A 144,179-nucleotide genomic window follows, 5' to 3' on the forward strand; every position below is an offset into this window, starting at 1 on the left:
GGAGCAGATCAGACAGCTCACCATGTCCAAGCTGACTAAACCCCATTTGCCTTCATTTGGCCCACATCCCTCTAAACCCTTCCTATCCTGATATCTGTCCAAATGACTTTTAGACGTCATTAGAACGGGGTGAACCCGTTGGGCCCAAAGCTCTCCTGCATTGGTGTAGCACCACCTCTCCCCCACACCCCCGTCCCCTCTCACCCACTCCACCCCCCCTCAACCCCCCTTTTCCTCCCTCCACCCCTCCCCCACTCCCTCCCCACTCACCCGCTCCATCCCTCCTCAACCCCCTCTTTCCCCCCCTCCTCCATTCCCCCCACCCTTCGCGCACTCCATCCCCCCTCAATCCCCCTTATCCTCTCTCCTCCCCTCATCCCCCCTCACTTACCCACTCACCCACTCCATCCCCCCACAACCCCCCTTATCCCCCCAACTCCCCGCCCCCTCCCCCTCACCCACTCCATCCCCCCTCAACCTGGGCACCCAGGATCTTGGAGATCCTCGAGACTGTCCCCTCATTCAGCAGCAACTCGACGGCTCAGCAGCAGCGGTAGCTCGACGACAATTGCCGTTGTTTTGAGCGGGAAGATGGGCATCAGCCCCCCCCCCCTCATTGGCTGCCACTCCCATCAGCCAGGCGGGTCCCATTGTGGCGTCGAACGTGGCTGACGGCCAGGAAAAGTGATTTTTTAAACTTTAAAATGTCAATAATTTAAAAAATACAACACCAATTTGAACTAAACTTGCAATTTGCACACTCCAGGACAATGCTGAGTAAGGTGGGCCTAAAATTGTCACGCTATCGTGTGCCGTTTTGGCTGTATTTCGGGAATAACAGACAAATATATATAAAAACACACAAGATGAGAGTTTTAGTAATATATATAGATGGATGATTGTATCCACTTCTACAGCATCCTCTGGCATCTTATTCCACATTCGGACTACCCTCTGAGTGAAAAAGCTGCCCTCGTGGTCCCTCTTATATCTTTCACCTCTCACCATAAGCCTTTGCCCCCTTCCATAATCTACCCAGGAAAAAGTCTGAGAGCTTTTACTTTATCCATGGTTCTCATGATCTTGTACACCTCAATAAGATCACCCTTTAGCCACCTACCCTCTTGATTGATCTTCACACAAATCAGCCTCCCTTCCATTGACTCCATCGACACTTCACGCTGCCTCGTCAAGCCCAGCAGCATAATCATGGACCAGTCTCACTCCCACTTCTCCCCTCTCCCATCAGGCAAGAGGTACAGAAGTGTGAAAACGCACACCTCCAGATTCAGGGACAGTTTCTTCCCAGCTGTTATCAGGCAAATGAGCAATCCTTTCACCAGCAAAAGAGCAGCCCTGACCTACCATCTCCTTCATTGGAGACCCTTGAATTATCTTTGATTGGACTTCAATGTTATAGCTTTGCACTAAATGTTGCACGTTTTATCCTTTAACTTTAATTGTGCAGTGGAAGGATTGATTGTATTCATAGAGTCATACTGCGTGGAAACAGGCCCTTCGGCCCAACCTGCTCACACCGACCAACATGTCCCATCTACACTAGTCCCACCTGCTTGTGTTTGGCCCATATACCTCTATCCATGTACCTGTCTAAATGTTTCTTAAACATTGCAATGGTACTGTCTCAAACACCTCCTCCGGCAGCTCGTTCCATACACCCAGCACCTTTCGTGCAAAAATGTTACCCCTCAGGTTTCTATTAACTCTTTCTTCCCTCACCTTAAATCTAGTCCTCACTGGTGCTCGATTCTCCTACTCTGGGCAAGAGACTCTGTGCGTTTATCCGATCTCTTCCTTTCATGAATTTCTACACCTCTGTAAGATCACCTCTCACCCTCATGCGCTCCAAGAAATGGAGACCTAGCCTGCTCAACTGCTCCCTATAGCTTAGAGCCTCAAGTTCTGGCAACATCCACATAAATCTTTTCTGCATCCTTTCCTGCTTGACAACATCTGTCCTATAACATAGTGCCTAAGACTGACAACAATACTCTAAATGTAGCCTCATCAATGTCTTATATAACTGCAACATGACCTCCTAACTCCTATAGTCAATACTCTGACTGATTAAGGCCAAAGTGCTGAAAGCCACTTTTGACTACCCTATCTACCTGCCCCGCCACTATCAAAGATACAGCGTGGAAACAGGCCATTCGGCCCACTGAGTCCATGTCAACCGTCAATCTCCGCACACTAACAACACTAACAATATCCTACATACACCAGGGATAGTTTTATATTTATAACAAGCCAATTAGCCTCCTAACCTGCATGTCTTTGGAGTGTGGGAGCAAACCGGAGCTTCCCGGAGAAACCCTCCGTGATGACGGGGAGAACGTACAAACTCCCTACGGACAAGCACCTCTAGTCAGGATTGAACCTGCGTCTCTGACGCTGTAAAGCTGCAACTCTACCGCAGTGGCACCGTCTTGCAGCCCTTTGCTTTAGTGCTTTACTGTCGAACATCGAGACGGTCCATGTGGAATGGCATGAGGTATCGTGTAAGGAAGCAATCAAGTAATTGATTATGTTGGCTGCTTCCCAGAGGCATCGTGAAGTGTAGATGCAGTCAATGGTGAGGAGTCTAGTCTGTGTGACGGACTTTGAGATGGTGGACAGGCTTTGGGGAGTTGCTCTGGGAATAATCCTGGGGATGATTGGGTTCATGTATGGGGAGCATTTGATGGCTTTGGGCCTGTACTCGTTGGAGTTTAGAAGGATGAGGGGGGATCTCATTGAAACCTACCGAATAATTTAAGGCCTGGATACAGTGGACGTGGAACGGATATTTCCACGAGTGGGAGAGTCTAGGTTAAGAGGGCACAGCCTCAGAATAAAAGGGCTTACCTTTGAAGGCTCGAAGACCTGAATGGTCTCCTCCAGTTTCTCCTCCACTGTGTGGCACAGTGCTAGAGCCGCAGAAAGTCAAAACATGATAACAATCGAGCTGTACACAGTGTACAGATACAGGATGCAGAAAATAACGTGAATAATGTTTAGTGCAAGATAACGTCTAGTAAAGTTTGATCAAAGATAATTCGATTGTGGGAAAATAACTGCAGATGCTGGTTCAAATCGAAGGTAGTGTCTGGTTGCTGCTCCTCGTGGCAGCAATGGCGTCGCGGGTCTCGGCCTCGTGGTGTTTGCGCAGGCGGCGCGGACCAGTTCGAGGGTCTCCAATGAGGAAGATGGTAGCTCAGGACCGGTCTCTAGTTATTAGTAGGATGTTGGTAGAATGTGTGCAGAATAAAATGGGATTAATGTAAATGGGGTGGATGATGGTTGGCACAAACTCAATGGGCCGAAGGGCCTGTCTCTCTGATAGTATGTTACTGTGAGTTCCTCCTGGGCTGAAGCATTGCAAGTGAAATGCAAGGATGTAGATAAGGGCTCTGCAACGGGAGTTCATAGCTCACTGACTGGAGGCAGACCATAAACACTTAAACATGCCGTGGGGTGGCAGTGTGCCTGCCAGATTGTGCTTAGGTTTTCAGGGCACAGGCTGGCACAGTGCCAACAACACAATGCATCGCAATTCTCAGGCATTTTCTGTTCTGTTATAAACTGCATTCCGTTAGTGACAGCTCAATGAGCAATCTTGCCACTTCTGGATCTTGTTCCTTCTGAAGCAAGAGGCAAGAACACTTAATTGTCATATGTAATGGTAGCAGAACAATGACATTTATACTTGCTGCAGCATAACAGGATCATTATTGATCATTCATTGATTGACTAATTGATCGATTGAGAGCAACCCCAGTACACATGACAATAAACTAAACTAAAAGGGAGATACAGTATGGAAACTCGTATCCTTCGGCCCACCGAGGCCACACTGACCATTGATCACCCATTCACACCAGTTCTCTGTTATCTCACTTATTCATCCACTTCCTACACACGGGGGGGGGGGGGGGGGGGGGGGCAATTTGCAGAGGGACGATTGATCCACGTGTCTTTGGGATGTGGGAGGAAGCTGGAGCACCTGGAGGAAATCACATGGTCACAGGAAAAACGTGCAAGCTCCACACAGACAGCAACCGAGTTCAGGATCGAACCCGGGTCTCTGACGCTGTGAGGCAGTAACTCTACTAGCTGCATTTCTGTGCTCTCGACAATTAATTCGAAAATAAAAAAAGGTACAGAGTACTGAAGTAACTTAGCGGATCAGGCAGCATATCTGGAGAACATGGATAGGTAACGTTTCGGGTCTGGACCCTTCATTCAATAACACACAGATAAATACATCATAATGACAAATACATAATGACATAATGACAGTCTGAAGAAGGGTCTCGACCCGAAACGTCACCAATTCCTTCTCTCCTGAGATGCTGCCTGACCTGCTGAGTTACTCCAGCATTTTGTGAATAATGACTAATACAATCAATTAACAATAGTAATACTAGGTAACCATAATAGTGCAAAGCTGAAATCCGTAATGCAACCAAAGACAGTCTATAGAAGATCATAAGTGTTGTGCAGTGTTCAAGAGCCTGATGGCGAGGGGGGAGGGAGGGCGAGGGGGTGTGAGGGGGGAGGGAGAGGGGGAGGGATGGGTGGGAGGGAGGGAGGGAGGGGGGAGAAGGGAGGAGGAGTGGGGGGGGGGGGGGGAGAGGGGAGGAGGGAGTGGGGGAGGAGAGGGTGCTGCACCAATGCAGGAGTGGTTTGTGCCCAACGGGTCTACTTGGTCAAGTCTCCTTTATAATTTGACCCTCCAACATTACAGTTATGCCCCTTGGTCTTTAGACTTTAGACTTTACTTTAGACTTTAGAGATAAGTGTGGGAACAGGCCTTTCGGCCCATCGAGTCTGCGCTGACAAACATTCACGAGCACTATCCTACACACTCGAGACAATTTTACAATTTTTACTGAAGCCAATTAACCTACAAACCTGCACGTCTTGGAGTTGGGAGGAAACTGGAGCACCCGGAGAGACCCCATATGGTCACAGGGAGAACGCACAAATTCTGTACAGACAGCGCCCGTAGTCAGGATCTAACCTGGGTCTCTGACGCTGTAAGGCTGCAACACTGTCCTCCCCTAGTCTTGGGCATATCCACCCTGGGAACAAAATTCTATGTCTACCCTATCTATACCTCTTTTGATTGAATCTCGATGAATTGCAATGGGACTTTTATTTAAACACCTCACAACTTTTACTTCTGTTATTGGCCAAATACTCTTCATACTCTTCCAAGTTAGGTCACCTTGATGCTCCCCCGTTCAATGCAAGCTTTTCTCTGGTAACCTCGACTCATTGCATTGTTTGATGCTGAATCTTCCCTTTAAATAATCTTATCATTTAGTCCAGGATTCAGAACTAATTGATAGATGGATCTCTGGTGGTGTTTCGGTCAAAGCCGAACACAAGGTCAGAGCAGCGAGCAAGCAGATTTTTATTTCCACGAGATATCTTCAGACAACCTGCTGTACATTGATTGATCTCTCAATGACAGCAATCCTCGAACATCAAAGGCACAACTCATTCCATCGATGAGCCAGAGGGAGCAGTAATGAACTTGTTATATGAGAGACTGCAGCTATCTCTGTCACCGGTCCAATATATAATATAATGATATCTATACATTAGATGTCTGGCCACACAACTGTAGTTATAGGGAGAAGGCAGGAGAATGGGGTTGAGGGTCAAAGATAGATCAGCCATAATTGAATGGCGGAGTAGACTTGATGGGATGAATTATGCCTAATTCAACTCCAATAACTTATGAACTTATGAACACAGGTAGTGGCATTAAGTAACACTGCCATAGAGCCATAGAGTCATACAGCATTGAAACAGGCCCTTTGGCCCAACTTGCCCATCCATGCTGATCAAGATGCCCTATCTATTCTAGTTCCACCTAATCATGTTTGGCCCATATCCCTCTAAATCGTTCCTTCCCATGTACCTGTCCAAATGTCTTTTAAATGTTGTTATAGTACCTGCCTCAACTACCTCATCTGGCAAAAATAGACACTAAAATGCCAGAGTAATTCAGCGGGTCAGGCAGCATCTCTGGAGAACATGGATAGGTGACATTTCAGGTTGGGACCCTTCTTTTGGCCTGACCTGAAATGTCACCTATCCATTTTCTCCAGAGATGATGCCTGACCTGTTGAGTTCCTCCAGCATTTTGTGTCTATCTTTGGTATAAGCCAACATCTGCAATTCATTTTAATTACATTTTTATCTCCTCTGGCAGCTCGTTCCATATACCCATTACCTCTCTAAGAAAAAATTGCTCCTCAGGTTCCTATTTAATTTTCCCCTCTCACTTTAAACCTATGTCCTCTGGTTCTTGATTCCCTACTCTGGGTAAAAGACTGTGCATTCACATTATCTTTTCCACTCATGGTCTCTACAACATCACTCCTCAGCCTCCCATGCTCCAAGGTCTAAAGTTCCAGCCTGCCCAACCTGTCCCCATAGAACATAGAACAGTGCAGCACAGGAACAGGCCCTTTGGCCCACAATGTTTGTGCTGAACGTGATGTTAAGCTGAACTGATTTCATTTGCCTGCAAATGATCCATATCCCTCCATTCCCTGCAAATTAAAGTTAAGCTGCAGCAAGCAAGAATTTCATTTTTCCGTTGCTGGGGCACATGAAAATCGAATTTGCCTAAAGTAAATAAGACTTTGGTTAGGCTGTATTTGGAGTATTACATGCAGTTCTGGTTGTCCCATAACGGAAAGGATGTGGAGGCTTTGGAGAAGGTGCAGAACAGATAACTCTGGGGAAAGACAAAGATGAAAGGTTACAGAGACATTGATCAATTGTGACATTTTAAAAATGTAGAATTCATAAGTCACTATTGCGTGGTGAGAATATAAAATTGCTGTGGGTGCTGTGAATCTTTGAAACACTTTGGATTCTCTCAGAATGCCATCTGTGCACACTTTTAAGGCCTTCAATAAACCGATTTGTTCGAGAGACTCACCATGGATCATGGATGATTCATTTTGTGCCTGTTCCTATCTGAGCTGGGTCCCAAGTAACCCCAGATTCAGGATACAGGTATAAGACAAAATTCCCTCCCATCCACAAGTCAAGAGACATGTATAATGTGAACAAGACTGCCAAGGCGTTGCATGATGAAAATGATTACATGGGGATCAGGGGAGCATGCAAAAAAATAACAATCTCGAAGGCCAAGAGCAACAATGAAATTAAGCTGTATAAAGTGAAATAGTAAAATAACTTCAAGACACATTGATGTAAAGAAAATTGGTACGGGAATCTATTAAGAGATAGACAGATAATGGCACTGGTAATGACAGGGAGATTGAAGTATTAAATTATTGTTTCGCTTTGGTGTATCTCAGGGAATTGGAACAGATGGGTAATGGTGTTGGATGGAGCGGTGAGTAATGAGGTAAAAGAGTTTAAAGTAGGAAAAAGGAACATTAAATAAACTAATTACCTTCAAAGCAGATGGAGGAGGGGGAGTTCAACGAGATCTGGGTGTCCTAGTGCATCAGTCAATGAAAGGAAGCATGCAGGTACAGCAGGCAGTGAAGAAAGCCAATGGAATGTTGGCCTTCGTAACAAGAGGAGTTGAGTATAGGAGCAAAGAGGTCCTTCTACAGTTGTACCGGGCCCTGGTGAGACCGCACCTGGAGTACTGTGTGCAGTTTTGGTCTCCAAATTTTAGGAAGGATATTCTTGCTATGGAGGGCGTGCAGCGTAGGTTCACTAGGTTAATTCCCGGAATGGCGGGACTGTCGTATGTTGAAAGGCTGGAGCGATTGGGCTTGTATACACTGGAATTTAGAAGGATGAGGGGGATCTTATTGAAACATATAAGATAATTAGGGGATTGGACACATTAGAGGCAGGAAACATGTTCCCAATGTTGGGGGAGTCCAGAACAAGGGGCCACAGTTTAAGAATAAGGGGTAGGCCATTTAGAACGGAGATGAGGAAGAACTTTTTCAGTCAGAGAGTGGTGAAGGTGTGGAATTCTCTGCCTCAGAAGGCAGTGGAGGCCAGTTCGTTGGATGCTTTCAAGAGAGAGCTGGATAGAGCTCTTAAGGATAGCGGAGTGAGGGGGTATGGGGAGAAGGCAGGAACGGGGTACTGATTGAGAGTGATCAGCCATGATCGCATTGAATGGCGGTGCTGGCTCGAAGGGCTGAATGGCCTACTCCTGCACCTATTGTCTATTGTCTATGATACTCCTGATCTGAATTTTAAAAGTAGAGGGAAGATAGCAGAGACGTTGCTGCACAGGTTTAATAATTTGTTGAAGAAAGGTATAATGCCAGAAAACTGGCAGGTAGCTAACAGATTACCTAGATTTAACAAGGCAGATAGAACTTGCCTTGAGAACTATAAAGCTGTCAGCTCAACGTTGGTGCAAAGAGAAGTAATGGGATTCAACTGAAGAAGAGGAATGCAAGTACATTAATGAATAGTCAGCATGGATTTCAAAAGGAACTCGTGCTTGATGATCTTCATGATATTTTTAGGAGATAATATGTCAGTGTCATTGTCAATGTAACAGGGAAACAAGGAACTGCAGATGCTGGAATCTTGAGTAAACCACAAAGTGCTGGAGTAACTCCGTGGGTCAGGCAGCATCTGAGCAGGGACCTAGTTGCCTTACTAGTTCCACTGTTCGCATCCTTGTATCCCTTTGTTATCACCTCTTCCCCAGCCAACAATAGGCCTTACTCAAAATGCTGGAGTAACTCAGTGGGACAGGCAGCATCTCTGGAAAGAAGGAATGAGTGACGTTTCGGGTCGAGACCCTTCTTCAGATCCGAAACGTCACCCATTCCTTCTCTCCAGAGATACTGCCTGTCCAGTTGAGTTACTCCGGCATTTTGTGTCTCCCTTCGATTTAAACCAGCATCTACAGTTCTTTTCTACAACAATGGGTGATGTTTCGGGTCGAGACCCTTCTTCAGATCCAAAATGTCACCCATTCCTTCTTTCCAGAGATACTGCCTGTCCTGCTGAGTTATTCCGGCATTTTGTGTCTACCTTCGATTTAAACCAGCATCTACAGTTCTTTCCTACAACAATGGGCCATTATGGGTTCCCCCCTTCCTTGGCCATCTGCTACCGGCCCTGATTTGTTCTGGCCTTTTCTCACCTCCAGTTCCCTCCCCTCTACTTTCGGTCTGAAGAAGGGTCCCGACGCAAAACGTCAACCATCCTTGTCGCCAGAGATGCCGCCTGACCCGCTGAGTTATTCCAGCGCCCTGTGTCTATATTTGGTATAAACTAGCATCTGCAGTTCCTTTCTACACAATGGACAGGTGATGTTTTGAGTCGGGACCAATTCATGTTCTATGTTCCATGATATTAGAAAAATGAGCTACCTGGAGGGAAAGGTGCAACAGCTGGCAGTGCCTCAACTAATCCCCATATTTCAGTCTGAAGAAGGGCCTCGACCCGAAACGTCACCCATTCCCTCTCTCCTAGATGCTGCCTGACCTGCTGAGTTACTCCTGCATTTTGTGATACCTTCGATTTGTACCAGCATCTGCAGTTATTTTCCTACCCATATTTCAATAGTTATTTAATTGTGTGTAAATTACATTGAGTTGTTTTGTGGTCATAAAATGCATGACCCTGTTAACTAGTTGAAACTTCTAGCAACAATTAAACAGTATTCCTGACCTCCCATCTACAGTGCCCTCCATAATATTTGAGACAAGACCCATCATTTATTTATTTGCCTCTGTCCTCCACAATTTGAGATTCGTAATAGGAAAAATCACATGTGGTTAAAGTGCACGTTGTCAGATTTTATTAAAGGCCATTTTTATACATTTTGGTTTCACCATGTAGAAATTACAGCTGTGTTCAAACATAGTCCCCCCATTTCGGGGCACCATAATGTTTGGGACACATGGCTTCACAGGCATTTGTAATTGCTCAGGTGTATTTAATTGCCTCCTTAATGCAGGTATAAGAGAGCTCTCAGCACCTAATCCTTCCTCCGGTCTTTCTATCACCTTTGGAAACTTTTATTGCTGTTTCCCAACATGAGGACCAAGGTTGTGCCAATGAAAGTAAAATAAGCCATTTTAAGACTGAGAAACAAGAATAAAACTGTTAGAGACATCAGCCAAACCTTAGGCTTACCAAAATCAACTGTTTGGAACATCATTAAGAAGAAAGAGAGCACTGGTGAGCTTACTAATCGCAAAGGGACTGGCAGGCCAAGGAAGACCTCCATAGCTGATGCCAGAAGAATTCTCTCTATAATAAAGAAAAATCCCCAAACACCTGTCCGACTAATCAGAAACACTCTTCAGGAGTCAGATGTGGATTTGTCAATGACCACTGTCCGCAGAAAACTTCATGAAGGAGAGAAGGAACTGCCCAAGATCCAAAGCATACCACCTCATCTGTGAAACACGGTGGTGGGGGTGTAATGGCCTGGCCATGTATGGCTGCTGAAGGTACTGGCTCACTTATCTTCATTGATGATACAACTGCTGATGGTAGTAGCATAATGAATCCGGAAGTGTATAGACACATCCTAAATGCTCAAGTTCAAACAAATGCCTCAAAACTCATTGGTCGGCGGTTCATTCTACAGCAAGACAATGATCCCAAACATACTGCTAAAGCAACAAAGGAGTTTTTCAAAGCTAAAAAATGGTCAATTCTTGAGTGGCCAAATCAATCGCCCGATCTGAACCCAATAGAGCATGCCTTTTATATGCTGAAGATAAAACTGAAGGGTACCAGCCCCCAAAACAAGCATAAGTTAAGGATGGCTGCAATACAGGCCTGGCAGAGCATCACCAGCGAAGACACCCTGCAACTGGTGATGTCCATGAAACGTAGACTTCAAGCAGTCATTGCATGCAAAGGATATGCACCTAAATACTAAGCAAGACTACTTTCATTTACATGACATTGATGTGTCCCAAACATTATGGTGCCCTGAAATGGGGGGATTGTGTATAAACACTGCAGTAATTTCTACATGGTGAAACCAAAATGTATAAAAATGGCCTTTATTAAATTCTGACAATGTGCACTTTAACCACATGTAATTTTTTTTCTATTACAAATCTCAAAGTGTGGAGTACAGAGGCAAATAAATAAATGATGGGTCTTTGTCCCAAACATTATGGAGGGCACTGTACCTCATTGGAGACAATTGGACTATCTTTATTCGGACTTTATTGAACGTGGAATTCTCTGCCACAGAAGGTAGTTGAGGCCAGTTCATTGGCTATATTTAAGAGGGAGTTAGATGTGGCCCTTGTGGCTAAAGGGATCAGCGGGTATGGAGAGAAGGCAGGTACAGGATACTGAGTTGGATGATCAGCCATGATCATATTGAATGGCGGTGCAGGCTCGAAGGGCCGAATGGCCTACTCCTGCATCTATTTTCTATGTTTCTATGTTTATTTTGCACCAAACAAAATTCCCTTTATCCCATATCTGTACACTGTGGGTGGCTTGATTGTAATCGAAGATAGATACAAAGTGCTGGAGTAACTCAGTGGGTCAGACAGCATCTCTGAAGAAAAGGTATAGGTGATGTTTTGGGTCGGGACCCTTCTTCAGACTGGGAGTCAGGAGAGAGGGAAACTAGAGGAATGAAAAGGTTCAGAACAAATCAGAGGCAGCACCAATGGCCAAATTGTAATCACATCTTTTCACTGACTGCATAGCACGCAACAAAATAGCTTTTCACTGCATCTTGGTACACGTGACAATAATAATAATAATAATAAACTAATAAACTTGGTTCGGTTTGTGAGGTGAGTACTGATTTAAGATAATCATACATCATGGATAGTTGCAGAGATGCTGCCTGACCCGTCGTGTTACTCCAGCACTTTGTGTCTTTCTTTGGTATAAACCAGCATCTGCAGTTCCTTCCTATACATCATGGAAACTGCTCTGAGTTTAAAATGCCTTTTGTGTGGAGTCTGAGGTCAAATTGAAGGGTGTCATTGCTGCTGCTTGTATGATTGAAGTGTGCTATTCTTGTCTCCTGGTTTAGACTGATGGACCTTCACAGCAGAACATGATAATTGAAGGCAATAAAAGTGCAATCATTATTTAACAATCATCCCACCAGAATACATTCAGTCAATGCAGCCGGCACAATGTCAAGGCCTTGGCAAAATTGATAGCAGTCGCTGGGAGAAATGGCTGCTGCATTTTTCATTAGCTTCCAGGAAATTAGAATTTATAGAGTAAGACAGACACAAAGTGCTGAGTAACTCAACACTTGACCCTTCTCCTGACCTGAAACATCATCCATTCTTTTTCTCCAGAGATGCTGCCTGATCCACTGAGTTACTCCAGCACACTGTGTCTATCTTTCATACAAACCATTATCTGCAGTTCCTTTCTACAAAGAACTTATAGAATGCTTAACTTCATAAGTCAACAGTTGGTAGAGCCGCTGACACACAGCGCCAGAGATCCGAATTTGGTCCTGACTGCCGGTGCTGTCTATGTGGAGTTTGCATGTTAGACTTTAAACTTTACTTTAGACTTTAGAGATACAACGCGGAAACAGGCCCTTTGGCACATCGAGTCCACGCTAACTAGCGATCACCCACACAATAGCACTATCCCACAACCTAGGGGACAAGTTTTATAATTTTACCAAAGCGAAATTAACCTACAAACCTGCACGTCTTCGGGATGTGGGAGGAAACCAGAGCACCCCGAGAAAACCCACGTGGCCACAGGGAGAATGTGCCAACTCTGTACAGACAGTACCCATAGTCAGGATCGAACCTGGATCCCTACTGCTGTGGCACTGTGCCGCCCCCTGTGTTCTCCCAGTGACTGTGTGGATTCCTCCAGGTGCCATAGAGTCAGAGAGTCGTACATCCTCGTAAATCGTCTCCGCATTCTTTCCAGCTTAATAACATTCTTCCTACAGCAGGGTGACCAAAACTGAACATTACACTCCAAATAAATCCGGTTTGTTCCCTCATCGCAAAGACATGCAGGTTTGTAGGTTAATATGTCTACATATATTGTCCCAAGTGTGTAGGGAGTGGAGGACATCTTAGACTCTGAACAGTATCAGTCCTGTCATGGGAGTGTCAACTAGGTGTGTGAGGATCTGTCTGTAGGAAGTGGATGAGAAAGTGGGATAACATAGGACTGGTGTCAATGGGTGATTGATGGTCGGTGTGGGCTCGATGGGCCTAAGGGCCTGTTCCAATGTTGTATCCCTAAACTAAACTAAAACGGACTTGGCAAAGCCAGGGGAGATTATAAGCACACTGCAAAGAGAAGGGATAGATGTGGAAGCTTTGTTCAGTATTTATAGTCTATTGCGCAGGGAAACAGTAAATTGGAAGGAGATTTGAACTACTTTGATTTGAGGCGCAGGTTGTATCGATTACTCACTTGGCACCAACTAAAAGAATAGTGCAGTGCAAAAGAATATCAAACAGATTCAGATGATTTGGGGCAGCACAGTGCTGCCGGCAGAGCCCGTTTAGTTTAGTTTCGATTTTAGAGATAGAGTCTGCACCGACCAATGATTCCCGCACACTAACATTTTCCGAGACACACAAGGGACTATTTACAATTTTACCCAAGCCAATTAACCTACAAACCTGTACGACTTTGGAGTTTGGGAGGAAGCCGGAGCACCCAGAGAAAACCCACACAGGTCACGGGGAGAACATACAAAACTCCGTACAAACAGCACCCATAGTCAGGATAAATCCCGGGTCTCCGGCGCTGTAGGCAGCAACTCTACCACCGCGCCTCTCCTGTTACACTTCTTCACAGCTCTAGAGCTCGAGGTGCTGTCTGTGTTTGGTGTTTGCCCGTTCTCCCTGTGACCGCGTGCGTTTCCACAGGGTGCTCCGGTTTCCTCCCACATCCCAAGAAAAGATTACACAGTTGTTGTAAGTTGCCCTCAGTGTGTGGGTGAGTGGGCAAATCCTGGCAGGGTATTGATGGAATGAAGGGAGATTTGAAGGGAATTCATGTAGGATGAGGGGAAATGAATGGTGGATGATCAGAGTCAAAGGGCCTGTTTCCACTCCATGATTATAAAATGCATTCGACAAAATCTACAAAATTAATTCAATCCACAGGGCTTTTTTTAAGGTGAAGGGAGAAAAATATGTTTTTAAGGTGAGGGGGTAAAGAAAGATTTAATAGGAATTTGAGGGGTAACTTTTTCACACAAAGTTTGGTGGGTGTATGGAATGAGCTGCTGGAGGAGGTAGTTGAGGTAGGTACTATTGCAATGTTTAAGAAACATGGATAGGACAGGTTTGGAAGGATACGGACCAAATGCAGGCAGGTGGGACAAGTGTAGATAGGACATGTTGGGCCAAAGGGACTGTTTCTGTGTCCTATGACCCCATGACTCTATGACTCTATGTCTCTATGGCTGCACAAGCAACTGACCACTGAAGAGGGTTCCAGGACTTGGGCACGTTGAGCATCTCTGAACAAGGAAAGCAGCCCAGTTCTGAAGTGAGCCTGCCCTGGTTAAAATGCGCAAAGATAGAGATCGATACCTCAATCAAAAGTAATTAAGCAAAACAGACTGAGCTATGCATTTCTTTTTCCTAACTGAAAGATCATAATTTCCTTGAAAATACTGCATAGCCCTGTTCTCTGGAGTTCTCTGGAGCACATGTTTAACTCGTATCCCTTGAATCGAAACCACCTACCTAATATCTGCTGTTGTAATAAATACAGTGGAGTGCTCTTGCAAAGGCCATAATTCAGGACATGGCTTTCTGTCTACGTTGATTCCCACAGATCATGGTGAGTAATAGGGGGCTGGGCAGAGCTGGAGAGGGGTTTTGTGAACCACATGCAGTAGATAGACAGATCAGACATGAAAAGTTGCTGAATTATGCATGGCAATGTGGAGGCAATCTGTGGAGGTTTCTTCCACCACTGATCTCCTTGGCAGTTAGTTCTCTGAGATGCAGCATCAATGCTTCAATTGCTCTTCATTATTACGTGTACCAAGGTACAGTGAGATTCTTTATTCGCATACAGATCAGTAAGATTACTGCCATACATAACTACAATCCCTGATTGAGTACCGAATGCATAGAAACAACCCACTGAGTCCATGTACACCAGTCGCCACGTTTTGGCAACATTTCCAAAATCCCAGCTCCTGCCGGCCACAAAGGCCCGTTGTAGCCATCACCTCCGTCCGGATCGCCCGGCACACCATCGTCCCTCTCCTCGCCCGGCCACCTTCAGCCTTTCTTTGAATCAATGATTGAATCAAAGTTTGATTCGAGCCTCCAGCTTTCATCAGTGAGCCTGTGTGTCGGGCTATTCGCATCCGGGAGCCTTCACAGCTACATTCAGTCATGCAGTGCGGTTCACTCCAGTGCTAGGTAGACTGGGTTCACTCAGCGTTGGGAGGCTGCCGAGAACAAAGGGTGAAAAAGGAGGGTGGGGGGGGGGGGAGGGGAGATGGGGGACGTCATGTGCAGCGGCAGGCAGTAGATTGGACTGTCCGGTACTTTATTTAAACTTTGTTAGTGCCAACAAGTGGCGACACGTATTGTGCCTAGGTTGTGTGCAGAACAAGGCTTTTCACTGTACCTGGGTACACTAGGTACATGTGACAATAACGTATTCAATGTGTACCCCTCAACTAACAATAGTGGAAGCACAGATTATCTGATCAGTGTCACGCTGCTGTTTGCGGGAGCCAGCTGCGTGTGTGATTTAATGGTACATTAGTCTATTATTAATGTCATGTCAAGGTACAGTAAAAAGCTTTTTTGGTGCATGTTATCCAGTCAGCAGAAAGCCTATACATCATTACAATCAAGCCGACCACAATGTACAGATACAGGATAAAGGGAAAAATGTTTAGTGCAAGATAAAGTCTAGTTAAATCCGATTAAAGATAGTTTGTTCTCTAATGATGTAGATGGAAGGTACAATGGTAGCCTAGTTTAGTTTAGTTTATGTTTAGAGATATAGCGCGGAAACAGGTCCTTCAGCCCACCGAGTCCGCGCCGACCAGCGATCCCTGCATATTAACACTATTTTACAACACACTAGGGACAATTTACATTTATACAAAGCCGATTTACCCACAAACCCTGCACGTCTTTGGAGTGGGGGAGGAAACTGAAGATCACGGAGAAAACCCATGCGGTCACGGGGAGAACGTACAAACTCCCTACAGACAGCACCTGTAGTCGGGATTGAACCCGGGTGTCTGGTGCTGAAACAATGTAAGGCTAGAGATACAGCATTATCTCTAGAGATAAGTTTATATCTAAGTTTATTAGTTTAGAGATACAGTATGGAAACAGGGCCTTTGGTCCACCGAGTCCACACCAACCATTGATCACCCGTTCACACTAATTCCATGTTATCCACTCCCTACACACTAAGGCCAATTTACAGAGGCCAATTAAACTACAAACTCACACCTCTTTGGGTTATGTGAGAAAACTGAAGCACCCAGAAGAAACCCTTGCGGTCATAGGGAACACGTGCAAACACAACACACAGACAGCACCTGAGGTCAGGATCGAACCCAGGTCTCTCGGGCTGTGAGGCAGCAGCTCTACCAGCTGCACCACTGTTCTGGTGAAAGGTCATTAGTCTGGAAAATATGCATTGCCTTCCACAGATATTGCTTGACTGACTCTCATTAGGTCAGAAGTCACAGAAGCAAAATTAGGGATATTCGACCCATCAAAACTACTGCACCATTCAATCATGGCTGATCTATTTTTCCCTCTCAACCCCATTGTCCTGCCTTCTGCTGTAACCTTTGACACCCTTCGTAGTCAAGAATCTGTTAATCTTCACCTTAAAAATACTGAATGACGGCCTCCACAGCCGTCTGTGGCAATGACTTCCACAGATTCACCACTGTCTGGCTAAAGAAATTCCTCCTCATCTCCTTTATAAAGGTACGTCCTTTTATTCTGAGGCTGCGCCCTCTGGTTCCAACCTGGTGGAAACACTCTCTCCACATCCACTTTATCCAGGTTTGTGTCTTCATAATTGATATAATTTGTTGCATTATTCCTCCTCCTTGTTAACAGCCAAACAAAGACATAATTCCTTTTTGTTGTGTGCATGCATTTAATGGTTGCAGTTGGAACAGACCTTGGCAGCAGTGGGTCCCAGAGGAAGTACTGCAGAGAGAGCTGGTTGTGACTGACGAGGTTTATAATTGGTCTGCTCTACACGCAGGAGCTGTGATTCCAAGCATTCACGCAACACGGTGCCAGGCTGAATTTCTGATGCTGGATTAACATCCTGCAGCAAGTTATTTGCATCAGATAACAGCAGCAGTGATGAATCAGTCCCAGTACTTGTAGCACCAGACCCTCCTACAATGCACCGCTCCAACCTGCCCGTCCCCACCAAGCCATCGTGGGCAGTGCTGGAGCTTTCAAGCATTCCCAGAGGCATAAGACGTTGAGAGATCTGAAGGCAGCAAAATCCCAGGATAAGTATCATCCGTGCAACTCACCGGCTGGAAAACCTGTATCCCGGATAATGAAAGGCCTGGATAGAGTGGACTAGGAGTCATCCAGGGGATGATTGGGTTAACTAACGAATGAGGAGCGATTAGTAGTATAAGAAAATAACTGCAGATGCTGGTACAAATCGATTTATTCACAAAATGCTGGAGTAACTCAGCAGGTCGGGCAGCATCTCGGGAGAGAAGGAATGGGTGACGTTTCGGGTCGAGACCCTTCTTCAGAGCGATTGATGGCTTTGGGCCTTTAGTTTAGTTTAGAGATACAGCGTGGAACTTGGCCCGTTGGGCCACTGAGTCCGTGCCGACCAGCTATCACCCCATATACTAGCACTATCCTGCACTCTAGGGACAATTTGCAGAAGCCAATTAACCTACGAGCCTGCACGTCTTTAGGATGTTGAAGGAAACTGGAGCATCCGGAGGAAACCCATGCGATCATAGGGAGAAAGTGCATTCTCCGTACAGGCAGCACCTGTAGCCTAGATCGAGCCCGGGTCTCTGGCACTGTAAAACAGCAGCTCGACCACCTCCAAGCTTTTCCCTGCAGCATGGTTCCGTTTTCAATGGTTCAATGGTTCAATGAATGGTTCAATGGGACTTCATTGTCATGCACCTAGGTGCAGTGAAATTATTTTTTTACATTCAAAATCTTACGAGATCTTACAAAATCACAATCACAGGCAAATACAAGAGTGGATTGAATAGTAGATTACACTGAGGCAGTACACACGAGTCACCACATTTCCAGCACCATCTTGTATCCTTTCAAAGGTTCAAAGTTCTTAACAATGTGGAGTCTTAACTTACCCTAGGTTTGTAAATACTGAAGGTTCCTGTCTAATGTAGCTGTGGCTGTCTCTTGGGGTTTGTCAAACCAACCTCCCTTCCATTGACTCCATCTATGCTTCACGCTGTCTCAGCAAGGCCACCAGCATAATCGAGGACCCGTCTCACCCTGGTTACCCTCTCTTCTCCCCTCTCCCATCAGGCAAGAGCTACAGAAGTGTGAAAACGCACACCTCCAGATTCAAGGACAGTTTCTTCCCAGTTGCTATTAAGCAACCAAACCATCCTATCAACAACTAGAGAGCAGTCCTGACCTCCCATCTGCCTCACTGGAGATCCATGGATTATCTTTAATCGGACTTTACTGGACTTTATCTTGCACTAAACGTTATTCCCTTTATCACGTATCTCTACATTGTGGCCGGTTCGATTGTAATCATGTATAGTCATAGCATTGTAGAGTCATACAGCATGGCAACAGGCCCTTCGGCCCAACTTGCCCACAATGACTAACATGTCCCATCTACAGTAGTCCCACCTGCTTGCTGACTGGTTTGGTTAGCATGCAGCAAAAGCTTTTTACTGTACCTCGGTACACGTGCCAAAACTAAACTAACTAACAACCAAAAAGTGGTACTGTTGGGTTTAGGTGGAGTGATATTTCATTTCCATTATCTGGTAATTATCCGGAGATCTGCAATTAATGTTATAACCCTTTTTTTGGTTTATAACTAGAGGCAGCTTTGGCATGCAGATAAACCCGCTAGGAGCCCACTCGAACTTGCTGCCACTTCAGGGAGCTGAAGTCTCTCATCTCTCTCACCATCTGATCATTGTCTGATGGGAAGCTAAAGATTTATTTTCAGCGCTTTATCGCTATTGTTGCAGGAAGATCCTGTCCCTTCAGGATAGAGATCCACAGCGAAAGTCAATTATCTGAGTGATTGAATTCAAAGTGAGTTACTGGGGATGCTTCAAATCCAAAATAACAGACCATAGAACATAGAGTACAGCAGATCAGCCTTCAAGATGGCATGGTGGCGCAGCAGTAGAGTTGCTGCCTCACAGCGCAAGAGACCCGGGTTTGATTCTGAATATGGGTGCTGTCCGTACGGAGTTTGAACATTCTCCCTGCGACCATGTGGATTTTCTTTGTGTGCTCCAGTTTCTTCCCACATCCATAAGACGTGCGGGTCTGTAGGTTAATTGGCTTCTGTAAATTGCCCCTAGTATGTAACTGGGATAACATAGACCTAGTGAGAATGGGTGATCAATGGTCGGCATGAACTCGATGGGCCAACGGGTCTGTTGCCATGCTGTATCTAAACTAATGGAACATGCCCTTTGGCCCACAATGTCTGTGCCCAACATGATGCCAAGACCAACTCTTCTCTGCCTGCACATAGTCCATATCCCTCCATCCCTTGTATGTCCATGTGCCTATCACAAAGTCTTGAATGCCAGATGTCTCCAATGGATGTAAATACTTGATGAAATGCCTCACACTTCAAGTATGGGATCAACGTAGGAATTAGCATTTGATGCCTTCTATGTTCCTGTAGCTCTTTGATGCCTTCAATCTTCTCAGTAGCTCAGCTTCCTAGGTCTTGGTCTCCATACCTCTGTTGCTCCCTATATTGAAATCCCCCATGTAGGATGATAGCCAATTACCAGGCTTTGTCCCACTCCCACCTCTCTTTTCCAGCTTTCCTCTATTCCATCAGTCAGAAGGGTCCTGACTCAAAATCTCGTCTGTCTATTCATTTCACACTAAGTTCCTCCAGCACTTTGCGTTTTATATTATGACATTCATTCTCAATAAAGGCTCGCATTGGCTTTGAAACGTGTGGGCGGATTACAATGAGCACGATGTAGATGCAAAATCTTTTGAAAGTAGCGTATGGCACTAGATGACTAGTAGTAATAGGGCAGCACAGATACTAAAATTGGAACAATACAGAGAAGATTAGCATGGCCCCTGCACAAGGAGGACACGCAAATTCGTGAAGCATTCCATATTTTTGAGGACCGCAGTCTAGGGTCCTTCCGCTGCTGGACATGGGGGGGCAGAGTGTGGTGGAGACACCACTCAAAATAAGGGAAGGGATTCCACGCCAGTGGGCCACATGAGTGGGAAGGGTGGGGGGGGTAATTTTATGTAATTGGTGTTTTGAATGTATGAATTGAATGTCTGTATAGCCTCCGAGAATGCCGGATGGAGTTTTGGAAGGAACATGTTTTGTATATATTTATTTCTTGAATAAAGTATTTTTTGATTTAAAAAAAAAAGTATTCCGTGTAGTACTAATACAAGTAGTAGTGTACCATACTGATAGAGCTACTGCTTCGCAGAGACTGAGACCGCAGATGTTGTCTGTGTGGGGTTTGTAAGTCCTCCCTATGATCGCGTGGGTTTCCTCTGGGCGCTTCGGCTTCCTCCAACATCTCACAGACATGCAGGCTTGTAGGTTAATTGGCCTCTAAAATTGCCCCTCGTGTGTAGGGAGTGGATGAGGCAGTAAGATTAGTGCGTGAATGAGTGATCAATTGACTGCCTAGACACGGTGGGTGAAAGGCCTGTCTCTCTCAATTATAGATAGAATCATAGCACAGACAGACCCATGCTTGCCCATGCCGACCACGATGCCCCATCTAAGCCAGACCCACCTGCCCGTCTTTGCCCATATCCCTACAAACCTTTCCTATCTGTGTAGCTGTCAAAGTGTCTTTTAAAGTGTCTTCCTTGGCCATCAGTTGGCAGCCCTGTTTTGTTCTGTCCTTTTCCGATCTCCAATTCCCCCTGCCCCCCTCTACTTTCAGTCTGAAGAAGGGTTCCGACCCTGTGGAATTCTCTGCCTCAGAAGGCAGTGGAGGCCAATTCTCTGAATGCATTCAAGAAAGAGCTAGATAGAGCTCTTAAGGATAGCGGAGTCAGGGGGTTTGGGGGAGAAGGCAGGAATGGGGTACTGATTGAGAATGATCAGCCATGATCACATTGAATGGTGGTGCTGGCTCGAAGGGCCGAATGGCCTACTCCTGCACCTGTTGTCTATTGTCTAAAACGTCACTTATTCCTTTTCTCCAAAGATGCCTGACTCGACGAGTTACTCCAGCACTTTGTATCTCTCAAGTGCCTTTTAAATGCTGTTATAGTGCCTGCCTCAACTACCTCCTCTGGCAGCTCATTCCATATACACACCATTCTCTGTCTGAAAAAGGTGATCCTCAGGTTCCTATCAAATCTTTACACTCACCCTCTCACTTTAAACCTATGGCCTCTGGTTCTTGATTTCCCAACCCTGGGTAAAAGTCTCCGTGCATTCACCCTATTTATTCTCTCATGAATTAATCAATTTGCCTCACGGCTCCAGAGACCCAGGTTTGAACCTGACTACGGATGTTGGCTGTAGTGAGCTTGAACATTCTCCCTGTGGATGTTCTTCGGGTGTTCCAGTTTCCAAAGACTACATAGTTAATTGCCTTCTTTAAATTGTCCCTAGTGTGTAAGATAGAATTATTGTCCAGGTGATCGCTCGCTGGTCAGCGTGGAATCAGTGGGCTGAAGGACCTGTTTTAGAGCTGTATCTCGAAAACAAAAATAAAATATGTGACCAGTAAAATAAAAACAAGAGCCAGAGCAAAGGTGTGATTCTTTATCCATTTAATCAATAACAGTGTGTTTGGTTCATCCCACGCCTGGCCTTTCACCTTGTGAATACAGCTGAACATGTAGTTATACAAGCCAAAAGCAAACACATGGAGAGGAGTGGGTGGCTAGTCAATCTCTGCTCCTTTCCAGTTCTGGGCTGTCCCAAGTTAACGGAAATGGCTTTAAAAACCTGGTATTTCTCAGTCACGTTTTGAACGAACTGTGATTTTAAAAGTTTTGCCTCTTAAGCATGACGAAGTTTCCATGTGTGTCCAGCAGATGCTAAATGTGCTTAGACGGTTCCAACTCCCCCATTCCCCTCGCTTCCTCACTATCAGGGTCATAGTCACAGTCATACAGAGTGGAAACAGGCCCTTCGGCCCAACCTGCCCAAGCTGACCAACATGCTCCATCCACACTAGTCCCACCTGCCTGTGTTTGGGCCATAACCCTCTAAACCTGTCCTATCCATGTACCTGTCCAAATATCTCTTAAACGTTATGATAGCAACTGCTGGACTTCCGATTCTTCTCAGGAGTGGGACTGGACTCTTCCCTGCTGCAAGCTAATTTCCATCAACACCACCTTGGTCATCTTAAAGCACGGGGGGGGGGGGGGGGGGGGGGGAGGGTTGGGGTGGCTTCGAAGCGGGAAACACACTAGTTTAAAGCTGTCATCACGGGCAGGTGAGAGGTCATCAGGTGGAGAAGTAGGTTGAAGGTCGTTGGCCCATCCCTCTCCTGACAGTGGCATGCCCAGTGTGAACATTGAGAGGTGCGACAAAATACTGGGGTAACTCAGCGGGTCAGGCAGCATCTCTGGAGAAAAGGAACAGGTGACATTTAGGTTTGAGACCCTTCTTCAGACGCTACAGTACTGAAGGGTCTGAAGAAGGGTCTTGATCCAAAAGACCTGCAGTTCTGAAGGATCTGAAGAAGGGTCTCAACCTGAAACATCACCTATTTATTTTCTCCAGAGATGCTGCCTGACCCGCTGAGTTACTTCAGCTTTTTGTGTCCACCTTCGGTGTAAACCACCATCTGCAGTTCCTTCCTACACATTGAGAAGTGCTACACAGCCAGGAGAGGTGATGTTCACATGAGATGCTGCATGGGGACCTGGTTACACTGTAAAAAGCAGAGGACTCCCCCTGGCTTCCGGGGCCATGGCTGACCCCTTGGTGGGACACTCCTAGAGAACAGACCGTCACACGCAAACATCAGATCACAAATCCCCACGAGCTCTCTATGTTACCCTGTAAACTCTCAGCCATCACATAACTCACCCTGGATCCCTCTTCACCTACTCCATTCCCCCCCCCACCCCCACCACCTCCCCCCACATCCATTGACTGCCACTTATTGCTGTTTGTGGGATCTTGCTGTGTGCAAATTAGCTGCCATGCTTGCGACGTTACAACGATAACTACACTTCAAGAAGTACTCGACTGGCCGTAAAGTGCTTGGGGATGTCCTGAGGTTATGAGAGGTGCCGTGTTAAGTGCAAGTTTTTCTCTTTAGTCTGAATAACTATTTGCTGAAATCTCGGCTAAGCTATTTACAGTTTGTTGCTCACTTAGACAGTTCTAAATGACAAAAGACAACACATACGCAGGGATCCTCATCGGGACAAAAGAATGGGAGCAAACCAAAGTCAGAATTCCACTCACTCATTTCCAGATCTTCAAACAGTGGCAATAATTGCCCGATCTGGATGTTGTATCAATAGTGAACAAATCATTCAAATCCGAATTCAATAAACCGGAAAATTAACTCTCTGAGGGGGAATTGCCCCATTGAGCGACGCTCACCTGTTTTATGGATCAATCTTTGTATCATTCAGATGCCTGGCCCACATCAAATGGAGTCAGTGGGACAACTCCCTTAGGGTTTATTTCAACAATGATACCAATATTGGACACATTACAAAAGAATATTAAATTCAAAGTGCTGGACTAACTCAGAGGGTCAGGTAGCATCTCTGGATAACATGGGTAAGTGATGTGTCAAATTGAGATCCTTCTTCAAAACATCACCTCAAAGAGTCATACAACACGGATTAACAGGGTCCTCGGCCCAGCTTGCCCATGCCGACCTAGGTACCCCATTTATACTAGTCCCACCTGCCTGCGTTTGGCCCATATCCCTCTAAATCTTTCCTATCCATGTAACTGTCCAAATGCCTTTTAAGAACATGTTCAGAGATGTTCTCCAGAGATGCTGCCTGACCCGCTGAGTTACTCCAGCACATCGTGTCTTTTTTTGTAAACCAACATTTGCAGTTCGATGCTTCTACAATATTAAAGATCAATGAGATTGTACAGTCTGAGAGCATGCGTTTTAAGATGACCATGTCTTTTTCTTGTGAGTCCCCCAAAAAAAGGTGGCTCCCTGGTAAAGACTGACCCACAAAGTAGGTGCTCATCACTTGCCTTTCCGTGACCTTGTCATTCATATTGAGTGTTAATAGTGCAATGCTGATCATATTAGGAAGGTACGTTTCATTGGAGGTCTTTGCCAACACAAAGAGACCTTCCTTACTGGTACACAGCAGCAAAATGTTCTTTCAAACTGAACCAAACAAACTTGAATTGTTTTCTCTGGAACGCCGGAGGTTGAGGGGAGACAGAAGTGTATAAAAGTGTGCGAGGCATACCTCGGGTAGATAGTCAGAAATGTTTTCCCAGGGTGGAAACGTTCAAGACTAGAGGGCATGGCTTTAAACTGAGACCATAAGACCATAAAACATAGGAGCAGAATTAGGCCAGTCAGCCCATCAAGTCTACTCCACCATTCATTCATGGCAGATGTATCTTTCCCTCTCAACCTCATTCTCCTGCCTTCTCACCGTAATATTATCGCCCTTCCTAATCGAGAACTTATCAATTTCCGCATTGGGGAAAAGTTTAAAGAAGATGCACAGAGTAAGTTTTTAACATAGTGGTGAGTGCCTGGAATGCACTGCCATTGTTGGTGGTGGAGGTAGATACGATAGTGGCTTATAAGAGGCTTTTCGATAGGCACATGGATATACAGGGAATGGAGGGATATGGATCACATGCAGGTGGATGAAAGTATCTTATCTTGGCATCATGTTTGGCACAGACATTGAGTGAGGCCTGTTCCTGTACTGTTCTATGTTCTATGATTAAACCAAGCCCCCAAAAAACACAACTTAATTGAAGACAGCCATTACAGACTGAGAACTATAGAGATTTTCATCTCTAAACAGTAATGCCACAGGGCACCTGTAGGGTGTTATGCAAGGCGTTATTCGTAAGGACAACTAGAGGCTTTTGACATTAGACTTTACTTTAGACTTTGGAGATACAGTGCAGAAACAGGCCCTTCAGCCCATCGAATCCACACCGACTAGCGATCACCCCGGACACTAGCACTATCCTACACACCAGGGACAATTTACATTTTTTTTACGGAGGCCAATTAACCTACGAACCTGCACGTCTTTGGGGTGTGGGAGGAAACCGGATCACCCGGAGAAAGCCCAGGATAGGGAAAACGTACAAACTCCATGCATACAGTACCCGTGGTCAGGATCAAACCTGGGTCTCTGGCGCTGTAAGTGTGCAACTCTACCCACTGCGCCACTGTGCAGGCTCGTGAATATATATTCAAAAATAGAGAAGGCAATAATTGTATAATGAAATGTGCATAAGAAATGTTCTCCAAAGTCACGGTGCGAATGAGATTGTCTGAAATTTAAATATTGCTTGGGAAGGGATTTTGAAGTTACAAGGGGAAACTAAAAGAGCTGATCGTGCAAATTCTGGAACAGCCTCAAGTTGTAGCTTCAGATGCTTTGCTATTAGGCTCTTGTATTGAGTCGAAATTTAGAGAATTTGCATAAAACACCCATGACGTGCAGATAGCCGGCAGTTCTCAGCAAGCAGTCAAAAAAGACACGAGGAACTGCAGATGCTAGAATCATGAGCAAAACACAAAGTGCTGGAGGAACTCAGCGACATATCGGGTCGGGACCCTTCTTCAGATAGATGGAGACTCCATATGCCTTTCTCAAATCCCTGTCCTGTTTTTCCTTTTATTTCCCCTCCTTCCCCCATGCTTTCCCTCGTCCCCTTCCACCTATATCCTTCCCTCTGGATTTACATTTCACTCCTGCTCTTCTCATTATCTGACACCCTTTTCTCTCCTTTTCACCTCCAGGCTTTGTCACTTACTCCACCCATCTGCCTATTAAAACCCCCTCTTCCCTGTATCCACCTATCCCTCGCCAGGCTTTGTCCTGCCCCTACCTCTCTTTTCAACCATTCTTCCCCTCCCCTCACTCCAATCAGTTTGAAGAAGGGCCCCGCCCTTTCCATTCCCTCCACAGATGTTGCCTGTCTCGCTGAGTTCCTCCAGCACTTTGTGTTTTGCTCAAGATTCCAGCATCTGCACTTCCTGGTGTCTCCATGTTGCCGCGAGAATGTGGTGTAGCTGTGCGTTGGGGAATTGTCAAGGAGATTGCAAGATGTCAAGCACTCTCTCCTTAGACTTGGGACATGGCTGCGGAGAGATTGCAATGATATCTCGGAAAAGATCAAGGGGCTTCCCGACCAATTTTCTTCCCTTCCCTTTCGTTATGAGAGGGAATTTTGCTTTGTGATGCAACACCCTCCCGGGAGGCCGTGACAGAGCCGGACTACTCTCCCCTAAGTAGCACCATCCACTTCACTGAACTCTCCCACCACCTTACTAATGTGCGTTCAACATCAGACACTGCCGATCCACCCGAACCACCGCCCCATTCCAATTGCATCCGCTTTTTAAGCAATATATTGCATGCAGTTTCAGCAAGGTTGTGACATGCAAAAAACGTCGCGTTATTTACATTGTGAAAGGTTCCACTCAGTACGAATTACACTTCCTGCTGTCAAAAAAAAATTTAAGGGGAAGACCACCACAATTCACAGAAGGCGGGTTATTTTCGTTTTAAAGTTTAAATGTACATTTTCTTTTCTCCCTGATAAAAACAAAATATATTGCCGGTGAAATCAGTTGTTTCTTTTTTCTTTCGATTCTCATCCAGTAATGATGGTGATTGACTTGTGGGTGCGTCATAGATTCCTTTGAACCTCAAGGGTGTTGTGTTGCCTCTTCGAACTTTGCCCTTTGCACTCTACCCTACGACCTCTGTTACAGGCAGAGGACGTAGGTCTTGGCTCTTTAGTGGGTGAGTCAGATGGTAACCTGGTGCCTTGCCAAGTCTCCTGATCACATCCCGTGATGTCTTGAGTTTTTTTTACAGGGGAGGAGATGAGGCAAGGGTGAAGGGTGTCCAATACTGTGTGGATTCCATTTCCTTTTGCTTGCGTCTGCCTTGTTTTTGCTTGTGTACATGTTTCTGAAGGGGTGAGGAGGACCTGCAAACTTGATCCTGAATCCAAGAGGCTGGGTTATTTCCTGCAGGGAAGACTGAGGCACACCCAAAACTGGATAGACGTTACCAGTGTTTCTACTGGGGAGATCAAGACTCGATGTAGGGTTAGTCACTGGGAAATGCAGAGGGAGTTCAGAAAAAAAAACTTTCTTCCCACAGAGAAATCAAACTCACAACAAACGGAGTGAATATATAGAGTCATAGAACTACACAGCATGGAATCAGGCCCTTCGGCCATAGACAGATACAAAGTGCTGGAGTAACTCAATGGGTCAAGCAACGTCTCTGGAGAAAAAGGATGGGTGGTATTTCAGGAAACCCTTCGTCCAAACTTGTTCATGCCAGGCAAGTTGTCTACCGGAGCTAGTCCCATATCCCTCTAAGGCTTTCCTATCCACGTACACATCCAAAAGTCTTTTAAATGTCCTAATTGTACCTCGTCTACCAGTACCTGGGCCACTGTATGAAAAGGTTGCTCTCCCAGTTCCTCTTTAAATCTTTCCCCTCTTACCTATGAATGTAATGGGAGCTGACTGAGCAGATGATGGTGATGGGGAGAGAGGTGGAGGGGTGGGAGGGGACTCAATGTGAGGCTTAAACACCAGCATGCAAGAGAGAGGCTGAGTGGTCTTTTTCTGTGCTCTACTTTCTGTTTAAACTAACTCTTTCACCTTGGCTGAGGCAGTAACGTCACTCTTATATTAAAGGAGTACTTGTGTTGTTTGTTGTCTCTGTGGAAACTCTGTGTCAGACCTGGCCTGTTATAAGCAGTATGGGTCGGCGTCATTTTAATAAGCGTCTAATTACCAGCGCCATGTTGTGCGGCCCAGTGGCGCAGTGAGTAAAGCTGCTGCCTCACAGCACCAGAGACATGGGATCAATCCTGACCTCGGGTGCAGTCTGTGTATGGGGATTGCACATTCTCCCTGTGACTGCGTGGGTTTCCTCCCGGTTCTCCGGTTTCCTCCCGCACCCCAAAGACGTGCATGTTGGTAGGTCGGTTAAGTTGTTGCTGTAAATTGTCTTCTGGCGTGTGATTGAGGGGGTAGCATCTGGGGGGAGTTGATGGGAGTGTGGGGAGCATCATAAGGGTCAGAGTAAAGGAGAGAATAAATAGAGTCACACAACGTGGAAACAGTCCCTTCAGTCCAATTTACAGACGCCGACCAACATGTCCCATCTACACTAGTCCCACCTGCCTGCACTTGGCCCATATCCTTGTATGTCCATGTACCAATCCACATGTTTTTAAAACACTGTGATAGTACCTACCATCCCCTGTGTGAAAAAGTTGCCCCTCTGGTTTCTATTGAAACTTCCCCCCCCTCACCTTACACCTATATCCACTGGTTCTTGACACAATGCACACACAGTTTTTTTATGGATGGGAAAGGTTTAGAGGGATATGGGGTAAACATGTGCACATGGGACTAGCCTCGATGGGGCATCGTGGTTGGCATGGACAAGTTGGGCTGAAGGGCCTGCTTCTGTGCTGTATGACTCTCGGAAGATTTCTGGTGGCAGGCTTTCATCAGATTACTATCCCCATGTTCCACTGGCCATGAGGGTGAGAGAGAGGAGGAGGTTTGCAAGGTGGAATTTGTGGGGAGGGGTGAGGGAGAGGGGATGTGTGCAGTGAAAGGCCTGGACAGAGCAGATGTGGAGAGGATGTTTCCACTACTGGGAGAGTCTAGGACCAGAGGGCTCAGCCTCAGAATAAAAGGACGTACATTTAGAACAGAGATGAGAAGGTTTTATGTCAGGGGACAGTGAATCTATGGGATTCATTGTCACAGACAGCTGTGGAGACCGTCTTTGGGTATTTTTAAAGTGAAGATTGACAGATTCTTGATTAGTAAGGACATCCAAGGTTACAGGAAGAAGGCAGGGGAATGGGGTTGTGAGGGAAAGATAGAATGGCAGAGTAGACGATGGGCCGAATGGCCTAATTCTGCTCCTATGACTTATGAAGTAAGGTATGGGAAGAGATGGGGTGAAGGCAAGGGGAGAACGAGCAGAGGGTGTGGAAAAGTATTGTTATTGCAGAGAAAAAACTTCAACTGCCCTTTGAGAATTCGCCAGTGAAGGAAATATAAATAGCATGAAGCCGTTTCCAGAGTAGGGTTGCATCAGGTGCCAGGCATCAGGAAAGATAGTCCTTCAGGAATTGGCCACGGGGGTGCAGATGCTGCCATGGTGGGTTTAACTGTTGAGGTGCCAAGGGATGAGATGGAGGTGCCAGCTCCTATGTATTGGCCCTGGTGCCCATCTCCCACACTACAGCCCAGCCACACCCCAAGCTTGAAAGTCTACCTTAGTCTATAGGTCCAGCGCCATTCTCATAGGTGGTAAGGAAAGAGGGCTGGGATGTGGGGAATGTGGAGAGCACACACTGGCAGGGTTGTTACAAGCCAGTCCATGTAAATCTAGTGAGGAAGCAGGTCACTGGAGACACAGGATGCTGAAACCTTAAACAAAACACAAAGTGCTGGAGGAACCCAGAGGGTCAGGCAGTATCGGTGGAGGGACAGGTATGACAGGTACATGGACAGGTACACAGATGGGAAAGGTTCAGAGGGATATGATCCAAATGCGGGCAGGTGGAACTAGTGTAGATGGGGCAGCTTGGTCGGCATGGGCAAGTTGGGCTGAAGGGTCTGTTTCCGTGTTGTACGACTCCATGACTCTATGGCCACGTTTCGGGGTTGGTATCCTTGTTCAGACTGATGGTATTAAGGGGAGAAAGATGGAAAAAAAGTATGGGGGTGGGGCAAAGCCTGGCAAGTGATAGGTGGATACAGGTGTTTGTGATGTTTGATTGGCAGAGGGATGGACTGAGTGACACTGTGGGGAAGTGAGTGAGATTGTCACTTATTCCACCCTTTGCCAACAAAACACCACTGTCACCTGTGGCTCGCCCAACACCATCAGATCATCTCAGTCTGAAGAAGGGCCTCAACCCGAAACGTCACCTCTCCATGTTTGCCAGAGAGGCTGCCTGACTCCAAAACATTGTGGTTTTTTTTCATTAAACAGCATCTGCAGTTCCTTGTGCCTCCATCATCAGATCATTGCTGTGCACAATGTGGCCAGTACTTTTCCAATTTGACAATACTTTTAATAAAGAAAATTGGTGGTCGACTGCTGTGGGTTGCAAAGGATTCAGTGAAAGAAGGGAGTTCCTTCCTCTGTGAGTGGACGGTTTACATTGTACCAAGCAGGGAGTGATGGTGAGTATTTAACGGTACAGGGCCTATACTCACTGGAGTTTATAAAGATGAGGGGGAACTCATTGAAGCTTACCAAATAGTGAAAGGACTGGACAGAGTGGATGTGGAGAGGATATTTCCACTAGTTGGAGCATCTAGGACCAGAGGGCACAGCCTCAGAATAAAAGGATGCACCTTTAGAAAGGAGGTGAGTAGGAATTTCTTTCATCAGAGGGTGGTGAATCTGTGGAATTCATTGCCACCGACAGTGGTGGCGTCCAAGTCACTGGATATTTTTAAGGTGGAAATTGACAGATTCTTGATTAGTACAAGTGTCAGGGGAGAAGGCAGGAGAATGGGGTTGAGAGGGAAAGATGGACCTGCCAAGACTGAATGGCAGAGCAGACTCGATGGGCCGAGTGGCCTAATTCTGCTCCTATGACCTATGAACATACGTGTGTGGATGGCAGTAATGAGGACGATCGCTGCAGAAGAGGTGAGATTCAAGCTGCGTCGGGACCGTTAGTTTGGTTTTTAGTTCAGAGTTGCAGCGCGGAAACAAGCCCTTTGGCTCGCCGTTCCCTCACCGACCAGCGATCACCCCGTGCACTCGTACTATCCGACACACCAGGGACAATTTACAATTTTACAGAAGCCGACTAACCAACAAACCTCACGTCTTTGGAACGTGGGAGGAAACTGGAGCACCCGGAGAAAGGCCACGCGGTCAAGCGGAGAACAAACTGTACAAAGTGCACGGTAATCAGGATCGAACTCGGGTCTCTGCGCAACTCTCCTACTGTGTGAGCGTGCCTGTCAGTGCCGTGGCGGTTTGACCTCCCTGATGATCTCAGTGTGGAGATGGCCTTGAAACAAAGCTGAGGTTGCTCGTGTGGGGAATTAAATCAGGAGTGCGATAGAGACTGGTCCGTCACACTAAATCTTGGAAAGAGCTCAGTTTCAGAGTGTACAGAAATCTGTGCAGTCAGATCTGCAAGACAGGCAACTAATTAAGCTGACAACGGGAATATTAATTCCTCTCTCATAAATGATGCCCAGTTATTCATGTCATCGTGATTAGACCAAAGAATTTAGTGCACAGTTCATGATGGCATAAAGTGATGATGAGCCCAGACAGATTGCTGAGACAGGAATGAGTTTGCTAAGTAGAGTAAGTGGAGGAATTAAAATTGATGGAAGGTTAGGAGACAGTTGAAGGGGAGAAAAAAAACCCCAAAGTGAGTTGAATTACAAAGGTGTATCATTTCAATTAGCAAGTCAATGTTACCTAGACATAAGGAACTGCAGATGCTGGTTTACAAAAAAAGGGCAGAAAGTGTTGGAATAACACAGCAGGACAGGAAGTATTTCTGGAGCACACGGATAGACGATGTTTTGGGTCAGGACACTTCTTCGGAAGTATTAGGGAATATTTGGGAAATGTCAGCATGGTTCAAGATTTGTTGAAGGATAAATGTTGCTACAGGACATTGAGGCAAGTCCTCTTGATCTTTGTCATAATGGAACAGCGTCTGTTATATTCAGGCATTTGGGATTCTTGCCTTCATTGTTCACAATAAGGAATCATCTACAGGGGTAGGTGAAGTTTTTCTTCAGAGGATCGAGTATCTCGTGCCCAAAAGGCAATGCTTTTTAAGACAGTGGTAGGTGGATTCTTGATAAGAAAGTGCTTGGTTAGGCAGCAATATCGAGTTGATGATACGAGGAACTGTAGTAGGAAGGAAGTGCTGATGATGCTGGTTTAAACTGAAGATAGACACAAAATGCTGGAGTAACTCAGCAGGACAGGCAGCATCTCTGGAGAGAAGGAATGGGTGATGTTTCGGGTCGAGACCCTTCTTCAGACTGATTAGGGATTAGGGAATATAGACACTGATGTGGAGAGATAAAGAACAATGAATTAAGGATATGCAAAAAAAGTAATGATGATAAAGGAAACAGGCCATTGTTAGCTGTTTGTAGGGTGAAAATGAGAACCTAGTGCGACTTGAGTGGGGGAAGGATAGAGAGAGAGGGAATGCCGGGGCTACCTGAAGTTAGAGAAATCAAAATCATACCACTGGGCTGTAAGCTGCCCAAGCGGAATATGAAATGTTGTTCCTCCAGGCAGCATTTCTGGATAGAAGATCCAGTTCGGGTCGAGACCCTTCTTCGGAACTGTAGATGCTTGAATCTTTAGAAAACACAAAGTGCTGGAGTAACCCAGCGGGTCAGGCAGCATCTGAGGAGGAGATGTCCCAATCCAAAATGTCGGCTATCCATCCCTTCCGCAGATTCTGCCTGACCCGCTGAGTTGCTCTGGCACTTTTTGTTATGATCAAGATTCCAGCATCTGCAGTTCCTTGTAACTAATGGTCAATAGGCAGGAGATTCTAGACTCAAGGTAAAGAGTTGGCCATTAGGGTGTGAGATGGAGAAATGTTGCCACAATGAGGTTTATGAATCACTGGATCTACCCAGCCCAGAAGTGGTGCACTGGGTAAATTCAAGATTTGGGAATGGTTGCTATTTGGACACAATAGGAACTGATGGATGTAAGGAGAAGTCGGAAGATGGGTCCTGAACCGGAACGTCACCTCTCCATGTCCTCCAGAGATGCAGCTCGACCCACTGAGTTACTCCAGCACTTTGAGTCTTTTTTTTAATGTAAGAATTAGCTGGAAGGTGGACTCGTGATACATGATCAGAAACAACCTTAATGAAGGGCAGGACCGGCAAGAAGGGCAGAATGGCCTACTCTTCTAGTTCTAACATTTTCAGGTGGTTCCTCCATTAAAATCTCAACACATCCCATACGTAACTTCCCATATATTCCATACTGATTGCTAACAAACTTAAGAAACCAATCTTCTCCTTGCCTGGTCCATAGCCAACCTTAATAAAACATTATTTCTGGAGAGCATCCAGAAATAACGGAGTATTTCACTACTTCCATTTATTCTATCATTAAGATCACTGAAGTAATTTCTCGCTCTGTTTAACAAAAAAATATTTATTATACTTTTTTTATAGTTAATATATGTCCGTTATAGCTAAATTTAATTTCATTATAGTTAATAAAAGGTTGGAAATATTTCAGTTGCCTTTGTTGTTTATTCAGCCTGAACCAGGGCCACTATTTAAATAAACACTTGCACAGATAGAGTTTGTTATATGAAGCTTCAAGAGGGGATGTGATGGCTTAAACACTACATAAACTGTTGTTTAGAATTCTATATATAAAACCCATCTTTACTCCTCAATTACTTTCCAGTACATAACTCACTCTGGGATGTTGTTTGTTTGAAATAAAAGCTGTACCACACAATTAGAAGTCTTGTGACGCAGTATTTCTTGAGCATTTATAAATCTTTCAAACCCCAATCCTTAAATCCCTTAACTCCCACCCAGTAAATCATTCTGCAAATCTATTATTCCCAGTATAACTCACCCACCCAGAAAGCTCGAATGTAGAGCTTCCTGCAACACACCTGGGTATCCAGCATACTGCATGTAACCCACTCGTATGAGCCATCGAGTCAAATAGCAGAGGAAAAGGCCCATGTCACCTGTCCATGTCAACATAGATACTCCATCTGAGCTAGTTCCACCTGCCCATGTTTGGGCCATATGCCCCCAAACCTTTCCTATCCATGTACCTGTCCAAATGTCTTTTAATTGTTGTGACAGTACTTGCCTCAACTACCTCCTCTGGCAGCTCGTTGCATGTACCCACCACCTCTGTATGAGAAAAGTGCCCCTCAGGTTCCCATTAAATGTTGCCCCTCTCACTTTAAACATACATCCTTTCATATTATTTCATATAAATATATTATTCTACATATAAACCACCCAAACTCTGACTGGAGAGAGGCTGTCCCAATCCTTTGTACCTGTTTTTATTTCTATACAAAAATTACTTGAGTGAAAAAGTTGCCGCTCAGGTTCCTATTAGATTTTTCCCCTCCCACCACACCCCTATATCCTCTCGTTCTTGATTCCTCTACCCCTGGGGAAAAAGGATTGTACGTTCACCCTTTCTATTCCCCTCATGATTTTACACATCACTACAAGATAACATCCTAGCCTCCCACGCTCCAAGGAATAACATGGTCTGCCAACCATTCTCATCACTCCAGCAAATCCCAAAGAGCTTTAGAGTAACATGGTTATCATCTCACTACTGTTTGGGAGAGCTTGCTGTGTGAAAATGTTGCCCCTCAGGTTCCTATTAAATATTCCCCTCTCACCTCAAAGCTATATCCTTTGGCTCTTGGTTCCCCAACCCTTGGTAAAAGACTTTGTGCATCTACCCTATCTATTCCCCTCAAAATCTGACACACCTCTAGAAGATCACACCTCATGGCTCTTGATTCACCAACCCTAGGTAAAAGACTCCGTGCAATCACCCTCTCTATTCCCCTCAGGGTTTTATACACCTCTATGTCACCTTTCAGCCTCCTGTGCTCTGTTGCTGATTCATACGGAAGTTCAGGATGAGCAGCTGATATCCATGCCTCAATGAACATCCTTGTGGTGCTGGAGGTTCATTGAACCTTATCAACTACCCTAACTTGAACCCCAGGTCCTGTACCATGGGCTTCATTGGCACCATGCTCTTCGCCAGACCTGCCCACAAGTTGGATGATTGAAGAGGGAAGAGCATCTTGCATTGGCATTGATGGAGAGGGGACCCTACAAGGATTACAGAGAAGGCCATACATTCAGCAATATCATGGCTACACTGTAGAAACAAGGAACTGCAGATGCTGGTTATCAAAAAAAGACACAAATTGCTGGAGTTGCTCAGCGGGTCAGGCAGCATCTCTGGGGAACAGGGGTAGGCGACATTTCCGGTCGGGACCCTTCTTCAGAGACTCAGCAATCCAAAAACATCATTTATCCAAGTTCCCCAGAGATCTTGCCTAAACTGTTACTCTAGCACTTTGTGTCTTTTTTTTGTAAACCAGCATCTGCAGTTCCTTGTTTCTTCAAATATTTTTTCTTTGTGCCTTTTTCTCGCACCTACACTTGTGGGCTTAAAATCATGATTCCACCACGGCCATTCTTTGGTTATGTCACCAATTTCTAAATTAACAGAGCAAACTGCTCACAAATAGGTAAATGAGCAGATTTTGGGCCAAGAGTTGAGCAACATACATCTAGCAGCCAATGGAGGCCCAATGGATGGGTTAAAATGTGATGAGCAGACAGAGTCAGGACAGAAACCGGAGCATCCGGAGAAAACGGGGTCCCAGGGAGAAGGTGCATCCTCCACACAGATAGACAGCACTCGAGGTCAGGATCGAATCCGCGTCTCTGGTGCTGTGAGGCAGCGGCTTTACCAGCCGTGCTATTGTGCCGACTTAATGGAGGGAGAAGTCAAAGGAAATGCCATCTACTTCCCACTAGCCAACTGTCCACCAAGGCAGAAGCAGGGTCACCCCTCAAGCAAGCATGTATTGGACATCCTTCACTTGACCCTATCTCAATCCTTTTTGGTTTCAGTTCGACTGAGAGTCCATTACTTTCCCTGCTAATGCAAGGTGTGTGAGATGGTCTGGTATGTTCTGGTTGTGGATGGAAGTTGGTTGGCCAAGTGTGCTGACACCATGGACCACCGAGTGTGCTTCTGCTGGATGGATCTACCACGATGGATGAGAATATCCTCGGGTGAGAATAAAATGAGGAGGGTGGCTGGCAACCAGAATCCCATCTTCCGGTCAAAGATTTTCACCGGTTGAGAAGCAAATGAAAGACCTCTACTTTCTGAGGGACATTTCTTTTTCTAATTTGGGGTAAAAGTTAAGTTCTTTTTTTTGCTAACTTATTTAACGTTTCGTAGCTGAGTTTACCACAAATGTGTAGAGTTCTGCATGAGAAAACAATGAAAATCAAATCCTGATTTAATTATTCTCCTTCAGGTGAAGATCATGGCTTCATCTGTTAATGTTGAGGACTCACTTGTTCATAATAATCCTCCCATCTGGATTTTAAATATACAACTTTGCTGTGTTTGATGCTGTAAATTGTGCCTGTGGTCGAGTTCAGATTCCCAGTCCCCGCTCTCCTGCTATGTACACTCCTCCTGATTCACGACTTTTCCTCCGTTCATGGTCGGCGTTCCCGAACTTTTCCGTGAGCGTGCGGCTTTATCCCCGATTTCGTGCATCGACGGCTCCCTGTACATGCACACTGCAAGAGAGGATGGACAACAAGGGAAAGGGTCAACAGGTCAATCTCTCACTAACACAAAAGACAAGATTCCTTGCAAAAATCTCCATCCCCACCTCTAGCTGTATTAAGACCTTTTCTTTACGGGGAACGGTTTAATTCTTTAGAAACAAGGAAATGCAGATGTTGGTTTACAAGAAAGGGACACAAAGTGCTGGAGTAACTCAGCGGGTCTGGCAGCCTCCCTGGAGAACATGAATAGATGACGTTTCAGGTTGGAACCCTTCTTCAGAGTAAAGTTTCATACAGTGTGGAAACAGGCCCTTCAGCCCACCGAGTCCACGACAACCAGCAATCACCCATACTCTAGTTCTATCCTACGCACTAGGACGCAATTTACAGATGCCAATTCACCTTCAAGCCTGCAAATCTTTGGAATGCAGGAGGAAACTGGAGCACCCAACGAAAACCCACGCAGTCGCAGGGGGAATGTGAAAACTCCGTAAATGCAGCATGCGAGGTCAGGATTGAACCAGGGTCTCTGGCGCTGTGAGACTGCAGCTTTATCACTGCGCCACAAATGGATTAATTCATGAGAGAATACATAGGGTGAATGCACAGAGTCGTTTGCCCGAGGTAGGGGGAATGAAGAAGCAGAGGATGGAGATTTGAGGTGAGAGGGGATGATTTGACAGGAAGCTGAGGAACAGCCTTTTCACACAGAGGGTGGTTGGTGTATGGAACGTGCTGCCAGAGAAGGTGGTTGAGGCAGGTACTAGGACAGCATTTAAAAGACACTTAGACAGGTACACGCACAGGAATGTTTGGAGGGATATGGGCCAAACAAGGGCACGTTGGAATGGCAAGGATGGGACATCGTGGTCGGCATGGATGAGTTGGGCTGAAGGGCCTCTGCCCGTGCAGTATGACTATGATTCTATCCGTGACTGAGAGACACAGGCCCTTGCGCTGTGCCACTGTTAGAACATGGAACCTAAACCTCACCTGAACCTTTCCCCACACTTGTTCTCTCACTCTGCACAGTCGTTAGCCTCTCTGCGCCCTCCTTTCCAGCACATTGCTTTTGTCACCTCCCTGTCCAGAACCACAAGCTAAAGCTTGGACTCAATTATTTATCTCTGCGTACTTTTGCTTCCCTTTTACTGTCAAAAATCTCGCCAACTTCTGCTGGACCGAGTTCCTCTATAGTGCTCTGCGATGTTGTTTGCTGCTCAATGATAAAGGATTTATGCAGCCCCCTTTTTTAGAACCACAAGGATATTTAAAGAATGCATTCATCTGTTTGCCCATTCGTGCAAGGTAATTATTTCACAGGGCAATAGAGTCATACAGCACAGAAGCAGGCCCTTCTGTCCAACTTGCTTGTGCCGACCAAGATGTCCCATCTACACTTTTGGCAGGGGCCATATTTGGCCCCTATCCCTCTAAACATTTTTTATCCAGTTAGCTGTCCAAATAGTTTTTAATTGCTGTTACAGTACCTGCCTCACCCACGTCCTCTGGCAGCTTGTTCCATATACCCACCACCCTCTGAGTAAAAAAGTAGCCCCTCAGGTTCTTATTAAACTTTTCTCCACTCACCTTGAACCTATGACCTCTGGTTCTTGATTCCCCTACCCTGGGTAAAAGTCTATGTGCATTCACCCTATCTATTCCCCTCATGATTTTATACACCTCTGTAAGATCACCCTTAATCCTCCGGTGCTCCAAGGAATAAAGTACTAGCCTGCTCAACCTCTCCCTATAGCTCAGGCCTCCAAGTCCTGATAACATGCTCATAAATCTTGTCTGCACTCATTCCAGCTTGACAACATCTTTCCTCTAGCAGGGTGAGCAAAACACAATACGCCAAAGGTGGCCTCACTGACAATGGACGAGTACACCTTTGAAACAGGCATCTTTTATATTTGTGGTCAGCATGGTGGCACAGTGGTAGCGCTGTTGCCTCACAGTGCCAGAGACCTGGGTTTGATCCTGACTTGGGGTGCTGTCTGTACTGAGTTTGTACGTTCTCCCTGTGACCGCATCGGTTTTCTCCAGGTGCTCCAGTTTCCTCCTGCATCCCAAAGACGTGCAGGTTTGTAGGTTAATTGGTTCCTGTAAATTGTCATTAGGGTGTAGGATAGAACTAATTTGAACAGATGATCAATAATCGGCATTGGCTCAGTGGGCTGAAGGGCCTGTTTTCATTTTGTATCTCTAAACTAAACATATCTACTGGTGGAATGGTGCCTTCATTAAAAAATCTCATCCAAAGAAACTACCTCTCACAGTGAAGCACATTGTCTATTGTAATAGGAGTTTGGAGATTTGCTCACAAGTCTATGGAAGTAGAATTGATCCTATAAGCTGCTTACCAGAGATCACAGAATGATCACAACTGGAAAGAGAACATTCAGCCATTTAAGTCCAAACTATCCCTATGTCAGAGCAAATCAGTTAGCAACGATCCCCCTGAGAGTCTGAGAGTCGGGGGAAATGAGAGTGAAAGATGGTGATACAGAGAAATATAGAACAAATGAATGCAAAAAAGTAACGGCGATCAAGGAACCGGTCCATTGTTGGCTGGGGGCTAGGTGGTAACGAGTTACACAGGCAATTAAATTCACCAGGACGATAATGAAACCAGTGCAATGACTAAGGTGGGGGAGGGACAGAGAGAGAGGGGATGCAAGGGCTACTTGAAGTTAGAGAAATCAATATACATAAATTGGCATCAGAGGTGGCACAGGCATTGTGGGCCAAATGGCCTGTTCCTGTTCAATGTTCTGATAGCTACGGAACCGAGAGTTTGGCCACATTCACACAACCCGCGTACAATGGTGAAGATGAATATTGTGGGAATATATTGTGTAATTGTTAATACTCTGAACAAATGAATCACTCGCTATTATATACAATGGCATCCAGCTATGCCAACCATTGAACCACAGAGGCTGTGATATCTCTATTTGTCTCGTTGAAGGGACATAAATAATGTTCAAAAAGCCCATTATACAGAAAGCATTTCACCCAAAGTTCGAAGAAGAGATTCTTTCAAATAATAGCCTTTAAAATCTGTGTAGCTCGACTGTGAAAGGCAGCTCCATCAATATTGGGGATTAAACTCATAAATTAGCCGCTCCTACTAAATAAGCAATTTCACAACTATCAATCGAGTTAATCTGTTCTTCTGCCCCAACATTGATGCCTCTTATCCTCAGTAATACCTTGGATGTTCTCACCATAAGACCAAAAGACACAGGAGCAGAATTAGGCCATTCAGCCCATTGAATCTACTCTGTCTTTCAATTGTGATGATCAATTTTTACCTCGCAACCTGATATTCCAACTTACACGCCATCAATTGACAGCCTTACTAATCAAGAACCTATCAATCTCCACCTTAATAACACCAAATAATGGCTTCCACCGATATCTGTGGCAATGAATTCCACAGATTCACCACCCTCTGGTGAAAGACATTTCTCCTCATCTTCATTCCAAAGGTACGTTCTTTCATTCTGAGGCTGTGCCCTTTGGTTCTAGATTCTCCCACTGGTGAAAGCCCACTTTCCACATCCACTATCTAGGCCTTTCATTATCTAGTTGATTTCAATGAAAGTGTGAAGAAAGGGTGCGACCCGAAACGTCCTCCATTCTTTTTCTCCAGAGACGCTGCCTGACCTGCTGAGTTACTCCAACACTTTGTGTCTATCTTAGGTTTCAATGAAATTCCCCCAGATCTAAACTCCAGCGAGTACAGGCCCAAAGCTGTGTAATGCTCCTTATATGTTAACCCAATCATCCTCGGGATCATTCTTGTAAACCTCCTCTGGACCTTCTCCAATGCCAGCATGTCCCTCCTCAAGAAGAATGCCTTTGGTCTTTTACCTCCATTCTTGAATAGAACAAGGGACCTAGGACTGGAAGGCACAGAGACAGGCCCTTCGGCCCAGAATAACTGTGCTGACCACAAAGCCAATTTACACTGTACATCTGGGTAGACAGTCAGAACCTTTTCCCAGAAAGGAAAAATTAAATACTAGAGGAGATAGCCTCAAGGTGAGAGGGGCAAAGTTTAAAGAAGTGCAGGGCAAGTGGTGGTTGCCTGGAACGTGCCACCAGGGGTTGTAATGGAGGCAGATATGACAGTGGGTTTTAAGAGGCTTTTGGATTGGTACATGGATATGGTGCAGTTCTATGTTATCTCACTTTCTCATCCACTCCATAAACACGAGGGACAATTTTACAGAGACCAATTAACCTACAAACCCGCACGTCTTTGGGATATTCTCTAGCGCTGTAAGGCAGCAACTTTACCGCTGCGCCTCTGTGCCGCCCTTCGCTTTATCTCGTAATTCTAGCGTCTGCACAATTTTTTGAGATGACAAAGACATTGTCTACCTTCGATTGGCTTGGGTAGAAAATGAGAAGATGGCTTGGTTTTCTTGACATGGTTGCCCTTCATGATCTGGCCGTCTTTGTTGAGCCCCAGGAACCAGGCTCGTCCAGACTCCTGCTGCCGGTACAATGTCGAGGAGTAGATCACGTAATAGTTCTCAAAGACGGACTCTTTGAACTTGCACTCTGCTGTGAACAGTTCCTGTTGCAACAAACACAGAACACAGTGATAGGTCACAAAGTAGCACGACCACTCTGCACTGACATGAATCCATTCATGTGCAATCTGCTTGAATTATTCAATGAGCAGATCGAGACTTACATTTTACATAAATAGGAGCCTGAAAACTGTAACGTCCAGGTTCAGGAACAGCTTCTTCCCTACAGCCATCAGGCTATTAAAGGTTCAAAGGTTTTTTATTGTCACGTGTACCAATTAAGGTACAGTGATATTCAATTTACCACACAGCCATACTAAAAGAAAGCAACAAGACACACAACTACATAAAAGTTAACATAAACATCCACCACAGTGGATTCCCCACATTCCTCACAGTGATGGAAAGTCTAATCTTCTTCCCTCCTTTTCTCCTGCGATCGGGGCGATCAAAGCTCCCTCAGCTGGCGATCGAAGCCCCCACTTCGGGGCAATCGAGGCTCCCGTGTCGGGGCAGTCGAAGCTCCCGCGATCAGGGCGGTCGAACCTTCTGAGGCTTGGAGGTCCTAAAGTCATTCTCTAACTAGGGACCGCGAGCTCCACGATGTTAAAGTCCGCAGGCTCCCATGGTTGGAGCTCCGAGGTCGATCCCCGACAGGGACCGCCAGCTCCACGATGTTAAATCCACAGGCTCCTGTGGTTGGAGCTCCCAAAGTCGATCTCCAGCAAGAGGCCGCCGGCTCCACGATGTCAGGCCACAGTGCGGACGGGGATACAATATGGAAAAAAATTGCATCTCCGTCGAGGTAAGAGATTAAAAAAAGTTTACCCCAAACCCCCCCCACCCACATAAAACAAGCTAAAGAACACTAAAACATACATTTAACACATACTATAAAACAACAAAGAAGGAAAGGACGAGACAGACTGTTGGCGAGGCAGCCATTGCGGGCACCACCCGGTGGTCTTTTCCTACAACCTCCTAAACACTACAACCTCCAAATAAGCTCTGAACTACATAGACTTGGGGGCATTGGTTTTGTCTTTTTGCATTATTATTGTTTGTTTGTTTTTATGTGTTTGTATGTGCATATGTATATATATTTCCCTCTTCACCCCATTCTCCTGCCTTCTTCCCATAATCTTTGAAGCCCTTACTAATCAAGTACCTGTCGATCTCCACTTTAAAAATATCCAACGTCTCAGGATGATTAGAGTTTGAGTTTAGAGCATGGAAAGAGCCCTTTGGCCCACCGAATCCAGGCCGACCATCAATCACCTGTTCACACTAGTTCTATGTGATCTCACTTTCTCATCCACTCCCTGCAAGCCAGGGGCAATTTACAAAGGCTAATTAACCTACAAGCCCGCACGTCTTTGGGATGTGGGAGAAAACGAAAGCACCTGGAGGGAACCCACATGGTCACAGGGAGAACGTGCAAACTCCACACAGACATCTCCTGAGGTCAGCATCAAACCCGGGACTCTGGAGCTGTGAGGCAGCAGCACTAACCGCTGCGATCTGTGCTGCCGGTAAGGTAACATAAGAAGAGGCCATTCAGCTGAGTCCCAGGTCAGAGAACAATTCCTTTCAGCATATTCACCCAATTATTAACGTGTAACCTTTTCTCTCTCAATCAACCCGATCCTGGACATTGAACTTGGTCTCAGGAACCGATGCACTACAATGCTGAGAAGTATATTCTGCATTCTGCACCTTCCCCTTTGCTCTACCTATTGTACTTGAGCTTAAGATGTATAGTACTGTCTAATCCGATTGGATAGCTTGCAAAACAAAGCTTTTCACTGCACCTCAGAACACTTGACAATAACCACCCTTCCATTAACTCCACCTACACCTCCCGCTGCCTCGGTAAGGCCACCAACATAATGAAGGACCAGTCTCAATCCGGACACTTCTTCTTCTTCACACATCTCCCATTAGGCAAGAGGTCAGAAATTTGGAAACGCACACCTCCAGAATCAGGGACAGTTTCTTCCCAGCTGTTATGGAAACATAGAAACATGCAGGAGGAGGCTATTTGGCCCTTCGAGCCAGCACCGCCATTCATTGTGATCATGGCTGATCATCCACAATCAGTAACCTGCACCTGTCTTCTCCCCATATCCATTGATTCCACTAGCCCCTAGAGCTCTATCTAACTCTCTATTAAATTCATCCAGTGAATTGGCCTCCACTGCCTTCTGAGGCAGAGAATTCCACAAATTCACAACTCTCTGGGTGAAAAAGATTCTTCTCACCTCAGTTTTAACTGGCCTCCCCTTTATTCTTAGACTGTGGTCCCTGGTTCTGGACTCCCCCAACATTGGGAACATTTTTCCTGCATCTAGCTTGTCCAGTCCTTTTATAATTTTATCTGTCTCTATAAGATCCCCTCTCATCCTTCTAAACACCAGTGAATACAAGCCCAGTCTTTCCAATCTTTCCTCATATGACAGTCCCTCCATCCCAGGGATTAACCTTGTGAACCCATGCTGCACTGCCTCAATAGCAAGGACATCCTACCTCAAATTAGGAGACCAAAACTGCACACAATACTCCAGATGTGGTCTCACCAGGGCCCTATACAACAGCAGAAGGACCTCTTTGCTCCTATACTCAAATCCTCTCTTTATGAAGGCCAACATGCCATTAGCTTTCTTCACTGCCTGCTGTACCTCCACGCTTACTTTCAGTGACTGGTGTACAAGGCCACCAAGGTCTCGTTGCACTTCCCCCTTACCTAACCTGACACCATTGAGATAATAATCTGCCTCCTTGTTTTTGCTGCCAAAGTGGATAACCTCACATTTATCTACATTGTATTGCATCTGCCATGCATCTGCCCACTCACTCAACCTGTCTAAGTCACCCTGCAACCTCCTAACATCCTCTTCACAGTTCACACTGCCACCCAGCTTTGTGTCATCTGCTAACTTGCTGGTGTTACTTCTAATTCCATCATTCAAATCATTAATATATATTGTAAATAGTTGCGGCCCTAGCACCGAGCCTTGCGGCACTCCACTCACCACTGCCTGCCATTCTGAAAAGGACCCGTTTATTCCTACTCTTTGCTTCCTGTCTGCCAACCAATTCTCTATCCATGTCAATACCCTACCCCCAATACCATGTGCTCTAATTTTGCTCACCAATCTCCCATGTGGGACCTTATCAAAGGCTTTCTGAAAGTCTAGATACACTACATCCACCGGCTCTCCTTCATCCACTTTACTTGTCACATTCTCAAAAAATTCCAGAATATTAGTCAAGCAGGATTTCCCCTTCATAAATCCATGCTGACTTGGACCAAATCCTTTTACTGCTATCCAAATGTGCCGTTATTACCTCTTTAATAATTAACTCCAGCATCTTCCCCACCACCGATGTCAGGCTAATTCCCTGTTTTGTCTCTCGCTCCTTTCTTGAAAAGTGGGATAACATTAGCTATCCTCCAATCCACAGGAACTGATCCTGAATCAATTGAACATTGGAAAATGATCACCAATGCGTCCACGATTTCTTGAGCCACCTCTTGAGTACCCTGGGATGCAGACCATCAGGCCCTGGGAATATATCAGCCTTCAATCCCATCAGTCTACCCAATACTATTTCTCACCTAATGCAAATTTCTATCAGTTCCTCTGTCTCCGTAGATCCTCTGTCCTCTAGTACATCTGGGAGAACTTATCAGGCAACTGAACCGTACTCTCACCAACTGGACAGTGGTCCTGACCTCCAATTAACTTAATTGTAAACATTTGAACTATCTTTGATCGGAGTTTACTGGACTTTATCTTGCACTAAATGTTATTCTCTTTATCCCGTATCTGTGCACTGTGGACGGCTTGATTGTAATCAAGTATAGTCTTTTCGCTGACTCGTTAGCATGCAACAAAAAGCTTTTCACTGTACCTCAGTACATGTGAAAATAAATAAACCACACTGAACGAAACTTATAAACCTAAACCTGTACCTACACCGTAGGGCATGACTCTCTCAAAGTTCTACATCGATGGGTTGCCGCAGAATCTGTGCAAAGCCTCTGCTGTGGTGACATCACAGCCACCCTGTCTTTTTCTTTTTCTTTTGACAAAATTAAATTTATTCAGTTATTTACACTAGTAATTACTCAACAAACTATAACAAGTTACCCCCCACCATAATATAAAATTGCACGGTATAACTTACTACTAAACATTAAATGACTATATTTTCAATCTTGATCCAGGATACAGTCGATCCCCCGCGGTGCCCAACGGTCCCAGAACCCGTCCATGGTGCCCTCCGCAGTTGAGATAAAGAGTGGAAACAAGCACTTCGGCCCAACGATTCCATGCTGACCAACGATCTGCTTGATCGTTGTACGTTAGTACATTAGGGCTATCCTACACACTAGGGATAATTTACAGAAGTCAGTTAACCTATAAACCCGTACATCTTTGGAGTGTGGGAGGAAACCAGAGCACCCAGAGATAACCCCTGCGGTCACAGGAAGAACACACAAACTCCATACAAACAGCACCTGTAGTCAGGATCGAACCCGGATCTCTGGCACTGTAAGGGAGCAACTCTACCGTGCCGTCCCTTCTTTTTCGATCAACACCCGGGTACGGACGTAAGCCCGGAAGAGGGACAGGTAGTCGGCTCGGGCTAAGCCCTTGTCTGCCTGGTGCCATGACCCATGAATGGCCAGCTTGGCTAGGCCCAGGAGCAAAGCAACCAGGACATCTTCTGATCTTCCCACTCCCCTGAGCACTGGGCTCCCAAAGATTCTATGAGTCCTACATCGGCCAACAGAATTGAATGGAAGGAAAGTCATTCAGCAACCAGCTGGCAGGCCGCTTGGAGCATCTGGATGGTCTCCTGATGGTCCTGCAACTTGACAGACTCTCCCCAAACAACTGCCGCATTCCATAATGTGCTGTCAGCTTGAATATTAACTTGCGAGCCACTTGGAGTGGCTCTTGAGGACAGGCTGCAGAAGATTTAGCTGCTCTAAAAGGCTCATAACAAAGGCAAAGTAGATGGAGAGAAGAACGCTGCTGAATTTACTATGATGTTTAATCTGCAGATTCAGCATGGAAACAGGCCCTTCAGCCCACTGAGTCCACGCCAACCAATTAACATTTAAAAGGCATTTGGACAGACCCTGAGTGAATAGGGGTCTCTGACATTGTGAGGCAGAAGCTCTTAAAAGACATTTGACAGGTACATGGATAGGAAACGTTTAAAAGGATATGGGTGAAACACGAGCAGGTTGGACGTGAAGTTGGGGCAGGTTGGTCAGCATGGGCAAAGGGCCTGTTTCTGTGCTGTACACCTGGAACAGTGTTGGGCAGCACGGTGGCACAGCGGTAGAGTTCTGCCTTACACTGCCGGATATCAGGTTTGAACTTGACTACAGGTACTGTCTGTGTGGAGTTTGCACGTTCTCTCTGTGACCGCGTGGGTTTTTTCCAGGAGCTCCAGTTTCCTCCCACATTCCAAAGATGTACAGGTTTGTAGGTTAATTGGCTGTGGTTAAAAAAAAAATGAAATTGTCCCTAGTGTGTAAGGTAGTGCTAGTGTACTGGGTGATTGCTGGTTGCCACAGGCTCAGTGGACTGTTTCCATGCTGTGTCTATAAAGTGTTAAGTAACGAGAGGATTTGAGTATAGGAGTAAAGAAGTCCATCTGCAGTTGTATAGGGCCCTGGTGAGACCACATCTGGTGTATTGTGTGCAGTTTTGGTTTCCCAATTTGAGGAAGGACATCCTTGCTATTGAGGCAGTGCAGCGTAGGTTCACGAGGTTAATCCCTGGGATGACGGGACTGTCATATGAGGAAAGATTGGAAAGACTGGGCTTGTATTCACTGGAATTTAGGATGAGAGGGCATCTTATAGAAATGTATAGAATTATAAAAGGACTGGACAAGCTAAATGCAGGAAAAATGTTTCCAATGCTGGGGGAGTCCAGAACCAGGGGCTACAGTCTAAGGTGAGAAAAAACTTTTTCATCCAGAGAGTTGTGAATTTGTGGAGTTCTCTGCCACAGAAGGCAGTGGAGGACAATTCACTGGATGAATTTAAAAGAGAGTTAGATAGAGCTCTAGGGGCTAGTGGAATCAAGGGATATGGGTAGAAAGCCAGCACGGGTTACTGATTGTGGATGATTAGCCACGATCACAATGAATGACGGTGCTGGGTCGAAGAGCCAAATGGCCTCCTCCTGCACCTATTTTCTTTGTTTCTATGTTAAAATCTACAGTTCCATGACTCCATGAAGGTCATTTGATTCTACCTGATTTTGATCTACATCCTACAAGGCAGATGCATTGCATAACTTCACAGCTTACATGCAGGATTTACTCTGCAATCACTTTCGACTGTATAATTTGATGAGTTTAAGATTATATCGGGGCATCGATAAACCATCCTTACAAAATACATCTTTAGTTCCGCAGCCAGGCATGTGTTCATGTCAGGGGTGAGAGTGCAGGTTGCAACTCTTGGTGTTCCTGAGTTTAGTTTAGTTTAGTTTAGTTATTATTGTCGCGTGTACCAAGGTTCAGTGAAAAGCTTTTTGTGCGTGCTATCCAGTCAGCGAAAAGACTACACATGATTACAATCAAGCTGTCCACAATACACAGATACAATGCACAGATCCAATAAAGTCCAATTGAAGATTTTTAGATTTAGATTTAGAGATACAGCGCAGAAATAGGCCCATCGGCCCACCGGGTCCGCGCCGCCCAGCGATCCACGCACATTAACATTATCCTACACCCACTAGGGACAATTTTTTTTACATTTGCCCAGCCAATTAACCTACATACCTGTACGTCCTTGGAGTGTGGGAGGAAACCGAAGATCTCAGAGAAAACCCACGCAGGTCATGGGGAGAACGTACAAACTCCGTACAGACGGCGCCCGTAGTCAGGATCGAACCTGAGTCGCCGACGCTGCATTCGCTGTAAGGCAGCAACTCTACCGCTGCGCCACCGTGCCGTGATAATTCAAAGGTCTCCAATGCGGTAGTTTAATTTATTTTATTGTCACCGAGGTATAGTGAAATGTTTTTTTGTTGTTTGCTATCCAGTCAGTGAAAAGACTACACATGACTACAATCAAGCCATCCACAGTTAGATGAGAGGTCAGGACTACTGTCTAGCTGGTGGGAGGATGGTTTAGTTGCCTGAGATCAGCTGAACATGCCTGTCCATACCTGTGTAGACACAAAATGCTGGAGTAACTCAGCGAGTCGGGCAGCATCTCTGGAGAAAAGGAATAGGTGACAGACTGTCAGACAGTCTGAAGAAGGGTCTTGACTCGAAACATTACCTATTCTTTTTCTCCAGAGATGCTGCCTAACCCGCTGAGTAACTCCAGCATTTTGTGTCTATCTTCGATGTAAACCAGCATCTGCAGTTCCTTCCTACACATTCTGTTTCCTGTGTGTTGTTCCAGGTCTTAGGAGGAACACCTTAGGCTTTCAAACCAATTATTTTCAGCTTCTCTTGAGACTGAAAGTGGGTCACTGATATGAAGGCTGGCTGCTGAGTCTGGCTGGGTGTATCAGATACATCCATCAGCTTGGTTGCCTTCCGAAAGATAAATATAGAGTGCTTACGACAGCAGAATGGGTAACAGTGTACCGAAGGACAGACTGAGCTCACAAGAAGTAGGGAGTCCCCAGTTCAGCACCTATCTAAACGGTTTAGGTCTAGGTTTATTATTACCACATGTACCGAGGTACAGTGAAAAGCTTTGTTTTGCATGCTATATAACAGATTAGATAACAATATACATAAATACACTCAAGCCAAACTCAGGTAGAAGTTCCTAAATTCATAAGTTATTGGAGCCATTATTGGAGGCCATTCAGCCCATGAAGTCTGCTCTGCCATTCAATCATGACTGATCTATCTTTCCCTCTCAACCCCATTCTCCTGCCTTTTCCCCATAACCCCTGACACCTTTACTAATCATAAACAGATAGAATAAATGGGAAGATACAGTGCAGAATATAATTCTCAGCATTGCAGTGCATCAGTTCCATAGACAAAGTCCAATGTCCACAATGTCACTTGCTATCCCAGTCAGCAGAAAGACCATACAAGATTACAATCAAGCTGTCCACAGCTTAGATACAGGATATAGGGAATACCATTTAGTGCAAGATAAAGTCCAGTAAAGTCCGATTAAAGATAGTCTGAGGGTCTCCAATGGGGTAGATGGGAGGATGGGAGGTCAGGACCGCCCTCTAGTTGGTGATGGGATGGTTCAGATGCCTGATAACAGCTGGGAAGAAACTGTCCCTGAATCTGTGAAATGAGCGAAAGATCAGTCAAGTCTTTTTCCCCCGCTTCAGATGGATAACCATGCGAACACGTGACTGGAAATTGGTGCACCGTTGGCACTGTGTCTTGCCGCTCCTCACCGAGTAGATCAGAAATAAGTCAGCAGCAATTAGCTGCGTTGGTGCACAGAAAGATAAATGTAGGAGGCTCGCTGTGCTGGCAGCTCATCGATCAGGAGATGTAGTCAATTGTAATGCTGCGTCCTTGGGCTAGACTGCCAGTGCTGCCTCCCAGGTTCGATCCTGGCCTCGGGTGCTGTCAATGTGTGGAGTTTGCACATTCTCCCCGTGACCGTGTGGGTTTCCTCCCACAAAGATGTCCCCGTGTGGGTTTGTAGGTTAATTGGCCCTCTGTAAATTGCCCCTAGTGTGTAGCGAGTGGATGAGAAAGTGGGATAACGTACAACGAGTGTTTCTGCAACTCGGGCGATTGATGATCGACGTGGACTCGGTGGGTTGAATGGCATGTTTCCATGCTGCTTACTTTCAATCAAACAATTAATCCTTGGCGTAACACCTCTGTCCTCAACCTCCTCCCCCCCCCCCCCCCCCCCCCCCCCCCACACCCACTTCTAATTTACAATCTGACAGAGGTGAAATTCAGGAATTTTGTGAAATATTGTGTTAATATGTCTGTATACCCGCAACCAGTGGAATTTCAATGCTACATTCTTGGGGCATATGACAATTAAACACAATTGATTTGATTCTTTACCAACCAACACACATTTGGGCACAAAGTGCTGGAGTAACTCAGCGGGACAGGCAGCATCTCTGGAGAACATGGACAGGTGCCATATCGGGTCGGGACCCTTCTTCTGACCCGACCCAAAACGTCCCTGTTCATCTTTAAAAATAAAGTCTGCATTGCATTTATTTGCTGTCAGCTTAAATATTTTACTCCTCAATAAAAGTTTGGAAAATAGTCCTGTCTTTGGCATCACATTCAATAGCTACTGGATGGCCAAGCTTTTCACTTTGCAATTATGCGAGGAGTTTGTACGTTCCCCGTGACCTGCATGGGGTTTCTCCGGGTGCTCCGGTTTCCTCCCACAGTCCAAAGAAGTACAGGTTTGTTGGTTAATTGGCTTGGTATAAATATATATTGCCTATAGTGTGTGTAGGATAGTGTTAGTGTACAGGGATCGCTGGACGGCATGGACTCAGTGGGCTGAAGGGCCTGTTTCTGCACTGTATCTCCAAACTAAACAAAGTGAAGTTAAAACTAGGATAGGTTAATTACTTTCTGAAATACACAGCTATTTGCTCTGAGATTAACATTTCTACTGGGAATCAGTAATGTCATCTTTTTCTGATGGTTCAACTGTTTGTAGACAGCAAATCAGCAAATTTCATAAAAATAGGTTGGTAAGCATAGCTGATTTCATGATGTTTTCTTTATCTTTTGCTCTGTCTATCGTCAATAGCAATTCTCGAAGATGGGGATTACAAAGTAAACTCTTCAATTCCTCAGATTCTGCCAATAGTTTCAATTTTGCCAATGGTTCCCGATCAGATTCTTCAGCAGACTTCCCTATCCATGTTCCCCAGACCTGCTGAGTTTCTCCAGCATTTTGTGTCTTTTTTTCCCTCAAAACCAGCATCTGCAGTTCCTTGTTTCAACACACATTTGTGCTGGAGGTGATTGGGTTAAGACATTGCGAAATGCCTGAAAATGCACATCATACATCTGAAGAAGGGTCACGACCGGAAAACGTCACCTATTCCTTTTGTCTAGAGATGCTGTCTGAATCGTTGTGTTGCTCCAACACTTTGTGTCTTACTTCCATGGATCTTTCCTGCCCTTTCATCTGTATTCTTAACGGGTACACTTTGGAAAGGTGAGGAACAATGGCCAATTCTCATGCAACAAACATGTCTTTTATGCAAATTGCCAACCATTACAACCGTTGAAGGGCAAGTGGCAGAGGGGGAAGCAGTTTTACTTTTAAAAGGATGATGACTCAGAGGAATAATTAACACCCTCGCCGATGTTCTGCTCATTCCACAAAAGCGCCAGGAACAAAATAAATACGCAAGAGTTTGCACGCAACCAGGTTCGACAAACAGCAATGCGATCATGACCACATTCCAGCTATTTTGATGGTGACGGCGTGAAAGATCATAAGGTCATAGGAGCAGAATGTGGACATTCAGCCCATCGAGTCCCATCCATTCATGGCTGATCTATTCTTCCCTCTCAACCCCATTCTCCTGCCATCTCCCCATAACCTTGGACACCCTTACTAATCAAGAACCTGCCAATCTCTACTTTTAAAATACTCAATGACCTGGCCTCCACTGCTACCTGTGGCAATGAATTCAACAGATTCACCTCCACATGGCTAAATAAAATTACAACTCCATCAGATTTGGAGACCATCAAGCTTTTCCGAATTAATAACTTGACATATTTTAAACCCTACAACGAGCTTGGTTTCAAGGTGTCATCTGAAAGGCAGCATCTCTGGCAGTATGGCATTTCCGCATCCCCACCTTGCAAAATTTGTAGGTTCAGAGTACTGTACTAATCCTCTTTGCCTCAAGTGATCCATATCCCTCCATTCCCTGCATATCCATGTGCTCATCTAAAAGCCTTTTAAAAGCCACTATCGCATCTGTCTCCACCACCAGGTGAGTTTCTAGGTGTAGATAAGAAAGTGGGATAACATAGAACTAGTGTGGGCAGGTGATCGATGGTCGGCGTGGCTTGTTTCCATGCTGTATTTCTAAACTAAAATAAACTAAATCACCAGTGGTTAATGGAGGTCCCTCCCCTCCACCTTCCCAGGGCAACCAAAGCTAGGTTAATGCAGCCTTGCTGTGAACTGTGTAGATCCAGCAGGACAAAAGCTTCTAATATAATAACTTTGCAGCAGTTCTGAGCCATTGTTTTCATCCTTTCATCTGTAATCCTCTTAGCCCACGCGTTATCACCAATTACCGGCTTCAGCCTCCGCACGCTGAATCTTTCCATGCACTGTCCTATCTGGCTGAAGCAGATTTCACATCCTTGTTCCTATTTTACGGTGTTGTTATCTTAAAGACTCTGCTACTCTCCCCTCTCTTGTCACTCCCTCTTCTCCCTTCTCACTTCAGGCAAGAGGTACAGAAGTGTGAAAACACACTCCTCCATATTCAAGGCCAGTTTCTTCCCAGCTGTTATCAGGCAATTGAACCATCCTCTCACCAACTAGGGAGTGGTCCTGATCTCCATCTACCTCGTTGGAAACCGTTGGACTATTTTTAATCGGACTTTATCTTGCACTAAACGTTATTCCCTTTATCCTTTTATCTGTACACTGTGAACGGCTTGATTGTAATCATGTATAGTCTTTCTGCTGACTGGACAGCACGCAACAAAAAAGTTTTTCACTGTACATGTGACAATAAACAAAACTAAACTAAACTAGGTGACTTTTTAGGGCAGGATTCTTTTTTATGCTCGCTTGATGTGCAATGGCAGAACCAAAATCTTTCCCATATCCTGTCAAGAGGATTGAGAGACGCATCTCACAACTAGTGTACCTTCACCAAGCCTCTTTCCATTCACTTTACCATGAAAGGACATCCTCGCTAAAGACAACACGCATTGTCTCCATGGGCAGCACTGAAGTCTGGCTGAGATCCAGCAGGCCAAGTGCCTTCCAGATATTAATGCCACAGAGAATGCTACACTTTACATGACAGGAAGATGACCATGTAATGCAGCAGGGTTCATAGTTCGGCTCCCTGAAGAGCCATAACATAAGACATAAAGCATTGGCAGTTTTTAATGAAGACACTAAATGTGGCCTCTTGATAGTTAAGGAGCCATAAAAGTGACACGATATATGGCGCTGATGGTGTCTGTTTAGTTTAGAAATACAGCGCGGAAACAGGCCCTTCGGCTCACAGAACTCGCACCCACCAGCGATCACCTGTACACCAACAATATCCTGCACAATTTACAATTATTACCAAAGCAAATTAACCTACAAACCTGTAAGTCTTTGGAGTGTGGGAGGAAACTGGAGCACCCGGAGAAACCCGCACAGTCATGGGGAGAACGTGCAAACTCCGTACAGATAGCACCCATAGTCATGATTGGACCCAGATCTCTGGCGCAGTAAGGCAGCAACTCTACTGCTGCACCACCATGCCGCCCTGATCTCTGATATATCAGTCACTTTGATTTAGGATAACAGTCAAACAGCCAGCCACAACATAGCACACAGCGGAGTCCTAGCAGCAGTATGCAATTAAGACTTTTAGAAGACATTTAGTCATATATGTAGAAACAAGGAATTGCAGATGCTGGTTTACCAAGCCGGTAACACAAAGTGCTGGAGTACCTCAAAGGGTCAGGTAGCATCTCTGGAGAACATGGATAGGTGAGTCTGAAGAAGGGTCTCCACTCAAAGCGTCACCTATCCATGTTTTCCAGAGATACCGCCTGACCTGCTGTGTTACTCCAGCACTTTGTGGCTTTCCAAGATGGATATGTAGATAGGTTTAGAGGGCTATGGTCCGAATGCAGGTAAATGGGGCTATTGCAATGGGCTAATTTGGTCGACATGCACAGAGTCTTTTACCCAAGGCAGGGGAATCCAGGACCCGGCAACATAGGTGCAGGATGAGAGGGAATGATTTAGTAGGAAGATATTTGGATAGGCTCATGGATAGGAAAGGTTTAGAAGGATATGGGCCAAATGCAGGCTGGTGGGACTAGTGTAAATGGGGCATCTTGGTGAGCATGGGCAAGTTGGGCTGAGGGGCTGTATGACTCTATGAGCTGTGCCACTCTGCTGCCAGTTTTTCACCGACTGGGACCATAAGTGAGTCTCCTCTCCACTTCCCTAGCCTGGAATTACATCTGCACTGTCTCCTGGAACCACACTGGGCCCATTACAATTCCTTTGGATGTCCCGCTCTGTACAAAGACGAGCGACAAAGGGTTAAATGAAACTGCTCGCATTTAGCAAGGCCACCAAGTGTTTAACCTAATTCTGCCAGCCTTGTAATTTAAACAAAAAAAATCCAAAGGTACTTGCAACTCACAAACTAGATCTGCATCACCCAAAGGCAATTTACAAATCGGTGATTTGTGGAGTGGATGCATCTTCCTCTCCGACTCTCTGCATTGGGTTAGGGACAGTTAACTGGGTCACGCGGCAGTGAGACGTTGGAACGTGTGTTAGGAGTCTGCTCGCCAATATTTCCTGCACTGGTAGCCCGTTTTCTGTCTCCACAATTCAGGGGGGAGTCACCTTACCAAAAGGCCAGCATAGTGGTAGAGCCACTGCCTCACAGTGCCACAGACCCAGGTTCACTCCTGACGTTGGGTGCTGTCTAGACAGGTACTGTACGTGGGTAGGACGGGATTATGGGCCAAATGCAGGAAGGTGGGACTAGTGCAGATGGGACATGTTGGTCAGCGTGGGACAGTTGGGCCGAAGGGCCAGTTTCCCCACTGTATGACTCTATAACTCTGTGACAAAGCTTTGCACTGTACCACGATGCACATGACAATAATAAACCTCAACGTATCAAATGAAGGCAGAATGAAAGGTAAGGAACCACACTGTGAACCAAACACAATGTCACTTTATTAAAATGTTCTTTAAAAATCGTTGAGTTGCATCAATGCTAATTGTGGCTTGAATGTGCACAGCTTGAAGTCTCGTTAGTCACTGTTTTCTATGTCCCTGAACCACAGGGGTCATAATTATAAGGTGAATAAATTTACATTTTTAGGCAGGTTACAACAAAAAAAATGCTTGCTATTGAATGTAAATAAGCTCAGCATTGGCGTAGCTCAGATGTACATTAATCGGTGGCCACAGAACAAGGGCACAGTGTGTTCTGCCACCTCTGCAAGTCTGTTAATAGGCTATAAATCCACGGCACCAATGATCAAAAGACTAGAGTTTGAATCTCCCAGTCTCAGCTGGGGAATTTAAGTTCACAAGAACTCAGGAAAATAGTGCCAGGAATAAGTTTGCAAATGATCCTAACGTAAGTGGTTTCCTAGACAATGAAGAGGGTTATCAAAAATTACAGCAGGATCTTGAACAATTGAGCAAGTGGGCTGAGGAATGGCAAATGGAGTTCAATGCAGAGAAGCATGAGGCATTCGAATTTTTGGAAGTCAAACTTTTTGGAAGTAGCAGGACCTACATAGTGAATGGTAGGGCCCCGGGAGTGTTGTAGAATGGCGTAGAGCGGAGATGCAGGAGTGCAGGTGCATAGTTCCCAGAAAGGCATCACAGTTAGATAGTGTGGTCAAGGAAGGTTTTGGTGCATTGAAGATGTACACAAAATCCTGGAGTTACTCAGTGGATCAGGCAGTACCAAGGAATAGAGGGGAGGGGAGGGGGAGGGGAGGGGGGGAGAGGGGAGGGGGGGAGGGGGAGGGGGAGGGGGAGGAGAGGGTGCTGCACCAATGCAGGAGAGGTTTGGGCCCAACGGGTCCACGTGGTCTAGTTCAATATAAGATTACAGATGGAGTGACAGAGTTGTGCAGAATAGAACCAGGCCCTTTGATCCATCATGTTCATTTTGACCATGTTGCCCTTATCCAGATAGCGTCTCAGTAAACCCACATTCGTATAAACTCCAAGGAATACCATTCTAACTTATTCAGCTGTTTGTGATGCTCATCCTTCTCATCCTAGAATTAACCTAATTAATCTAATAGTTAATTAAATGAAGCTGGAGTTAAGCGAATTAAATTTCACCGTGAAATTATTACTTTGTTGTAAGAATTGATTAGCTTCACAATAATGCCAGTAATGTCCACATCCTATAAATGAATTACAACAAGCTTTCATCTACACCTCTTGCTGCCTCGGGAAAGCAGCTAACATAATCAAAGACTTGTAGCACCCTGGTCATTCCTTCTTCTCCCCGCTCCCGTCTGGCAGAAGGTACAGAAGCTTGAATGCGCGCACAACCAGACTCAAGACTCTGTTATCAGACTTCTGAATGGTCCTTCCATAAGCTAGGATACTGTCCGATTCACCTCTACCCTGTTGCAAACATTGGACTTTGTCTATGGAACCGATGTGCCACAATTCTGAGAAATATATACTGCACTCTGTATCTTCCCCATTGCTCTACCTATTGTGCTTGAGTTTGATTTGATTATATTTAGAATTTAGACTTTAATTTAGTGGTACAGCATAGGAACAGGCACTCTGGCCCATCGAGTCCACGCCGACCTGTGATCTCCCCATGCACTAGCACTAACCTACACACTAGGTCCAATTTACAATATACAGAAGCCAATGAACCTACAAACCTGTACGTCTTTGGAGTGTGGGAGGAAACCGGAGCACCCGGAGAAAACCCACGTGGTCACAGGGAGAATGTACAAATTCCGTACAGGCATCACCCGTCGTCAGGATCGAACCCGGGCCTCCAACACCTGGTCTGGGTGCAAGGCAGTAACTCTACCGCTGCGCCACTGTACAGTGCACAGTATTATCTGATCTCTTTGGATGACACGCAAAACAAAAAGGTTTTCACTGTGACCATAATAAACCTAAACGTAATGCCATGCAGGGAAGGAGATCTGGCCTTGCTGAGATTTCAGAAGCAGTGCAGTCTGTTGACTTGCTGGCCCCACATCAAAGGGAAGAGGATGAGTTCTAGGAGAATTAGCGATGGTCAATAAATGGCAGTGGTGTCCGCATCTTATAATTAATCACGACAAGCTGCGTCAGCGAGAAAGACTGGCATTGGAGATGCTGTTTTTTAGTGAGCAGAGGCATCGTGGAAACATTTGCTTTTGAAGAACAGCCACCATTGAAACCCATGAAAATGCAGCAGCAACAGCTCCAGGGTGTTAGTAGGTGCGTGAAACTTGGCTCGACTTCAGGAGGCTTGGTGGAGTACATGCAACTGAACCATCCTTTCACCAACTAGAGAATGGTCCTGGCCTCCCATCTGCCTCATTGGAGACCCTTTGACTATCTTTGATCGGACTCTACTGGACTTTATCTTGCACTGAATGTTATTCCCTTCATCCTGTATCTATACACTGTGGAATGCTTGATTTTAATCAGGTATAGTCTTTCTGCTGACTGGAAAGCTTTTCACTTAACCTCGGTACACGTGACAATAAAACTAAACTATACTAAAGATATAAGGCACATTACAAATATAAACCACTAAACCAGTGCAAATAGAGATTTTATTGTGTTAAACCAGATAATTCTTTTGAAACTAAGATTGTTTTATTCCTTTAGTCTTAGTGCTGAGCAATCAGAAATTGGCTTTGTTCATTTTGTGCATTTGACATTATTATTCACAAACTGCTGCCCAGATCAATAGGCTTACAAGATTAAATGTCAAATGTTCCAGATCCACACAATAAGTACACAATAATTAAATATTTCCTTAATGGAGTCCCCTTCAGGGATGGAAATTTGTATTTCCATCTCTATAGTTGCAGATACAATTATGCTTTTTAAAACACATCTAGACAGATATATGGACGGAAGGGTTTAGAGGGATATGGGCCAAGTGCAGGTAAATGGGATTAGCCCAATATGCCAAAGATAGACATAAAATGCTGGAGTAACTCAGCAGGTCAGGCAACATCTCTGGAGAAAAGGAATAGGTGTCGTTTCGGGTCGGCACAAAGACATTTGGACAGGTGGATGGATGGAAATGGTTTGGAGGGATATGGGGCAGTTGCAAGTGAATGATACTGGCTTAGGTAGGCGCCTTGGTCAGCACGGACAATATGAGCCGAAGGCCGAAGTTTCCAAGCGATACAACTTTATGAGTCTATGACATGAGAGGGGATTTGAAAGACGTTTTGCAATGCACCAGTAGAAGAATTGTCCTCATTGGCACAGGGTCAAGAAACAGGGGACTGAGAAGGAAAGTTATTGGGACAAGAACCAAAAGTGACATGGGGGAAAGACAATTTTAATGCAACAAATTTAATTTTGAATGCAGCAAAGATTCAATTGCGTTGTAAAGGGAGCTAGGTACTAACTTTTTAAAAAAACGTTTGAGATATTTTGCTACTTGTCCTAGTGATATATCTTTCTGACTAGAATTTGTATGGTGTTGAGAAAGAGCATATTGTAGAACTTAAAGCAATTCTGTAATTCTTGCTGATACAGATTTGAGACATGTAAATTTTGTCGCCGCTGTGAATTTGGCACATCGAGTTCATCCTGTCTCTAAACGATGACAACCTTCCTCCACTTCACACAAGACACATTGGCAAGGAACTGCTAAAGGGCCATGGCAAGAATGAATAATGTACGAGAGGTGAGAAAGTTGCTCTAGAATCTGCATCATTGAAACGGCAGTAATTAAGGATCAGTTCAGATAGAATTTATCCCTGCAGCCCCGAACAACTGTGGAATGCGAAAGGTGGTGGGGGAGTGGGGGGGGGGGGTATTACTAACGTAGGAACTCTGCCGTCAACAACACACAAGATCCAACAACTCATGCACGGGGAGGACTCACAGTGCTAGAGTAACTCAGCGGGTCAGGCAGCATCTCTGGAGGTGATATTTCAGATCGAGGCCCTTCTTCAGATTCCGCAAAGTAATGGAGAAACCCAGAGGAGCAGGCAGCATCTTTGGAGGATGTGAATAGGTGACGTTTCTGGTCGGGACCCTTCTTCAGACAATGCGGCTTTGGCAGTAGCTCAGAGAATGCATGTTATTTAAACAAATATATCCAATCTCTCATCCCATGAGTGGTTTGTTGGAGCTTGTTATTGTCCTCCAGTGATGCTGCTAGACCTGCTGAGTTGCTCCGGCACTTTGGTCTCTTTTTTTGTAAACCACCACCTGCAGTTGCTTGTTTCTAGCTATAAGGAGGGGTTGGACAGACTTGAATTGATTTCTCCAGAATGTCGGAGGCTGAGGGGAAACCTGATGGAACTGTATAAAAGTTTCAGAGGCATAGATAGGGTAGACAGTCAGAACCTTTCTACCCGTGTGGAAATATCAAAGACTAGCGGGCTTAGCTTTAAGATGAAAGTGGGAAAATATAAAGGAGATGTGCGGGCAAGTCTTTTTTACACAGAGGCGGGCGGGTGCCTAGAAAGCACTACGAGGGGTGGGGCGGAGGCACATATGATAGTGGTGTTTAAGAGGATTTTAGCTAGGCATGTGGATATGCAGAGATTGGAGGGATACGGATCACATGCAGACAGAACAGATTAGTTTAACTTGGCGTCATGTTTATCATCGACATTGCAAAATGAAGGGTCTGTTCCTGTGCCGCACTATTCTCTGTTTAGTTTAGTTTAGAGATACAGTGCGGAAACAGGCCCTTCGGCCCACCATGTCCGTGCTGAACAGCTGCACCAGTTCTACCCCAGAGCATCAGTTCTACCCTACACACTAGGGACAATTTCCAATTTCCAAAAGCTACAACAGGAGGATGAGAGGGGATCTTATCGAAACGTATAAGATTATTAAGGGGTTGGACACGTTAGAGGCAGGAAACATGTTCCCAATGTTGGGGGAGTCCAGAACCAGGGGCCACAGTTTAAGAATAAGGGGTAGGCCATTTAGAACGGAGATGAGGAAAAACTTTTCAGTCAAAGAGTTGTAAATCTGTGGAATTCTCTGCCTCAGAAGGCAGTGGAGGCCAATTCTCAGAATGCATTCAAGGGAGAGCTGGATAGAGCTCTTAAGGATAGCGGAGTCAGGGGTTATGGGGAGAAGGCAGGAACCGGGTACTGATTGAGAATGATCAGCCATAATCACATTGAATGGCGGTGCTGGCTCGAAGGGCCGAATGGCCTACTCCTGCACCTATTGTCCATTGTCTACAGTAATTAACCTACGAACCTGCATGTGTGCGGCAGGAAACCTGGAAAAGACCCACGGGATCACAGGGCAAAGGTGACAAGTTCATACAGACAGCACCCATAGTCAGGATGGAACCTGGCACTGCGAGGCAGCAACTCTACCGCTGCTCCACTGTGCACCCTTGCACTATGTGACGTCCCTAATGTTCGAACACTGTACGTTACAATAGTGGATCTGTCACTTGTGATTTGCAGATTGGAGAAGAAATGCTCCTCATTTTCAGTACCATCTGCCATTGTGTGTAATGGTCTGTGCAGCTTAAGATTGCAGGTCATGTCCTTTATGGAGAGTTGCAATCAACAGCCATCAATCAGTGTGCCCTCCAATATCAGGAAGCACCACCGCAGCGTGCCAGCATTCAAGACAATGCAACAAAAACAACTTTCACATTTGTAGGACAAAAGGAGCTGCAGATGCTGGTTTACAGAAAAAGGCACAAAAGTGCTGGAGTAACTCAGCGGGTCAGGCAGCATCTCTGGAGAACATGGATAGGCAGCGTTTTGGGTCAAGACCCTTTCTTCAGATTGATTGTGGAGAGGAGGTGTGTTAGAGCTGGAAGACAGGTGGGGGCAGTACAATGAGGAAGGGTCCTGACCCAAAACGTCACCATCCTTTTTCTCCAGAGATGCTGCCAGACCCGCGAGTTATTCCAGCACTTCATGTCTATCTTGGGGGTAAGACAATTCCTGGCAGGTGATAAGTGGATACAGGTTATTGGGGCCGTTGCCAGGACTCGAGGGTAGGAGGATGAGAGATGATCTCATAGACGTGTGCAAAATCATGAGAGGAATAGATTGGATAAAAGCACAGTATCTCTTGCCCAGAGTAAGGGAATCGAGAACCACAGATCATAGGTTTAAAGTGAGGGAGGAAAGGTTTAATAGGAATCTGAAGGGTAACTTCTTCAAGCTAAGGGTGGTAGGTGTATGGAACGAGCTGCCAGAGGATGTAGTTGAGGCAGGTACCATTGCAATGTTTAAGAAACATTTAGACAGGTACATGGATACGACAGGTGTAGAGGAATATGGCCAAATGCAGGCAGCTGGGACTCGTGTAGGTGGGACATGTGTTCGGCGTGGGCAAGTTGCACCAAAGGGCCTGTTTCCATGTTGTATGATGCTATGACTCTAGGTGAGGGGGTGTTGATTGGAAGATGGGTGGACAAAGGCCAGTGATGAAAAGACAAAAGGTGTGAGATAAGTGGAGATGTGCAAAATGTGAAGCCAGAGGAAGGAATATGGGAGGGGGGGGGGGGGGGGGGTGGGGGAGGAGAAATAGGTGTGCACATCCAGGTGGTACCTAGGGAAAAGCGGGGGAGAGTGAGGGGAGAGAATGGGAGAGGAGGAAGGGATTGTGTTTATAGGTTAGTTACCTAAAATTGGAGAATTCAACACATAGCTTTTTTTAAAAAAACTTCTTTTAGGCTGCGCAAGCGGAATACGAGGTGCTGTTCCTCCAGTTTGCATGTGGCCTCGCTCTGGCAATGGAAGAGGCCCAGGGCAGAAAGGTCAGTGTGGGAATGGGGAGGGGATTTAACGTAATTAACAATTGGCAGGTCCAGCAGGCCTTGGCGGACCAAGTGCAAGTGTTCGGTGAAATTGGTCACCCGGTACATGCTTAGCATCGGCGATGTAAAGGTGGCCACATTTCATATCTGCACCACCTTCAGCAGCACAGCAATATCCCACTCACTCCTCACAAGGACCATCTATGCAAATGAAATGGACTTCCAGCCACAAGAGATATGACTGATGATTACACGAAGCTGCCAGATGGGAGCAGGAAGAAGGAGGAATGACCAGGGTGGGACAAGTCTTTGATTATGTTCGAAAGGACACAATGTGCTGGAGTAACTCAGCAGGTCAGGCAGCATGGATCTGGAGGAAATGGAATGGCGACCTTTTGGGTTGGGACCTTTCTTATGTTGGCTGCTTTTCCAGGGCAGCGTGAAGTGTAGATGGAATCGATGGTGGGGAGTGATGGACTGCGCTACAGCGAGAGAAACAGTATGGTTTGTAAATGTTCAGCAGAGACTGCAACAGAACCGCTGCCCAAGAATCTTGGTGCACCATGATAGGTCATGCCTGTACAAGGTCTGGCAGATGCAGGCTATGCTGTAGATTGCATCAGTATTGAAGGAGCATTTGCAGATTAATTTACGTCACCAGTACAATTGGAGAGAGGGACAGCAAGATTAAAACATGAAAGAAATGATTCTCGATCACTGGACCAACTTTCAACACAGACGTACTGAGCCACATAGATAGTGCACAACCCAGGTGACTCTTCGTGAGCTGGTTCCAGAAGTGGACCTGCAATCACACATTACAATCGCTCCACTCTTTTAAACCTCTACTCCGACAGCAACATTTCTTACTTTAATTATGCACTTCTTAATCTCCTCTCGGATCTGTCCATTCTTAGACTACCGGGACCAGAAGACCTATCAGGCAACTGCACCATCCCACCAACAACCAGAGAACAGTCCTGAGCTACTATCTACCTCATTGGAGACCCTTGGACTATCTTTGATCGGACTTCACTGGACCTAATCTTGCACTGAACATTATTCACGCTGTTCTCTTTATCGGTATCTATACACTGTGGATGGTTCGATTGTAATCACGTATTGTCTTTCCGCTGACTGGTTACCACCCAACAAAAGCTTTTCACTGTACCTCGGTACACAAGACAATAAACGAGTGTGTAGGATAGAACTAGTGTATGGGTGATCATTGGTCGACATGGACTCCATGGGCCGTAGGGCCTGTTTCCACACCGCATCTCCTACTAAAGTAAATCAAACCAAACTTGATTAGGTTGGGTGCCAGCGGGGGATAGGGAGGAGACAGGAGAATGGGGTTGAGAAAGAAAGATAGAATGGCCATGATTAAATGGCGGAGTAGACTGGATGGGCTGAATGGCCTAATTTTGCTCTAACAACTTATGAACTTATGAAACCAAACTAAACAAAACCAAATCAAACTAAACTAAAAAAAATAGTAACTATAACTCAAAAGTACTTCAGAGACTGAAACACCGTGGCATATTGAGCATGAAACATGAACATCAATAATTATTTCTGTCTCTTTCTCCTTCGGGAATTTCTTTCTTTGATGGGGTCCACTTTACACTGCGCAGAAATAATTTCAATTGATCTTTTTTGTCAGCAGCATATGGTCCCAGAGCTTTGAAAAATATCTTTGCTTTTGCTCTCTCAACATGAAGGCGCATCAATGTTTCTTCTGCAAGGCCAAAGGCTTACTGTGTTCTAACGTGAACAGGTCGAAGAATTGCGCTTCTGGTAAGAAAGGAGTAAAAAACAATTTGCTGAAAGACTCTTTACCCTGAGATGTTATCTCTCTCACTGTTGTCAGGGTGTCGTGTGGCATAGTGTGCAGCACAGTGGGATGTGGAATGGTGGAGTGGAGGAGTGGTGTGGAGGAGTGGTGTGGAGTGGTGTGAAGTGGAGTGGAGGAGTGGAGTGGAATGGTGGAGCGGAGTGGAATGGAGTGATGTGGAGTGGAATGGAGTAGAGCGGAGTAGAATGGAGTGGAGTGGAGGAGTGGTGTGGAATGGAGTGGAATGGTGGAGTGGAGTGGAATGGAGTGGAGTGATGTGGAGTGGAGCGGAGTGGAATGGAGTAGAGCGGAGTGGAATGGAGTGGAACGGAGTGAAGGAGTGGTGTGGAGTTGAGTGGAAAGGAGTGCAGTGGTGTGGAGTGAAGTGGTGTGGAGTGGAGGAGTGGTGTGGAGTTGAGTTGAGTGGTGTGGAGAAGTGGAGTTGAGCGGTGTGGAGTGAAGTGGAGTGGAGTCTGAAGAAGTGTCCCGACCCGAAACGTCACCTATCCATATTCTCCAGAGATGCTCGATGAGTTACTCCAGCACTTTTGTTTTTGCAAACCAGCACCTATAGCTCCTTGTGCCTCTCCCTTCCTGGGAATACTGTTCAATAATTACTCTTATCAAAGTTTCTTTGCCTTGGTGGCAAAGAATGGTTAAAATCATTTTAAAACGTACACAACACTTTTGGCAAAGGCCATAGTCTGAAGTAGTCTGAAGAAGGGTCTCGACCCAAAACGTCACCCATTCCTTCTCTCCTGAGAGGCTGCCTGACCCGCTGAGTTACTCCAGCATTTTGTGTCTACCTTCACACAGAAATAAATATGACCGACCTGTTACACAGAGGCAATGGTCATTTTATTGTTCTTCCTTCTCAGTGAATGTTAGAAGAAAACTTAATCTTTTAAAAGCAGATCCCTTAAAAGGAGTTGATTTTGTTTCTTTGTTGATATATTATTTTGTGATAGACACAATTTTATTAGTTTATTATTGTCACGTGTACAGTGAAAAACTTTGTTTAGTGTGTGATCCAGGTAAATTATACCGTAGCTGCGTGCATCAGGTAGAGCAAACGAGAAAATACACAGAGAGCAGACTTTAGACTTGAGAGATACAGCGCGGAAACAGGCCCTTCGGCTCTCTGAGTCCATGCCGACTAGCGATCACCCCATTCACTAGCACTATTCTACACACTAGGGACAATTTTACAGCTTACCAAAGCCAATTAAATAACAAACCTGTATGTCTTTGAAGTGTGGGAGGAAACCGGAGCACCCGAAGAAAACCCACGAGATTCCAGGAAAACGTACCAACTTCATACAGACTGTAGTGCTGGAGCTACAGAGAAAGTACTGATTTTTTTTTAAGTACAAGGGCCACTGTGGGATAGGTTGGAAGATCGGGATTTCAGCTTGATTGAGAAGACCACAACCTCTTGTTAAGCAAATGGAGAGACAACGTTTTGGGTCAGGATCCTTTATCTGAACTCTGAGGCCAGCTGAAGGGTTCCGACCCAAAATATCGACTGTCTGTTTCCTTCCACAGATGCTGCACGACGTGCTGAGTTCTTCCAGAAGTTTGGTTTTTTTTTGCTCCAGATCCCGGCAATAGATCGGATAGGTGCACAGAGTCGCTTGTCCAGAGTGGAGGAATCAAGAACCAGAGGACATAGGTTTAAGGTGAGGGGGAAAACATTTAATAGGAACTTGAGGGGCAACTTTTTCATACAAAGGGTGGTGGGTGTAAGGAACAAACTGTTTGCTGGAGGAGGTAGTTATGGCAGGTACTATCATGGTGTTTAAGAAACATTTTGACAGGTACATGGACAGGTCGGTTTAGAAGGATATGGGCCAAACGCAGGCAGGTGGGATAGTGCAGATGGGACATGTTGGCCAATTTGGGCAAGTTGGACTGAAGGGCCTATTTCAATGCAGTAAGACTCTATGACTCTACAACTGCAGTCTCTTGTGCCTCCCGCTTATTAAGCAGACTGCACAATCTGAGCTATTTCTTGTTAAATGTCATATATACCCAGAAGAATTGTGGAAATGAGCCACGTGCTTTCTTATTTTATCTGTAGTACTAGGTTTTAAGTAAATAAACAACTCCTGATGTAAGGGCATTCACCTGAAATATTAACTCTTGTTCTCTCTCCACAGAAGTTGAATATTTTTATTTTAGATTTCTAGCATTGATTAATTGAAAGATGCAGCAAGGAAACAGGCCTTTCGTCCCACCAAGTCCACGCCGATCTTTGGGATGAGGGAGGAAACTGGAGCACCCGGAGGAAACCATAGGGTCACAGGGAGAACATGCAAACTCCACACTGACAGCGAGCAAGGCCAGGATCGAATCCATGTGTCTCTGACGCCGTGAGGGAGTGGCTCTACCAGGTGTGTCACTGTGCCGTTCCTACCTGCAGTTCTTTTGCTTTTCAATAACATAGTACTGTAGTTCTAATAATAAAGTCCAGAGCAAGAACCATATTCATTGAATTTAACAACTTTCCATATACTGGGGCAGATGGAAAAAAATTGGTTGGAGGGGTTTGAGTCATAGAGTGATACAGCATAGAAACAGGCCCTTCAGCCCAACTCGTCCCTGCCAACCAAGATGCCCCATCTACACTAGTACCATCTGAACACGTCACCTATCCTTTTTCCCCAGAGTTGCTGCCTGACCTGCAGTTACTGCAGCATTTCTGTGTCTATCTTTGGTATGAACCAGCATCTGCAGTTATTTATTTCTATATGTTGTTATATGTGGTTTTAAAGTTCATACATTCATGTTATTGGAGGAGAATTAGGCCATTCGGCCCTTCGTCCCATCAAGTCTAATCATGGCAGATAATTCGGCATTCAATCGTGGCAGATCTATCTTTCCCTATTAACCTCATTCTTCTGCCTTCTCCGCATAACCCCCGACACCCTCGCTAATCAATAATCTGTCAATCTCTGCCTTAAAAATATCCATTGAAGGCGTCTGCTGCCGTCTGTGGCAATGAATTCCACAGATTCACCACCATCTGAAGAACTCTCCCCTCTCCCCTCCCTGGGACTATTGTAGATGGGACATCTTAGTTAGCATGGATGGGTTGGGCTGAAGGGCCTGTTTCCACTTAAAGAGGGGAGAGAGGGGTGGCAAGTGGTTTCGGAAGGAGAGTCCAAAGAGCCTTGCCAGGAAAAAGCTTGTGATGATACAAGATTAAATCAAATCCTGATTCTATGTATAACCATGTATAAGTTGATGATGATACAGCTGACAGAAACTACTAGTGAGTGCCGGGGATTGTGTGAAGATGGAAATCCTTACAGACAATGTGCAGTCAGCACACACACACACACAACTATAGAGCAAGCTGGCAGAAAGGGCTGTGAAAAGTAGTAACTCACTCCACCTGATTTCCCCTGTGTGGGAAGTGGCTGAGAACACAGGGAAACAGGAGGGGAACTGGGTGACTCATTCCACAACTGGCGTAGTTGGTGGACCTGGTGCCTCACAGTGCCTGAGACCCGGGTTCGACCATGGCCTGTCTGTGTGGAGTTTCTGTCAGGTGCTGGGAGGCAGTGGCTCTAAACGCCGATCCACACATTTATGCATGATCTGGGAATTGTTTACTTCATTATTGTCACGTGTACCAGGGTACAGTGTGAAGCTTTTTGCTGTATGCTATCCAGTCAAAGAAAAGGCTACGCATGATTATAATTGAGCTGTCCAGATAATAGATACACCGCACAAGATTTAGTGCAAGTTAAAATCCAATTAAAGGAAGTTATGAAGAACAGGTAAAGAATATTTGGGCGGCACGGTAGCGCAGCGGTAGAGTTGCTGCTTTACAGCGAATGCAGCGCCGGAGACTCAGGTTCGATCCTGACTACGGGTGCTGCACTGTAAGGAGTTTGTACGTTCTCCCCGTGACCTGCGTGGGTTTTCTCCGAGATCTTCGGTTTCCTCCCACACTCCAAAGACGTACAGGTATGTAGGTTAATTGGCTGGGTAAATGTAAAAATTGTCCCTAGTGGGTGTAGGATAGTGTTAATGTACGGGGATCGCTGGGCGGCACGGACTTGGTGGGCCGAAAAGGCCTGTTTCCGGCTGTATATGATATGATATGATATGATATGATATGATATGATATGATAATAGGCCTGGGGCAGATCAGGGTAGCACAGTGGTACCCTAATGGTAGAGCTGTTGCCTTACAACGCCCGAGACACGGGTCGATCCTGACCTCGAGTCCTGTCGGTATGAAGTTTGTACGGTCTCCCCGTGACCGCATGTGGGTTTTCTCCAGTTTCCTCCCACACTCCAAAGACGTGCAGGTTTGTAGGCTAATTGGTCTCTATAAATTGCACCTAATATCTAGGATAGAATTAATATATTGGTGATCGTTGATTGGCATGGACTCTGTGGGCTGAAGGGCCTGTTTCCACACTCTAAACTCTAAAGATCATATTGAATGGCAGGGGCCATGTGGCCTACTCCTGCTCCTATTGTCCTATGTTCAGAGCACAGAAAATCGAACCGTTTTACACAGGAACAGGCCCTTCAGCCCACAATGTCTGTGCTAATCATGATACCTATATCATTCCCATTTCTGCCTTTTGGCAACTTGAGATTCGTTCCATTTGGACTGGTATGTCAATCATTTGTAATACTTATTCTCTGTCTATTACTGTTCCATTCATAATTTCCCTTTGTCTTTTAAGGTGGTCTTAAAGTAATCTATTCATGTTACAAAGACAAATACAATGTCCTCCTTTGAAAGCTTAGTCCACCCCTTGGACTCTATACAAAGATTTTCATTTGGGACTTGATTACATTCAAACTCTCCCCTACGTTATCACAGAGACTGGAGTCATACAGCACAGAAATAGGCCCTTCGGCCTTACTACTCCATGCCAACCAAGGTGCCCGCGTTTGGCCTATATGCCTCTCAACCTTTCCTATCCATGTACCTGTCCAAGTGGCTTTTAAATGCTGTTATCGTACTTGCCTCAACTACCACGTCTTGCAGCTTGTTCCATATACCCACCATCTTCTGAGTGAAAAAGATGTACCTCAGGTTCCTGTTAATTATTTCTCTTCTTGCCTCTAGTTCTTGATGCTCTCTAGTTCTTGACCCCCTGCCCTTGGGAGAAAAAACTCTGTGCATTCACACTGTCTGTTCCGCTCATGATTTTATGTACCTCCATAAGATCACCCCTCATCTCCTGCACTGCCAGGAATAAAGTCCTAGCCTGCCCAACCTCTCCCCATAGTCCAGGCCCTCGAGTCCTGGCCACACCCTTAGAAATCTTTCCAGCTTAATGGTATCTTCCCCACAGCAAGGTTCGCAAAACTGAACTACACGCTACATGAAATATTTTAGGATTCAGCTCACTGATGCTCACTAATCTTTTCCCATAACCTCTCAATGCCTCTCAAATTAACTTTACCAATTCCCTTTCTTAAACCTCCCAGGTTGCTAAGAAAGTATTGTTCCCGAATTTTTCCAAAGCGATCGGAAAATATCTGTAATTTGCAATTTTAAAAATCTGTGCTCAGGTGGCTGTCAGCAAGATTTGAGGTTCAGAGAAGTCTTTAGCTGGCAGCACAAGATACGAGGAACCCTGTTTGCAGCCAGTGCTGCTGACTCTGCAAAGAATATCTTCTGGGGAGAAGAGGCAGCAAGGAAATTAATCTTGTCACTACAGGAGTGCCACCAGAAAAAAGACTGTAATTGTAAATGTAATAAAAGACATTGCTGCCTTAAAAATTGAAACAAATTTAGCGTATTTGCCATTGTCATTGGAATAATTGAAAAACTTTTGGTGGTTAGTTGGCCCACTTCTTCACACTGCGCTGGCAAGGCCGCCAGCACAATCAAGGACCATTCTCACCCTGGTCACTCCCTCTGTAATACATGCAGTTCTCAAGCTGTGGCACAGTGACGCAGCTGGGAGAGCCGCTGCCTCACATGCCAGAGACCGGGTTCGATCCTGACCTTGGGTGCTATCTGTTTGGAGTTTGCAGCACGTCCTTCCCGTGACCTCATGCGTTTCCTTCAGGTGCTCCAGTTTCCTCCCGCATCTCAAAGACGTGTGGATTTGGGTAACTGACCTCTGTAAATTGCCCCTGGGGTGCAGGGAGTAGATGTGAAAGTGAAAAAACATAGAACTGGTGTGAACGGGTGATCGATGGTCATCGTGGACTCAGTGGGCCGTCGGACCTGTTTCCATGCTGTAGCTCGAAACTAAATGCCACTAATGCCACCACCCCCTGCCAGTGTGTTCCAGGCACTTGCCACCCTCGGTGTAAAAAGGTTGTCCTGCGCATCTCCTTTAAATTTTGCTACCCTCATTAGTATTTGATTTTACCATCCTGGGAAAAAGGTTCTGACTGTCGACCCTATCTATTCCTGTCTCAGCAGGTTAAAGTAGCAAGAATCAACATTCACATTCAAGAGTCCAGAGGGAAGGGATAAGATGGTCTCTGATGTCTTGCTGGAGATATTCCAAAGCCTGTGGGCACTGCAGCGTTGGAATGAGTCCTGGACAAGGAGGTTAAGTTTTCTTTCATTTAAGTTTTGTTATGTTTCAGTAAAGTTATTTTAAAATAGAAATAGAACCCACATAAATTGAGTGCCTGGGGATAAAGGCCAAAGCAACAAAAAAAAAAAGACGAAACAGGTTTGCTCCAGAGTTAAACTCTTTTACACTGTGCCATCATTTGCTAACAGTGCAGATGCACAAATCAAAGGCAAGATATCTGGATGAGCAACGAGGAATGTTGCCTTTGATCAAAATGTGTGAACGTTGCCACAATAGACTGCGGATGCTGGCACCTTAAGCAAAACAGTGCCGGAGGAACTCAGCAGGACAAGCAGCATCCGCGGAGGGAATGGACAAGGCAACGTTTTGGGTTGGGACCCTTCTTCAGATGGAAGCGTCGCCTGTCTATTTCCTCGACAGATGCTGCCTGACCAGCTGGGTTTCTCCAGCACTTTGCGTTTTGTGTGAATTATGCATTGCTCACACTCATCTGTGTTCTAATTGACAAGTTCAGTGTTGAATCAACACTGGGGCGCAGCAGCGGAGTTGCTGCCTTACAACGCCAGAGACCAAGGTTCGATCCTGTCTACGGGTGCTGTCTGTGTGGAGTTTGTACATTCTCCCTGTGAGTGCGTGGCTAGCCTCCGGGTGCTCCGGTTTACCACCATATTCCAAAGACGTGCGGATTTGTAGGTTAATTGGCAATTGTAAATTGTTCCTAGTGCGGAGGATAGAACTTGCCTACAGGGATCGCTGGCCAGCAGGGACTTGGTGGGCCGAAGGGCCTGTCTCCACGATGTATCTCTAAAACTAAAACATAAAGTTTTGAAGAGGTTTTTAGATTTTAAGAACTTGAGTGAAATCTCCTCGTCAGGCCTGCAGTGTATTGGAGATAGAGTCCTTGATCATCAGAGAGGTGGCAATGGAATTGCTTCTCAGCTCTCTCTGGCAACAATGTGTGACATTTGTCAAGGCTTTGGCTATACATTTCTCATGTGGAATGTCACAGCGAGCACAAGCAACTCCAATAACAAGAGACTAATTTCTAGGTCGAAAATACTTTCTGAATTAATAATTAATAAGGCACTTTCTTTCCTGAAGACGTCAAGTTTACAACCGCTGACAGAATCAGGCAAGCTCGAACATGCTGGTAGATTCTAATCTGGGGGAGGTAAAAATGAGACTGGACATGTTGTGATACCGTTGTGGACAGTGCACTTGGGATGAAATCCTTTCCCCTGCCAACCCGCGCTCCCGGGGAACAATGGCGGATGGGCGAGGAGAGGGACGTGGCTTCGCTGGTTATCAAGCCAAGCAAAAAGCGACACGTTCAACGCAACACACATGGTGAATGACTGCCCACTGAGGCTTTTCCCTGGTGGCATCAAGGCCATCCACTCAGCAACTGATGTTGCCCTGGCTTGGATATCTACCCTTGACCTACAACTTTAGGCTGTGCACGCCATGCACAAGAAGAAGAATGCAACACCAAACAGTTGATGTGCATCTCTTTCCATGCCACTTCCACAGAGCAAGTCAGTCTACCCCATGCACCCAGCTATACCCAGAAAGGCCCAACAATGTCTCGATGCTCGTGACCAAGGAGAGTGGGCGGCACGGTGGCGCAGAGGTAGAGGAGCTCATTTACAGCACCAGAGACCTGGGTTCGATCCTGACAACGGGTGCTGTCTCTTCGGAGTTTGTTTGTTCTCCTTGTGACCGTGTGGGTTTTCTCTGGGAGCTCCAGTGTCCTCCCACACTGCAAAGACGTACAGGTTCGTAGGTTAATTGGCTTCTGTAAATTGTGAATTGTCCCTAGTGTGTAGGATAGTGCTAGTGTACGGGGTGATCGGTGGTCGGTGCGGACTCTGTGGGCCGAAGGGCTGCTTCCGTGTTGTAACTCTAAAGGGGGGGGCAATGGCATCGTATGGGAGGCGCATTCCCAATCTCGTTGTACCCCTGTACAATGACAATAAAGATATATTGTATATGTATTGTATTGTATTGGAGGAGGATGCACTCACCGAGTTGTAGAGAAGTCCTTCGCCGTTCATGGCCATGTAGAGGCCAGACTTCACGCCTTGTATCGCCACCACCCGCAGTCCCACAGGGATCAGGTTGAACAGAGCTGGAAGAGGACAGAGCCATTCATCAGTGTGGTAATCACCTATTCCTGATACTTACTCATAGTGGCATCCCCAACACCCCTGCTATCAACAGGGCAGCATAGTGGCGCAGTGGTGGAGTTGCTGCCTCACAGCACCAGAGACCCGGGTTCAATCCTGACAACGGGTGCTGTCGCTACGGTGTTTGCACGTTCTCCCTGCGTGGGTTTTCTCCGGGTGCTCCGGTTTCCTCCCACACTCAAAAGACGTACTGGTTTGTAGGTTAATTGGCTTTTGTAAAATTGTAAATTGTCCCTAGTGTGTCAGATAGTGTTGGTGTACGGGGTAATCGCTGGTTGGCGGGTCTCGGTGACCGAAGGGCCTGTTTCTGCGCTGTCTCTCCAAAGTAAAGTAAATCTCTTAAAGGCCACTGTCCACCACCCCTGGCAACATGTTCCAGGCCCCCACCCTCTGTGTAAAAAAACTTGCCTGCACATCTCATTTAAACTTTGCCCCTCTCACCTTAAAGCTATGCCCACAAGAATTTGACATTTCCACTCTGGGAAAAGGGAAAACAATTCACTGCAAACATGTTGCTGTAGTCAAGAGTCAAGTGAAGAGTGTTTAATTGTCATTTGGCCCGGCAACAGAACAATGAAATTCGTACTTAGAACCTAGTCAGAATTGTTACACCTCTGCTTGGCTAATCTCTCTGAAGAACATTTAAGAGCGTTCTCCTTAATAGCGTGGAAGAACAGTCTCCCAGGCAATCAAGCTTATCCCCACTCTGCCTAAAGTTGGGGTCACAGCAACCAAGCAGGAACCGCCAGACTCAAGAACATCCTCTGAGATTTATAGTCATATACAGCACAGAAACAGGCATTACAGCCCAACTCAACCATGCCAACCAAGATACTCCATCTAAGCTAGTTCCATTTACCCGCGTTTGGCCCATATCCCTCTAAACCTTTCCTAACCATGTACCTATTCAAATGTCTTTTAAATGTTGTCATAATAACTGCCTCAATAACCTCCTCTGGCAGCTCATTCCATACAGCCACCACCTTCTGAGTGAAAGAGTTTGCAAGTTTTCCCTGTGACCCCTTGGGTTTCCTCCAAATGCTCCAGCTTCCTCCCACATTACCAAAGGCGTGCGGTTTTGTAGGTTAATTGACCGCTGCAAATTGCTCCTAATGTGCAGGGAGTGGATGAGAAAGTAGCATAACATAGAACTAGTGTGAACAGGTGACCAATGGTTGGTGTGAACTCGGTGGGCCAAAGGGCCTGTTGTATCTCTAAACTAATCTAATCTATGTCTTTATTCAGAAGGTAGCAAATCTACATTTAGACTGTCCTTCTCTGTCCTTTAGACTTTAGAGATATAGCACGGAAACAGGCCCATCGGCCCACCAACTCTGCGCCAATCAGCAATCACCCCATACACTAATACTATCCTACACACAAGGGACAATTTACAGAAGCCATTTAACCTATAAATCCTGCACGTCTTTGGAGTGTGGGAAGAAACCAGAGCACCCGGGGAAAACCCATGCGGTCACAAGGAGAACATACAAAGTCCGTACAGACATACCCATAGTCAGGATCGAACCCGGACCTCTGGCGCTGTAAGGCAGCAACTCTACCTGTTGCGCGACTCTGCCGCACTTGCGGGATGCCTAAACATTGCCCCTCAGGTATATATTAAATCTTTACCCTCTCACCTTTTTGGGCTGTTGCAGGCAAAATGTTGTTCCGTTCCCCACACACTGAAACCAAGCCTGCACTGCGTGTTCAGGAAGATGAGCAGCACTAAATCTGTGCTGTCACAGCACAAGCTTATCATTGCCGGCCAGACTCACAGATAGCCGAGCGACAGAACCGCCTCCCAGCTCTTTAATTGCATCCCTGATTAATGACGAGAGCCCAGTGCCACTCGGTGGGTTAATCTAATTATAAGCCATCCACTTTTACACAAAGCGAATTATTGCCTCCACTCTCTCCTCGCCCATCACAATCAGAAGCATCACCACTGGGCTAAATTGCAAATTAACTCATTAGCAGGGTTTGGAATGCTGCATGAATTTGCCAGTGCCAATTTATCAGTGCCACCAATTCCCAATGAGATGGGAATTGTTGGCACTGATAACTAACTGGATCTTAGAGCAGCCAAATGCTCATTGGTAAGGGAGCTAGGCAAAGACCACAGTCCAAGATGCAGGAGATGGCCAATCAACCCCTCAAATATAGTCATAGACAGTCGCACAGCATGAAAATAGGACCTTCGGCCCAACTCGCTCATGCTGACCAAGATGCCCCATCTAAGCTGGTCCCATTTGCCTGCGTTTGGCCCATACCCCTCCAGTGGTGAATCTGTGACAGCTGTCGAGACCGTCATTGGGTATTTTAAAAACGGAGATTGACAGGTTCTTGATTAAGAGTCTCAGCAGCCATGGGGAGAAGACAAGAGAATGGGGTTGAGAGGGAAAGATAGATCAGCCATGGTTGAATGGCGGAGTAGACGATGGACTGAATGGCCGATTTCTGCTCCTCTGACTTATGAAACTTAGAAACCTCATCTACCTATCCATGTTCTCCAGAGATGTTGCTTGACCCAGTGAGTCACTCCAGCATTTTGTCTTCCCTCTCAACCTTTCCTATCCATGTACCAGTCCAAGTGGCTTTTAAATGCTGATATAGTACTTGCCTCAACTACCTCCTCTGGCATTTTGTTCCATATACCCACAACCCTGTGAGTGGAAAAGTTGCCCCTCATGTTCCTACTAAATCCTTCCCCTCTCACCTTAAACTTATGTCCTCTGGCTCAGATTCCCCTTCCATGAGTGAAAGACTCTGTGCATTCACCCTATCAATTCCCCTCATGATTTTATGTACACCTATAAGATCACCCCTCAGCCTCCTGCATACCAAGGAATTAAGTCCTGGCTGTAAATATAAATATGCGCCATCGTTCGATTAGGTCACAGTTGATTTACACCATGGCTTAATTCTGTGCCAGTGACGATGTTAAAGGTCCAGGTAGATGGATTTTTGCAATGCAGTCAAGAGGGTTACAGGTACTGACCTTTGCCCACCATACACACCATCCTCTGTGTGAAAAAGGTTGTCCCTCAAAAAGGTTTGAATTAAATCTTGCCCCACCTTGATTCCCCTACTCTGGGCAAATGATTCTGTGCATCTACCCAATCTATTCCCCTCATGATTTTACCCCTGGTTGATTACCCCTCAGCCTCCTGCACTCCAAGAAATGAAGTCCTAGCCTGCACAGCCTCTCCTATAGCTCAGGCCCTCGAGTCCTGGCAACATGCTCATTGTGCCTGGAAAGCTGCACAAGAATTTCTTTCTTCCACTCCTGGTGCAAAGACAATTAAACTGTCTCGATGTGACTTTCGAACACTCACAGGCAATGAAACAAAGGTTTCCGTCCGAGTTATTTACACCACAGCTGGCTTTCCTGAAAACAGCAGCTCACTATTCTGATACTCTGAAGGTTACAAAATTGTTGAATGTAAGCGACAAATATTCATGGGCAGAATGGCTGGCTCACAACACCAGAGACATGGGTTCAATCCTGACGATGGCGCTGTCTGTACGGAGTTTGTACGTTCGCCCTGTGACTGTGGGTCTTCTCCGGGTGCTCTGGCTTCCTCCCACACTCCAAAGACATACAAGTTTGTAGGTTAATTGGCTTCAGTAAGAATTGTAAATTGTCCCTAGTGTGTAGGATAGTGCAAGTGTATGGGGATCGTGGACCCGGTGGGCCGAAGGGCCGTTTTCAGTGCTGCATCTCTAAACTAAACTAACCAGGGCACAGGGATTTCTCTCCTGCTCCACTGTAAGCTTCTATCTTTCTGCAGCTCCAGTTTTCAGCTGCAGTTTCTGGAGCAAACACTCCAGGCACAGCAGAGTGACAGCAGCACAGTTGTTCTGTGAAAGATGCGTGGGTGTTGCTGCCTGAACTCCAGCTAAAACTCCTCTTCATCACTGGCGACGTGAAAGCATATCGCAGTCTCCCGCGGGAAGGATTCCAAGAAAGTGCCGCTGCTGCTGTTGTCCTGAACTCAGGGAAATCTCTGTTCCTTACAGATATAAAAACGCCAGCAACTTGCTGGCAATCACAGCTCCCCCTGCATTGACATTTCCAAGCACACATCCAGGTCTGAGGGAGAGTCATTGGTAGAAACAAGGAACTGCAGATGCCAGTTTACACAAAAGGTCACAGGTGCTGGAGTAACTCAGAAGGTCAGGCAGCGTCTTTGGAGAACAAGGACAGCTGACTTTGGAGATACAGCATGGAAACAGTTACTTCGGCCCATCGAGACGATACCAACCAACAATCACCCTGTACACTAGCACTGTCCGACACACTAAGGACAATTTACGATTTTACAGGAGCCAATTAATCTACAAACCTGCACATCTTTGGAATGTGGGAGGAAACCGGAACTCCTGGAAGAAACCCACGTGATCACAGGGAGAATGCGAAAACTACATACAGACAGCACCCAAGGTCAGGTTGGAGCCCGGGTCTCTGGTGCTGTAAGGCAGCAGCTCTACAGCTGTGCCACCTCAAACGTTTCTGGTCAGGATCCTTTCCACACAATCCACATCAATGTTATTGTGTCCATCATTCTGATGAAGAGCCTTGACCCAATACATCACTTAACCATCTTCTCCAGAGATGCTGCCTGACCCGCTGAGTTACGAGAGTCATAGGTTTGGGTTTATTAGTGTTGCATGTACTGAAGTACAGTGTAAGGCTTGGTTTTGTATGCTATATAATCAGATCAGATAATACTATGCATAAATACAATCCAGTCAAACCCAAGTACAATGGGTAGGTGAAGGGAAAGACACAGAGTGCAGAATATAGTTCTCAGCATTATAGCGCATCAGTTCCAGAGACAAAGTCCAATGTCCGCAATGGGGTAGAGGCCAATCAGACAGTACCTTAGCTTATGGAAGGAGCTTTCAGAAGCCTGAAAATAGAGGGGAAGAAGCTGTTCTTGAGTCTAGTGATGCACGCTTTCAAGCTTCTGTACCTTCTGCTGGACAGGAACAGGGAGAAGAAGGAATGGCTGAGATGGCTGAGTCTGATTATGTTGGCTGTTTTTCCAAGGCAGTTTAAAGTGTAGATGAAGTCAGCACTGGTCTGTGTGATGGACTGGGTTACATCCACAGCTCTGCAATTTCTTGAAATCTTGGGTAGAGCTGTTACCAAACCAAACCTGACAGTATGATTCGTATGGTGCACCTGCAGATGTATGCAAGAGTCATGGGAAATAGACCCATACACCATGGAAATAGGCTCTTCAGCCCAACTCGTTCATGCCAACCAAGATCCCCCATCTAAGCTAGTCCCATTTGCCCGCGTTTGCCCCAGATAGAGTCATACAGCGTGGAAACAGGTCCTTTAGCCCAACATGCCCATGCCGCCTAACATGCCCCGTCTACAATAGTTCCACCTACCTGCATTTGGCCCATATATCCCTCTAAATATGTCCTAGCCATGTACCTGTCCAAATGTTTCTTAAACTTGCGATAGTACCTGCTTCAACTACCTCCTCTGGCAGCTCGTTTCATATACCCACCACCCTCTGCGTGAAAGGTTACCCCTCAGCTTCCTAGTAAATCTTTTCCCCCCTCACCTTAAACCTATGTCCTCTGGTTCTTGGTTCCCCTACTCTGGGCAAGAGTTTCCTCAGAGTATCCCTCAGCAAATCATGTTTTTCCCTGTGTAATACTTGCTACCCCTATGAGCAGTCCATTTCTAAATCGCACGATCACCACCACCAACACAAAATAAAAAGCATACTACATATAAACAAGCCACCAGTGTGTAACTGATTAGATATATAGGGACAGGTTGTGTCGGCATATATTCCTTGGAGCGCAGGGGGCTGAGGGGCAATTTTATAGCGGTGTGTAAAATCATGTGGGGAATAGATAGGGTAGATGCACAGACTCTTTTTCCCAAAGTAGGGGAATCAAGAACCAGAAAAGATAGGTTTAAAGGTGAGAGAGGAAAGATTTAGTAAGAAACTGAAGGGCAACCTTTTCCACACAAAGTGTGGTGGGTATATGGAACAAGAGGAAGTAGTTGAGGCAGATAATATACCAACATTTAAAAGACACACACGGAAAGGAACGTGGCTATGAAAGATTTTGTGTGACATGGGCAAAATGCTGTTAGGTGGGACGAGCGTAGACGAGCCATCTTGGTCGGCATGGAAAGGTTGGGCCGAAGGGCCTGGTTTGTGCGTTATGACAATGAACAATAGAGCCATCCGTGGAGAATTGACGAGTATGTCGGGAGATTAGTTAGTAGCGTGGAATTAATGTAAATGGGTGGTTGTGGGTCAGTGTAGACTTGGCGGGCTGAATGGCCTGTTTCTATGCTGTATGACACTGGGGGCAATATACAGTGGCCAAGGGGGAAAGGAATGTTTTGTCACAACCGATGTGTTCAGCTGGTAAATTAAAACGTATTGGCACAGGATTCGGGTGAACAGCCGTTCACACACAGACAGACTTCTTCCGTTGGCATGTGTCATCGCCAGGAACAAATCTCCCCTCAAATAGTGGCAATGGATCAGATCCAGAAATAAGGATGGCGTCATCTGTGAAACACCCTAAACCCACTGAGTAGGAAGGAACTACAGATGCTGGGTTATACCGAAGATAGACACATAAAGCTGGAGTAACTCAGTGGGTCAGGCACCACAGATCCATTCTCACCCATGCAGACTTGAATCAATTACTTTACTTTGGACCTTAGAGATACAGTGTGGAAATAGGCCCTTCGGCCCACCAAGACCCACACGGTCACAGGGAGGACATGCAAACTCTGTACAGACAGTACCCGGGGTCAGGATTGAACCCAGGTCTCTGGTGCTGGGAGGCAGCCGCTCTACCAGCTGTGCCACCTTGCCACCCAGTGTGTCTTTAGTGCGAGGCAGGCATTTCAAGGGTGAAGTTATAACAACTGCAGACTGGCCAAACACTATTTGTCGCAAACAAGTTTAATTCTGCCACTGGCTAGATAAACTCTCACTGATGGCAATAGGTTTAATAATTTACACAGTTGTGAAAATTTAAGTATTCCCAGTCAGATGTGAAACAGACTGGAAAGGTGTCAGGTCAATGGAAGGAATCCAAGCGTTGGAGCTGATTAATGAGTCGCTGCGGAGAGAATGGAAGAGAAGAACCAACTATTTATAGCCGATTCATGGTGTCTCTCTCTGCCTCAGGACATCCCAAAGGCTTTACGGCCAAACTAACCACTCTGGAAGTGAAGACACACTGGTGATGCAAGAAACGAGGCTGCTGATTTAACGCAGCTAAGCATTGTAGCCCCCTCTCAATGTAAACCTCCCTCAACCATCAAGCAGAAGCTCGTGTCCAGGAGGTTGAGGGGTGATCTTATAGAGGTGTACAAAATCATGAAAGGAATAGATCAGGTAAACACAGAGTCTCTTGCCCGGAGTAGGGGAATCGAAAACCAGAGGACAGAGGTTTATGGTGAGTGGAGGGGAAATTAATAGGAAACTGAGGGGTAACCTATTTTGCACAAAGGGTGGTAGGTTTATGGATTGAGCTGCCAGAGGAGGTAGTTGAGGCAGGTACTATCGCAACCTTAAAGAAACATTTAGACAGGTACATGTATAGGGTAGGTTTACAAGGATATGGGCCAAATGCAAGCAGGTGGGACTAGTATAGATAGGGCGTTGGTCGAAGGGCCTGTTTCCATGCTGTATGACTCTATCAAAGTCCCCTTCCACCTTGTACCAAAGAGGGCAACCCTTCCCCTCCCAATTACCCAACAAATTGTCCTGCACCTTCCCCATCCATCACTGCTCCTGCCCACCAGACAAGCCCCCTCCCGACCCATGAGCAAAGTCTGTCCAACCAGTCGAACCCTCTTCAAATCCAGCCTAGTCCCTGCTTCTTCCCATTGGCAAAGCCCCCTTCCTGCCCACCATCCCAACCCCCTTTCCCTTTTCCCTGGCCAACTCCCCCTTCCTACCAAGCACAGAACATAGAATAGTACAGCACAGAAACTGGTTCTTTGGCCCACAATGTCTGTGCCGAACATGATGTCAAGACCAACTCTTATCTGCCTGCACATAATCCATATCCCTCCATTCCCATCATATCCTTGTGCCTATCCACAAGTCTGATAAATGCCACTATCGTATTTGCCTCCACCACTATCCATGGCAGCGCATTGAAGGTATTCACCACCCTCAGTGTGAAAAACCCTCAGAATGTGGGAAGAAACCGGAGCACCCGGAGAAAACCCACCTGGTTACCGGGAGAACGTACAAACTCCATATGGACAGCACCTGCAGTCATGATCAAACCCGGGTCTCTGGCACTGCGAGGCAGCAACTCTACCACGGTGCCACTGTGCTGGTCAGAATGGGCACATGGTCTGGCGAGAGAGTGGAGGGTGCAAGTGACTTACTGTAATTACTGTTTTCATCCTTTGTACCATTGACGCTTCCATCCGGCTGCATTTGTAGATAGAAGCCCTGTTGGCAGAACAACCTCGTCACGATACCTTTTAGCTCGGGGTCTGCGGGAAGGGAGAAACAGAGAGAGCAATGAACCCGGAAGGACCGCACCAACTGAAACGCAATTCAGACCCTCGTACAGAGGTACAGCATGGAAACAGGAAGGGTTTCTACGGATACGAACTGATGATATCAGCTAATTGAAAGGACAACGCACTAGTCCAAACTGCCAACTCAGTTGGCATGGACAAAGTGGGCCGAGGGATTGTTTCCATGCTATAACTCAATGGGTGTAAGCTTGACATTGGATCAGACACATGAAGTAGGCCAAAGCAAGTCTAGCAGTGCGTGGAAGGGTAGAGAAAGCAAGAGAGAAAACATAATTTTGTCCGGATTAAAGGAGGTGCCGGACCACCAGTTGCTTGATAATCGGTGGTGGACCTGTACATGGATAGGAAAGGTTTAGGGAGTTATGGGTCAACACAGGCAAATGGGACTAGCTTAGATGTGGAGTAGCCGACTTGTTTCGAATGACACAAGGACAGATGCTGGAATCTTGAGTAAAAAGCAAAGTGCAGGAGAAATATCCGTGGAGGGGATGGACAGACAACATTTCAGGCGATAGGTGGGTCAGTGAGGGGGGGGGGGCAATGGTAGGCAGATGGGTGGAGTAGATGACGAAGGACAGAGGCAAAAAGGACACAAAGGGGTGTCAGATATAATAATAATAATAATATTCATTTATTGTCATTGCAACGAGTACAACGAAATTAAAAAATAGCCAATCCTGACGGTGCGTACAAACATATATGCAATAAATGCAAAAACAAATAAATACATAAATACAATTATATTAAGTACAAGATTTTTTAACGGTGTTGCCTAGTGCAAAGGTAGTGTTCAGTTCTCGTATGGCCCTGGGGTAAAAACTGTTCTTAAGTCTGTTTGTTCGGGATTTGATCGACCTGAAACGTCGACCAGAGGGCAGATGAACAAACAGACGGTGGCCGGGGTGGGATGGATCTTTTATTATTTTGCCTGCTCTACTGAGGCAGCGTAGGCTGAACAGGTGCTCCAGGGAGGGCAGTGAGCAGCCGATGATCTTCTGGGCCGTCGTGATGACCCTCTGAAGGGCCTTCCTGTCCTTTTCTGAGCAGCTGGCATACCATGTGGTTATACAGTATGCCAGCACACTCTCGATGGAGCAGCGATAGAAGGACAACATGAGCTTCTCCTGCAGGTTGGTTTTCCTGAGGATCCTCAGGAAGTGGAGTCTCTGCTGTGCCTTCTTTACTGTGGTGATGGTGTTGGTAGACCAGGTAAGATCCTCTGCGATGTGCGTACCCAGGAACCTGAAAGCGGGTACCCTTTCCACACAGACCCCATTGATGTAGAGTGGGTCGTATTCTACACTGGTTTTTCTAAAGTCAATTATAAGTTCCTTTGTTTTGGAGGAGTTCAGGACCAGATTGTTCACTGAACACCATGCTGCCAGCCTTTGGATTTCATCCCTATAGGCTGTCTCATCTCCTCCTGAGATGAGGAGTGAAAGGTAAAGCCTGAGGGTGGGGGACATGGGAGGAAGGGGTCATGGGGAAGGGGAAAAAAGGGGGGGAGATAACTGGGAAATGGGGGGCTCTGGAGATGAGATATGAGCGTACAGTGGAAGGGAAAGGAGTAGGGTGACCATTGGGGGGGGGGGGGGGGGATGGGTTCTGTGAAAGATGGTAGGCTCCTTGTTCTGCCCCTCCTTCCTCCCTAATGCTAGTAAACGCCAGCAATAAGGTATAAAGCTGGCAGCAATTAAACTCATCTTGTAAGGGCCATGATCCAGAGGAATTGGTTAAATTTGCACGTCGCACTCACCCTAACCCCACCGCCCCCTGGTCATATATACCCCAAAAACCACGCCATTCACTGTGCAGGACAAAGACAGTCTACTCACCTGTACAAACTGCTCGTCATTACAGCCCATCAGTTTGCAATAAAGAGAAAGAGAGATGAAGCATCAGGACACATCACATTTTACATTTTTTAAAAGACGTACATGGATAAAGAAAAAAAAAATGTTAAACCCAGATGCTTAAAACCTGAGGCAATAACCAAAAATATGTTGGAAACACTCAGCAGGTCAGGCAGTATCTGTGGAGAGCGAAACAGAAATAAAGTGGAACAGAGTTTATTTTTCTGAAGAATTTTCAAACATAAAATTCTGCTTAAAACCTAAAAGTTTATTTTCAGTATTGCAAGTCAAAAATTATAAAGACTTTATGTTGCATTGTGTAATAGAGTATCGTTGCACAAGTGTCAACAGAAGTGATTGTTTGCCTATTTCAATGGTCACCCGCAGTGAAACTGACGGACTTTGTTTTTAAGACACAATGATGTCTGATTACTGCAGGGAGGTTACATGAAAAAGATTTTTTTTCCAGGAGTATTTTTTCCCCCAAGACAGTTTTTTTTTCTTCTTGTCAATTTCCAAAGCAGCTCTAAAATCTGGTTGACATGAACAAGTTGGACCAAAGAGCCTGTTTGCCGCTGTATCACTCGAACCTTTGAGCTGCTCTTGGAGACATAGCATGTAACCAGTCCAGTTGAGTATATGGTCAATTGTGATCATGAAGATGTTGGTAGGAGCTCAATAATGGTAACATCATTGTACCGTCAAAGGTAGATGGAGACACAAGAAACTGCAGATGCTAGAATCTTGCGCAGATCACAAACTGCTGGTGGAACTCAGTGGGTCAGGCAGCATCTATAGTTGGGTCACTGCTTCAGACTGATTGAAGTGGTGTTGGGGTGGGTGGGGAGGGGGGGGTGGGAAGAAAAAGCTGGGAAAGAGATGGAAGGCTGAAATCCTGGTGAGTGATAGGTGGATGCACAAGGGTAGATGCTTAGACGTGTGATGGAGGTGGTCATTGTTCGGAGCTGTAGTGATACAAATTGCAGGTGACTCAGTGGCAGAGCTTACATCGCCAGAGACCCAGGTTCGATCCTGACCTCAGGCACTGCCTGTGTGCAGTTTGCACGTTCTCCCTGTGACCGCATGAGTTTTCTGCAGGTGCTTCGGTTTCCTCCCACATCTCAAAGACGTGCAGGTTTGTAAGTTATATACTACCTGACCAATGTGCTCCACTGCTTTGTATTAATATTAGGGGCAAAAAGAATGTTATTTGATCATAGTAATACCTAAAATAGGTTTCAAAAGCACATTACTTATGAGGAGAAGTTGGACAAACTTGGATTGTTTTCTCTGGAGTGTCAGAGGTTGAGGGGAGAGCTGATAGAATCACATAACATTACAAGAGAGGCAGATAGGATAGACAGTCAGAAAAAAGAACCGAAACATGAAACCTTAGCAGTTTCTCCATCTGCAGATGCTGCCCGACCTGCTGAGAGTTTATTTTTATTTTGGGTTTCCAGCATTCTTGTTTTTCCATTGAAAGTCTTAAACAGTGAGCCACACAGCGATGCACATGTGGAATTGTTCCTGGAATATGCAACCCTAACACCGTAGGGAAGCCCAGTGATAAAAGTCTGTCTCGGTGCTGCTAACTCACACTAAGCCCTTGGTCTTTCAGCAGACAGTGACTAACTGTGCACACAGATGATGTGCTAAACCTTGCAGGAAAATGAAGAAGATAGCTGTCAGAATCAAGCATAACAAATGGTGATACATTTTCATTCAGCAAGTCCAGGAAGCAATCATTTCAGCGCCACAATGCCTCGACATTTTTGTTGCATGCTATCCCGTCAGCAGAAAGATTATACATGATTATAATCTAGCTGTCCACAGTGTATAGATACAAGATAAAGGGAATAACGTTTGGTGCAAGATAAAGTCCAGTAAAGTCCGATCAAAGATAGTCCAAAGGTCCCCAATTAGGTAGATGGGACGTCAGGACTGCTCTCGAGTTGATGACCAGGGTGAGACTGGTCCTTGATTATGCTGCTGGCCTTGCCGAGACAGCACAAGGTGTAGATGGAATCATGGGAAGGGAGGTTGGTTTGTGTGATGGTCTGGGCTATGTCCACAATTCTCTCCAATTTCTTCCGGTCTCTATTAACCATCCCCGTCAAATCCTCACCGGTTATGAGGTGTTGCATTTTGGGAAGTCAAGCCAGGGCAGGATCTTCACAGTGAATGGCAGGACCCTGCGAAGTGTTGAAGAGCAGAGGGATCTAGGAGTGCAGATACATGGTTCTCTGAAAGTGGTGTCACATGTAGATAGGATGATGAAGAAAGCTTTTGGCATGTTGACCTTCGTAAGTCAGGGAATTGAGTATAGAAGTTGGAATGACATGTTAGTTGTACAAGACATTGGTGAAGCCACACTTGGAGTATTGTGTTCAGTTTTAGTCAGCTGCTAGAAGAAAGATGTCAATAACATGGCAAAAGTGCAGAGAAGATTTATGAGGGCCTGAGCTATTGTGAAAGGTTGGGCAGGCAAGGGCTTCATTCCTTGGAGCACAGGAGGATGAGTGGTAGATGTGTATAAAACTCTAATGGCCATAGATAAGAATAAAGTTTCCTCCAGGTGCCTCAGTTTCCTCCCACATCCCAAAGACGTGCCCATGCGGGATTGTAGGATAATCGGTGTCTGTAAATTGTGAAATCAAGAACCAGAGGGTAGAGGTTTAAATCAAAAGGGGAAAGATTTAATAGGAATCTGAGGGGCAGCTTTTGGTGGAGGCTATGTGGAACAAGCTGCCAAATGAAGTATTTGAGGCTGGTACTATAACAACATTTAGAAGATATTTGGACAGATACATGGTTAGCAAAGGTTGAATTGGATATGGGTCAAATGCAGGCAAATGGGATTAGCTTAGATGGGACATTTTGGTCAGCAAGGACGAGTTGGGCCGAAGGTCCTGTTTCCATGCTGTATGACTTTAATGGATTAAAAATACAGTAAAAAGCTATATTGTGAATGAGAATTGCTGCCTGCACTGTCCCAGATCTGGAGCAGATGGGGAACCACAACACACAACTGTCAAGAAGACTTTTCCATTGAGATGCCCCTCGCTTTGTGATGCACAGGCACCAAACCTCTGCCAAAGTCTTGCTGTCTTCTGAGACAGAAAAACACACATTTTGAGACTTTAAGCCAATTACGGCAGAAGAAAAAAACAAATCAAAAAGTCCTTTTGGATTTGCAATCAAACCTGGCATAGGAGCCAGCACAGAAATCAGATTCACACCATCCATGGGATCCAAGCCAATTTTGCAAATAAATTGTATCGTGCTGAAACAGAATGCAAGAAAAATAGACTGCATTTGGCAGCGGGCTTGACAATTGAATGAATGAGTAAATGTCACTTTCTCAGAGATTATCAATGAGTGTACAGTGTACCCTAAAATTCAGTGTACAATGACCACAAGAGTGCACCCCAAATTTAGTGTACCCTGACCAGAGTACCTATAAACTGCCCCAATATTCAGTCCACTACAATCTTGGAGATTATCACCAATTTCAGAGTACTCCCAAATCTTGTAAACTGTCGCAATGATGTACCCGCAAATTCAGTAAACATTGGTCACAACACTGCTCCCCGAGACGCAAACTCGCTGGTTAAAGCCGCCCGCCCCAATGCTCAGTGCAGATGGAATACAGCAACAATGTCACTTCATATTAAGGCCACATTAAGCACAGAACCTACGAACCCAAGTGTTCAAATCCACCCGCAGCAATGCAGTCAAGGATCATAGCAACACTAATCACAGCAACAGTGGACCCCACAAAATTGCATACACTGACTGTAGTAAGGGCACCCCAACATGCAACAGTCTACCCCGATTCAGTTTACACTGATCGCACCAACATTGTACCCTAAGATATAATGTACAATGCCGTAATGCACCCCAAGATTCAGTGTACACTGAGTGCAACAGCGCACCCCAAATTCCAGTGTACACTGATCAGTGTATCCCTAAACTGATCACAGAACCAATATTCAGTCCACCACAAACACAGCTGCAGTGCACCCCAAGATTCAACGTACCCTGAATTCAGCCACAAGTGCACTCAGAGATGTAGTACGTATTGACCATTTCACAGGGTACCCCAAGATTCAGTGCATACTGACCACAACTAAGATTGAACGCTTTGATTCCAACCAAAACATCACTGTACCCCGAGATTCCCCCTGATCACATTAATGATGAACTGCATATTTCCTATCCTCCACCAGGAGTGAATATCGGCACCCTCCTACTTACGTAATAGGCGACTAACGTAAACTCGCACTTACGTTAGCAATTTTCTAAGCCCACTGACGTCCACGTGGTCTCCATGTTGGAGCTCCCCCCGTGGTCTCCGTGTCGGAACTCCCCCCCTGGTCTCTGCGTCGGATAGTAAATATACACATGCGCAGTTGCACTTCTGTTTCTGACGTACCTAACAGCCGACTTACACAAGGGTCCACGTGTGAGTCATAGAGTTATAGAATCGTGCAGCATGGAAAGAGGCCCTTCGGCCCAACTTGTCCATGCCGACCAACATGCCCCATCTACACTAGTCCCATCTACCCATAGTTGACCCGTATCCCTCTAAATCTTTCCTATCCATGTACCGGCCCAAATGTCTTTTCAATGTCGTTATAGTATCTCCAAGCTTCTACAGCCAACTATCTGGAGGGGCACCGAAGATAGACACAGAGTGCTGGAGTAACTCAGCAGGTCAAGCAGCGTTTCTGGAGAAAAGGGATAGGTGACACTTCGGGTCAAGACCTTTCTTCAGGCTGAGAGTTGGGGGAGAGGGAAACTAGAAGTCTGGATCTGGAGGGGCAGTTCAAAGGCCATCACAGCTGTCTGGAAAAACCTGGAATAAAATGCTGGGCTAGCTGTCCAAATAAATTACCAAACATTCAGAGAACTAATGTTTGCACTTCAGACTGCCATGTACCTGACCCCAGATACGGATCACAGCACTCAAGCCATATTGAAATGGTGGTGCATTAAGAGTCGTCTACCTGCTAGAAAGCATTTGAATTATTAAATGAATTATACAATGTGTTCCTTGACTGAGTGAATCCTGTCTAAAATCATTTTGTTTTATATAACTGGAGAATTGTGTCGGGTCTTTAGAGGGATGCTCTATTCTGAGAGCTTTATTGGAACTCAAGCAAGTGGAGAGAGTGGCATGTGGGAAGGTGGATTCAGTAAAACAAAGATAAATGCTTTCTGCTTACCTCCAGCAACACACCGAGGCAGAAATCAACACTGTTGGCATGGCCAACGTCCAGTAGAGTACAGCCAAATTTGGTGCCTCGGTTCACAAATGTGTGACCTTTCACATGGAACTGCACAGCACAGGATCAGGCCCTCGAGTCTTTGACATTTCCACCCTGAGAAAACGTCGGCACAATGTAACACAGTGCCGCAGCAGTAGAGTTGCTACCTCACAGCGCCAGAGACCCGGGTTCGATCCTGACCACGGGTGCTGTCTGTACAAAGTTTGCACGTTCTCCCTGTGACCACCCGTTTTTTTTTTCCCTGAGTGCTCCAGTTTCATCCCACTCTGCAAAGGCACACAGGTTTGTAGGTTAACTGGCTTTGGAAAAGATTGTAAATTGTCCCTAGTGTGTAGGATAGTGCCAGTGTATGGGCAGATCGCTGGTTGGCACAGACTCGGTGGGCCGAAGTACCTGTTTCCACGCTGTATCTCTAAACTAAACTAAACTAAACTGCACAGCACAGGAACAGGCCCTCTAGTCTTTGACATTTCCACCGTGGGGAAATGTCAGCACAGCGTGACACAGAGGCACCAGCTCCAGAGACCCGGGATCGATCCTGACCACTGGAGCTGTGCAGATTTTGCACCTTCTAACTGTGTCCATGTGGGTTTTTTTTCCAGTTTCCTCCAACATCCCAAAGGCGTGCAGGTTTGTAGGCTTCAGTAAATTACCCAATGTGTAGGATGCGAAGGTGGGATTACATAGAACGAGTGTGAACAGGAATCAATGGTCGGTGTGGACTCGGTGGGCCGAAGGGCCTGTTTCCGCACTGTATCTCTAAACTAAACAGTACAGCACTGAAACAAGCTCTTGATTCTTTGACATGTCCACCCAGGGGAAATGTCAACACAATTTGACACATTGGCACGGTGGTAGAATTGCTGCCTTACAGCGCCAGAGACCCTGGTTCGATCCTGACCACGAGTGCTGTTTGTACAGAGTTTGCCCCACATGAGCTTTCTCCAGGTTCTCTGGTTTCCTCCCACGTCCCAAAGATGTACAGGTTTGAAGGTTAATTGGGTTCTGTGAATTGCCCCTAGCGTGTAGGATGCGAAAGTGAGATAATATTGAACTTGTATGAACGGGTGATCGATGTTCTACGTGGATTCGGTGGGCAGAAGGTCTGTTTCCACACTGTATCTCCCAACTATACTTAGAGTAAAAAAGGGGGGAAATGGGGAATTGCAAACATATTGCCATAGTCAAGCATTAAGAGTCAAGTGTGCTTAATTAGCATATGCACAGACAACAGAACAATGAAGTTCGTACTTAGAACACTGCGACGGGCGGCAAGGTCCACAACAGTAGAGTTGCTGCTTTACAGTGCCAGAAACCAGGTTTTGATCCTGACTACGGATACTATCTGTACAGAGTTTGTACATTCTCCCCGTGACCTGCGTGGGTTTTGTCTGGTAGCTCCGGTTTCCTTGCACACTCCAAAGACGTGCAGGTTTGTAAGCTAATTGGCTTGGTAAAATTGTAAATCGTCCCTAGTGCGTGTAGGATAGTGTTAGTGTGCGGGGATCACACTAAACTAAAAGTCATGAAACTTCACACCTATTCTTGGCAAAGGCACAAACAGTCTCTGAGGCAATTACATTCCTCCCAACTTCAATTAAAGTTGGGATCACGGCAACCACACAGGAGCAGATGGACTCAAGAACGTACTGGGGAATGGTGCGATCATCTGAGAGTTGATGTATCACATTCAAAGCTTTCTTCTGATCACCACACAGAGAGCTTGCAGTGCAGGAGACAAGTAATTGTCCCTTATCTTCCCCAGCTTGTCCATTCCTCCATATCAACATTGACCAGAATGGAGACACAAACACCAGTATGATATCTGCCTCCACCACCACCCCGACAGCTTGTTCTGGGCGGCCATCACCTCCTGTGTAAATATCTTGTCCCGCACATCTCCTTTAACCTTTGCCCCTCTCACCTTAAAGTTATCACCTCTGGTATTTGTTTTTATCTTCATCCTGGGATAAAGGTTCTGTCTACCTTGTCTATGCCTCTACTAATTTGATAAACGTCTGCCAGGTCTCCCCTTAAAGCTATGACTCCGATGTGGATCAAACATGCAAAAGGAAGTCTGAGATCAACAGTACAAATCCGCAAGAGAAAAGGGGATGAAAAAAAGAAAGGAGCAAGGATTAGGTGCAGGTCTGAAGAAGGGTCCCGACCCAAAACGTCACCCAATCCTTCTCTCCAGAGATACTGCCTGTCCCGCAGAGTTACTCTAGCATTTTGTGTCGACCTTCCATTGGGTGCATGTTTTGGCCAATCTACTTTACTATTCAATAAGATAGTGGCTTACTTGACCTGGAATTGCAACTTCGTTCTCCTGCTTGTTCCCTATTGGCCTGATGACAACACTCATTAAAAAATGTGAATGCATTCAGGACTGCCTCTAAAGATTCACCACCATGACAGAACCAATTCTACCCCGTCTCCATCTACCTTGGGCAGTCCTTTATTTGGTCACTAAGCTCCCTCGTTCCAGAGTCCTGTCAAGCCCCTACAAAAGGAGGAATACCTTAAGGGATTGCTCCTTAAGTTTCGACTACATTTCGCTACAAGCGCCTGATCATTGGTCATCTGGTACCGAGGGGAGAGGGTTGGTCGGAGGGGGGAGTCTCCCTGTGGGTTTGCTCCTGGGCGTGGCCAGGATTCCCATTCATGGGTGCAGGCAACAGGCAGTGAAGGGTTCTGCCCGAGTCAACTGCCTGCTGCTCTCCCGGGCTAACGTCCTTGCCGACGTGCAACTGGAGAGGGACCACGTGGTGTCCATGGGGACTCTGGAGGCCTTCCGTGAACACTGGCTGCCATTTAGGGCAGGGGGATCATGTGTGTGTTTGTGAACTCTTTAAGAGAGCTTCAAAATCAGCTCTAAACACTAAGTACTGGAGTAATTCAGCAGATCAAGTCGGGACCAAAAACATCAACTGTCCACTTCCTCCCCAGATGCTGCCTGACCTGCTGAATTCCTCTAGCACTTTATGTCTTGCTCAAGATTCCAGCATCTGCAGTTCCTTGTGTCTTCTCTTCAAAATCTTATAGGTTGCATTTAGGACCATCTACCAACCAACAGATAGTCTTCTGGATCAAGAGTCAATAGAGGATTTTATTGACTGGGTGCTGTCTGTGTGTGGAGTTTGCACATTCTCCCTGTGTCCACATAGGTTTACTCTGAGTATTCTGGTTTCCTCCCATCATCCCAAAGATGTGGGGGCTTGTGGGTTCATTGGCCTCTGTAAATTGTTGCTCGTGCGTAGGTATAGAACTAGTGTACCGGTGATCGCTGGTCGGCATGGACTCGATGGGCCGAAGGGCCTGTTTCCTCTCCCTATAGGCTCAAAATGCTGGAGTAACTCAGCGGGTCAGACAGGATCTCTGGAGAGAAGGAATGGGTGACATTTCGGGTCGAGAGCCTTCTTCAGATTGAAGAAGAGATTTCATAGGAATCTGAGGGGTAACTGTTTTAATGAAAGGGTGGTGGGTGCATAGAACGGTGCACAGGAGGTTGTTGAGTCAGGGACTATTGCAACTTTTAAGAAGCAAGTAGAAAGGTCCATGGATAGGTCAGGGATAGGGGCTAAAGGTTGGCAAGTGAGATTAGGTAGAAGAGACAGGTTGGTCGGTGTGGGCAAGTTGGGCTGAAGAGCCTGTTTCCACACTGTATGACTCGATGACTCGATAATCAGCACACTTAGAGTAAATAAAAAATCTCCTAAGTTTCATCACTGGAGGAAATGTCAAAATAAAATCTGAGCTACTGAATTATGGGTGATGTGGGCGTGATGATTTGCAGCTGGATAGGCAGCTCCCTGATTCATGAACTCACATTGTTATCATTGATTGCTCTGTCTGTGTGTGATTCCCATTCCGCAGAGGGAAGGGTGGTTTTAAACAGGCAAAAGGGGGGGCTAAGGTTTAGCCATTGTCTGAGTATCAGCATAGGGACTAGGTCTATGTTGTTCAATGTCCAAAGCCATTGCAATATGTACCGACAACTGAACAATTAAATTCTTGAGATAGACACAAAGTGCTGGTGTAACCCAGCGAGTCAGGAAAGCATCTCGGAAGGAAAAGGATGAGTGACGTTTCAGGCCAGGACCATTCTTCATCCTGAAGACCTTCTTCAGAGTCTGAAGAATGGTCCCGACCCGAAACATTGACTTCCTGACCAACAGATCCCCAATCAGTGAGGATAAGGGACAAATCATCCTCCACGATAATCGTCAACACAGGAGCTCTGCAGCTTGCGATCTCACCCCCGTCTTTACTCCTTGTACACCCACGACCGTGCAGCCATCTACAAATCTAATTCAATTTTCAAATTCGCAGACGACATCACCATTGCGGGCTGGATATCAAATGATGATGAGATGGAGTGCAGGAAGGAGATTGAGAACATCGTGTCCTGGTGTTGAGACTACAATCTTTCTCTCAACGTCAGCAAGACAACGGAGGTGGTGAAGGGCTTCAGGAAGTGAAGCGGTACACGTATCCCAGTTTTTAATTGATGGTACCGAGGCAGAGATAGGTGAAAACTTCACATTCCTCGGAGTCAATATCATCAGCAACTTCTCCTGGACCACCCATATTGAAGCACCAACCAAGAAAGCACACCACGCCTCTACCTCCTTAGAAGGTTTAGGAGGTTTGGCATGTCCCCAACAACTCTCACTAACTTCTACAGATGCGCCAAGAAAGCATTTTATCAGGTTGCATCACAGCTCCATCCAAGACCACAAGATATTGCAGCAAATTGTGCACGCAGCCCAGACCATCACACAAACTAACCACCTTTTTATGGACCGCATTTATGCCTCACGCTGCCTTGGCAAGGCCAGCAGCATAATCAAGGACGAGTCGCACCTTGGCCGTTCCCTCTTCTCCCCTCTCCCATCAGACAAAAGGTATAGAAGTGTGAAAACGCGCACTACCAGATTCAGGAACAGTTTCTTCCCTGCTGTTATCAACCAACTGAATCATCCTACCACAACTAGAGAGCAGTGCTGAATTACTACCTACCTCTTTGGTGGCCCTCGGACTATCATTGTTCTGAGTTTGCTGGCTTTACCTTGCACTAAAAGGTATTCCCTTATTATGTATCTATTCACTGTTAATGAATCAATCGTAATCATATATTGTCTTTCTGCTGATGGTTAGCATGCAACAAAAGCTTTTCACTGTACGTCGGTACACATTAAGCTATACTGAACTGAACATCACCCATCCTTTTACTCCAGAGACGTTGCCTGACCCGCTGAGTTACTCCAGTACCTTGTGTCTATCTTTGGTATGAACCAGCATCTGCAGTTCTGTGTTTCTACAAATGAAATTCTTGCTGCATCTTAATAAGCTGTAAATGCAGTGCACATAGATAATCTTTAAAAAAAACAATCATTTATTAACCACAATACTAGTGCAAAAAGCCCAAAATCGTCAGTGGAGCCACAGACAGTCCATGGAAGTTCATAGTTGAGGTTAGTGTTGTTTAGTGTTCAAGAGCCTTTCTGATGTTAGGATGAAGCTATTCTTGAACCTAGTGGTCACAGTTTTCAGATTCCTCTACCCTCTACCTGAGCTTGCCAGCTGTTGTCAAGTGAGAAATGAAAAAACCCACGTTGAGGAAATAGGAGCACCCGGAGAAAACCCACACGGTCCCAGGAAAAACGCGCAAACTCCACACAGTCAGCATCCCAGGTCGGGATCGAACCTGGGTCTCTGGCGCCGTGAGGGAGTGGCTCGACCAGTTGCGCCACTGTGCCATCCATCGATCACCGGTTTATACCAGTTCTATGTTGTCCCACTTTCTCATCCACTCCCTACACACTGGGGGCAATTCACAGAGAGCCAAGTAACCCATAAACCCACACGTCTTTGGGATGTAGGAGGAAACCCACTCGGTCACAGGGAAAACGTGGAAACACCACACACAGACAGACAGCACCCGAGGTCAAGGTCGAACCGGGGTCTCTGGCACAGAGAGGCAGCAGCACCACCCGCTGCACTACTGGTGCATACAAAGCACACATCCAAAAATCATGGAGTCTTTCCGCTGAATGGATAGCACGCAATTGTTCGTCGGTACACGTGACAATAAACTAAACAATAAAGGAATCTGCCTACAGACAGGAAGTGACACAGGTGGCATCCTGGTGCAACAACCTGCAGCACAATCCTCTTAAGACAGTGGAACTGATTGCAGACTTTAGGAGAGCTCCCGCTCCCCCTCCCCTCCCCCCACTCACCATCAACAACACCACAGTCACATCTGTGGGGTCATTTAAGTTCCTTGGAACCATCATCCCCAAAGAGCTTAAATGGGGGGCCACCATCGACTCCACAGCCAAAAAGGCCCAACAGAGGATGTACTTCCTGCAGCAGTTGAGGAAACACAATCTGCCACAGGCAATGATGGCCCAATTCTATTCTGCCATCGTTGAGTCCGTCCTCACCTTCTCCATCATGGTCTGGTTTGGCTCAGCCACCAAGCATGACATCCGGAGGCTGCAACGGATCGTTTGCTCAGCTGAGAAGGTTGTTGGCTGCAACCTTCCCCCCATTGACGAACTGTACACTGCAAGGGCCAGGAAACGAGCGGGCAAGATCTTCTCTGACCCCTCTCACCCTGGCCACAAACTCTTTGAAGCACTTCCCTCTGGAACGCGACTCCGGACTGTCAAAGCAGCCACAGCCAGACATAAAAAACAGCTTTTTTTCCGTGAGTAGTAGCTCTACTCAATAACCGAAAGTCTTTTTGCTCTGGTTTATTTCACTCGCATGTTTAAACTGTAATGTTGTATTCTTAATGTTTTAATGTTTTAAGCTTTATTCTTAATTGTTTACTGTATGTTTGTGTTGTTACTTGCGAGCGGAGCACCAAGGCACATTCCTTGTATGTGTACATACTTGACCAATAAACTTATTCATTCATTCATTCATTCATTCAACTAAACCTGGCCACAGAGAATTGATGACAAGAAACTCCGGTCAGAAACATAGCCAGCCTGACAACTGCATACATGTGCTGGGGATCACATGAGGAATCATCAGGCAGCTTTTATTCCCTTCCTTCTCATTTAAAAAAATGCAGTATAAACCAGTCAACCAAAAACCACACACATTATCACGCTGGTCAGGTTCCAGTATCTAATAAGGCCATCACCAATGCAGAAAGATAGCAATGCTGTGCCACATACAGATAAGAATAGAAATGGACTAGTATTATTCTACTCCTGGTCTCAACACAACCCCAATGATGATAAACCCTGGGACTCCCAATGTGTTGATGAAACAAGAAGCTGGGAGCTATCAATCCCACAAGGTGCAGATGTATTACATCGGGTTTGAATAGATAGGTTAGATGCACAGTTTTTAACCCAGAGTAGGGGAATTTAGAACCAGAGGGGCAGCACAGTGGCGCAGCGGTAGAGTTGCTGCCTTACAGTGCCAGAGGCCCAGGTTCAATCCTGACTGTGGGTGCTGTCTGTACATTATCGCTGTGACCACGTGGGTTTTCTCTGGGTGCTCCGCTTTTCTCCCACACTCCAAAGACGTACAAGTTTATAGGTTAATTGGTTTCTGTAAATGGTCCCTAGTGTGTAAGATAGAACTCGTGCATGGGTGCAGGTGCACTGGTCAGCACGGACTTGGTGGGCCGAAGGGCCTATTTCCCCGTTGTATCTTTAAAGGGTAAAGAATCAGAGGAAATAGGTTTAAGGTGAACCTTTTTTTTAATGCATAGGGTTGTAGGTGTATGGAACGAGCTGCCAGAGGTGGTAGTTGAGGAGGTACTATCACAACATTTAAAAACATTTGGGCAGGTACATGGATAGGATGGGTTTAGAGGGATATGGGGCAAACGCAGGCAAGTGGGATTAGTGGTGGAGCATGTTGGTCAGTGTGGGTAAGTTGATGGGCCTGTTTCCATGCTGTGTGACCCTTTGAGATGCTTGCCTTCAAACTGCAGTGACCTGTTCACCTGTGCACACAATACAGGCAATGCGTCTTGTGATAACAGCGAGTATCATACCATAAAACTTCCTCATATCACTTCCTCCATTCACACGCTGAATAACACTCACCCCTCAGCGTGCTCCACCAGGCCACCCATTCTCTTGGAGGGGGTAAGTAGACATTCCCCGACCTCTCCTGGGACTACAGGTGTCAGGATGGGATGAGCAGCTACCTCCAGCCCAGGAGCGGCTGCTCATCCACTCCAACACACGACCTCAGCTTTAGTTCAGAGACGCAGCGTGGAAACAGGCCCTTCGGCCCACAGAGTCCGTGCCGACCACGATCACCCATTCGCACTAGTTCTATTCTAGATGTCAGGGACAAATTACAGAAGCCAATTAACCTACAAACCTGCACATCTTTGGATTGTGGGAGGAAACCGGAGCTCCTGGGGAAAACCCAAGCGGGCACAGAGAGAACGTGCAAATTCCGTACAGACAGCACGCATAATCAGGATCGAACCTGGGCCTCTGGAGCTGAAGGACGGCAACTCTACTGCTGTGCCACTGTGCTGGGTTGGATCAGGTTGGGCATTGTAACACTGATCCAACCAAAACCACAACACTTTGCATATCCATCCCAACATTGACCCCAACACACACCCAGAGCAGGGCACACTCCTCACCCAACACTGACCCCAACACACACCCAGAGCAGGGCTCACACCTCACCCAACACTGACCCCAACACACACCCAGAGCAGGGCTCACACCTCACCCAACACTGACCCCAACACACACCCAGAGCAGAGCACACTCTTCACCCAATACCAGCCCTACACACACCCAGAGCAGGGCACACTTCTCACCCAATACCAGCCCTACACACACCCAGAGCAGGACACACACCTCACCCAATACCAGCCCTACATACACCCAGAGCAGGACACACACCTCACCCAACAATGACCCCAACACACACCCAGAGCAGGGCACACTTCTCACCCAATACCAGCCCTACATACACCCAGAGCAGGACACACACCTCACCCAATACCAGCCCTACACACACCCACAGCAGGGCACACTCCTCACCCAACACATTCCCAATGTTGGGGGAGTCCAGAACCAGGGGCCCAGTTTAAGAATAAGGGGTAGGCCATTTAGAACGGAGATGAGGAAAAACTTCTTCAGTCAGAGAGTTGTGAATCTGTGGAATTCTCTGCCTCAGAAGGCAGTGGAGGCCAATTCTCTGAATGCATTCAAGAGAGAGCTAGATAGAGCTCTTAAGGATAGCGGAGTCAGGGGGTATGGGGAGAAGGCAGAAACGGGGTACTGATTGAGAATGATCAGCCATGATCACATTGAATGGTGGTGCTGGCTCGAAGGGCCGAATGGCCTACTCCTGCACCTATTGTCTATTGTCTATTGACCACGACACACACCCAGCGCAGGGCACACACCTCACCCAATACCAGCCCAACACACACCCAGAGCAGGGCACACAAACCAAGCCACACACCCTGGGCAGGCCATCCACCCTGAGTGTTATGACCCACACACAAGTCAACACCAGCCTCGCCCAACAGGATTTACGAAGGGGAAATCTTGCTTGACAAATCTTCTGGAATTTTTTGAGGATGTAACAAGTAAAATGGACAAGGGAGAGCCAGTGGATGTAGTGTATCTGGATTTTCAGAAAGCCTTTGATAAGGTCCCACACAGGAGATTAGTGAGCAAAATTAGAGCACATTGTATTGGGGGTAGGGTATTGACATGGATAGAAAATTGGTTGGCAGACAGGAAACAAAGAGTAGGAATTAACGGGTCCCTTTCTGAATGGCAGGTAGTGACCAGTGGGGTGCCGCAAAGCTCAGTGCTGGGACCGCAGCTATTTACAATATATATTAATGATCTAGATGAAGGAATTAAAAGTATCATTAGTAAATTTGCAGATGACACAAAGCTGGGTGGCAGAGTGAACTGTGAGGAGGATACTATGAGGATGCAGAGTGACTTGGACAGGTTGTGTGAGTGGGCAGATAATAATATAATAATAATATTCATTTATTGTCATTGCAACGAGTACAACGAAATTAAAAAATAGCCAATCCTGACGGTGCGTAAAAACATATACGCAATAAATGCAAAAACAAATAAATACAATTATATTAAGTACAAAAGTTTTAACAGTGTTGCCTAGTGCAGAAGGTAGTGTAATGTGGATAAATGTGAGGTTATCCACTTTGAAGGCAAGAACGGGAAGGTAGATTATTATCTGAGTGGTGTCAGGTTAGGAAAAGGGGAAGTACAATGAGACCTGGGTGTCCATGTACATCAATCACTGAAAGTACAGCAGGCAGTGAAGAAAGCTAATGGCCTTCATAACGAGAGGAGTTCAGTATGGGAGCAAAGACGTCCTTCTGCAGTTGTACAGGGCCCTGGTGAGACCACACCTGGAGTATTGTGTGCAGTTTTGGTCTCCTAATTTGAGGAAGAACATTCTTGCTATTGAGGGAGTGCAGTGTAGGGTCACGAGGTTAATTCCCCGGAATGGCGGGACTGTTAAATGATGAAAGAATAGAGCGACTGGGCTTGTGTACACTGGAATGTAGAAGAGTGAGAGGGAATCTTATAGAAACATATAAAATTATTAAGAGATTGGGCACGCTAGATGCATGAAACAGGTCCCCGATGTTGGGTGAGTCCAGAACCAGGGGCCACAGTTTAAGAATAAGGGGTAGGCCATTTAGAACTGAGATGAAGAAAAACCTTTTCACACAGAGAGTTGTGAAGCTGTGGAATTCTCTGCCTCAGAAGGCAGTGGAGGCCGATTCACTGGATACATTCAAAAGAGAGTTAGATAGAGCTCTCGGGGATAGCGGAATCACGGGGTATGGGGAGAAGGCGGGAACGGGGTACTGATTGTGGATGATCAGCCATGATCACATTGAACGGCGGTGCTGGCTCGAAGGGCCGAATGGCCAACATTATTGTCTATGTATCTATGTGCACCCCAGGTAGATAGATGCCCAGCCTGGGCCAACTCAATGCAACCTGTTCACCAAGGCCAGCACCCACCCACCCCACCGGAGCCCTGGGGCTGGTCGGCCGCCCACCTTGCCCACCCCCACCCACACCTTGCCCACCCACACCCCCACCTTGCCCACCCACACCCTGCCCACCCACACCCTGCCCACCCACACCTTGCCCACCCACACCCACACCTTGCCCACCCCCACCCCCACCTTGCCCACCCACACCTTGCCCACCCCCACCCCCACCCCCACCTTGCCCACCCCCACCCACACCCACACCTTGCCCACCCCCACCCACACCTTGCCCACCCCCATCCCCACCCACACCTTGCCCACCCCACCCACACTTTGCCCACCCCCACCCACACCTTGCCCACCCCCACCCACACCCCCACCCCCACCTTGCCCACCCCACCCACCTGTTTTCTTCCGGACCGGCCTCTTCTTGCCGCTGCAGAAGCGGACTTTGGAGAAGACGCCGAGACCGTGCTTCTCGCAGAGGGACTTCTTGGCTTTGCTGGGGCTGCTCCGGCGTTTGGTGGCCGACACCCGGTCCGCGTTGTTCTCCCTCGCCTGCCGCTTCTGCCGGATGAGAGAGCTGGCGAGAGCCGCGGCCATGGCCCAGCCTCGGGGGCTGGAGTGGCCGCTGTGGGCTGTCTACAGCCCCGCTACCCCCTCCCCTCCTGGGTCAGGGGCAGCGGCAGCGAGCGGCCGCCCAAGCCGGCGGGAGCACAGACATTCCCAGCCCCTCAGCCCCGTGGGCTCCCCGGCATGGACTAACTAACACACCGCAGGACACGGCCAGAGAGGAGGGGGGGAGGGGGGTGGAGAGGGAGGGGGGTGGAGAGGGGGGGAGAGAGAGGGAGGGGGAGAGAGAGGGAAGACACAGCCACGGGTCCTCCTACAGCCCTTGCCTTGGCAGCTTTAGCCCAGGGTCCCCGCCCACCAGACCCCCCTAACAGAGCGGGTCCTGACTGCAGTCCGGGGCGGTGTAGACGGGGGGGGGGGGGGGGTGCGAGCGATGGTCTCCCGGGTCTCCGGGCACGGCACTCCGCTGCTAGGGCATCATTCCCGGGGTTGGGGTGGACCTTGCCCGCCCCTGGATGGTGGACCTGCTGAAGCTGAGATGACCAAGGTTGGGTCCAGCAGCTGACCTCGCTCGGACCTGCTTGGGTTGAATTGACCCGCACTGGACACGGTTGGGTTCAGTTGGCCTCCTTCGGATCTCCCAACTTCTTGTCCTCCGGACCGCGGGCGGCCCAGGTGTGATCCCAGAATCAGTGCTCCTCAAAGCGCATTGAATCCGGGGACCGGTTTCAGAAGTGGACCACAGAAACGGCTAGCCGGGGGCCACTCCACGGCATCTTGGACATGTCAAAGACGGCTCTTGGCGAGGAAAGGTCGCCACCGCCACCGCCACCACCACCGCTGTTCCGCTCCCGTCTTGTCTTGTCTTGTCTTGCCCTGTCGCCTTTATTTTCGCAGCTCTCTCTCTTTCTCTCGGCGCTGCTACGCAATTGTACGTGAGTGAGATTCGGATGAAGCGACCGTGGACAGAGGCAGGTGCCAAAAGGCAGAGCGGAGAACTGCAGCGGCGCCGGGCAAAAATCACTGTCCGAATCCCAGTCTTGGAATCAATTCCTTACCTACCCCCTCCCCCACTCTCCACCATGTTCGTCCCTCCTCCCCAACCAGACACGCACACGCCAGCCGAGGAAGAACGGGACAGGTATAAGACAAGAGGCAATGGTTTCTAGCGCAGAAGCCGGGGGCAGTCACAGTCACACACACAGAGACACACAGAGTGATATCGTCACCTAGACCTACCCAGTCACACACACCACACACTACAGTCCGCAGTCCGCGGACGGAAAGGACCGTCACAGGGAGATAGACAGATTGGGGGTTTAATTCGCTGGAAGCCAATCCCCAAAGTTAAATACTGCAGATGCTGAGCGCTTTTAGTAACAGAGAAAACGCAAGACAGGCAGATACATCGCCAGACAGGACATTGAACCGAAATGTTAACTCTCTCTCTCTCCCCACTTCACCAGGACTGACCGAAACCCGCGGGGTATTTCCAACATTTTGAGATTTAGACATTCAAAGATTCAAGGAACTCCAGATGCTAGTTTACAGGAAAAAAAGGGGCGCAAAGTTCTGGAGTAACTCAGCGGGTCAGGCAGCATCTGTGGAGAACATAGGATAGGTGACGTTTCACAGAGTGCTGGAGTAACTCAGCGGGTCAGGCACAGCATCTGTGGAGAACATAGGATAGGTGACGTTTCGGATCAGCACCCTTCTTCAGACTGAAGTCACTCCAGCACCGTGTGTCTATTTTTGTAAAACAGCATCTGCATTTCCTCGTGTCTCTAACTTCAAAAATTGCTTAAACGTAGGCACAAGGAACTGCAGATGCTGGTTTAGGAGAAGTCGCCAAGTGCTGGAGTAACGCGGCGGGTCAGGCAGCATCTCTGGTGAACATGGGCAGGTGACATTTCTTCAGCTCTGTTTGAGATGTAGCTATATTTTACTTTTAACTCTGATCGGATAATTTTGCTCTGATCTACAGGGCGGAAATTATTCGTTTAGTTTCTCACTTTCGTTTGGAGAAACAGGCCCCCCCACCGAGTCCACGCCGACCAGTGATCAGTACAACAGCACTGGGGACAACATACAACTTACAGAACCCGGTTAACCTACAAAACTGCACGTCTTTGGAGTGTGGGGGGAAACCGGAGCACCCGGAGAAAAAAAACACGCGGTCGCAGGGAGAACGTACGAACTCCATACAGACAGCACCTGGAGTCGAGATGGAACACAGGTCTCTGGCGCTGTAAGGCAGCAACTCCACTGCGCCACTGTGCCGCCCTCAATGCCAAGCCTGACAGAGGCAGCGAGCATGAAAGCACCGTCCACTTTTTAATTGTGAATCTGAGAGTTATATCTGAGTCAGGGGCGAAGGCGGATGTGGGCTTTGAACGCCCACAATTCCGACTCAGTTACGGAAGATTTACCCTGACAAAAATACCCAAATGGATAGAAGACTGTGCCCATTTACCACAAGTCCCACTTGCTTGCACCTGGACCACGGCCCTCTCAACACTCCCTGTGCTAATAAACCGAGTAGGAAAGACACAGAGTGCTGGAGTGTCTCAGCGGTTCAGTCAGCATCTCTGGAGCACAAGAACCAGAGGTCATAGCTTTAAGGTGAGAGGGGAAAGGTTTAATGGGAACCCGAGGGGCAACTTTATTCACTCAGAGGGTGGTGGGTATTTCGAAGGAGCTGCCAGAGATGGCAGTTGGGGCAGGTACCATCACAACATTGAAAAGACATTTGGACAGGTACATGAAGAGGAAAGGTTTAGACGCATGTTGGCAAAATGTGGGTAAATGGGACTTGTTTACATGGCACACCTTGGTCGCCATGGATGAGGTTAGAGCGTTTTTTTTATTGTCACGTGTACCGAGGTACAGTGAAATGCTTTTTGTTGCATGCTGTTGCAATCAGCGGAAAGACTACACATGATTGCAATGAAGCTGTGTACAGATGCAGGATAAAGGGTGTAATGTTTAGTTGGGCTGAAGGGCCTGTTTTGGACTTTAGACTTTAGAGAGCCAGCATGGAAACAGGCCCTTCTGCCCACCAGGTCCATGCCGACTAGCAATTCCCATACACGCGCACTATCCTACACACTAGGGACAAAATTTACAATTTGAACCGAAGCCAATTAACCTTTGGAGTATGGGAGGAAACCGGATCACCCTGAGAAAACCCCCATGGACACAGGGAGAATGTGCAAATCCATACAGCAGCACCGGGAGTCAGGATCAAACGTGGTTCTCAACCCCAGGTCTCGGTGAGGCAGTGACTCTACAGCTGCGCCATTGTGCTGCCCATTAGTGCTGTGTTTCAGTGCTGTATGGCTCTAACCCGAGTAAATTCCACCCCTAAGGACTGGAGGGGGAGCAAATGGGCCTCAGTGCCAGGGGCTGCTGAAAGGAAGGCGATACTTGAATGTATCAGGGGTCAGTAGCTAGCCAGAGTGTGACAAGTGGCCAGTGTGAAGGTGTCGTATGACAGGGTACATTGCAATGGTGCAAGAGGAAAGGCCGGTGCCTGTGGACTTGTCACAGAGTCTCAACCGAAGCCCAACCTGCCCACGCCGTCCAATATACCCCCATCTACACTCGTTCCATCTGCCCGTGTTTGGTCCATTTCCCTCTAAACCTGTGCTATCCATGTACCTGTCTAAATGTTACTTAAACTTTGCAATAGTAGCTGCCTCAACTGCCTCCTCCGGCAGGTCTTTCCATGCACCAACCACCCTTTGTGTGAAAAAGTTGTCTCTCAGATTCCTATTAAATCATTCCGCCCTCTCCTTAAACCTATGTCCTCTGGTTCTCAATTCCCCTACACTGGGCAAGAGACTGTGCATCTACCTGAAACATCACCCTTTCCTTCTCTCCAGAGATGCAGCCTGTTCCGCTGAGTTACTCCAGCTTTTTGTGTCTATCTTCTATCAATAGTATTGATTGATTGATTGATTTCAGCTGGAGACAGGCCCTTCAGCCCACCAAGCCCATGCCGACCATCGATCACCCGTTCACACTTGTTCAGTTTACTTTAGTTTATTATAGTCACCTGTACTGAGATATGTGAAAAACATTTTGTTGCATGCAAGTAGAAAGACTATGCATAATTACAATCAAGCCAATGATAAAGAGAATAACATTTCGTGCAAGATAAAGTCCATTAAAGTCTGATTAAAGATAGTTCAAGGTCTCTAATAAGTTACGTGAGAGGTCAGGTCTGCTCTCTAGTTGGTGAGAGATTTGGTTCAGTTGCCTGATAACAGCTGGGAAGAAACTCTCCCTGAATCTGGAGGTGTGCGTTTTCACACTTCTGTACCTCCTGCCTATTTGGAGAGGGGAGAAGAGGGAACACCCAGGCTTACTCATCCTTGATGATGCTGGTGGCCTTGCCAAGGCTGCGTGAAGTGTAGGTGGAGTCAATGGAAGGGAGGTTGGTCTGTGTGATGGCCTGGGCTGTGTCCACAACTCTCTGCAATTCCTTGCGGTCTTGGATGGAGTTCTAAAACAAAAGGTGTGATAGTAGTTTTATGTTATCCCACTGTCTCATTCACTCCCTACACACCTGGGGCAATTTACAGAGAGCCAACTAACCTTCACACTTGCACGTCGTCGGAATGTGGGTGGAAACAGGAACATCTGGAGAAAACCCATGAGGTCACAGGGATAACATGCAAACTCCACCCACAGACAGCACCCGAGGTCAGGATTGAACCCGGGTCTCTGGCATAGTGAGGCAGCAGATCTACCCGCTGTGCCACTGTGCCGCCTTTCCATCCAGAGTCATAACCTCCTAAGCAGCCAGAGGATATAGCCCACTTGGTGCAGTCAACATCTCAGAAGATATAAAATATATAAGCAATAGAGTCAAAATTGTATGAAAAATAATGCAAAATCAATTAATCAATGCTTCTCACCCAAAATGTCCATATTTTTCTTATGACATATAAGGTCATTTCAGACCAGGGTTTCGATGCCAGCACACTAGTTATTTTTCCTCCACCCATTATCCACCCACTTTCCATTTCGCCACCTAGATTCCACCACTCACCCACACACTTGAGGCAAAGTACAGCGGCCAATTAACCTGCTCCTCTTTTGGTGTGGGAGGAAAGTCACGCGGTCACGGGGAGAATGTATAAACTCCTCACACTCGGACTGCACCCGCGATCAGGACTTAACCCAGCTCACGTGAGGCAGCAGCTCCACCAGCTGAGGCCAAAGCACAGTCACATGACAGGGCAAATAAATGACAGTGATTGCACATTATTTGGATCTTCCGCAGTCAAGTCTAGATATTCATTGGCAAAAACACCACAGTTTTCTGACAGGTGGGACTATAGGATACAGAGCCAGACTCCTTGCTCTGGCTCTGACAATCATTGATCGGCAGGGGTGAACGCTCTTGCTTAAATCTAATAAATTGGTCACATCTCCTGCTTTATACTTCATGAGCCTGTTCCTGCTTTAAAACAAGTGATTGGAGTCATAGAATCGTACAGCACCGAAGCAGCCTCTTCAAGCCAACTTACCCACGTGGCCAAGAAGCACCATCTACACGTGCCTGCGTTTGGCCCATATCTCTCTCTAAACCTTTCCTATCCATGTACCTGTCCAAATATCTTTTATATGCTGTTATAATATCTGCCTCGTCCACCTCCGCTGGTAACTCATTCCATACACCCACCCACTTTGTGTGGAAAAAGTCTCCCCTCAGGTTCCTATTAAATCTTTCCCCTCTCACTTTAAACCTGTCCTCTGGCTCTTGATTCCACTACTCTGGGGATAAAAGGCAATGTATTCACCCTCTATTTCCCTCATGTTGTTACACACATCTATAACATCACCGAAGGTATTTATTTCACAAAATGCTGGAGTAACTCAGCAGGTCAGGCAGCATCTCAGGAAAGAAGGAATGGGTGACGTTTCGGGTCGAGACCCTCTATAACATCACCAATCAGCTTCTTGCGCTCCAAGGAATCAAGTTGTAAAGTAATTCAGAATTCACAGTCAGTGTACTCTGATCACTGGCTCTTTCTGAAATCTCCAACCTATCTCAATGTGACATTGGATTTGTTTCTCTCACAGGAACCGTTATGCTACAATGCTGAGAACTATATTAGTACATAAAAAAGTATAGCACAGGACCAGGCCCTTCTGCCCATACCGAACATGATGCCAAAATAAATGATCTCCTCTGCCTGTAGGTGATCCATATCCCTCCATTCTCTGTCTTTGAAATGTGCCATTAAAACCTTTCAACACCACTATCGTATCTGCCTCTACCACCACCCCTGGCAGCAGATTCAAGGCCTCCACCACCCTCTGTGTAAAAAAAAAACTTGCCCCACACATCTCCTTTAAACTTTCTGCACTCTGTATCTTTCTTTTCGCTCTATCCACTGTATTTGAGTTTGGCTTCATTGTACTCATGTATAGCGTGAGAAACATTTAGACAGTACATGGAAGGATAGATTTGGAGGAATATGGGCAAAACGTAGGCATATGGGACTTGTGTAGGTGGGACATGTTGGTCGGCATGGGCAAGTTGGGCCAAAGGGCCTGTTTTCATGCTGTATGACTATGACTCTAGTATTATCTGATCTGTTTGGATAGCATGCAAAACAGCCTTTCACTGTACCTTGGCACATGTGACAACAATAAACCAAAATCTAACACTCCAGGTGACTGAGTGAATGAATGAATGACTGAATTATATTCGATTGTCACATGTACCTAGCTAGGTACAGTGAAAAGCTTTGTTTTGCATCTAACCTAGGCAGTAGGCATGTTTTGGCGCCAACAAATTTACCAACGTACCGAACAGTCCTATCTACTGCCTCCCTTCCTCCCACCCTCCCTCCCACCCTCCCTCCCCCCTGTCAGTTCACCATTGCTTCTTAGCGACCCCCCCCCTCCCCCGCCACCCCACTGGGTCCACGTTTGTTCTCGACAGACCCTTTCCCCTCCCCCCTCCCCCTGAGCCGCTTCCTTCTCTGCCTGTCCCCCCCCCCCCCCCCCCGCAGGTTCCCCCTTCATTACTGTGAAATGTTTGAAGCTTAGGTAATTAAAGGCCACAACACTCTCCAAACAAAGCCAGGCAGACACTATTGCCTGATTTCCAGGATGTTTTTTCTTTCCCACTGTTCTCTCCTGTATGTCTCCAATATTTAAAATTCATTATCGTAGCTCAGTATGTGGCTGGCTGCGCTTGCTATCTTGCCTCCAGTCCCGGGAATACTGAGATCATGTGGATCAGACAAGTCATTTAAATCTGCTGCTGTTTTTAGATTAGTTCAGAGATACAGCATGGAAACAAGTCCCTTCGGCCCATCGAGTCCATGCCAACCAATGATAGCCCATCACTTCCCCACTTTTGCATCAACTCCCTACAAATTAAGGGGGATTTACAGAGGCCAGTTAACCTACATACCCACACGTCTTTGGGATGTGGGAGGAAACCAGAGCTCCCAGAGGAAACCCTCGCGGTCACAGGGAGAATGTGCAAACTCCACACAGACAGCGCCCAAAGTCAGGATTGAACTCAGGTCTCTGGCTTTTTGAGGTAGCAGCTCCAACAGCTCTGTTTCTCTGCTGCCCTTTTAGTGTTCGAAAAGATTTAGAATGTGGGCCAAGCGCAGGCAAATGGGACTAGCTCTGGTAGATACCTTCAATGTCAAGGATGAGTTAGGCCTAAGGGCCTGCTTTCATGTGGCAGAGTGCTTTAGTGGGCAGTGCAAAACTCCAAGAGAAACATGTGCAGAAAATAACTACAGATGCTGGTTTATACTGAAGATAGGCGTAAAATGCTGGTGTAGCTCAATGGACCAGGCAGCATCTCTGGGAAAAAAAGGATGGGTAACATTTCGTTTTTTTTTCCCCCAGAGAAGCTGCCTGACCGATGAGTTAATCCAGCACTTTGTATCTAACCAAGGGAAACATAAGTTGTAACCCACGCATTCCTTCTGTTTATAAAACGCTCATGCAGTAACTCTCTCCTCATTCATTCACATCTCTGGACCTCCCGTCAAGTCTAGATTATTGTCATCTGCACAAGTTCGGTATGGTACAGGTACAATGAAAAGCTTGTTTACAACAGCACCACAGGCACAGAGACAACACACAAAAGGTAACATTTACATAAATTATATAACTTGCATATATTATAATATATTATAATATAATTTGCATAAATCACAGCAATTCTGCAAGACAGTAAAAAAGATAGTGCTGATGGAAATAAAAAGGACAGAAATGCAAAACACAAGTTGAAAACAAATCCATTGTAGTGCAAAAGGTCATACATAGTGTTCTGTTGCTGAGGTAAGATTGTACAGAACATATCAGGACAAATCAAAACGGCACAGTGGCGCATCAGTAGAGCTGCTGCCTCACAGCGCCAGAGACCCGGGTTTGATCCTGACCATGGGTGTTGCCTTTGTGGAGTTTGCACTTTCTCCCTGTGCCCAGATGGGTTATCCTTGAGTACTCCGGTTTCCTCCCACCTGCAGGTTTGCAGGTTAATTGGCCCTCCGTAAATTGTAAATTGGCCCTAGTGTGTAGGGAGTGGATGTGAAAGTGGGTTAACATAGATGATGTGTAGGATAGAACTAGAGTACCAGCGATTGTTGTTTTTTTGTGGGCTTGGTGGACAGTTCAGTCTGTTTCCACGCTGTGTCTCTAAACAAAACTAAACCCACGAGCGTAGACGGTCAGAACTTTTCTCTTCTTTTGGACGACCATCGGGCAGGAGGTACAGAAGCCTGATGTCCCACACCACCAGGTTCAGGAACAGCTACTTTCCTACAACTATCAGGTGCTTGAGCTGACCCGCACGACCCTAATCCTACCTCGGGAACGAAACACCACGGACCACCTCTTGCACTACCGGGGACTTGTTTTCAACTTGCACTTTGCACTAATGTCTTGGTTTTTCTTCGCACTCATCTTTTCATTTTATTGTCTTGCAGAAGTTGTGTGATTTATGTAAATTATATTGCAATTTATTATAATGTATGCACACTGTCTAGTTTATGCATGATTTGTGTTTTTCACCATAGAGGATGGTGGGTGTATGGAACGAGCTGCCATAGGACGTAGTTGAGGCAGGTACTATCCCAATGTTTTAGAAACATTTGGACAGGGACATGGATGGGACAGGTTTGGAGGGATATGGGCCAAACGCAGGCAGGTGGGGCTAGTGTAGTGGGTCGTGTTGGCTGGTGTGGTTAGGTTGGGCCAAAGGGCCTGTTTCCATGCTGTATGACATGGGACAAGCTCCTTTCTGCTCTCTGAAATCATAAAAAGATCTAAAGTGCTGCAGTAACTCAGCAGGTCAGGCAGCATCACTGAAGAACATGGACAGGTGGCATTTCCAGTCAGTCTGAAGAGAAGTCCTGAACTGAAGCATCACCAATCCATGTTCTCCAGAGATGCTGCCTGACCCGCTGAGTTACTCCAGCACTTTGTGTCTTGTTTTTGTAAACCAGTATCTGCAGTTCATTGTTATAATTTCTTTTTCACCTATCACATGCCAGTTCTTGCCGTATCCTTTCCCTCTCCTCTCTCTCGTAAGGTCAAAAGGAATAGTAGAATTAGGCCATTCGGCCCATCATGTCTACTCCACCATTATATCAAGGCTGATCTATCTCTCCCTCGTGACCCCATTCTCCTACCTTCTCCCCATAACCTCTGACACCCGTACTAATCAAGAATCTATCTGTCTCTGCCTTAAAAATATCCAGTGACTTGATCTCCACAGCCTTGTGTGGCAAAGAATTCCACAGATTCACCACCCTCTGACTAAAGAAATTTCTCCTCATTTCCTTCCTAAAAGAACGTCTTTTAATTCTGAGGCTGTGACCTCTGGTCCTAGACTCTCCCACCAGCTACCTTCTCCCTACCAGGCGGAAGAACAATCCCGACCTAAAAAGCCCTGGCCATGTTCTCCAAAGGTGCTGCCTGACCCTCTGAGTTACACCAGCACTTTGTGTCTTTTTCTGGTAAAGCAGCATCTATCTGCAGTCCCTTGTGTTTCCCTATTTATAGTCATGCCAGGTTATCACCATCTGTTGAACCCAAAAGTAAACCTCTGCTGCCCTCTTGTGTCCACTTGAAGAACAAGGGATTGAATTCAGCCCAAATCATCATTCCAATTTGATAAAGTAGCTTTGGTGTAACATTGATGCAATCATCCTGCCCTCTGTGTTTAGTTTAGTTTTAAATTGTCCCTAGTGTGTATAGTTTGAACTAGTATATAGGTGATCATTGTGTCGGAAGGAACTGCAATGATAGGTGATTATTGGGTGGTGTAGACTCGGTGGGCAAATGGGCCTGTTTCCACGTTGTATAGCACTGGGGTACAGTACTGGTGGGGTCGGGTCTGTCGCTGTATAACACTGGGGTACAGTACTGGTGGGAATGGGTCTGTCGCTGTATAACACTGGGGTACAGTACTGGTGGGAATGGGTCTGTCGCTGTATAACACTGGGGTACAGTACTGGTGGGAATGGGTATGACACTGTATAACACTGGGGTACAGTACTGGTGGGAATGGGTATGACACTGTATAACACTGGGGTACAGTACTGGTGGGGACAGGTCTGTCACTGTATAACACTGGGGTACAGTACTGGTGGGGACGGGCCTGTCGCTGTATAACACTGGGCGTACAGTACCAGTGGGAATGGTATGACACTGTTTAACACTGGGGTACAGTACCGATGGGAATGGGCCTGTCGCTGTATAACACTGGGGTAAAGAACCAGTAGGGATGGGTATGTCGCTGTATAACACTGGGGTACAGTACCGATGGGAATGGGTATGACACTGTTTAACACTGGGGCACAGTACTGGTGGGGAAGGGACTGTCGCTGTATAACACTGAATGGAAATACCTCTACTTCTGCAGCAAGACAAAACAAGAGAGACTCACCTGGGACAGGTAGCTGCATCGCCATCACCAGCTCCAGGCTCAGGTGATGGCGGTTAACACTGTTCTAAAACCTGAGTGGACCACAGTATAGTGGGTGCCGTGTACCAGAGCGGGTGGGGGGTGTGGCTTACGCCCACTGCCACAAAGACCCCAGGGATAGACAGCACCCTGCTTCACTCCAACGCAACCTGCACGGTTGACTTCCGCCCATGTTGATCAACAACCCGAACCTGCAGCCTCAACTGCAGCTGCACCTCAGGCAGGTAGAGCTGAGCAGCCCATCTCTCCGCTCACTGACACACGGGATTGTGCTCGAGAGAGAGAGAGGGAGACTGTGGCCCTCAGTGGTGTTGTTCCAGTGAGGAGACGTTTCCCAGTGGAGCACATCTTGATCTAGTTGTAAAATGGAGCAACAGGCACTCCCTACCATCTTTATGCCCCTACTCCCATCAGACTGAAGACCTAATGTCGTCTGTCCATTCCTTCCACAGATGCTGACTGACCCGCTGAGTAACTCCAGAACTTTGTGTCCTTTTTTTCTGTAAACCAGCATCTGCAGTTCCTAGAATCTTTGAATGTTTAAATCTCATAATGTTGGAAATACTGCGCAATGTTCAGCCTTTAGACTTTAGAGATACAGCGCGGTAACAGGCCCTTCAGCCCAACAAGTCACGCTGACCAGCGAACACCCCGTACACTGCCACTATCCAACACACTAGGGACAATTTACCTTTTTTTTCCAAAGCCAATTAACCTACAAACCTATGTTCATAAACTCATGTTATAGGAGCAAAATTAGGCCATTCAGCCCATCAAGTCTACTCCGCCATTCAATTATGGCTGATCTATCTTCCTATCTCATCCCCATTCTCCTGCCATCCGAGGATCTCCTGTGAGGTAGATGGTAGCTCAGGACTGCTCTCGTTACATAGATACATAGACAATAGGTGCAGGAGTAGGCCATTCGGCCCTTCGAGCCAGCACCACCATTCAACGTGATCATGGCTGATCATCCACAATCAGTACCCCATTCCTGCCTTCCCCCCATACCCCTTGATTCCGCTAGCCCTAAGAGCTCTATCTAACTCTTTTTTGAATGCATCCAGTGAATCAACCTACACTGCCTTCTGAGGCAGAGAATTCCACAGATTCACAACTGTCAGTGTGAAAAGTTTGTCCTCATCTCAGTTCTAAATGGCCTACCCCTTATTCTTAAAATGTGCCCTCTGGGTCTGGACTCCCCCAACATTGGGAACATGTTTCCTGCATCTAGTGTGTCCAATCCCTTGGTAGGATGGTTCAGTTGCCTGATAACAGCTGGGAAGAAACTGACTTGCAATCTTTGGCAATGAAGTGTGGACGCGCAGGTTTGTGTAACAGTGAAGAGAAATAAGATTTCCCGGTTCAAAGATTATTTGATTCCCAGTAGCAACAGAACCTTTAACAGGCAATGCAAATGTTTAGACTTTACTTTAGAATTAGGAGATTCAGCCCACCGAGTCCGAGCCGACCATCGATCACTTGCACAGGCACTATCCTGCACACTACGCAAAATGTACAATTTACAACATTGCAAGAGAATTCTCAGACAACAATCAGGCCAGAATGCACTAGGATCTAACTTTGGATACATGTCCAATGACTTTGGGAAAGGAGACCGGCGGTATGAAGCTTTGCAAAGGAGGAGTGAGATTGAGAGAGCGGCAGAGAGATGTTCAAGATGTGTAGTACGTCACGTATATTATGGATTCACTGGGTAGCACCCAAAACCTTTCATTGCATGTGTGAAAATAACAAACCAATACCAATACCAAGATGGGAATTACACACAATCTTGAGGGTTTGGTAACTGAAGGCATGGTAATACTTGGAGGAGGGGTTAAAATCTCCTCTGCAAACAACTCAGTAAATTACCATCCATCAACTTTTAATTAGGTTCAGGTTTATTATTGTCACGCGTACTGAGGTGCAGTGTAAAGCTTTGCTTTGTTTGTTATCCAAAAAGATCAGATATACCATACATAGATATAATCAGTTCAAACTCAAGTACAATAGTTGGAGCAAAGGGGAAGATACAGAGTGCAGAAGATAGTTCCCAGCATTGTAGCGCACCAGTTCCAGAGACAAAGTCCAATGTCCGCAATGGGGTCGAGGTGAATCCGACAGCACCCTAGCTTATGGAAGGAGCATTCAGAAGCCTGATAACAGAGGGGAAGAAGCTGTTCCTCAGTCTGGTGGTGCGTGTTTCCAAGCTTCTGGACCTTCTGCCCGATGGGAGCAGGGAGAAGGAGGAATGACTAGGATGGGACATCTTTGATTATGCCACCTGCTTTTCCGAGGCAGCGTGAAGTAAAGATGGAGTGGGGAATCTAGTCTGTGTGTTGGACTGGATTACAGCTACAACTCTCTGCGAAGTTAGTAAATGCAAATACAAATTCACAACCCTGTTGCTACACACCATCCCTGCTCCATCCCCAGTGAATTAATTAGTGCACACTCCACTCGTGATGTGCTTGCTGTGAATCTGTCCTCGAGGGTCGAGGCAAGAACATTCTGGAAAATCTCCCTGGCTCCGCTTTCATTCGGAATCCACTATCTGACCCAGCAGATAAACTATAACTATGCTGGGTTAAATCAGCTCCTGAATTTGGCTGATGGGAAGGGACAATGATGTCCTCTGCTGGCCTGCTGTGGACACTGCAGCCTCCTAACTTCTGCTCAGTCCACCAACCTTCCACTGACTTGGATTTGTGAAGTTTCGGGTCAGGACCCTTCTTCGGACTGAAGGACATATAATGACTATCTATGTCCTCCAGAGACACTGCCTGTCCTGCTGAGTTACTCCAGCACTCCGTGTCTTTTTGTGTAAACCGGCATCGGCGGTTCCTTGCCAATTTCCTCCCTCTGGCTTTGCAATCTGGATGCAGGCTCTTCAGCCCACAGAGTCTGCACCGGCCAGTGATTTCCTCCCGCAACCCAGCTTTCTCAGTTATTAGGCCTCTGTAAATTGTCCCTCGTGTGTAGGATAGTGCTAGTGTATGGGGTGACCGCTGGTTGGCGCGGACTCAGTGGGCCAAAAGACCTGTTTCCTAAACTAAACTGAACATTGTGTCCTTGTTTCTACTTTTCTACAGACTCCAGCTGCCAGTATGGACTACAGTTGAATAGTTTGTTTTGATGAGACAGGACATAACAATAGTACTTAGAGAGCCAAGTAACATGGTATGAAAACAACATCTAAAGTAAGGTATAGGAGCTAGGAACTGCAGATGCTGGTTTACAAAAATAAATGAATAGAAAGACAGAAAAGAATAGGAGATTGCGCAGATGGTAACAGTTTAGGAAAGAAAATTGCGTTTGATTAATCTGCAGGGATTTTTCTCGGATGTGACAAACAAAATAAATCTGGGAGGAATTGGCGGATGTGGAATGTTTGGATTTGCATCAGGCTATGATCCCATGCAGGAGGTTGATAAACAAGGCCAGATCACGTGGAGCTGGGATTAGGAAAGAAAGACACAAAACGCTGGAGTAACTCTGTGGATCATAGAGTCATACAGCATGGAAATAGGCCCTTCGGCCCAGCTTGCCCAAGGTGCCCACGCATACTAGTCCCACCTGTCTGCGTTTGGCCCATATCCTACACCCTTCCTATCTGTATACCTGTCCAAATGTCTTTTAAGACAGGCAAGGTAACATCTCTGGAGAACACGGATAGGAGACGTTTTGGGTCGGGACCCTTCTTCAGACTGACTGTGAGGTCGGGGCAGAGGAAGATGGAAGTGAGGTGGGAGCAGGACAAAGCCTGTAAGTGGATACAGGTGAGGGAGGTTTGATAGGTAGATGGTTGGACAAAGGCCAGAGATGAAAAAGCAGAAGGTGTGAGACAAAAGGATTGAAGAGTTGCAAATTGTGAAGCTCGAGCAAGGAATGTGGGTGGGAGGGGAGGAGAGAAATGGGTGCGAGGCCATGTGGAGCAGAGGGCCTTAATGACTATCATCCATTGGCTCTGACATCCACCATAATGACAGACTGGTGATTGGGCAACTCCCCATTTGGGCCCGTTTCCCATTTTTTAAAATGCTGATGGCCCAGAATGAAGAAGGGTCCCAACCCGAAACGTCACCAATCCTTTTTCTCCAGAGATGCTGCTTGACCTGCTGAGATACTCCAGCACTTTGACGTTCTAAACCAGCATCGGCAGTTCTTTGTTTCTGCAGTAAAACAAGTCAGAGGGCCACGACACCTCAGGGCAGTTTGGGGATGGCTGGTGAATGCAGGTCTTGCTTACAAAGTCCAGGTCCCACCAGTGAATAAACGAACAAACACAAAGTGCTGGAGGAACTAAGAGGGTCAGGCGGTACCTGTGGAGGGAATGGACAGGCGACATTTCATGTCGGACCCTTTAGACTGATGGAGTACGGATGAGAGAAAGTTGGAAGAGAGATGCAGGTGTGGGGCAAAACTTGGCACGTCTTTACTGATGGAAATGTGTGGGGAAATGGTGCTAATGTTTGCTTTACTTTAGAGATACAGCGCAGAAACAGGTCCTTTGGCTCACCGAGTCTGCACCGTCCAGCAATCACCCTACATGTTAGTACTATCCTACACACTAGGGATAATTTACAATTAACCCACAAACCCGCACATCTTTGGGATGATGATAGGAAACCAGAACACCCGGAGAAAACCCGGAGTAACATGGGTTTTTGTGGATACATGGAAAACCCGGAGTAACATGGTCACAGAGAGAGCATACAAACTCCGTAGATAGCACCCGTAGTCTGGATTGCACCCGAGTGTCTCTCGCACTGTGAGGCAGCAACTCTACCGCTGCGCCACTGTGCCACCTGAGTGATAGGTGGATGTGAGGAACTGCAGATGCTAGTTTACAAAAAAGACAGCAAGTGATGGAGTAACTCAACAGGTCAAGCAGCATGATTGGAGGACATGGATAGACGATGTTTTGGGACTGGACCCTTCTTCAGACTGATTGTAGTAGTAGGGTTGGGGAGGGGGGGAAGAAAGCTGGAAGAGTGTTAGGGTACAAACCCTGGAGAGTGATAGGTGGATACAGGTGAGGGGAGGTTGATTAACAGGTGGTTGGACAAAGGCTAGTGATGAAAAGACAAGTGGGATAAGGAGAGAAGAATCAGGATGATAGTTTGATTGAGGTGAGGATGGGATAATTGGCAGATGGGTGGAGAAAGTAACAAAGGCTCAAGAAGAAACGGAGAGAAAATTGTCTCAGGAGAGAATAGGATGTGCGCCAATCGAAATCCCCCCTCACCTGTATCCACCTATCACTTCTCAAGGAGGCTCTCAACCCAAAACGTCACCTATTCCTTTTCTCCACAGATGCTGCCTGACCTGCTGAGTTACTCCAGAATTTTGTGACTATCTTCGGTGTATATCAGCACCTGCAGTTCCTTCTTCCACCCATCACTTGCCAGGCTTTGTACTGCCCTACCTCGCTTTTCCAATTTGCCCCTACCTCTCTTTTCCAACTTTCTCCCCCCTAATCAATCAGACTGAAGAAGGGTCCCAACCCGAATCATCGCCTGTCCATTCCCTCCACAGAAGCTGCTTGACCTGCTGAGTTCTTCTGGCACCTGTATCCACCTATCACTTGCCAGGCCCTGTTCCAGCTTCCTCAGCCCCGACTCCACAATCAGTCTGAAGAAGGGGCCCCGACCTGTAACGTCACCTATCCATGTTCTGCAGAGATGTTATGTGACCTGTGTGCAAAGACAATTGGATAGGTATACAGATAGGAAAGGTGTATCAGGATATAGTTCAAAGGTGAGCAGGTGGAACTGTACTCATGGGGCACCTTGGTCAGCATGGGATGGCTGGGCCAAGGGGCGTTTTGCTCAGGCAGCATCCGTGGAGCGAGTTCCTCCAGCACTTGGTGTTTTGCTCAAGATTCCAGCATCTGCAGTTCCTCGTCTAGAGAATAAAAGAAAACACTTTTGTTTATGTTTGAGGGGCTTTTTTCCGAATGTTCGAGGAAACAGAAGGCTGGTCGCACACGCTCCTTGAATTGCCAGCAGGGTAGGCACACGACATTAGCCCCAGTTCCCAGGGGCAGGATAAACCGCATTGTTTACAAGGTTTGCAGTGAAGCGTTTTAGTTGAGGTCAGTGAGAATATTTCACACCCTGTTGATCACCACATCATATTTCCACCGAGAACAGATGCCAATTATAGCACAGATATTACTCCTCTCTGCTGTAATGAGGGCAATTTACTACCTTCACACACAACCTCTAATGATATAGATTGAGCCTTTCACACCGTACAAATATCCCGAGGCACTTTGCAATTCATCCACTTACAATTAATGCCATTATTAAGCAAAACCCAACACCGTGACAGTACAATTCAGTGCAGGGCTGAGGGTACAACAGCAGAGGAGTATATTACCCGAGCAGTAACTCACAGATCTGGCACTGATGGTCTGCAAATATAGCATCAAATCTCATCGTGGCCGCTGGGGGAATTCAAATTAAAGGTAACTGAATAAATGCAAAATTAAGAGCCCGCATTTGTAATGGGGAGCATGAAACAAAGGTTCAAAGGTTTGTTGACTTGTGTAGGATGGCAGAGTGGCACCAGGGGCCACTGTCTAAGAATAAAGGGGAGGCCATTTAAAACTGAGCTAGGTGAGAAGAAACGTTTTCACCCAGAGAGTTGTGAATTTGTGGGATTCTCTGCCACAGAAGGCAGTGGAAGCCAATTCACTGGATGAATTTAAAAGAGAGTTAGATAGAGCTCTAGGTAGGGGCTTTCCAGGTGAGACAGAGGTTCACCTGCACCTCCTCCAACCTCATCTATTGCACACGCTGCTCCAGTTGTCAGCTTATTTACATCGGCGAGACCAAACGCAGGCTCAGCGATCGCTTCGCTCAACACCTGCGCTCGGTCCGCGTTGGCCAATCTGACCTCCCAGTGGCCGAGCACTTCAACTCCCCCTCCCACTCCCAGTCTGACCTTTCTGTCATGGGCCTCCTCCAGTGCCATAGTGAGGCCTACCGGAAATTGGAGGAACAGTGCCTCATATTTCGCCTGGGCAGCTTGCAGCCAAGTGGTATGAACATTGACTTCTCCCACTTTAGATAGTTCCTCTGTTCCTCTCTTCCCCTCCCCCTTCCCAGATCTCCCTCTATCTTCCTGTCTCCACCTATATCCTTCCTTTGTCCCGCCCCCCCTGACATCAGTCTGAAGAAGGGTCTCGACCCGAAACGTCGCCCATTCCTTCTCTCCCGAGATGCTGGCTGACCTGCTGAGTTACTCCAGCATTTTGTGAATAAATACCTTCGATTTGTACCAGCATCTGCAGTTATTTTCTTATACTCTAGGTAGGGGCTAGTGGAATCAAGAGATATGGGGAGAAGGCAAGCACAGGTTGCTGATTGTAGATGATCAGCCATGATCACAATGAATGGCGGTGTTGGTTCGAAGGGCCAAATGGCCTCCTCCTGCACGTATTTTCTATGTTTCCATGTTTCTATGTGCCGGGTTTGTATCATATTGTATCTGCCTCCACCACCACCTCTGGCAGCACGTTCCAGTCACCCAATTCTTTCTGTACAAAGTAACTTGCCCCGCACATTTCCTTGAAACCTCCCCTCTCTGGCCATAAACCAGTGCCCTCCCGTCTCTGACATTTCTATCCCGGGAAAAAACAGGTTCTGTCTATCCAATCTATTCCTCACATAATGTTATATATTTCTAGCAGGTCTCCCTTCAACCTCTGACGCTCCAGAGAAAACTATCCAGGTTTATCCAGCCTCTCCCTGTAGCTAATATCCTCTCATCCAGGCAGCATTCTGATCAACCTCCTCTGCACCCTCTCCAAAGCCTTCACATCCTTCCTGTAATGGGGTGACCAGGACTGCACACCATACCCCAAGCACAGCCCGAGCAAAGTTTGATCATGTCAAGTTTTATCTTCCCATTGTCCTATTGGAATCGGACTTTGGGAATTTATAAAGCGGAGGTTTTGGAATAGGAAGGGAATCAAGGGTTATGGGGAGAATGCAGGAGAATGGGATTGAGATGGAAAGATAGATCAGCCCGAATCCAATGGTGGAGTAGACACGATGGGCTAATTGCCTAATTCTGCTGTTATGTTTTGTTATCTTATGATTCTCTATCCCCAGTTTTAATAAAGAATCTATGATCTGAAACATTAACTGTTCCCTCTACTAGCACTTTCCATTTTTCGTTTGATTTCCAGCATCTTAAGTTATTTGTTTGATTGTCTACGGCAGGTATACATTTACCCTTCACACGTTCTTGTTAACCGTGTATAAATAGTTCAACACAGCTGCCCTGACTGTGTTGTCAACATAAACAGGGTCCCAAGTTTTTTCCATTTGGTTCCACAGTGTATTTACCACAAGGTTTACTCAGGTTCGTTTTCAACACTATAATATTACCAATTAAGTAACCAAATACCACAACATCTTTAACTAAAATAATGGGCTTCGCATCTCGTTATCCAATATTTGAATATTAAACAAAAAGCTTGGTGAAAGTGTTGTTTAGAGATACAGCATTGAAACAAGCCCATCGGCCCACAGAGTCCACACCAACCAGCGATCACCCGTTCACATTAGTTCGATGTTATCCCACATTTGCCTCCACTTCCTACACACTAGGGGCAATTTACTGAGGCCAAATAACCTACAAACCCGCACGTCTTTGGGATGTGGGAGGAAACCAGAGCACCCGGAGTAAAACCCACGAGGTCACAGGGAGAACACAGACAGCACTTGTAGAGAGATTGAACCTGGGTCTCTAGCACTGTGATTTCCCTACACAGAAGCTGCATGACCTGCTGAGTTCTTCCAACACTTTGCTTTTTATTTCTTGCAAGCCCTATCTTTGTCTATAACTACTTTAAAACCAGCAGAACTATGGTCACTAGTCCTAAAGTGCTCCCCTACTTGCTGCTTCAGCTACTTGCTGTACCTCATTCCCCAACAGGAGGCCCAGTGTCAGTAGTTGGGGCATCAATACCGTGGGCGGCACGGTAGCGCAGCGGTAGAGTTGCTGCTTTACAGCGAATGCAGCGCCGGAGACTCAGGTTCGATCCTGACTACGGGTGCTGCACTGTAAGGAGTTTGTACGTTCTCCCCGTGACCTGCGTGGGTTTTCTCCGAGATCTTCGGTTTCCTCCCACACTCCATAGACGTACAGGTATGTAGGTTAATTGGCTGGGTAAATGTAAAAAAAAATAAAAAATTGTCCCTAGTGGGTGTAGGATAGTGTTAATGTACGGGGATCGCTGGGCGGCACGGACTTGGAGGGCCGAAAAGGCCTGTTTCCGGCTGTATATATATGATATGATATGATAATATATTGTTTAAGAATAAACTCTCCTGGACATGCTTAGGAAATTCCACCCCATCCAAGCCCCTTGAACCATGGTATTCCCACTCAATATGTTTACCAGCATTCATCTACCATCATATTTTTCAATCTGATCTCCCTATCTTTAGTGCAGAAACTGGCCCTTCAGCCCATCGAATCCATGCCGACCAGTGATTGCCCCATACACTAGCACTATTCTAAACACTAGGGAGAATTTACAATTTTACCAAAGCAAATTAACCTATAGTATAAGAAAATAACTGCAGATGCTGGTACAAATCGATTTATTCACAAAATGCTGGAGTAACTCAGCAGGTCAGGCAGCATCTCGGGAGAGAAGGAATGGGTGACGTATCGGGTCGAGACCCCTTCTTCAGACTGATGTCAGGGGGGCGGGACAAAGGAAGGATATAGGTGGAGACAGGAAGATAGAGGGAGATCTGGGAAGGAGGAGGGGAAGGGAGGGACAGAGGAACTATCTAAAGTTGGAGAAGTCGATGTTCATACCACTGGGCTGCAAACTGCCCAGGCGAAATATGAGGTGCTGTTCCTCCAATTTCCAGTGGGCCTCACTATGGCACTGGAGGAGGCCCATGACAGAAAGGTCAGACTGGGAATGGGAGGGGGAGTTGAAGTGTTCGGCCACCGGGAGATCAGTTTGGTTAATGCGGACCGAGCGCAGGTGTTCAGCGAAGCGATCGCCAAGCCTGCGCTTGGTTTCGCCGATGTAAATAAGTTGACATCTAGAGCAGCGGATGCAATAGATGAGGTTGGAGGAGGTGCAGGTGAACCTTTGTCTCACCTGGAAAGACTGTTTGGGTCCTTGGATGGAGTTGAGGGGGGAGGTAAAGGGACAGGTGTTGCATCTCGTGCGGTTGCAGGGGAAAGTGCCCGGGGTTGGGGTGGTTTGGGTAGGAAGGGACGAGTGGACCAGGGAGTTACGGAGGGAACGGTCTCTGCGGAACGCAGAGAGGGGAGGGGATGGGAAGATATGGCCAGTGGTGGGGTCCCGTTGTAGGTGACGGAAATGTTGGTGGATGATATGTTGGATCCGCTGGCTGGTGGGGTGGAAGGTGAGAACGAGGGGGATTCTGTCCTTGTTGCGAGTGGGGGGAGGGGGAGCAAGAGCGGAGCTGCGGGATGTAGAAGAGACCCTAGTGAGAGCCTCATCTATAATGGAGGAGGGGAAGCCCCATTTCCTGAAGAACGAGGACATCTCGGAAGCCCTAGTGTGAAACACCTCATCCCGGGCGCAGATGCGGCGTAGACGGAGGAATTGGGAGTAGGGATAGACTTTTTGCAGGGGACCGGGTGGGAAGAAGTGTAGTCCAGATAGCTGTGCGAGTCAGTGGGTTTATAGTAAATGTCCGTCACTAGTCTGTCTCCTGTGATGGAGATGGTGAGGTCCAGAAACGGGAGGGAGATGTCGGAGATAGTCCAGGTATATTTAAGGGCAGGATGGAAATTGGAGGTGAAGTGTAAGAAGTCAGTGAGTTCTGCATGGGTGCAAGAGGTAGCACCAATGCAGTCGTCGATGTAGCGGAGGTAGAGTTCGGGAATGGGGCCAGTGTACGTGTGGAACAGGGATTGTTCGACGTACCCGACAAAGAGGCAGGCGTAGCTAGGGCCCATGCGAGTGCCCATAGCTACGCCTCTGGTTTGGAGGAAGTGGGAGGAGTCAAAGGAGAAGTTGTTGACCTATTAACTTATAAATGTGTCCTATATGACCTATTTAACCTATAAATGTGTCCGTCTTAGGAGTGTGGGAGGAAACCAGAGCACCCAGAGAAAAGAAAACCCATGTGGTCACAGGGAGAATGTACAAGCTCTGTACAGACAGCACCCACAGTCAGGATCAAACCTGGGTCTCTGGCGCTGTAAGGCAGCAACTTTACTGCTGCCCAACCCTGCTGCCCCAATCTATTTCCGCTAATCCACCCATTATTCCAAGCTTTCAATTTAAGAATAATTTATAATGAAATATAAAACTGTGAGCTTGGAGTAAAATTCCTTGCTAGTCATACAGCACGGAAACAGGACTTTCTGCCCAACTTATCCACACCAACTAACATGTTCCACCTTCACTAGTCCTATTTGCCTGCATTTGGCCCATATCCCTCTGAACCCTTTCCTATCCATGTACCTGTCCAAATGTCTTTTAAATGTTGTTACAGTACCTCAACTACCTCCTTGGGCAGATCATTCCATATTACCATGACCCACTGAGTGAAAACGTTGGCTCTCAGGGTTCCTATTAAATCTTTCCCCTCTGCTCTACAACACTCCCCAACGCCCTAACATTCACTGTAAACGTCCTGCCCTGGTTTGCCATTCCAAAATGAAACATCTCGCACTTATCTGCATTAAACTCCATTGGCCATTCCTCAGCCCACTGGCCCAGCCGATCAAGAGCCTACTGTATTTTTTGATAACCCTCTTCTGCGATACCACCCACTTTAGCATCATCTGCAAATTTACAATCACAAACATGCACTCTTTCTGCAATATGACAGCCTTTCTCACCACTAGATTGTTAATTAATCTTAGACAATAGACAATAGGTGCAGGAGTAGGCCATTCGGCCCTTCGATTCAATGTGATCATGGCTGATCATTCTCAATCAGTACCCCGTTTCTGCCTTCTCCCCATACCCCCTGACTCCGCTATCCTTAAGAGCTCTTTCTAGCTCTCTCTTGAATGCATTCAGACCAATTTTCAAACCTAACAAAGGTCTAAAATTACTTGCCCTGAATGTATTCAATTACTATAATCCATGTAGACAACACTGACAACCCTACACTCATTGCTCATCTTCGTCACCTCCCCCAAAAACTCAGTCAAGTTTGTAAGACATGACTGGCCCAGCCAAAGACATGCTGACTGACTGTCCCTAATTCACCTGTTTTCTTCCAAATACGAGTAAATCCTATCCTGAAGAATCTTGAAGGTGCAGAAGAGATTTACCAGAATGCTGCCTGGATTAGAGGGTATTTGCTATAAGGAGAACTTGGACAGACTTGGATTGGTTACTCTGGAGTGGAGGTTGATGGGACATCTGATAGAAGTATATACAATTATGAGAGGCATAGATAGGGTCGGCAGACAGAACATTTTTCCCCAGGGTGGAAAATATGGAAGGGCCAAGTTTAAAGGAGTTGTACGGGCAAGTTGTTTTTACACAGAAGTGGGTGGGTGCCTAGAACGTGATGCCAGGGGTGATGGTACAAGCAGGTATGATACTGGCACGTAAGAGGCGTTTAGATAGGCACGTGGATATGCAGGGAATGGAGGGATATGGTCACCTGCAGGTAGAGGAGATTATTTAAACTTGACATCATATTCAGCACAGAAATTGTGAGCCAAGAGCCCATTCCTGTTCTAAGTTCTATTATTATCCCAAATTACTTCTGCTCAGTTGACCGAAGGTAAGAAACAGAAACAACAGTGAGACAAGGGTGGCACAGTGGTAGAGTTGCTGTCTCAGAGCGCCAGAGACCCAGGTTCGATCCTGACTATGGGTGCTGTCTGTATGGTTTGTATGTTCTCCCTGTGACCGTGTGCATTTTCTCCCGGTGCTTGTGTTTCCACCCACATCCCAAAGTCGTGCAGTTTGTTGGTTAATTGGCTTCTGTAAATTGTCCCTGGTGTGTTGGATAGAACTAGTGTGAATTGGTGATCACTGGTCGGCATGGCCTCAGTGGACCAAAGGGCCTGTTTCCATGTTGTATCTCTAAACTAAACTAAACTAGTTTATAAGCTTTCTGATAGGCAGAAGTATATTACCGAGGTAATACAGTATTTATGGGATTTATTTTGCCAAAACTCCAAATTTGGATCCCCAAACCTTGTGAAAGAATGGGAACATACCATTTGGCTTCCTTATTGCTTACTACAGCCAGGTTTACTCTGCAAAGTTTGTACACAGAATCATCCAGAATCCTTTAAGTACCAAACATAACTGGAATCCCTCCAGCTGGAGCAAGGTCCACTGTCTTATTCCACGCAGGGAGTTCTGCTTTCCTGTTTCCACACTATGAATTGGATAGAAAGCAAATGGGTCATAACATCAAAATAGATACAGAGTCCTGGAGCAACTCAGTGGGTCAGGCAGCATCTCTGGAGCTATAAGCAATGAAGTGTTTATTGAAGCAGTGAATCTGCCTCAGAATGAAGTAAAGTTGGGAGCCATTGCAGGTCTGGGTGAGCAAGGCACGGGGCTGTGGGAGAGTCAGAATGAGGGCCTGCTGTTGCTGGCGCATGGAGGCCAGTGGTACACAGGGCACAAAAGTGGAACTGCTGCAAGAAGCGGCACAGTGGCTCAGCAGCAGAGTTGCTGCCTTACAATGCTTGCAGCATTGGAGATTCAATCCCGACTATGGGTGCTGTCTGTACGAAGTTTGTACGTTCTCCCCATGACTGTGTGAGTTTTCTCCGAGATCTTCAGTTTCCTCCCACACTCCAAAGACGTACAGGAATGTAGATAAATTCGCTTGGTAAATGTAAAAATTGTCCCGAATGTGTATAGGATAGTGTTAACATGCGGAGATTGCTGTTTAGCACGGACTTGGTGGGTAGAAGGGCCTGTTTCTGCGCTGTATCACTAAACTAAAAAGCAGTGGATTGATGGTCAGTACCTGTAATATGGGTTGTGTCCGAACTGGGAGGTCTGGAACGAGAGATGGAAGCCACGAAGCATAAGATGGAGGTGCAGGCAAATGGCCAGGAAGCACATGGGGCTGTGGTAGTGAGTCAGGGGGTGAAACATGGTCATACAGCCGGGGAGTAGCAGGTATCACAGAGGGGGAGCAGTGAGAGAGGGTGTTGCAAGACTCCCATCATTGCACAACTAGGATCAGGAACTGGAGAACTAGTTAAAAGTTGGAAAATGAAAAGCAGAAAAAAAGCTGTCTTGTAAATAAAACAGTCTCAGTTTCTCCCCACGGTAATCAGACAGCACTGGTAATCAGACAGCACTGCCTCTCCAACACAATCCATCAGATTCACTACAGGTCTCCATGGAAATTGACAAGTGATCACTTCTAATGACAGCAGCACACACAAGGAACTGCAGATGCTGGTTTACAAATAAAAAGACACAAAAGTGCTGGAGTAACTCAGCGGGTCAAGCAACATCTGTGGAGAATGTTCCCTATCCACATTCTCCAGAGATACTACCGACCTGATGAGTTACTCCAGCACTTTGTACCCACTTCTATTGACACTTGTGCAAATATGCTCTATTAAACAATGTAACATACAGACTTTAGTATATTTAGTTTACATTAACAAAATAAACATTTCTGTTGGAAAGGGATTAATTTTTGAAAATCTCATGATCTGAAATCTGGCCCCTTTTCACCACTGACACGATTATTTTTATAACGAGGCTTCTTATAATGCAAGCTTTCCTCGGAATACAACTATCGCTTAGAGCCGAACTACCTGTATGCTTTCTTGGAAAACTCATCCACTTGTGCTGCTGCCTTCAATTAGTTAGAACTTGATTTCGATTGGGAACTAAAAATCTAATTGAAATTTGGAAAATGACAAGCAGACAAAAAGTTATCTTGTAAATAAAACAGTCTAGGTTTCCATGTAACCTCCCTGCAATAATCAGACACCCATTGCTACAGTCCGTTAGTTCCACCGTGGGTGGCCATAGACATTGACAAGCAATCACTTCTCTTGACACTTGTGCAATGATAATGTTAAACAATGCAACTTACAGCCTTTGCATTTTTGGCTTGTTGCAGCAACAAAAATAAACTTCAAAGGATTTTAAAAAGACTAGTTTTAAATCCTGTGGGGAAAAATACCTTTGTTATTGTGAATCACAACTTCTCTGACTCAGCCTCAGGTGCTGAGTTGCTCCAGTAATTTCAATAGAGTTAGTCAATATATTCTAACGGTAAATGGCCACAATTAGTGGATACAGTGTGAGGAGACATTATAAAAGTTAGTCCGTACAGTGAATGGGTAAATTACGACAGTGAGTGAAGACAGTGAGTAAATCAATTGCAACAGTGTGTGGATACATTGTAACAGTGTGTGGATACACCGAGTGGATACAGTGATGGATACAGTTTGTAAATCAGTCGTGACTGTGTGGATACATTGTAACAATGAGTGGATAAATGGTGACAGCGAGTGGCCACATTGTGCAGCGAGAGGTTGCTCTATGGAGACGGCGCTCCCCCACCCCCGTGGTGCGCTCCCTCGCCCCCTCACTCACCGCGGCGACGGGTGCTCAGCTTCCGCGTCTTGCCACAGAAACACTGCAGCATAAGCGCTCCCTTCCTCAGGATTAAGCTCCTCACAATCCACATTTGATTCGGTTTGCAGTGGGGTGGGCGCGGGAGGATGGGCGGCGAGGTCTAAAGGGGACGGAGGGAGATGCCGGCATACAGGAAGATCACTTTGAGAGGCGAGCGTGGAGCCGGGCTGCCAGCCATCAGTCCGTCCCACTGCTGCTGCCACCCGGGCGCCCAAAGCTCAGCTCAGCTCGGCTCGGCTCGGAGGCGCTCGGCACCGACCTCAGGAGGGTATCCCCGCTGCCTCTTAAAGGGCCAGGCCACCCGTCAACAGGAGCCCAAACTCCAGAATAGACCACCAGTTCAAACTTTTCCTTCCCACATGTTCGAAAAAGTCTTATTTTCAGACATAGAACCTCGAACAATTTACTTTCTATTAGTTTAGACACAAAGTGCAGGAGTAATTCAGCAGGTCAGGCAGCATTTCTGGAGATCAAGCAAGAAGCAAGACTGTTTTATTGTCATATGCTCTGAAACGGAACAATGAAATTCTTACTTGCTCATCGAATTATGTAAACATAGTACTCTGTAAAAACCCATGATAAATAGCAACAAAAAAAGTTCAGTGGGTATGTGTGTGTGTGTGTATAGAATGTATATGTATTCACACATATATAACATACACACATATAATATATATACACACATGTGTATATGATATATATACACATATTATATGCACACGCGTTATATATATATATATATAATGCATGTGTATATATAATGTGTGTGTATATATTGTGTGTGCATGTGTATATATTGTGTGTGTATATATTATATATATGTATATATATATATAATGTGTGTGTATGTTATTTATGTGTGAATATATATTACACGTATAATGTACATGTGTGTATATACATATATATCCTCTTCCTCTCTCTCTCTCTCAGATATATATATATATATATACATACTGAACTTTGCATTATTATTTTTGCATTATTGTTGCCTATTTATTTGTGTGTGTATATATGAAACACTTTGTTTCACACACACACACACACACAACAAAGCGTTTCATATATATATATATATATATATACACACTGCCTTGAGGACATAAAATGTTGGATGGCACAGAACTTCCTCCAATTAAATGAGAGCAAGTCTGAGGTCATCCTATTCGGCCCCCCCCGACTCCATCAAATTGATAACAGGCAGTCTTGGAAGCCTATCCTGCCTAGTCAAACCGCATGTCAAAAACCTCGGCATGATATTTGACTCTGCATTAAAATTTGATAAGCAAGTCAACGCTGTGGTAAAAGCCAGCTTCTTCCAACTTCGAACCATAGCTAAAATCAAACCTTTCCTCAAATTCGACGACACAGAAAAAATCATTCACGCTTTCATTTCGTCCCGCCTAGACTACTGCAACTCCCTATACACTGGGATCAGCCAATCTTCCCTGTCCCGCCTGCAACTGGTCCAAAACGCCGCAGCGAGACTCCTGACGGGTACCCGTAAAAGGGACCACATCACCCCGATTCTGGCCTCTCTCCACTGGCTCCCTGTACGGTACAGAATCAACTTCAAGCTCCTCCTATTCACGTATAAAGCCCTAAATGGACACTCCCCCCCCTACATCAAAAATCTTCTAAACCCCCTCTCTAACTCCAGGTCCCTCAGATCGGCCGACTTGGGGCTATTCACTATCCCGCGGTCTAGGCTTAAACTCAGGGGTGACCGCGCTTTTGCGGTTGCAGCTCCTAGACTGTGGAACAGCATCCCTCTCCCGATCAGAACTGCCCCCTCCATCGACTCCTTTAAGTCCAGGCTCAAAACATATTTCTACTCCCTAGCGTTTGAGGCTCATTGAGGAGGCGCTGTGAACTGTTTGCGTGCTACTGTATGTTTTCTTTTTTTTTTCTATTGGAACCTAATCAAATGTACAGCACTTTGGTCAACGTGGGTTGTTTTTAAATGTGCTATACAAATAAAATTGACTTGACTTGACTTGACAAATAAATAGGCAACAATAATGCAAAAATAATCTCTCTAAGTCTATGTAGTTCAGAGTCTATTTGGAGGTTGTAGCATTTAATAGCCTGATGGTTGCTGGGACAAAGCTGTTCCTGAGCCTGGAGGTCATAGTTTTCAGGTTCCTGTACCTTCTTCCGCATAGGGAGTGAAGTGAGAGCGTGGCCAGGGTGGTGTGGGTCTCTGATGATGCTGGCTGCCTTTTTGAGGCAGCAACTCTTGTAGATCCCCTTGGTGGTGGGGAGGTCAGTGCCCGTGATGGACCAGGCAGCGTTCACCACTTTTTGCATCCTTCTTCATTCCTGGATCCGAGGATAAAGGATGGGTAACATTTCAGGTCAAGACCCTCCTTCAGACTGACTTAGTTTTGCTTAGTTTATTATTGTCAATGCACTGAGGTACAGGGGAAAGCTTTATTGTTGCATGCTATCCAGTCAGTTAAAAGACTATACTTGATTACAATCGAGCCGTCCACAGTGTACAGATACAGAATAAAGAGAATAAAATTTAGTGCAAGATAATGTCCAGTAAAGTCTGATTGAAGATAGTTCAAGAGTCTCCAATGTGGTAGATGGGAGATCAGGACCGCTCTCTAGTTGGTGAGAGGATGGTTCAGTTGGCTGATGACAGCTGGTAAGAAACTGTCTCTGAATCTGGAACAGTACAGTAAAGCCCTTCAGACATCTGCAATCCCTTGTCCCATCACTCACTGTATCAATTTGCTGTTGCAATGTATCCACTCACTGTATCTCGTCCTCCATTGTTATCCAATGTCTTTAGACTTTAGAGATACAGCACAGAAACAGGCCCTTCAGCCCACTGAGTCCATGCCGACCAGCGATCACCCTATACATTAGCACTACCCTGCACACAAGGGACAATTTTACAATTTTTACTGAATCCAATTAACCTACAAACCTGTACATCTTTGGAGTGTGGGAGGAAACCGGAGCACCCAGAGAAAACCCACGCCATCACAGGGAGAACGTATAAACTCTGTACAGATAGCCCCCTTAGCCAGGTCTCTGGAGCTGTAAGCCAGCAACTCTACCGCTGCACCACTGCACCGCCCATGTGAACATGATAGTGAGATGAAGCGAGGGAAGCAGAGAGAGAATGTTGCTGGGAATAGAGCGCTTGAATTATAAGGAGAGACTGGATAGACTGGGAATGTTTACTGTTGAGTGGAGGAGGCTGAGGGGTGACTTTATGGAAGTTTATATAATTACAAAGAGTGTGAATAGAACAGATAGTCACCATCCTTTTCCCAGAAGTCTAACGGTGAGAGCGGAAAGATTGAAAAAGGGAAGCATAGGGGCAGATTGGCCACCCGGAGGGTGGTGGGTATGTGGAACGAGCTGCCAGAGTAAGTGTTAGAGGCAAGTACAATAACAGTATTTAGGGACAAATTCTAATGATGTACAGTCTTTCTGCTAACTGGATAGCACACAAAAAAAGCCTGTCATTATACGTCGGTACATGTAACAATAAACTAAATGAAAGGCAGTCTAATGGGATTAACGCAGATGGGTCAGTATGGAGACGTTGGGCCGAAGAGCCTGTTTCCATCGTATAACTCAAAAGCACCCAAGACAATGGCTTCTACATTCACACTACAGAGTCAGGGAATAAAATAAGATGAGATTTATGATACAGCAAGGGTCTAACATGTTCTCTGAGAAAGAGCTCCCCAGACTAATCCCACCATTTGGGCAGCACAGTGGTGCATTGGTAGAGCTGCTGCCTCACAGTGCCAGAGTCCCGGGTTTGATCCTGACTAATGGAGCTGTCTGTACGGAGTTTAGATGTACTCCCTGTGACCACATGGGTTTTGTCTGGATGCCTCCCACACTCCAAAGACGTATTGGTTTGGAGGTTAATATAAGAAAATAACTGCAGATGCTGGTACAAATCGAAGGTATTTATTCACAAAATGCTGGAGTAACTCAGCAGGTCAGGCAGCATCTCGGGAGAGAAGGAATGGGTGACGTTTCGGGTCGAGACCCTTCTTCAGTCTGAAGAAGGGTCTCGACCCGAAACGTCACCCATTCCTTCTCTCCCGAGATGCTGCCTGACCTGCTGAGTTACTCCAGCATTTTGTGAATAAATACCATTGCTTTGGAGGTTAATTGGCTTCAGTAAACTGTCCCTGGTGTGTGGGAGAGTGTTAGTGTATAGGGTGATCGCTGGTCGGCGTGGACTCGGTGGGCTGACGGGCCTGTCTCTGCGCTGTATCTCTAAAGTCTCTGGGTCCGTTGCCCTGAACCGGACGGTCATTAAAATATGCACTCAAGTACTATTGAACTGGAGAGAGGGCTTATCTTCTCCCCCTTCCAGGCATTCAGATACAGACTCCTTCAGATACAGACTCTGTGTGGAAAAGATCCTTCAAACCCTCCAGTGGGGAGGGAAGGTTGAAAAGGATATGGGGCAAATATGGGCAAACGCGGGATTAGCATGGATGGGCATGTTGGTCAGTGTGGAGAAGTTGGTGCAGCAGGTAGAGCCATTGCCTCACAGTGCCAGAGATCTGGGTTCGATCCTGACCTTGGGTTCTGACTGTGCTTAGTTTGCACGTTCTTCCTATGACTGCGTGCGTTTTCTCCGGGCGCTCCAGCTTCCTCCCACATCCCAAAAACGTGGGGGTTTATGGATTAATTGTTCATCTGTAAAATTCCCCTGGTGTATAGGGAGTGCATGAGAAAATGGGAAAAGATAGAACTAGTGTGAATGGTGCAATCGATGGTCAGTGATGTCTCGGTTGGCCGAAGGGCCTGTTTCCATGCTGCATTTCTAAACAAACCTAAACGATGCAGCATCAAATTACTTTTAATGTGTGCCCACATGTGATTCTCGCAGTACTACCGCAATATTTAGGAAGCGTTTAGACAGGTACATGGATAGGAAATGTTTAGTGGTATATGGGCCAACTGCAGGCAGGTGGTACTAATAGAGATGGGGCATGTTGGTTGGCATGGGAACGATGGGCCGAAGGGCTTATTTCCACACTGTATGACTCTATGGCTGTGGAAAATATGCTATTTTGGGGAATAAATGATTGAAAGGTTACTGAAGGCTCTGAGGAGAAAGAGGGACGTCAGGAGTGGATTCCCACAGGACATTCGCCCGTAACCGGATTGTCAACAGGAAATTCAGAGGCAGATGGGGATGCTTTCCCTCTATTACCTGAGGTACAGAATATTACATACAAGTTAAGGGGGCAGGTAGGACATCCCATGAACTAATAAAACAGTAACAAAAGAGTGCAAGAAGATGAGGGGTGATCTTAGAGAGGTGTACAAAATCATACGAGGAACAGATCAGGTAAATGGACAGGGTGTTTTTCCCAGAGTCGGGGAATCAAGAACCAGAAGACATAGGTTTAAGGTGAGGGGGGAAGATTTAATAGGAACCTGAGGGGTAACTTTTTTTTCACAAAGGATGGTGGGTGTATAGAACGAGCTGCCAGAGGAGGTATTTGAAGCAGGTACTATCGCAACATTTATGGGACATTTAGACAGGTATATTGATTGAATATGTTTAGAAGGAAATTGGGCAGGTAGGGACGAAGGCCCTGTTTCCACATTGTATCACTTTATGACTCTAAGACTCTAAAACCTCCCCTAGCTCTTCCCGATCATGCATTTGGAAGAGAAAGGGAAGGAACTAGTTTAGTAATTTGTACAGAGATGCAGTGAAAAGCTTTTTATGGCATGCTATCCAGTCAGTGAAAAGACTATACGTGATTACAATCAAGCCACCCGTAATGTACAGATACAGCACAAAGGGAATAACGTTTAATGCAAGATAAAGTCTGATTAAAGTTGGTCCATGGGTCTCCAATGAGGTAGATGGGAGGTCAGGATCGCTCTCTAGCTGGTGGGAGGATGGTTCAGGTGCCTGATAACAGCTGGGAAGAAACTGTCCCTGAATCTGGGATGGATTGTGGGTGAAGAAGGTGTAGCTTCAGAACTGGGCGAGTCACGGGCACCAGCTCCCTGCTCTGAGGCAATATACCTGAGATGCACACCTGAGCCCTTTACGTATGCATGGGCCAGGTGAGAGAACTCTGCTTCGTGCCTAATCCTTGGAGACCCAATTAAAATGGTGGCCTTGGGAATAAGGCAGAAAAGTGAGAAAACTGAAAACAACGAACACCAAATGATTGAGAAAGCTAACTAGACCCGTGGGTTTTATTAGTTTACAATTGTGCTTTTATTGTGATTTGGGCATTTATATGGAAACCAAGACTCACGGGCCTGAGTGAAAGGGAGAGATGGGGCAGAATAGGACTTCATTCCTTGGAGCACAAGAGGATGAGGGTTGAATTTATGGAGGTGTACAAGATCATGAGAAGAATAGATCAGGTAAATGACAGTCTTTTACCCAGTAGGGGAATCAGGAACCAGAGGACATAGGTTTAAGATGAGGGGGAGCGGGGAAAGATTTAATAGGAACCCAAGGGGCAACTTTTTAATACAAAGGGTGGTGGATGAATGGGATGAGCTGTCAGAGGAGGTACTTGAGGCAGGTATTATCACAATGTTTAAGAAACATTTAGACAGGTACATTGATAGGATAGGTTTAGATGGATAGGGGCTAAAAGCAGGCAGGTGGGACTTGTGTAGATGGGGCATGTTGGTCAGCGTGGGCAAGTTGGGCCGAAGGGCTTGTTTCCATGCTGTATAACTCGATGACTAAATTAATCATTTGGTATTGGTTTATTATTATTACAGGAGCAGAGATAAGTGAAAAGCATTTGTTTGTGTGTTATCCAGTCAAATCGCACGATACAAGAGTACAAGAGGTAGCGCAGAGAAAAATACCAGAGTGCAGAGTATAGTGATACAGCATGACTTCACAGTTACAGCGATAAAGTCCAATGTCCAAACATAAGGTAGGTTGGAAGATCGGGACTACATCTTGGCTTATAGCTTAGCAGGCAGCATTTCTGGAGAAAAAGGATGGGTGATGTTTTGGGTCGCTGATGAAAGGTCAAGACCCAAAACGTCAGTCTGCAGAGGAGTGACTCAGCGGGACAGGCAGCATCTCTGGATTGAAGAAATGGGTGACGTTTCGGCTAGTCTGAAGAAGGTTCTCGACCCGAAATGTCACCCATTCCTTCTACTCAGAGATGCTGCCTGACCCGCTGTGTTACTCCAGCACTTTGGTATAAACCAGCAGTTTATGCAGTTCCTTGTTTCTTGATTTGTGAATAACCCAGCTGCGAATGGCCAACACTTGCCCATTCCTTCTCTCCTGAGATGCTGCCTGACCTGCTGAGTTACTCCAGCATTTTGTGAATAAATACCTTCGATTTGTACCAGCATCTGCAGTTATTTTCTAACACTTGCACAGCCTTGCCAGCAGGTGGTGGTAATTCCCCATTTCTCTTTCCTCTTGTCATTGAACACAACAACCAGTGAGGGGCAGCATGGAGCAAGGGTTGTCGTGTGTCTGTTACATGCAGACACAAGGAAGTGCAGATGCTGGAATTTTGAGCAAAACACCAAGTACTGGAGGAACTCAGTGGATCAGGCAGCATCCATGAAACACATAGTTCCTCTAACATGTTCATTTCTATCCATACAATTTTTAGTATAGTTTATTATTGTCACGAGTTTAATATTGTCACGCGTTGTCACAATTAGTTTATTATTGTAGTGAAAAGCAATGTATGGCGAGGTATCCAGTCAACGGAAAGTCTATACATGATTACAATCAAACCGTCCACAGTGTACAGGGGAACACCACTGCAGAACTGCAAATGCAACAGCAAAGGTGCTGAAAATTCACTCAAGGCAAGTGGTAGAGAGAGAGAGGAGACGAGAGATTATTTGGCATGCATCCCAAAATGGATCAATGAAATCCTTACTTGTAGCAGCAACACATTTTTGTACAATTGCATTCATAGATAGAGTAGACGTGGGGAGAATGTTTCCACTATTGAGTGAGTCTAGGACCAGAGAGCACAGCCTCAGAATAAAATAATGTACCTTCAGAATGGAGATGAAGAGGAATTTCTTTAGTCAGAGGGTGGTAAATCTGTGGAATTCACTGCCACAGACGGCTGTGAAGGTCAAGTCATTGGGTATTTTTAAATTGGCAGGTACTTGATTGGGAAGGGGGTCAAATTTACAGGGAGAATGCAGGAGAATAGGGTTGAGAGGGAAAGATAGGTCAGCTATGATTGAATGGCAGAGTAGACTTGATGGGCTGCATGGCCTAATTCTGCTCCAATGTCTTATGCGTCCAATTATGTCTCTAATACATTTGGACAGGTACATGAATAGGAACGTCGGTCGGCGGGACCGGGAACCCACCCGAAGGCTCGTCCGACGGCGTAACCGGGAGCGAACTGGAGATGTCGGGCACGAGGAGCAAGGGCCAGTAGGAGGGTGAACCGGTGTAATGCCTCCAGCGCCATCATGGTCGCCTGCAAGAGACGTCCCCGGGACACAAAGATGGCTGGGGGAGGGGAGGGAGGGGAGGGGAGGGACGTCGGTTCGCAGGAACTGCTCCAGTACTTCCAGTACCGCGCGCAGGCCGACCGGACTTTGGCATTTAGAATGGCACCAAAATATGGCGGCGCCTGCATATGTACCATATGCGAGCGTGTAGTATATGCATAGTATATGCATAATATATGTATAGTATATAGGCGAGCGCCACACAGCCCTGTGGGAGAAGACTTCAGCCACCGGCGAAGAGGGCCGTCGGTGAGAGAGGAGGGCCGTCGCAGAGAGAGGGGGGCAGTCGGAGAGAGAGGAGGGCCGTCGGAGAGAGAGGAGGGCCGTCGGAGAGAGAGGAGGGCCGTCGCAGAGAGAGGGGGGCAGTCGGAGAGAGAGGAGGGCCGTCGGAGAGAGAGGAGGGCCGTCGCAGAGAGAGGGGGGCAGTCGGAGAGAGAGGAGGGCCGTCGGAGAACCATCACCTGGGGGAGTGCCAGAGGTCAACTGATCTAGGACCCACCACCGAGAAGAGTGAGGGTCCCTGCGTGGGGAGGAGGGGGGGGGGGGGGTGGCGGGAGAAGGAAGAGGGGCTATATTGAATACTTTAGTAACTTTGTTGGCGCCCTTTACGTGGCGACACTTTGCCTACTTGTGTATTGTATGCAAAACAAAGAATGTCACTATACCAGATACGCGTGACAATAAAGTATCATCGATCAATCAATTGAAATGCAAAAAGAATTTCACTGTGCAGTTGCATACGTGATAAATAAAGCACCATTGGACCATTGAGATGGGACGTGCTGTTTCTGTTTGAACCTCGCCGTCGCCTGATCGCAGGGAGCCCGGCAGCGGGAAGCCTGTACACTGCCCTGTGCAAATGTACCGTGGGGATCGGGCTACACTGCGCTAATCCTTGCTGAAAGCTTTTTTCCCCAGAGATTAATGTCTTTCACAATCTCCTGAGTACCAACGAGCTGAGTGTAATGGGAGAGCTACTGGACATTTGCATCTGAGGCCAGACAATGCCAACGGGTGCAGAGAGGGTTCAGCAGCATGATGCCTGCATTAGAGGACACGAGCTACAGGGAGAGGATGGACAGACATGGACTGGTTTCTCTGGATAGGCACATACATGGATATGCAGGGAATGGAGGGATATGTATCACGTGCAGGTAGATAAGAGTTGGTCTTGGCATCATGTATGGCACAGATATTGTGGGCCAAAGGGCCTAATATTGTGCGGTGTTCTAAAGATGACCTGCTGAAGGATTAGAGACACAGGAAACTGCAGATGCTGTTTTGTAAATTTCCCCAGTGTGGGACGAATAAAGGAATATATTATTTACCAAAAAAAAACCCCCAACGGTCTGGAGTAACTCAGCTGGTCAGGCAGCATCTCTGGAGAAAAGGAATTGGTGATGTTTCGGGTTGGGACTGGAAGTCTGGAGTCTGAAGAAGGGTCTCAACCCGAAACATCACCTATCCACGTTCTCCAGAGATGCTGCCTGTGTGTCTCCTTCTGCTGAAAGACCGGTCACTTTGCAAGGGGTTTTTGTTGCATCAATGTAAATAATGTGATATTCAGATTGCAGAGTTCCCGGCTCCCTCTCTCTCCCTGTGATGACAGTGTGGGACAGAACATCAACTCCCCCACAGCTCCTGCTGCCCTCTTTCCTCCCATACACCCCTCTCACCTCCGCCCCACACCCACACCCACCTGTTCTGCAGAAGTCCAATCCTGGGCTGTGGGAGATCAATGAGAAACCAACGGCCACATCTAAGGCCTGGCTTTATCACATTTACACACACATGTACACACACACACGTACACACACACATAGACACACACAGACACACATAGACATATGTGCACATGTATACACACACATACACACACACATAGACACATACACATGCACACACACACATGCACAAACATATACAGGTACACATGTACACACACACATGTACACGCATAGATACATACACATGTACACACTTGCACACATGTACACACACATAGACACATACACATGTACACACACATGTGCACACACACATACACCCACTTAGACATGCACACATGTAAATCCACATGTACACACATAGACACATACACATGTACACATACATGTACACACACATAGACATGTGCACATGTACACACACCCATTGACACGTACACATGTACACACACAAACATACACACATAGACATGTACACACACACACAGACACATATACATGTACGTACACACACAGACACATACACACACATAGACACATACACATGTACACCTGCACACACGTACACACACAGACACATACACATGTACACACACACATAACAACATACATAGACACGTACACATACACGTACACATGTATACTCAACCATACACGCACAGACATGTACACATGTACACAAGCACATGTACACTCACATAGATGTACATGTACACGCACGAACACAGACATGTACACATGTACACACACATAGATGCGTACACATCTACACACACAGACATGTACACTTACACACACAAACACACACAGACACGTACACATGTACACACACACATAGACGCATACACATGTACGTACACACAGACACGTACACATGCACTCACACATACACACATGTACACATGTACACATGTACACACCCACATAGACACATACACACCCACATAGACACATACACATGTACACACACGTATACACATACATAGACACGTACACATGTACACACGCAGCCATGTTCACATGTACACACACGCAGACACATCCACATGTACACACATATAGACACGTACACATGTACATACACAGATACGTACACATGTACACACACATACATACAGACACCTACACCTGTACACACACAGACACATACACATGCACACACACACGTACACACACATAGACACACACATGTACACATAGACACATACACATGTACACACCACACACATCTACACACAGATACGAACAAATGTACACACACACAGACACATACACATGTACACACACACACATAGAGACACATACACATGTACATACACAGACACATACACATGTACACACAGACATGTACACATGAACACACAAACACACGTACACACACATAGAGACGTACACATGTACACACACAGAGACACATATACCTGTACAGACACATGTACACACACACAATCATACACATGTACACACACATAGACACATGTACACACACAGACATGTACACATGTACACCAGGTGGCGCCATACAATGTCACCCTCGCCAACAGTCTGTCTCGTCCTTTTCTTTCTTTGTTGTTTTTAGTCTGTTGTTAAATGTATGTTTTAGTGTATCTTTAGCTTTGTATTATGTGGGGGGTGGGGGTTGGGGGAAACTTTTTTAAATCTTTCCTCAACGGAAATGCAATTTTTACCACATACTAGAGCATCGAGAAGTGCAAAAAAAGAAAGGAAAGAGTGCAGAATATAGTATTGTATTTACAGAGAAAGTGCATCTACACTTCACACTGCTTCAGAAAAGCAGCCAACAGAATCAAAGATGCCCTATGCTGGGCATTCCTTCTCCTCACTCCCATCCGACAGGAGGTACAGAAGCATGAAAGCGCGCACCAGCACACTCAGGAACAGCTCCTTCCCCTCTCAACCCCATTCTCCTGCATTCTCCCCATAACCTTGACACCTTTACAAATCAAGAACCTGTCAATCTCCACTTTAAAAATACACTTTGACTTGGCCTCCACCACCTCATCCCCATTCTAAAGGTCCGTCTTTTTCTTCTGAGGCTGTGCCCTCTGGACTTAGGCTATTCCACTAGTGGAAACATCCTCGCCACATCCACGCTATCAAGGCCTTTCACTATTCTGTAACTTTCAATGAGGTCCCCCTCCTCTTTCTAACCTCCAGTGAGTGCAGGCCCAGAACCATCAAATGCTCATCATATGTTAACCATATGTTTCAGGTCGGGACTCTTTGTCAGTTAAGGGGCAATAACTAGGGTTGAGGGCTAGTGTTCAGCTTGTCTGGAAGGTGCTTGTGGGGCGGCACAGTGGCGCAGCGGTTGAGTTGCTGCCTCACAGCGCCAGAGACCCGGGTTCGATCCTGACTACGGGTGCTGTCTGTGCGTAGTTTGGACATTCTCTCTGTGACCAAGTGGGTTTTCTCCGGGTGCTCCAGTTTCATCCTACATTCCAAAGACGTGCAGGTTTGCAGGTTAATTGGCTTTGGTAAAATTGTAAATTGTCCCTAGTGTGTAGGATGGTACGGGATTATTGCTGGTCGGCATGGACATGGTGGGCCAAAGGACCTGTTTCCACGCTATATCCCTAAAGTCGACAATAAAGCAAACATTTGATTTTTTTCCATTATTCAGTCACGAGTACAGAAATTAATTCGGATTGCTAATTAAATTGAACAGGGGAGTTTTGCCGAGCTGGCTGCATCTGTCTCACCTCACAGGTGTTCAACGAGGGGTTTGCTGATGTGCAACTTTTGAAAATAGGCTGAGGGAACGTTTTCAGTCAATCAGCGCAGTGCCACAACATCACAACACGAGTCCCTGCAGAGATCCAGAAGCCAGTTGGAAATACAAAATGAATAAAGACTTTGCTAATTTTGGCATCAAGCCCAACCTCTGCAAGGGAGCGCTTTGTTCCACCATTGGGCCAGCTTGTCATAGACTCAGAGAGCGTGAAAACGGGCCCTTCATCCCAACTTGCCCAAGCACCATCCTGCCTGGGTTTGACCCATATCCCTCTAAACCTGTTCTATCCATGTGTGGGTGCTTGTCTGTACGGAGTTTGCACGTCCTCCCCGTAACTTGTGTGGGTTTTCTATGGGATCTCTGGTTTCCCCCCACACTCTAAGGACGTACAGGTTTTTCAGTTGATTGGCTTCAAATATAATTGTGCATTTTCCCTAGTGTGTGTAGGATAGTGTAAGTGTGCAGGGATCGCTGGTCAGCCCTGACTCAGTGGGCCGAAGGGCCCGTTTCCACACTGCATCTCTAAACTAACCTAAAAGTGATGTTTAAGGTCGGAGCCCGTCGACCCGAAACATCACCTATTCCTTTTCTCCAGAGATGGTGCCTGACCCGCTGTTACTCCAGCATTTTGTGTCTAACTTTGGTATAAACCAGCACCTGCAGTTCCTACAGATTCTCTCTAAACCTGTCCTGTCCATGTACCTGTCTTAATGTTTCTTAAACATTGCGACAGTACACACCCCCATTACCTACTTTAGTTTACTAGTTTACTTTAGAGATACACCATGGAAACAGGCCCTTCAGCCCACTGTCAACCCCGAACAGCGACCCCCACACATTAACACTACCCTACCACACACACCAGGGACAATTTTACATTTATAACAAGCCAATTAACCTACAAACCTGTACGTGTCTGGAGTGAGGGAGGAAGCCGAAGATCGCAGAGAAAACCCTCGGGGAGAACGTACAGACTCCGTACAGTCAAGGACCCACGGTCAGGATCGAACCCGGGTCTCTGGCGCTGTAAGGAAGCAGCTCTGCCACCGTTCCGCCCTATGGTGGCCCTCCTCTGGCAGCTCGTTCCATAAACCCACCACCCTCTGTAAAAAAGCCCCTCGGGTTCCTATTAAATCTTGCTCCCCCCCCCCCCCCCCCCTCATCTTAAACCAATGCCCTCCGGTTCTTGTTTCCCCCACTCTGGGTAAAAGACCGTGCATTTACTCTATCTATTCCTCTTATGATCTTGTACACATTTGCGTGGAACACAACGCACTGGAGTAACTGGAAATGGGCACATTACACAACTGGATGAAAACCTAGCATGTTTTTTTGTGACACAAAGTGCTGGAGTAACTCAGCAGGTCAGGCAGCATCTCTGCAGAACATGGATAGATGATGTTTTGTTCATGACCCTTCTTCAGACTGATTGCTTATTTCTACCTCTCTAAGTTTTACTTTTGTCACGTGTACCGAGGTACAGTGAAAAGCTTTGTTTTACATGCTATCCAATCAGATCAGATAAGATATATTATACATAAATACAATCAGGTCAAACTCGAGTACAATAAAATTATAGTACCTGCCTCAACTACCTCCTCCGGCAACTCGTTCCATTTATCCACCATCCTTTGTGTAAAAAAGATTTGCCCCTCAGGTTCTTATTACATTTTCCCACCTTAAACCAATGTCCTCTGGTTCTGGATTCCCCTACCCTGGGTAAAATACCCTGTCTATTCCAAAACAGATTAAATCTACATACTAAAACTCTCATTTGTTTGTTTTTTCCTGAACTACAGCCAAAACGGTACACGATAGTGCAACAATTTTAGGCCCACCTTACTCACCATCGTCCCTTTGGTGCTAATGGAAGAAGTTTCATTGAAATGGGTGTTATATTTTAAATCTATGTCCTAGGGAGGGAGGGAGGGAGGGAGGGAGGGGGGAGGGGGGGGAGGAGGGAGGATAAGGAGGGTTGAGGGGGATTGAGAGGGGGAAGGGGGGAGGGGAAGGGGGAGGGGGAGTGGAGGGGGAGTGGAGGGGGAGAAGGAGTAAAGGGGGGAGGGAGGGGGCAACGGGAGGGGGGAGAGGGGAGGGGGAGATAGGGAGGAGAGTGTGCTGCACCAATGCAGGAGAGGTTTGGGCCCAACAGGTCCACTTGGTCTAGTATACTATATGTTTCAGCTCAACAGGACTAGGATGTGCTAGACGGGATATCACACCCTTCCGACCTGACACCGCCCCTTGACCCCCACCCAAGACAAGGATAGGCACTTGGATTGGCAGTGATGACCTGACTCAACACAAACAACTCAGAATCAGGCCATTAGAAAATCACCGAGAAACAACGAAGCAACATGCCGATTTAATAAAACATTACAGGGATGCATTTTCCACATGGTGATTAATCTAAAGCAGAACATTAAGCTGTGGTGTGCATTTTCGTATTAAAATGACGTTAAAAAACCTTAACAAAATGAATGTCTTTACAATGCAACGACTAGATGAAAGGTTGCAGGATTGATGAGAAAATGCTGGCAGGATCAAGCCACACAGTGGCTCAGCGGGTAGAGCCGCTGCCTCACAGCACCAGAGACCCCAGGTTCGATCCTGACCTCGGGTACTGTCTGTGAGGATAGACACAAAATGCTGGAGTAACTCAGCGGGACAGGCAGCATCTCTGGAGAGAAGGAAGTTTCGGGTGGTGTCTGTGTGGAGTTTGCACATTCTCTCTGTGACCGCGTGGGTTTAGGAACTGCAGATGCTGGTTTACACCCCCCACATCCCAAAGACATGTTGGTTTGTGGATTAATTGACCCCAAACGTGTGTGTGGGGGAGGGGTGGGTGCAAAAGTAGACTGTAGTGTGGATGGGTGATCGATGGTTGGTGTGGAATCAGTGGGCTGAAAGGCCTGTTCCATGCTGGATCATGCTGCAATAACGTTGGAGGACCTGTGCTGCCGAGAGCAACACGACGGGAGGGGCTGCCGAGAGCGAAGGGGGGGTCCGTGGGGGGCTGCCTGCTGCTAAGTGCAGTGCCAGGCCTGGTTCACCACTGCGAGACGACTCTTCAATAAACTTTTTGCAAGAAAAACATGCTGGCCTCGTGCAGGTAAGGTCTGCGGTATGATCTTACCAGGTTGTATGCAAAACAAAGCATGTCATTGTATCTTGGACATGTGACAACAGAGTATCGTTGAATCATTCAACTAAATTGTGTAGTCCACAGTGTAGTCCAGCACCTAGCCTCAGGAAAGGCACAGAGTGCTGGAGTAGCTCAGCAGGTCAGGCAGCATCTCTGGAGAACATGGATAGGTGATGTTTTGGGTCGGAACCCTTCTTCAGACTGAAGGGTCAGAGTGATCTCAACCCGACACGTCACCCATCCATGTTCTCCAGAGATGCTGCCTGACCCGCTGAGTTCCTCCAGCATTCGGTGTCTATCCGCAGTTCCCTGCATCTCCACCTGCAGTCCCAAGCTGTTCTCACTACAACTCTGCATTTCTCTGGTGTCTTTGGCTGCACTTAGCCCAGCAGGGTCAACCCCGGTGATGTCTCAGAAACCGAGAATGAGCCACGTCAGTGGTCATTCACTGACATCAAGGACACTCCAATTTGAGCTGCCCCGCCAGTCCAGGACTGCCCACAGGTCTTAGTGTGAAACACAGCTGTCCCAGAAGATCCGAGCAGTTGTTCAACAACTCCTCATCCCTCCCCCACCCTAGTCATCTTTGCTAGTTTCACTGTTCGTATCCCATCGTTATCACCTGAACTGATGTACAGCACTTTGGTCAACGTGAGTTGTTTTTAAATGTGCTATACAAATAAAATTGACTTGACTTGACTTGACCTCCTTCACAGACAACAATCGGCCATTGTGGGTTCCACCTTTCCTTGGCCACTGGTGCCGGCTCTGATTTGTTCTGTGCCTTTTCATACCTCTAGTTTCCCTCTCCCCTGATTCCCAGTCTGAAGAAGGGTCTTCACCCAAAACATCATCTATTCCTTTTCTCTGGGGGTGCTCTTTGACCCACTGAGTTACTGCAGCATTTCGTGTCGATCTTCAGGGTAAACCAGAATCAGCGGTTCCTTCCTATACACTCTGCTATTCAATTGGTTTAGGGTTATGATTTTCACGTGTGACAAGGTACAGTGAAAAGCTTTGTTATAGACATTAGATAATAGGTGCAGGAGGAGGCCATTCGGCCCTTCAAGCCAGCACCGCCATTCAATGTGATCATGGCTGATCATTCTCAATCAGTACCCCGTTCCTGCCTTCTCCCCATACCCCCTGACTTCATTATCCTTAAGAGCTCTATCTAGCTCCCTCTTGAATGCATTCAGAGAATTGGCCTCCACTGCCTTCTGAGGCAGAGAATTCCACAGATTCACAACTCTCTGACTGAAAAAGTTTTTCCACATCTCAGTTCTAAATGGCCTACCCCTTATTCTTAAACTGTGGCCCCTGGTTCTGGACTCCCCCAACATTGAGAACATGTTTCCTGCCTCTAACGTGTCCAACCCCTTAATAATCTTATATGTTTCGATAAGATCTCCTCTCATCCTTCTAAATTCCAGTGTATACAAGCCTAGTCGCTCCAGTCTTTCAACATATGACAGTCCCGCCATTCCGGGAATTAACCTAGTAAATCTACGCTGCACGCCCTCAATAGCAAGAATTATGCAAGCTATCCTAGCATAGAGTCATAAATTCACACAGCATGGAAACAGGCCCTTCGACCCAACCTGCCCACACCGACCAACAGGCCCCAACTACACTCGTCCCACCTGCCCCTGTTTGGCTTGTATCCCTCTAAACCCATCCT

General features: G+C 46.4%; 1 protein-coding gene and 1 non-coding gene across 3 annotated transcripts; one reads left to right on the forward strand and one right to left on the reverse strand.

The window, feature by feature from the left end:
* Positions 1-20,194: 20,194 nt before the first annotated feature.
* Positions 20,195-20,297, forward strand: LOC144599724 (U6 spliceosomal RNA). The gene has a single exon (XR_013548024.1). It is a non-coding gene; the product is annotated as a U6 spliceosomal RNA (small nuclear RNA).
* A 1,424-nt stretch (positions 20,298-21,721) lies between these two features.
* LOC144599535 (fibroblast growth factor 12-like) lies at positions 21,722-100,871 on the reverse strand. 2 transcript variants are annotated; one of them, XM_078410544.1, is made up of 6 exons: positions 99,619-100,871; positions 82,901-82,909; positions 80,907-81,017; positions 72,341-72,444; positions 41,114-41,312; positions 21,722-36,727 (listed from the first exon to the last, which is right to left on the reverse strand). In XM_078410544.1, exons 1-6 carry the CDS (start codon positions 99,815-99,817, stop codon positions 36,606-36,608), a joined length of 744 nt encoding a protein of 247 aa, XP_078266670.1. In that variant the 5' UTR covers positions 99,818-100,871; the 3' UTR covers positions 21,722-36,605. The 2 variants fall into 2 exon arrangements, 1 of the variants encoding a protein (XP_078266670.1); XR_013548014.1 differs by lacking the exons at positions 82,901-82,909; positions 99,619-100,871 and having other exon boundaries at positions 21,722-22,719; positions 22,926-36,727; positions 80,907-81,014.
* Between the last annotated feature and the right edge of the window lie 43,308 nt (positions 100,872-144,179).

Source organism: Rhinoraja longicauda, chromosome 13, assembly GCF_053455715.1.
Source record: "Rhinoraja longicauda isolate Sanriku21f chromosome 13, sRhiLon1.1, whole genome shotgun sequence".
In the NCBI taxonomy this organism is placed as follows: domain Eukaryota; kingdom Metazoa; phylum Chordata; class Chondrichthyes; order Rajiformes; family Arhynchobatidae; genus Rhinoraja; species Rhinoraja longicauda.

What these genes read in the sequence shown, in the direction of transcription:
- LOC144599535 (XM_078410544.1), bottom strand. Translation starts at nt 99,817, where the DNA reads ATGGCCGCGGCTCTCGCCAGCTCTCTCATCCGGCAGAAGCGGCAGGCG. An exon ending in AAGGACTTCTCTACAACTCG is followed by an intron (nt 41,313 to 72,340) that starts GTGAGTGCATCC and finishes TTGTTGCAACAG; the next exon opens with GAACTGTTCACAGCAGAGTG. An exon ending in TCTACCCAAGCCAATCGAAG is followed by an intron (nt 36,728 to 41,113) that starts GTAGACAATGTC and finishes CCTCTCTTGCAG; the next exon opens with TGTGCATGTACAGGGAGCCG.